This window comes from Pseudoliparis swirei, chromosome 22 (genome assembly GCF_029220125.1).
Source record: "Pseudoliparis swirei isolate HS2019 ecotype Mariana Trench chromosome 22, NWPU_hadal_v1, whole genome shotgun sequence".
NCBI classification, from domain to species: Eukaryota; Metazoa; Chordata; class Actinopteri; order Perciformes; family Liparidae; genus Pseudoliparis; species Pseudoliparis swirei.
Window position 1 is genome coordinate 22,061,579 of NC_079409.1, and position 139,902 is coordinate 22,201,480.

Below are 139,902 nucleotides of genomic sequence, written 5' to 3' on the forward strand. Positions count from 1 at the left end.
CCAAGCTAATGTTTTTATCGGCGGATGTTTCCGCCTCCTGAGTTAACCCTTGAAATACTTTGAAATTCAAAATGCCAACACTACAGTGCGATTGGAAGACATAACAATACCGTTTTACGGTTGTGAAATAACATTTTTTTATTGTTTTTAGCTAGAAAATCAACATATTTGGTTCCTTGTCCGTTTGTGATCAAAAAAAATAAGTTACCATGTATGGTTCCTCCCCCGATCACAGGCGCTGTTGATTCAGCTACAGGTGAAACACCTTCCTGCCTCCTGGCGGTGGACATCCCTCCGTTGTGAAGTGAAAGCTGTTAACGAGGCGGTGAATATCTGTAACCAGTGACCCAAATTGGAAAAAAACGCCAGCAAACAAAAACACAAATGTGTGGCCTACAAATAACAGAAGAGGAGAGGAAGAGCGGCGGAGCGGAAGAGGGAAGCGTTTTAATGACTCCGGGAGAAACGTATACAAGAGCGACAGAATCGGCAACGCGGAGACGACGGGGGGAAGAAGACTGTGTTCTTTCCCAGATTATAGCTTTACCGCCAAGCCCTGCAATAAAAAACGTAACTCTAAAAAGAAGAAAAAAGAAATCTAAACTATTTACTAAACGTATCCACGGCGCTGTTTACAGCCCCGTCGTAATTCTACTGCTGGATGCATGTCAAGTTTCTAGCAGACCTTTCTGAAACTCTATATACACAGAAATAAAAGGGGAAACACACCCCGTAATCGCCAGCAGATTACATGACGTTAGTGCTCGTATTCTTTAATGACAGAGCGACAGCACGAGTGCATCATGCGTGTGTAAACCACGGAGATGCACTCTGAAACCAGGGGACGGGTTCGGGGGGATTCGCACGAACAAATGACTTGAATGAGAGCGGGGGGCAGAGCGTCGTGGACAGGGTGGATGGTTGCGCAATAGAATAATGCACCGCTGTGATTGGCTGATACTGATGCACATCGTGAGATACAGAGAGGGCATTGGCTCTCTGTGAAGGTCGTGTTCCGGGAACCATCTTTTGTCTTTACACAGTTGAATTTGTTCTAAATATACTTCAAGATGTAAAAAGGGAATCATTTATATCATTTTAATTGAATTATAATTTGAACTTCACAATCTGTAGTTTGTGTGTAAATATGATGTGAGAGATGTTTGTAAGTTTACTGTACAAACGGCTAAAAAAGGGATTAAAAGAAGATGTATATATATATATACATATACATATTATTTTTTATTTTCTTTGTTATTTTTCTTTATTTTATATACATTTTCTGATTTATTTGATAATAATTTAGGATAGGAATATATAAGCATTTTTTGCTTCTACCTTTACCTTTTCAGTCTTTCTGTTTTGTATATTTTGTAGATAGTAATATTGTATTGTATTGCAATGATTGAATGAATAAAATACACAACAACAACAACATTAGTAAAGTAAGTAAGTAAAGTTTATTACCTTCGCATTGAAAATGCGGAAGGTATTGTTTTGATCGCCGTGTATTTATTTATTTATTTGTATGCGTGTTACTTGCATAACACAAAAAGTATTAAACCGAATCGCATGCAATTTGGTGGGATGATTGGTTATTATGCGGGGACCATTTGATTAGATTTTGGGATCAATCAGGTCAAAGGTCAAGGTCATGAAAAGGTCAAAATCTTCTTTTTACCATAGCGCGGTCAATTTATATCCAATTGGCATGCAACTAATGCCAACATGTTCATAATTCAATGCCCAATCTTGTGATATGCGAGGGTAGGCGCTCTACCGAGTGCCCGTTCTAGTTTATATTGCACCTATCACAGACAAAGTGTCACAAAGTGCAATACAGTATAGTCAATTAAAACAATTTGGCTATAAAAAGGGGCCAAAACATGTCAACAGTTAAAAGAGCAAAGTAGAATACACTGTAAAAAATGAATAAACAGAGAAGATAAAGAAGCAGGTTATAGAATATCCAAATCAACCAAATGCCAGTTAACATTAAGTGTTTTATTTCTTATAATTATATAACAGTGCACACATATTTCTGACTTCACCCAAAGGTAAAAACCAAAAGTCTACCAATTGCATCATTTGGAAAAATGCCCCCCCCCAAAAAGTGGGCAAGGGGCTGAGCAATGAGGCCACACCCACTTCTGTATGACGAATGCCTCGAGGCAGCGTCAACAAATATGACATCTACGGGAGCTTTGAAGATCAGACCGCAAATGAGACGAGCGGTCCGCCCTCCGCCCTCCGCTGAGAGAGCGCTCCGCTGGAAGGAGCAGCGCCAGCTCCCAGAACCGACCTTAGCAAATCAAATTGAAAGCGCAGATACGCCTGTTTTCCTCCCGCCTAGCGGAGACTGCGAATGGGTGCCAGAGAAATAACAAATAGTAGATGGAGAGATGATGAAAAGTGTCTCAGGAGAGGGCATGAACAATCTTTTATTCCTCGATGTAGATTAGTCCCAAATGTAGAACTCTATCTCAGAATTGGCCTCGCAAGATTCAGGCTGTATTAAAACGGTAGAGAGCATTTTCAAACCCGGATCGTGGTCCATCTCTTCTACCAATTATTCATACATTTCCGTCATATATTCATTGAATGTGGTTCTGTAACTCCGTCACGCTGTTCATCTGTAAACATGACATCTGTTGCTTCTGTCCATCCGGGGAGAGGCGATACTAAATCACCCGGATTGAAAGCAGACAACCAACCGAAACACTCCTTGAGATGCTTCACGTCCTCCTAGGAATGAGGACCAATGCTCCTAAGGAAGCAGGAGATGAGGGACGTCTCCCTGAAGCCGGTCAGGACGGCGTGATCGGCGGCCTGAGCCTGAGGTCATTCTCCTCTACATCTACCTCTATAGCCTAGACAAGACCTGTGAACCTACTCCCGAAACTACTGTACACACACACACACACACACACACACACACACACACACACCTCGCAGTTAGAAGATGACAACACAGCGAAAGCAAATAGTGGACTTAACAGAGCAGCTGCCAGACACCACTTTCACTCCTTGTGGCCTCTCTACTTTCTCTCTTATTTCCATTCTCTGCTTGTCCTCCAATGTCTTCATCTGCACCCCTTCATTATGTCTTTCTCTTTCCCCTCTTCACCTCCCTCTACTTACCTCTTTGTTTTGCCTCCCGCCTCTATCTCTCTCTCTCTCTCTCTGCGCTTTCCTTTTCTCTCTCTCTCCCCTCCTGGTACTTGAAGCCACATGGTGGGATTGTTACCATGTGTGTGTTTGATGAATACAGTGGTAGCTCTGTCAGACTCTGAGAAACTTTACTATAACACGTAAGTGGCACCGACAGACGCACACATACAAACACTTGCATCACGCCAGAGATGACTCAGGACAAGAGGAAGCAATTTGAAAGCAGTTCCTCCCAACTCATGTCATCGTGATAAATATTTTCATATCATGCTCTTGTGAAGTGACGATAAACCGAAACCACGAGCGCTTCACAGAAATGTCACCGGGCGGATGAGCCGTGAACCTTTTTGGGACGCTCAGCGCTCACCGGGCACAACGCTGCTTCTGTCTCGTAAAAATAAAAGACTTTTGATTTTTTTAAACCAGAGAGAGCAGTTAAACAATGACGAGAGCTTTTCTCCCACGGGGAGGAGGAGGAGGAGGAGGAGCTGTGTTCTGGTCTCCTCCTTGTACTGATTTCTCCAGTCTTAACTACACGTTTCATCATCACGTTTTAAAAAAGCAGAACTCCCTTGAATAAAAAATAAATAAATAAGTAAATGATTCTGTGTACCAGCACTGTGAACTTAACCGACCTCGAGCATCTCTGGACTCGATTAAGCGCTCCTCTCCTGTGCGACATAGAGGAGGGGGGGGGGGGGGTGCTCTGCAGAAGCCTTTTCTATCCTCCGTTGTATTATTCCACTCTTGGTGTCCGGCCATGAGAGTTCTTTGCCAGACCTCCGCTCTCTTTGCGCTCTCGTGACACGTACGGTTGGCTAATAGAAAACTCCCATTCATTTGCTTCTCAAACCTCTTCTTCTTCTTCTTCTTCTTTCATCGCTCCTTCTCTCCGACGGTCACGTGTGGCTCGTATTCCCTCCCCGCCTCCTGCTTTTTCGCTGTATCACGGTTGTATCAGCAGCTGTGTCACGGTTGATCCCGAACGTGGGAAGGGAAGTGGGAATGAGGTTTCCGTGTTGATAACGGGGTTTATAATAAACTCCCCACTGAGCGGGCTGCTTGTGAACGCACCGCTCACAAACAGCCTCTTGGATGTCTTCCAGCAGTCTAACTGCCTGAAGGGGACAATGCTGCTGCCGGGGGAAGTACATGCATAACCTGAAAACACACACACACACACACACAACTTGCCACATTTCATTTAAACTTTTCAATTCCACTCCACGTATCCATAACACATGTCAATCTCAACAGATATTGAGTAACTTAATAGTCGCTTTTAAAACTCTCGAATTTCTTATCTTTAACTTTTTTTTATGTAGCCGCCGGCCATTTTTTGATTCGGTCAAAGACTTTTTAATGTTTTTCTTTTTAAACCGAGTTATTTGAGAATGAGAAATGTTGTTAAATATCCATTAGTTAGTTACACCATCATGATGCCGTGCTGATAACCATGTAGTAGAGACCGAGGCTAAAGGGTACAGCACCCAGGTGAAAAGTGAGCATCCTCATCAAGATGAAAGAAAAACTGCAATTCAAAGAAAAGAAAGGACGGATCCAGCCTGAGCTCTGATACACACTTTAGGGAGAGAGAGAAAAGCCCTGGAAGTAGCTTCAGATAACAAACCAACTGTGGGAGGGATTATGGATTCTACGAGGAGAGGTTGGACAGCCATGTGGCTCCATCTAGTGACCTCCTGTTTCAATCACATCTATACAGCCACAGAATTCAAAGTGTTTGGGATTATAAAAAGGTCTTTACTGTGAGTATTAAAACTCACGGGACAAATGGATAAGTGAAAATCTAGTTTCTATATTCCACAAAATAAAATGTGTCCACAGCCATGAAAAAACTATTTAATCACAGTTTATAAAGTTGTGTGTGTGTGTATATATATATATATAAATGTATATATATATACACACATTTATATAAATATATACATATATATATTTAAAATATATATATATTTTTAATATAAATATATACATATATATACACATATATATATTTATATATTTAAAGTTATCTGTTTGTGCAATCTGCTCATGTGAACAACTTTATATATTTGATATACCAAAACTATAATTTATTGTATTTATGAAAATGATAAAACGAGAATAAAGACAGTTGTTGACATGTTATTCCTATTTTACGGGTTATAACAAACTCACTTTGACGGAGTTTTAGACGAGAGCACCGATGACGGAGGAGTTAGGAAACGAGGACGAAGGAGTTTAGGAAACGAGGACGGACATGTTTTCACGAACGGACTCCTTAATATCTCAAGAGCTGCCGCAGAGTTTGGAGACTTCGTGAAAGTATATTTATGTTGCTCTGTTTGCTGCAGCAGTTTTTGAACTCGCTCTTCTTCGCTCGTCTGCAGCTTGATGCTGTTCAGTAAAAACGTTGTGCTCGTTCTGGATGAGTCTTTAACTTTACTAACCTCCACGCAGAATTAAACTCTATGTTTGTCCGTGACTTTACTTTTGTATTCTTATCCATTGACAGTTTAACGAAGGCGAGGCTCTGCCCATCCTGATGAGTCTCCTGCAGCGAAAGACACCTGACAGCGCCGCCTCCAGCGCAGCTTACTGTGGCGGAAAACGGTACTGCACTTAATTAATGAAGAAGAAGAAGAAGAAGAAGAAGAAGAAGAAGAAGAAGAAGAAGAAGAAGAAGAAGAAGAAGGAAGAAAGGCGAAAGAAGAAGGGGAGGAGGAAGGAGGAAGAGAAGAAGGTGGAGGAGGGAAGGAAGGAGGAGGAGGAGGAGGAGCAGGAGAAGAAGAAGAATAATTATATAATGGCATAAAACTATATGAAGAGTTGCTGTTTTTTGCACAAACAACAATATCTCTCTTACTCAATTATTATATTATTGTGATTATTATTAGACGAAGAAGAAGAAGTATAAAAACTACTCAAGCAGAACAAGACATACTCAGTTTAATAAAGACACAGCTCCACTACAATCAGTGAAGCAGAAGCTGAACACTCTGTAGCTGCTAATCATAATGGGATAAAACTATATGAAGAGATGATGTTTTTTTGCACAAACAATACTTTATCTTCCACTCAATTATTATATTATTATTATTAGCCTGAACAGGACATAAGGGTGCAGCATTTCATGCCGCATATTCGTGCTTTTTAATCACATGTGTGATGTCTAAATTACCAAAATACTGCAATGTTCTGTCCACATTGTCATGTTTCCCTGAGCAAAAGAACATAAACCTCTTTGACCTCTGTTAAAAACCAAACTCATAACTCTGAGCCGTTATCATCTGTATTCACGAGTGACACGCAGCGGGGTTTGGGGGGAATCGCGCTGCGGTACAATTGGCCCACGTGACTCCACCATATCGCTCCCTGTGGGGAACGCGATGCGTTCACGGGCCAAGGTCAAAATCAGTTCTCCAGAGGATCCGGTGGAGGTCACTGTTGTGCGCGAGCTCACGGGGTCCGTCCGTGTCACTTCAGGCCAGCTCCAAGCCGTGAGGATCAGCTGACCTCAGACTAACCTTTGTTGTTGTTGTTGTTGCTGCTGGATCCAGATGCGAGTGTGTGTTTTCTGTGTGCGCATAGATGCTTCCCCCCCCTCCTCCTCCTCACCTAGCATCACATGCACACGCACGTCGAGAGAAAGAGCGAGGAGGACGCGGAGCGGGCGGGGCTTAAATGGGTGGGCGGGGCTTTCGGGGGTAACAAACGCCCACTGTGGGTACTTTAATATTCAATTAGCTCGGAGCAGAGGCGGCGGGCATCAGCACCGGGACAAGTTGACAGCAACAAGCCGCCGTTCATTCATTTTTACCCCGCGGACATGCTCCATGGAGGCGCCGGCACCCCGCCTGCGCTCCGGACCCGGAGTTGGCTCACTCTCCCTCGGCCTCGCCGCTGAACTTTTTACGGCAACGACACGATGGACCAGCTGCGGACGGACACCGGCGCTCCGGTACGGCATGCAAATACGTACTCTGACGTCGGCGATCATGTGGCTTTTGGCGTAGATCCTCCTTGTGATCGCCGATGTTTCTCTTTCCTGTCGCCTGTTGTCTGCTCGGCTGCCGGACCGCCGCGGGAGCGGCTTTAAGAGACGGCGCCGCCTGATTTCGCGTTCACGAGTCGTCGCTTCGGGATCGCATCGGGCCACCTGAGCATCGCGCCGAGACGCCGGGCAGCAGGTAAGAAACGGATCAACTCTTCCTCTGTTTTTCTAACGGCTCTCTGCCTCGGCCCCCCTCCCCCTCCCCGCCCCCCTCCGTCCTTAAAAGTCCCTCAAGTTAAAACTGCGTGTAGTTGTGTTGTTTTTTTAGCGCCTCTCTTGTCTCGCGCTGGCTTTTTCGCGGGTCTCCCCAAACACCCCGCACGCCTTTTTCTATACATATTTCAACTTGTGTGGTCGCGTGAACGTTGCCGTCTCCGCCTGCGCGCGGAGACAATGTGTCCGCGGAGGACTTAATTGGGACGTTTATGTCCCCCCGCGTGTAAGTTCCACTTCGCTCCGTCGAGACCGCGGCGGAGAAACATCGTGTCTACTTTTCCTCCTCCCCGCGTCGACATAACCAGCAAAACATGGCCGTCCTCTGCCGACATGTTGTTACGTCGGTGGCGGGAGGGGGGAACATTTGGGGAGAGTGCTTTTTTTTCTTCTCTCTTTCTTTTTTTTCTTTTTTTTTTACTGCGCCCCACTGTCACGGCTCGGTTCTGACCGGCGGGAAACGGCCGTTAAAACTGCCAACCGCTGTTTAACGGCCCGCTTCCTTCCCGGCTCCCGTTCGTCGGTACCGAGGGTTCGGGTGCAACTTTTAGAGTCCGACGTTGTTTATCCACTTTGATTTGCGCGACTCTCTCTCTCTCTCTGTGGCGGAGGCGTCACGTTACCCCCGGTGATGCCTCCTCCCCTCCGCGGCTTTTACTGCATGCGGGCGGACTCGTATCTGCCGGTGCAGGGGGCGTGATGGGGCTCTGGAAAGTCTCCTTATTCACATTATATACCAACTTTGGTTCTGAACCCGATGTCAATAAGGGGGCGTGTCCTCAGTCCTCAAGTGTTGACGTAATTCCTTGTTTTTCCTCCTACATGGTATCCTGTATAAGATAGTGACGTCACTCTAAGATGTATATGCGGTTCATTTAAACCACGTGACTGACTTTAACTGGGAAATCCTGCCAGCCTTTTGGAGGCCATCCTCCCCCCGCCTCCTCTTCTGGTTTCTCCCCTCACATGTTACCACATTTCATAAACACTACGATGCCCTTAAGGTTTACCGTCGGGGGGGCGATGATGCCGTAAAGCTTCCAACTTTTCAATATTTTGTGAGCTGTGAGCCTCCGTCAGAGCTGAGGTGCATCCTATCCGAGCCCCGCTTGAGATGTCTTATTGCTTTTTGGGGGGTATTTGACCCAATTGTGAGATTAATTACAAGAACGGAGACAACGATACTATATATTCACTCTGAGATTAAAGTAACATTTCATATCGCGCATATTGTTGTAATAAACCGCGCGTGCCGCGCTGTACTTCAGCGTACCTGTTAACCAGAGTGCAGCTTCAGACCTCTGACGGGTCTCCGCACCACAGGTGGGCAAGTTAATGGGAAATATTTTAGTGTCTGTTGTGGATGATGCTTTTCTCAGCAAAGCTGTCACCCAGAGCGTGTTCACATTCTGACCGTGGTGAAATATCTTGTTCATTAGACGGCATCCCCCCCAACCCTCATTCTGGGGATGACCTATTATGTTTTATTTCTAAACATTCCCATCCCGTAAACAGATGTACGTGGTTATGATCACAGCGCAGTTAACCCCACCCCCCATCCCACCCACCCTGCCATACCCGGTACCGGCAATTCCTCCGGGTATATAGACTTGGCATTGCTTGCTCTCCTGCTCTTTCCACGCGTTTGTTCTTCACATGGTTTTCCACGTGTGATCTGTCAAATCACAGATAATTTTCCATAATTTGAAACGACAACCTGCCTGTTTTTTTGTCGTTTTGTTTTTTCCCCGCCGTCTGAGCAATCAAACGGTTTCTGTTGATAAAAGTAAACTGTCGTATTCCAGATCACACGCCGTTGCTCAGAGGTTTGTGTGGCAGAGCTTTCTTTGCAGAACGACGTCGGAAATATGAACACAAATCGGTGTGTATAAAAAAAGTATATATTCAATTAATCCTCCGGAATGAAATTAAATTTTTTGGGTTATTTGCTTTCCCAAACGAGTTGTAAGAGAGTACAGGACGACTAGAATATAAAGGAATAACATTCCCTGCTGGGTGTATCGGACATTACTGAATTTTTTCATTATTTCTTACAGTTTGACAGATGCAAGATTAAAGGCTGTTTAATATAATAGGGACATTGTTATTCTCAGTATTGCTCAAGGGATTAGAGAAATGCACAGATGTCCCGCCCACCTCGCTCTCCAAAACATCCGTGTGTGTCCCATAGAGAGAGACTCTATTCAGGCAGCTATTTTTCATTTCAGTGGCATAAACGGTAAATTACACTCATTGAATCGCCTATTCTTCCCCGTGTGTTTCTCAACGTGCTGTGATCTCTCAGAATGTCACAGCCAAAACATCCAGCTGTGAGCCGACCGGCCGTCTTTGTTCCCACGAGGCGCGAATTCATCTCCAGCCGTCGGGAGAAACGAGAGTCTGTCAGTCATCTAAATACAAACCGGCGGCGGGGAAAGTGCACGTCAGTCAAACATCGTGCGTGAGGACGATGCGAGTCTTGGCGGGGATCCCCGATGCGAGATGTTTCACGCTATTGAAACGATCCGAGGCGGTTTCTTCTCCTGGACTCGAGGCAGAAGATTGACAGTGAAACGATGAGAAAGTATGTTTGTCTTTCGGTCAATTAACCTTGGCAGGTGGCAGCCAGTCCTGTTCCAGTGCGTGTGAGAAACTACGTGTGTGAGTTTAGTTTAGTTTATTAAGGATCCCCATTAGGCTACACCGTAGTGGAGACTATTCTTCCTGGGGTCCAGGCAAAAAACATTACAATACAATATAAATACATACAATGCAGTACAGCATGATCAATTATCACACAAAACACTTAGACTTTGAAAACAACATTTACATTAAAAGTAAAATAATAATACCTAAAATAATAACCTAATTTACTATAATTTCCTTTCTGATTATTGCTGCTTTAAGTTTCCTTTTGAAATCACATTTATTTCTTGTTAGAGTCACATATGAGGGGAGCACATCCCAGCATGCAATGGCTCTACATTACTGATTCCTTAAGTGCATTTGTTCTGGGTAGAGGAAAGTGCGTCTGTGTGTGTGTGTGTGCGCAGCTGGTGAATACTGTATCTGTATTTTTGTTTGCAGCCAAATGCAAAGATTATCCACGTCTACAAAACGAGGCCCGTTTTCCAGCGTTCCCATTAAGCGTTAAAATTATTTCCATTATACTAGACACTCAAGTGCCATTATTATTTTATTTTTAAATATATATATTTTATTATAAGACAAAACACAATACACAACGGCGAAACAGTGGACACAACATCATGAAGTCAGAGTATTGAGAAAAAATAAATACAAATGCAGATGACCTAATAAAGATCACATTATTCAGGATGTCGATGGTGTAGAACTATACAGTGAACCATTTTCCACCCTGAGTTTTATACTTTAATTATCCACTACTTGGCTTTCCTGACTGCAGCACTGTGCCGTTTGTCACATGGGAAACAAACTGTATTGGTCCTATATATATTTTTTTTTTAGCCCAGACGTCTTTTATTTCCTGATTTTTCATGCAGCGTTTCCTGACCTCGCGTCACCTTCCACATCCAATCCAGAGCCACATAATGTCTCTCTGTTGCCTTTGGAGTGAGACTCGTATTGGAGGCTGGAGGTTGTTGACATCCCGGCCTGTCGGGCTCAGCTGGGCTCTGTGATGACATCACCAACGTCTACGCTGGGCTTTGTGCCAATGTGTTCAGTTCAGATCCTCTCTCTCTCCCTCTCTCTCTCTCTGCGCCTCCACCGGTTCCTCAGACGTGTTGTCAGGTGACTAAGGCAACCACAGAAATGAGCTCATCACCTGTACGTGGGGCTGATGGAGGGAAGGATGCAATTAGAGAGCCACAGCTGAAGGGTTACGCGGGGACAGCAGGGACTCCACACTGTATGAGGGAGCGTGCGATGCAGAGAAACGGATAACAAAGTCACTCTGCGAGCGAGAGGATGACGGGAAACGAGGCTGAAGGCCCGCGAGCGGCACAACCCGCAGAAGCAGTTATCCACGTCGGTGTCGTGTCAATTTGTGGCGTAAAAAGATGTTTCCTCGCGCACAACCTCGTCGGATTCCTGGAAAACCGAAGCGGGGACATATCCAGGTCAGGCACACGCACACGGTCACGATGCTCTTTGACAGTTTTGATGTGTCTATGAGGTTCATCTACAGCAGCATCATGGCCGCCCTCTTAAAGGGCCGGTGTAACTGTATAAACTACTCAAACATACTGTTAACTAGAACGGGCACTCGGTAGAGCGCATACCTTCGCATATCACTAGATTGGGCATTGACTTATGAACATTTTCGTATTAGTTGCCAATTGGTAAAAAGAAGATTTTGACCTTTTCATGACTTTGACTCGATCGATCCTAAAATCTAATCAAATGGTCCCCGGATAATAACCAATCATCCCACCAAATTTCATGCGATTCGGTTTAATACTTTTTGAGTTATGCGAGTAACACGCATACAAATAAATAAATAAATACACGGCAATCAAACCATAACCTTCCTCATTTTCAATGCGAAGGTAATAACTCTTTGCATGCCGGAAATCAAACCGAACTAGTGGGCGTGTCGCAGAGAGAACCAGCAACACGGAGAGTGACTAAGAAAAGAATAACGAGGAGCGAGAGACTGCGAAGTGAGTGAGGGAGCGAGGGCCTGTGATGTGTTCAGATTGTAAAGCCCTCTCGAGGACGACCTATATCAAATAAACTGACACGACTTGAAGAGCAGGCGCACCGGACCCAACCGTTTGATAAGCGGTGTATTTTATTGAAGACTCCACTGCTGCGTTGATGCATTGATGATTATTATCATTATTATTATTATTATCTAGGTCCGCGGGGGCTCAGCTGTTTAAGTGTGCTTGGACGTTTGCATCGGATGCCGAACACGCCCAGACCACGACGCTGAAGTGTCGGGGGAAAGTTTAATTAATTGTGTGTGTGGATCTGACTGTGTCCTCCAAATGTCTAATTCTGGGCAGAAAAGAAAGAGTGAGAGAGAGAGATTTCTTTTGATTTTTTTTTAAACACTTTATTCACTTTTTTTTTTAGCCTTTACACAGATTCTTTAAAATAGTGCTTAAAAAAATCAGGTTGCTTAAAATAAAAACCAAAACAATAAAAAATAAAACATGTTTTACCTCATAAGTGGTGTAAACAAGAGAGAGAGGGAGAGCTTTAAAAGTCCTTCTGCACTGCACCACGTCAGCCGCTGGCGCAGCACAGACACGCCCCCTCACAGCACGGGACCAATGAGGAGAGAGGCTTTAGACGACAAGCCACACCCACTGCAGGGAAGGAAGGGATGACGTGTCGGGGAAGTGAGCGTTCGCCGAGACTCTGGACCGACGGAATGAAGAGCTCCAAAGTCTCCAAACATTCTCCCCTCCTCGTCTCCTGCTCTCGCATGACCGTGACACACTTCTCAAAACACTCATGCGAGATGATTTGACTTGAGTTTTTGCAGAAGCCCGACCTCGTCGTCGTCGACCTAATTTAGAGGCTGCTGGTGCGAGAGATTACCCAGGGTGCATTTAGCGTAGCTGAAAACTCAAATTTGACCCCAAAAATGGAAATCCAAGAGCTTTTATGGGGGTCTGGTTCAAGCTCCTAGAAGTTGAGAACGAGGCTTTTGGTGGGAGAACGATGCCACTTTGTCAGGGTCGCTGTCGGTCTGCGCAAAACCACATTAGGGAGTTGGGGGGGGGGGGGGGGGGGGCATTAATAGGGAAGCTAAATGCAAATGTTGAAGTGGGCCGATGAGCTCCTGTGTTTGATTGTTTTGATGCCTCTCAGCTCGTGTTTTTGAGTCCCCTGTGTGACGATGCGTCGGGATGAAGATGCGGTACGTCGTGTTTCACACGATTTGTCTAAATATGTCTAAAAAAATGCTCCAGATGTCAAAGTATTTAATTTGTTCACGTGTGCAGGATACGTTGTGTGGTTTGAAGCCGAGCCGGATTTTAAAACGGCGCCGCTGTCGTGACACTGATTGACCTCTGCTGGGTTTCACACACACACATGTACTGTTTCTGTTGGTTACCATAGTAACACAGCCATCCGCCGTGGGCTGCGTGTGTGTTCTGGCAAACGCGAGACTCGTGTCCGCGTTCAACGCCATGCGAAGCAGAATGAAACGGAAGACCGGATCCTCGATCCGGTGGCGTCTGCTTGACAGTATTTCCGTCACGCTGTATGTAGGCCACTGTGTCCGTCGCTGGCATAGGGTCACGGCGGTGATTTATTCTTCTTCGTCTTGTCACAGAAGCCGAGGGGGGGGGCGGGGCGGGGCGGGCATAATATTGCTAAAGTAGTCTTTCCCTGCTGCAACTTATTTTCTTTCTGTATATTGAGTAAAATAGTGTGCAGGAAAAGTGCTGATCTTTTAAAATTTCTCATGAAAATGTGCAGATGTGACCTAATATTGTTCATTTAGTTTTTTTAAAAATGCCTTGACACAATTTAATATCATTCATGCAAAGCAATCCTTATTTTAAATGGTTTTTTTGATATTTAAAAAATATATATAATACCTTTTTCCCTTTTTTATTTTTTTTAACCACGTATTACTGTCATCGGTGTCATGAATCCGGTCTAGGTTTGGCTCGGGTCTCAGTCTTCACCCCGGGCCCAGCAGGAGCGGAGCAGCTCTGTTGCCAGGCAGAACTCGCCAAGCCCTCAAAGTGCAGCGCCGCTCTGGTCTAGAGGAGCCGCGTGATGAGATTTAAATCAATTTCGCGACGGTCCAAAATTCCGCCTCCTCCACCCCTGCTGGGACACGCTGTATTAATGGCGGCGGTGCTTCTCCACACACACACACACACACACACTCCGTTACTGCAGTGGCTGGCTTGTGGACCACGCAGTCAGGAGGGAGAACTCGTGCCATAGGCCAGTGCCAACAAAAAAAAAGCATTGTGTGCAATATGTTTTTTAGGGGTTACTCGTGATGGAGAGCGTCTGCTGGAGCTTCAAAGTCGTCGTTAATGTCGCAGAAAGACATGTCGGCGTTGCGGTCGAGCGTCTCTCCGCGTCGCCTCCGTCGTTTCTTCTCGCGCCCGTCGGCGTGGAGCCGGCTGGTTTGTACTTCATGCATGGCTTCAAGGAGCCGCAGAGGTTGCCATGCGCACGCCTTTGTGTCGGCCCGGAGACTCGGCTGGCTCTCTCTACGTCTCGGGCGGTGCATGGCGAGGGCCTTTATGAAATATGAGAGGATTTATGCAGATTTTCTCCTCTAGGAAAAGGTGTTAAATCATGTGGTGGATTGTTAAAATGACAAAAATTCATTAGAAGAAAGTCCAACATAAATGTATTTGATTTAATACAAAGGAAATTGTGTTCAATATAGTTTTAAAGCAAAACATTTGATTCTTTTGTAAACTGTGTACAGTTAGTTCACGAATAGTTAGTGTGTGCCATGGAGTTTTTTAAAGAGTTAGTTGTATAGGATTGTAACCATGAGTTAATACGTGGTTCATACGAGGCCTACAATTAATTCCTGTCGGTGAGTGGAAAACGGACCTATAGTTCCTGTAGATCACAGGTGTCAAACACACGCGGGCCGAATCCGACCCGTCACGTCATTTTTTTCTGTCCCCTGACGGCTTGAAAGACACACGATCCCCTTTCCTTAAAGAAATTGAAGAAAACGAATATCCTGCGCTTTTATTTTGAAGGTTTAAAATTAAATGGATTTATGTTATAATATTTGAGTAGTTCATACAGTTACGCCGGCCCTTTAAGAGGGCGGCCATGATGCTGACGTGACGCCCCTGCTGTAGATGAACCTCAAAAACAGTCGTCTAGTTGTTTTCTTTCCACCGTTCATGAACAGTGTTCTAAAGGTATGGGGAAACCCTGACGCTCCTAAACTGCACACATAATTAATGACATAAACTTCCCATCGAATCCCGCACTCCCATCTGTATTTTCCCGCAGTGCGTGGCGTCGGCGTCTCAAGAGACTCGACTGCTCCTGGTCCCTCTGGCTGTCGTCACATGGCTTCATATTGACGGCGTGCACTTGTCGCCGTGCGTGTCTCCTCGCGTCCTCTCCCCCTGTGCCTGGTAGAGCGGCGACCTTTGACCTGTGGAAACGGAGCGGAGTCGGTTCTCCGATGACGCGTCGCAGTCGGCTCCGGGGCTATAGTTCCGTTCGGGTCGATGTGTTTGAAATCTGCACCTGAAGGCCACGCTGCCTTCTCAAAACGTCCAGCTTCAGGGGGGGGGCACAGCCTGAGTCATATCCCCCCCCTCACACACACACACACACACACACACACTACATGACAGAAATAGGAGCCGAGTGCAGAGCGCTGCCGTGACTCATCCGTTCATCCTCTGCTGTTCGGGATGCGTCAACCTTCCTATAGCGCCGACAACATTCGTGCTGTATTAGATCATCTGGTCCGGCGGGTCGGTATCGATCTCCCCCGCAGCGTGTGTGTGTGTGTGTGTGTGTGTGTAGACTAAACTGATTTCTGCCAGGGCTGATAAATGCATTCTGCTGCCCGGGAGCATTTAGTGTAACTCCTTCAGAAATAGAAGAGAAGGAGTCCAGTAATATAATGCAGCAGGCGAGGGGCTGCCGGGTCTTCATGCAAGTTTAATGAGCCTCCAGACAGAGGGGTGTGTGTGTGTGTGTGTGGCTCCCTCTGCACACAGACGCTGACTGGGTGAGACGCACGAGCGAGCGAACGCCCGTTTGATCCGCCGTGAATGCATTTATTGGAACAGTAAACGAAGTGAAAAGCTCAGACAGCGGTCTGAAACGTTTTCTTTTCAGCGCCACGTGAAAGACGCGTGCGGCCAAAACGAAGACGAGGAGGGTTTTTCTTTTTACGTAAATGAGAGCGAGCCTTCTGGGAAGGTTGTTGTGCTTTTATCTCGTATTAAAGTTACTGTGACTGTTGATTTAGACCAATTAAACCGGCTGCGTTGGAGTGAAGAGCGGAGGAGGATCTGAGAGGCGGCGTCCTCGGTGTCCAGCACGCTTTACTCTTTACACAGGCCTTCCTCTTTGGGCATTTAGATAGTATTTAGGGGGTAATTCCCCCCCCCCCCCCCCCCACTGACTGAATCCAGGGGCACTTTTTAAAGCTTGTGAGATAACATTTACTCAAAAATAATGCATATACTTAGTTAGGCTTACAGTTTATGAGAAATTGTTCGAAACATGGAGATAATAAGACTATTGGGCAATAATAAGACTATTAGTCTAGTCCACAGATTCAAAGTGTTTTCTTTAGATTTTTTTTTAACAAAAAACAAGCGAACAAATATCAGACAATCATGTTCAATTTTATTCATTTTTTTGTGGTTATTTATTATTACATTCTTGAAATGACGAACAATTATTATTTCTTTCTTTTTTCATAATTCAAAATTATATATTGATTTTTTTGTGTGGACCAATCCATCTTTTGTTCTGTTTGTCTCTTGTCCCCTGTGAAGCGTCTTTGTGTACTAGAAAAGCGCTATACAAGTCTAAATTATTATTATTATTAGAGGAAATTCTGGTGGCAGAATTATATTTCTTAGGGGCAGTTTTGCCCTCTTGTATTTCCAACGCTGATGTGTGTATATATATATATTCAATTCAGTTTATTTGTATAGCCCAATTTCACAAATTACGAATTTGTCTCAGTGCTTTACAATCTGTACACATAGACATCCCTGACCTTTGACCTCACATCGGATCAGGAAAAACTCCCAAACAACCCTTCAGGGGAAAAAAGGTAAGAACCCTTGAGGAGAGAACAGAGGAGGATCCCTCTCCAGGATGGACAGAACAATAGATGTCATGTGACCAGAAGGACAGATTTAGAGTTAAGACACATTCAATGAATATGTATGAATAGTTGGTAGTAGGCATATTCCATGAATACATATATACGTGTCTATATATGTGTGTGTGTATATATATACATACATTTACACATTATATATATAAAATAAGTCTCCTCATACTGCATGGATACAGAGTTGCATTGGCGCCAGAGTCGATCGTCTCTGTTCTTGTGTTCACACCAGTGGAGGTTAAAAAAAGAAAAGGCTCTCTCTTCCGCTGAGCTCCCAGCCGGCTCCTCGCCCCGAGCTCTCGCTGCGTCAGCGGTGACGCAGCAGAAGTTCAGCCGGTCGGACGAAGCGGCACCTCGGCTGCAGCGCCGGCTCCTCCTCCTCGCCGGACGCCGTGCCGGACGGACTGGGGCGGCGATACCGAGCGGCGGGATGATAAGTAAGCTGCGGCGTTAGCGGCCTTAATCCACACGCTTCCCCGAAACACGGCGTTGGTGGGATAACGGGGGAGCGCGTCACCTTCCCTGGTACCTGGCCGCCCCGCCCCCACGGGCCCGGAGGCTCTCCTGGCGGCCGGTGGACACAAAGGGAGGGGCCGTCGGCTTGGTTACGCTCGCTGCTCGCTCCCTTGCGGCAGACATCCTGCGCGACTGTCGTCTCGATTTGCTCCGTCGACGCTCCTCCATATCGTGGAAGCAGCCTCCCAAATGCACCTCGCCACTTTGACCTTAGTTCATTTCTCTGTCTGTAAACACGAGCGTCACGGTCGTCCGTGTGTGTGTGTGTGTGTGTGTATACAGTCTCTGTCAGCTACTCGACTACAGCGCCAACGTCCGCGGTTGCTATAGCGACACCTTGGCAATGGAGTCTGCATTCTAATGACGCCTCGGTCGGGTCGAGGCGCCTCGGGACGGCGAGCCGGCTGACGGGTTCGGCGCCGCGCAACGATGCAGGCGAAGTGCAGGGGGCGTACCGTCATGAAGACCTGGAGAAATTATTATTTCCTGGCCTGGAAAAGTCCTTGATAAAATTCAATCCCAAAGGTTTTGGAAAAGTCAAGGAAATGTGTTAAATTCATATGTTCATTTTTGTTGTTTGATTAAAGGAATAAACATTTATATAAATATTTATTCCTTTGACTGACGAACGATATCCAGGGTTTGGGTTTTCCAGGATATTATAATTTTATATAAATATATATATAATACAATGTGTGTGTGTGTATATATATATAAATACAATGTGTGTCTGTATATATATATATATACAGTGTGTATATGTATATTTATATACGTGTGTGTATATATATATACGTATGTATGTGTGTTTATATATATATATATGCAGGGTTCATACGGTCATGGAAATGATTTGTATTCATATCTAGATTTACGTTTATGTATATAAATATTTATTCTTTAAATCAAACCTTTGTCTCATTTCAGGTTTTACTCGTGTAAATGTGGTTTACAGTCCTGTTTCTCCACCGGTCAACACGAACCCTGTTTATTATATTCTGTGACGTGTTTCTCGAGCATCGCATACTTAAAGCGGCCGTTGCACACGAGAGTTTTGATTGGTCGGAGGATTCTCGCGGCGACTTAGTTTTTAAAGAACCTCGTCACGTCTTGACGGGCGAGCGGCGCGGCGCCGACCCATCGGCTGTTTTACTCGTGTGAATGCGAGAGCGGCGGCGCCCGCGCGAGGCCTCCAGGACACCGACGGACTCGGAGAGCCGTCCCCGCTCGGCGTCTCTCCGGCGGCCGTCGTCCCTCCCGCCGGAGCCGAACCAAAGCGTTGCATTTGGCTTTTTGAGACGACGCATCTGACGCCGTTCGCACTCGTCGATCTGGCATCTCGGCGCCGATCGGACATCTCGCCGACAGCTGCGGACCCGTCGTCCGCTTCGTATTTGCATACCGATATCAAAGTGTGATGATAAATGTTTTTACATAAATAGACGCGAGAAAGATCCTCGTGTAAAACGTGCCCGAGCTGCTCCGCCGAGCCAAATTGTTTTCGTTTCATATTTAAGTCTGCGAAAATACAGCTGCCGCTCCGACTCTCGGCCAAGCGCCTCCGACGAGCCGTGTTTATAGCCGCTGTGCGTTGGAAGTCGCCAAAGTTCATACGGTGGAACAGATGGTTGCTCCGAGTGTTGTCGCCCTGATTGAGTGTTTTTAAAGACACATTTACAGATATTTATTACAGCGTGCGCACCGATCTGTGGACGGTTCCCCCAACTGCCATCCATCCAGGAGGCGTGCATCGTGGTTGCGTCATCGCACGAGACGGAAAGAAACGGACATGAATGCACACAGTCAGGGTGTCGCTCCAGAACATTAAAAAACACACCAGAGCCGGTGAACTGGGGCTTTCATCGTCGACTAATATCACAATGGTTTTGATTATCAGTGAGTCTGAGGAGCAAAATGACAGAAAATAGTTGACGTACGACGCAAAACCAAATGTTGTGTCATAGAACACTGAGAAAAAACATGTTTTCACATTTGAGAGGCAGACACCAGGGGACTCTTGGTATTTTTGCAATATATATATATATATATGTGTGTATATATATAAAATTATCAAGTTGGTGCCAATTTATATATATATATGTGTGTGTATATATATGTATATATGTTTACATATATATATACACACATATATGTGTGTGTATATATATATATTAAATGATCAAGTTGGTGCCAATTTATTATCTTTTAACAAACTTAACATTTCACCTCTGAATTGCGTAATCGGTGACCTGAGTATCGCCTGCTGCTCCCTCCTCAAGGAGCTATCGTTCATTTATTATGTCATGTGTAGATATACTGACATCAACAAGGTAGCGTCAACAATACGGCCTTTTTAATATTCCCTATAATCCATTCTGCGGTTCCCTCCATCGCAGCTCGTTGCGCCGGCTGCTGCGTCTCCAGACCTCCAGTGTCTCGTGACCGCCCCTCAGCCCACTGCAATTAGTTCCTTGTTAAGGGCGTTGGATTTCCTTTCCAGCGCCATTGTTGTCCGGGCCTGGCGGTCGACCACCTGTTGACCATCTGCTCCGCTTTGACGGTTCTTTGTCGGCTTCTTTTTTTTCTTTCTTTTTTCATTTTTGAGCCAAATTTGCCCGCCAGCTGCCTGTTGACTGGACTCCCTCTGCTGGGCGGCGGCCGGCTGCAGAGCCACGCGGTCACTGGTGAGCTTAAATAAGCCAGCGTGTCGCCAGCGTGTCGCCTTTGTGACGCGCTGGCACCGGCCCGTTTGGGCCGCGCTGCCATCGAAGGAAACCCAACGCCACCCGAAGAGGGAAATCCTGTTGGTTCTTCCTTTAACGTGTAATCCGGTGGTCTCAAACAGTCTTATTTTTAGTAACTTTTGGCATAATGTGGATTTATGTTTTGAAACTAATCCTCAACAAGTCCCTCATTTTACTTTTAAAATATACTGAAGTCATAGCCATGCTATCGGCAAATTAAAATGAAGATGCAACACAACAAAAGGCTGGTTGGTGCGACAGGTTTGAGTTTGTCGTGGGCTGTACCGACTAGTTCAAAGTGGCATTCATATTCACAAACATATTGCGTGCAAAAGTGCACCTTTTTTATTAATTTGTCATATTTATTTATTGTTGACCATTTAACTGCACATGATGCAGAAAGAATCTGTCATTGGGGGGCTAACCTCAAGCCTGAGTCTTGGATCACAGAAGTAGATCAAATGAAGATAAAATAATGTCTTCAAACAAACAAACCAAGGCCAAAATACAAACGTCTGTCTAATGTTAGTCATAATCTGCTTTTAAACTGGTTCTTCTCTTGTTTCTGCCATCCAGGTAGCATCCTGTCATGACGTTCCAGGAGGTCAGCCAGCATCGGAGCTGACAGCCCGGCAAATACTGCACCAGACCCGTCTCCACCCTCTACCGCCCCCTCAGCTTCCTCCTGGGGAACACGGTTCTTTAGACTGATCCCAGAGACTCTCCTGATATATAGAAGAGAGCCCAGGCCTGTGCCTCGGTCCGGGCCTCCTGGCCTTTCTCCGGTACCTGAAGCCCATCAGCCACGACCACCCCGTGACGGCAGTCCTGCGTCCCGCACCCCGGCCCTCGTGGTACCACCTCCGGCCGAGCGCGGGCACCAGGTGACGGCAGCCGTCCAGCCAGACTCGTCATGTCCAGCCGACGGAAGGCCTCCACTCCCCTGATGATCCGGCCAGAGCGGACCATGGTGGAGCTGGACGATGACACGGAGGAGGACATGGAGGTACACGTTCAACAGGTCTGCCACGAGCAGCGAGCTTTACTCCAATGGGATGAACTTATTAAAGATGATTCCAGTTTAACGTATTTTTAGTCTTGCACTTAGGGTTGGGTTTCAATTCAGTTTATTTGTATAGCCCAATTTCACAAATTACAAATTTGTCTCTGAGTGCTTTACAATCTGTACACATAGACATCCCTGACCTTTGACCTTTGACCTCACATCGGACCAGGAAAAACTCCCAAATAACCCTTCACAGGGAAAAAAGGGAAGAACCCTGGAGGAGAGCAACAGAGGAGGATCCCTCTCCTAGGATGGACAGATGCAATAGATGTAATGTGTACAGAAGGACAGATTTAGAGTTAAAATACATTCAATGAATGTGACAGAGTATGAATAGTTCATAGTAGGCATATTCCACGATGGAGACCTCCACCATCCATCAGGCAGATGGAGGTACCAAATCATCATCTTTTTCTTCACAAGGATCGTTGGTATATCTGTGCATTTCAACTGGTGAATGATGATCTATGACATGATGCAAGCGATGTTCTGTTGTGGCGTGTCCATCTCTAGTCCCGTGTCCTTTTCACCTGAGAAACCGCCTTCTTCCAGACAAAAACGGAGAACCATCCCGAGGAGGCGCCGATGGAAGCGGATCCCTCAACGGAGACCGACTTGGACCTGACGGCCAAGGCCCCGGACCCTCCCCCCCCGGGTCCAGGCGAGCCAGCAGCGGAGCCGCCGGACCTTTCCAAGCCTCCGCGGAGACAGCAGGGCGGCTACGAGTGCAAGTACTGCCCCTTCTCCACGCAGAACCTCAACACCTTCAAAGAGCACGTCGACGCCAACCACCCCAACGTCATCCTCAACCCGCTGTACCTGTGCGCCGTCTGCAACTTCAACACCAAGAAGTTCGACACGCTGACGGAGCACAACGAGCGCTGTCACCCCGGGGAGAGCAACTTCAAGTTCAAGCGCATCAAAATGAACAATCAGACCATCCTGGAGCAGACGATCGAGGGCTTCAGCGGCAACGCGGTGGTCTACAACGCGGCCGGCGGCGCCAAAGGGGACGAACTCGGCAAACCCACCGCCGTCAAGATCGCTAAACCGAAACCGACGTCGTCGGATAATAAACGGACAGATTTGGCCAAGAAGGCGTTCGCGGCGGTCAACGTGAACGGGATGGTCATCTTCCCCGAGTCGACGCTCCTCAAAGCAGAAGGCCTCTCTCACATCATGCCTTCCCTACAGCGGCCTCTGAACTACACTCAGGTAGGAGGGCGCTCCTTTGATCTGACCTCTGTGATGCATGCATTATGGGTTTTATTTATTTAGTTTCTGAAGGAAGGTTTTCCTCATAATTGGCACCAAATGACATGGTGCCTTTCCAGATCTTCTTTGGACATTATGAGGACCCCTAAAATTAGCCTCACCAGTCATTATGAGGACCCCTAAAATTAGCCTCACCAGTCATTATGAGGACCCCTAAAATTAAGCCTCACTAGTCATTATGAGGACCCCTAAAATCAGCCACAACAGTCATTATAAGGAACCCTAAAATTAAGCCTAACTAGTCATGATGAGGACCCCTTAAATTAACGTCACCAGTCTCTTTTCTTCAGTTTTTAAGATGCATTATGGTGTATGTTTTTTATTTCTTTTTTAACTCCAGAAAACTGAGCACAATACTTGTGGATATAGTTACTTCATGAGTTCATATTCAATGACATGAAGTCATTGAATTTGTTGTAACTCTTTAACTCTGGTCACATGACATCTATTCGTCTGTCCATCCCGGAGAGGGCTCCTCCTCTGTTTCTCTCCTGAAAGTTTTTGTTTCTATTTTTTGGGAGGTCAAAGGTCAGGGATGTCGTATGTGTCCGGATTGTAAAGCCCTCTGAGGGGAGTTAGTGATATCGGGCTATACAAACTACACTGAATTGATTTACCATCGCTTACTCTATGATTCCAGGTGCCGAAGATCGCGGTGCCCCTGAACACAACCAAATACAACCCCACGCTGGACGACAACCTGACGCTCATCTCGTCCTTCAACAAGTTCCCCTACCCGACGCAGGCGGAGCTCTCCTGGCTCACCGCCGCCTCCAAGCACCCAGAGGAGCAGATCAAAGTCTGGTTCACCACCCAGAGGCTCAAACAGGGCATCAGCTGGTCACCGGAGGAGGTAGGAGTTACATAACGGAGATGGACACTGTGCTTATCACGGATTGCATTTCAAATGCCGTCAATTTAGAATAAATACTGAGAATACCTAGAACGGGCACTCGGTAGAGCGCATACCTTCGCATATCACAAGATTGGGCCTTGAATTATGAACATTTTGGCATTAGTTGCATGCCAATTGGATATAAATTGACTGCGCTATGGTAAAAAGAAGATTTTGACCTTTTCATGACCTTGACTTTGACCTTTAACCCGATCAATCCCAAAATCTAATCAAATGGTCCCCGGATAATAACCAATCATCCTACCAAATTTCATGTGATTCCGTTTCATACTTTTTGAGTTATGCGAGTAACACGCATACAAATAAATAAATAAATACACGGCGATCAAAACATAACCTTCGCATTTTCAATGCGAAGGTTATGATCCTGTGTTTCTTTTGTATGTTGTCTATCGCCTCATGTTGCATCACAACAATGCTTTGAGGCATTATTTGCATTACAGTGATGAGCTCTGATCAGGTTTTGGGCTTTTTGGGTGATCACCATCATTTCCACTTGAATGTTGCCACAGACATACGAATCCGTCACCGTTATGTCACTTCATTTGGCAAATGGATGGACTCGCCAGACGAGGGTCATCGACATGAAAATATTATTAGAGTATTACTGGTAATAACTTAAAATGAATCAGGAAATGAGACCATCATATCCTTTTTGAAACAGTTTAAGCATCTTGCTTTTATTTAAAATAGTTGAGATGTTAAGAATTAGAGACTTTTTGGTACTTTAATTACTCTTTTTGAAGTACACATCACACATAGTATTATGAATTTTTTCACGTACAGTTCTAACCATGGCTTTCCTTCTTCGACAGGTGGAAGAAGCGAGGAAGAAGATGTTCAACGGCACCATCTCCTCGGCGCCGCAGACCTTCGCCGTGGTCGCCCCGCAGTCGTACGGCGCCTCCCTCCTGCAGTCGCTCCCCTGCCAGCTGCTGGGCGCCACCAGCCTGGTGCTGACGCCCGTCGCCAACGGCTCCAACGTCACCTGCACGCCGCTGGCGCTCACCGTGGCCACCCAGGTACGAGACCTCTGGGCGGACGTGTTTTTTTAATTTTTATAACCCTTAACGCAAACGACTCGCGATAGCAGGTGGTCACCGTCTCCCCGCCGCGTTTACCCCCCAGGTGGCGCAGTCGCTCAAGCGCCCCCTGGCCTCGCCGATGATCTTCACGGAGAGTAAACGGCCGTCCATCATTCAAACCATTTTGGCGCCCGTGGCCGCCTCCAAGCCGGCGGCGCCCAAAGTGCTGAGTTTCACGGTGGACGCCAACAAAACCACGGAGCAGTTATCGGTGCTGAGGTGCAGCTACACGCAGTGTCCGTTCCCCGAGGAAGACGAGGTAAGAATAAGTGAGTGAAATGACATCATTCGTGCCATCAGAAGGAGATAGATATCTCTATAGATATATCTATAGAGATATCTATCTATACTCGAGGGATTATTGGCATGAGATTGTTGTGTCCCCTGGCTTCTCTTCGATGAACGCCCCCCTTCTCTCCTGCTGCGTGGCGTCGTGTGACAGATCTACCGGCTGATCGAGACCACCGGGCTGTCCCGAGGAGAGATCAAGAAGTGGTTCAGTGAGCAGCGGCTCCTCAACCTGAAAGGTGTGTGGCCGAGACGTTTAAATACAGACACAAAATAAAGTTATTTCCTCATCATTTTAAATACATTCTGTCTGCAAATGAGCACAACAATGACAATAACACAGTAAAAAGATAACATTTAGAATATGGATGGTTTACATTGACGCTCAAATAATGCCGTAAACATTGCTCTACACCTTCAGAAGCATTTAATGTTGATATTAAAGTGATATATTATACATGTTAGGCCATACTGCCAAGTTTGTGTCATTTATTAATATCAATTACTCTTTATTAGTTATTATTTAGATCTTTAAGTCTCTCTCTGTGGCTCTCTCTGTCTCTCTCTCTGTCTCTCTGTCTGAATCTCTCTCTCTCTCTCTGTCTGTCTCTCTCTGTCTCTCTCTCTGTGTGTCTCTCTCTCTCTCTGTGTCTCTCTTTCTGTGTGGCTCTCTGTGTCTCTCTCTCTGTGTGTCTCTCTCTGTGTCTCTCTCTCTCTTTCTGTGTCTCTCTTTCTGTGTGTCTCTCTCTCTCTCTGTGTGTCTCTCTCTCTGTGTCTCTCTCTCTCTCTCTCTCTCTCTCCCCCTCTCCCTCTCTCTCCGGAAGGTGTTCCTCCTCCCCCGGTGCTGGTGAAAGCCGAGGTGACGCCAGCACCCAAGGGTGCCCTGATAAAGAAGGCGGTGCCCCACCAGTTCCCCCTGCTGGAGAGGGTGAAGGGGAAGTCGTCGGAGCAGCTGAAGGCGCTGGAGGAGAGCTTCCAGAGAAGCGGCGCTCCGACGGAGGCGGAGCTAGGTAAAGCTCTCACACGCGGCGTGACGTCTCGCCATGAAGACATGAACATTACGTAACAGCTGTTGATAAAACGTCCTTTTCAGCTCAAAGTAAACGATGCACCGAGTGGACTTGTAAGTCCAGGTAGTTACAGGATGTGGCTATATACATATATATAATATATCGGTAGATATTAACGATTGTTAGCTTCTTACATTCAGCTTTACTTGAGGCAAAGGAAAGGGAATAAGAGTTATAAACTGCCTCCAGTGAGCGAGAGTGTGAACGGGCGAGTTAGAAAAAAAAAACTATCGCTCTATTCTTTGCATTAATAAATATTATTATAATGTTTTTTGTCCATTGAATGGTATATTTACCACTGAACTAGTTAATCTTTATCTCAGTGATAGAGTCCAGGTGAGCATAACATATCACTATGACCCTGAAATTCTGTCTCTAACTATGGATGTCCAAACTTAACTTAACCCTCGGGGCTCCCCCCCCCTCCCCCCTCGGGGCTTACCCCCCCTTTCTTTGAATCCTACACACGCCTCTGGTCATAACCGAAGAAAAAGGTTCCCAAACTTCTCCAGACTAAAACTTACTGACTGTGGGAGATACAGTTCAGTGTCCTGACTCTGTAACTTAACTTTATGAAGTCCAACTGTTTTTATTCCATTTATATTTAATCCCCCCCCCGAGGCGCTGCAGGCCGGTCTCTCTCTGGACCCGCCGCCATGTTTCTAATGAGCTCCTCTAAGTCCCTCAGAGAGAGACGGAGGTTTCCTGAAGAAGCCTTCTCCTGACCCCTGACCTCTGTCCTGCTGCAGACCGGCTGGCCCAGGAGGCGCGGCTGTCCCTCACCGAGGTGGACTGCTGGTTCTCCGAGCGGCGGGCGCTGAGGGACAACATGGAGAAGGCTCTCCTCGCCATGTCGTCCAAGCCCGCGGAGGAGCGGCCCGGAGCGCTGCCGAACGGCACCGCCCACCGAGAGCCGGGCGGGAAACCGCCGCGCTCCTCCCCTCATCCGCCCGTCCTCTCCTCTTCCTCCTCCTCCCCTCCTGTGCTCGCGGCCTCCTCCCCTCACCCGCCGACCCTCTCCTCCTCGGCATCCCCTCCCGTCCTCGACTCCTCCGCCTCCTCTTCTCCCCGCCCTCCCGTCCTGTCGGCCTCCGCCAGCCCCAAACCGCAAACTGCCATCAGCGGCCGCTGCCTGGGCCTCCTCCGAGAGGTGAGGAGCAGCGCTGACGCGTTGTTAGAATAAGACGCGGGTCGGGGTAAGAAAGAGATGAAGTGATGATGAGGCACCTTTTATTTATTTGATGTGTATTCATCGTGAGGCCGGTACTTGTGGAAGAAGAACTTTGATTCTTTACGTCGTCGTAGGAAAACTCAATGTTGCCGACGTTAATATTCCGAAATAGCCGATTTATAAATGTAGTTTGTTGATTACACGGACCCCGAAAAATCACTTTAACGTGTGTCCCCGCGTCGGTAACCTCCGCCATCTCTCTGAGGATGATCCAGAGAATTTACTTGGAAGTGATTACGATCATCCACTTGGACTCGAGCAGGAACGGCCTTTCCTTGGTGTGGTTCAAAGGTCAAAGGTCACGGTGACCAGCACACAGTACCACAGCCAGTATTCATGTGTCGATGGTTGCCGGTTGGAGACTTGGCCTCGGCTGCTGGCTGATTGGTAATCACAGACTAACAATGTGTACTTTTCAAGACCAAGCTTTTCACACAATTGATTTAATTAGTCATGAAACATCCATGTAATTATTACACAATAGATAGCACAAGTAATATTGCTGCTGGCCGATTGGTAATCGGCCAGCAGCCGAGGCCAACCGGACCCCTCCACGGCGGCCACGTCGACGTGCAGCGCTCGTTCCCGGTTCCGCTGTGAATCGGAGGTTTAAATGAATGTTCTGCGGCCCGACAGACGTTCTGCCGGACTCGCTGGCCGTCCCCCGAGGAGTACGGCCAGCTGGAGGTCCAGACGGGCCTCGGGCGCACCGACATCGTCCGCTGGTTCAAGGAGCACCGCGCGGCGCTGAAGAACGGCGGCGCTCCGGACTGGATGGAAGCGATCCAGAAGCCGAACCCGGCGGAGCGGCGGCAGCGAGCGGGCCGCGAGCAGAACGGCCAGAGTTCTGGGAAGAAGCCGAGTGTTCCCGCGGAGGCGAAGGCCGTGAAAGGTGAGTTCTGGAGGAGAAGGTCGCGGTCGGGTCGCGGTCGGGTCGCAGCGCGTCGGTCTGACGGTGTCGTCTCTCCTCTGGCGCCAGCGGAGGCCGGCGAGGACGGCGCCGCCGCCCCGGGGCGCTCCAAGCCGTCGGACCAGGACAAAGTCCAGTGGGTCAGCGGCCGGTTGGCCCACAGCGTGACGGACCTGAGCCGGGCCGGACCGGACCAGACCGGCGCCGGCAAGGCGGACAAAGCGAGGTGGGTGCAGAGAGGGAGACGGGGACTTCATTCTCCTGGGAGATTATAAAAGATCAGCTCACCGCCAAGTTTAAAAGAATGAGGAGTTATAGGAAGATTTTATTTTATTTGTGATTGTTGGAGTTATATACTTTGACATTTCTATTTAGTTTGATTGTAAAGTAATATTGATTATTCATTGCTTATTGAGGTTATAAGAGCTTTTTTCTTATAGTTTAGTTTAGTTCATTGTGATTGTTGTTTATATATTTAGTGTTAGGTTCACTGATTGCGTAACACTGGTTACATGAAGGTAGCTTCAGGACCAGCATGCACCTGGGTGGCCGATGGTTTTTTACCAGTGTCAGCATTTTGTTTGTTCTTTTTGTTTGTTTGTAAATAAATGATCAGAATAATGACACGCGGAGATGGACTTTACTTTCTTTTGGCTGCGTAAACTAAAAAGTGCGTCCGTGGTGATTAGATTTATAGTTTCATTTGAGTTATTTGGACAAATGGCCACGACAGTGATAACGGTCTCAAAAATACACACGTTGTGGATGCTGAATCTCGTCGACCAGAGAGTGTGTGTGTGTGTGTGTGAGAGTCAGTCAGTCAGTCATTGTTCTCCTTGTTCTCCTTTTTATCTGATCAGTGTCTGTGTGTTTGAAGCGTTGCGTCTGCTTCCCGCCAGGTGGGTGCAGGTGACCGTGGCGGAGGGCGAAGCCGCCATGGAGCGGCCGAGGCTGGCGGCGGACGGGGAGGTTCCCGCCATGGAGCAGCCCGGCCGGCTCACCGGCTGACGGTGGGTTGATCTGGTGAAATATCCTTCAAAGCGTGATAAATGAATATTACTCTGTATATTTACACAATTGGCCCGTTCATAGAAAACATTTTTCAGTGACGTGTTGTTTTTCAAAGGGATGGATTTTGAGTTTGTGTGCCTCGGCTTTGAATGAAAAGATAAATAAATGGTACGCTGCTCCTTTAAGAAGCCACAGCTGCCGTGACCAGCCACCCAGGAAGCTATTAGGGGGACAATTACCTCTGATTGGCCCTCCAAAAAAGATTGCATGCTGGGGTGGCAGGGTGATGGTTGGACCCACACCATCATTAGCATCATCTATGTCGCACACCCACGCCGTGTTCCTGTCACAGGGAGAGCTCACGGCGCCACGTTGATAGTTTTTTAGCCAATAAAGTTATTTTAGTTTCTATTCGCATGCAAAACCCATCATTTAGCTGTTTCTCTGAATTTATGTGACCAAATTATAATCTGAAACTTATTTCAATGTGTTTACTCCACCCTTTCTGTTGCAGGTGGAGTAAACGTTGATCTCTAAGTCGCAGACCGTCACGCGCCGACTCGAGACGCCCGAATGTGGAGGCGGCCGCCTGTGATGTCATCACAAAGCGCCGGGGCCTCTGGTCCCACCCTGTGGTGCAGAGGAGTGCCAAAGCTGGACTTGATGCATTGTTCTTACTACTACTACATTTTTTTAATTATTATTAAACAAGCACCCTTGTAAATATTTTTCTGTATTACAAAAAAAAAATTGTATAGTTTTACTGAAAGGGCACGTTTTGTAAAAAAGAAGAAACAATAATTCACGTCCGATGCCCCAAAAACCTGGAATGTTTTTTTCTGTTTTAAGATCAAAGTGTACGTCTGAGAAGTCGTCCTATTCGTTGAGTCGCACCCGGTCACGACTCCACGAGGAGCCGCCTGACAGAGATGTGAACATGAGGGCCTCCTGCAGCCAGACCGCCAGCCTCAAGGGCTCTCGGGTTCCGGGCAATCGGCGCGCACACACACACACACACGCCCCCCCCCACACACGCCCCCCCACACACACACACGCCCCCCCCCCCACACACACACACACACTCAGAACCGATCGACCGCGTGGAGAAGTCGGTTGGACCGCACCACGCTGCCTTTTCTGACGCGTCGCCGTCGGTCTCAGAACTGGTGACCGTGACTTGGCTTCGTCTCTTCTTCTTCTTCTTCGTTTGGAAAAAAAAAATTAAATACTATTTTACAGGAACCGGCCAAGAACATTTCTTTGGAGGCTGTTTCACGCATGATAACAGAACTGTACCCCCTCCCCCCCTCTGGTCCTTCTGGCTCCAGGAAGGTTTCTTCTTTTTGTTTGAAGCTGGATTGGATTCAGTTGATTTCCAACACCTGAAATGTCGGTTTATGAATCTTCTTCTCTCCCCCGAGAGGAAAATGAAGTCGTGCGTGGATTTATCTGCGTTAAGATGAATTTGTAATATCGCCAACAGCCAAAAAAAGCTGTCATGAACTTCTTTTGCATGCGCTTCAACAGTTTTAATTAACAGCCTCATCCTCAGATGCTTCTTAACTGTGTGTGAGATTCGGGTTGCAAGCGCTTGCAATATTTGTGCCTGCGAGGAAAAAAAGGCAAATGAATCCACCTTCGATTCGAGCAGCAGGTGAACGTCCGGCGGTCTGAATGTCTGCTGCTGCTTTAAGTGTGTGTGGGGGGGGGGCTTGCATTTTTTTCATTTTCTACCTTAAGTCTGCTGTAACTCAATAAATACACAACCAACTATACACCGCCTTGGTCTGCCAGTGCATCACAGCTGGGCTGATTGTTTACTTCAGTTATGTGTGTTTTTAGTGTAACTGAGGAGTGACACATCGAGTCTGACTCCTCCCCCTCTTCATCGGGTCACTTTACCACCGTACACCTGGGTTTGGTTGAACTTGGCAGGTGTTCAGACTCTACACTTCACTCCCAACCACACTACAGTGTGTATTTAGGATGTGCACTGTTGTTGTTGGGCCAAACAAAAAAATCATTTACACCATTTTTACATTTCTAGAAGTGATTCATGACAATTGTCAGTTAATTGATGTGTAAAATAATATTTGGTGTCGGCCCTCACTGTCGTACATACTGAAGTCACCCAGCCATGTGGCCTCGAGGAGACGATAAGGAGACATGGGTAGAGATAAGGAGACGTGGTGGAGATAAGGAGACTGATGGAGATAAGGAGACGTGGGTAGAGATATGGAGATAAGGAGACATGGTGGAGATGAGACGTGATGAGATAAGGAGACATGGGTAGAGATAAGGAGACGTGGTGGAGATAAGGAGACATGGTGGAGATAAGGAGACGTGGGTAGAGATAAGGAGACGTGGTGGAGATAAGGAGACGTGGTGGAGATAAGGAGACAACAATAAAGATAAGGAGACGTGGGTAGAGATAAGGAGACGTGGTGGAGATAAGGAGACGTGATGAGATAAGGAGACATGGATAAAGATAAGGAGATGTGGATGGAGATAAGGAGACATGGTGGAGATAAGGAGACGGATAAAGATAAGGAGACGTGGTGGAGATAAGGAGACATGGTGGAGATAAGGAGACGGATAAAGATAAGGAGACTGGGTGGAGATAAGGAGACGTGGTGGAAGATAAGGAGACGTGGTGGAGACAAGGAGACGTGGTGGAGACATGGATAAAGATAAGGAGACGTGGTGGAGACATAATGACTCGACTCAGTCGACCGTTTCAATAAACAACTTGTATTTACAGAGAAAAAGAGCAGAAAGTCTCATCTTCTCCTTTTGGTCGAGATCTGAAGACAAGCTGAAAACATTTTACACCATGTAGGAAAAAAATCTGAGCTGAAGACGGAGCTCTAAATAACTCCCATGTTCAGCTGCAATGTCATGTGATATGGAGAGAGAGAGAGATGGAGAGAGAACGAACAAGAGAGCGAATAAGGGAGAGAGAGTGAATAGAGAGAGAACAAGAGCTAGAGAGGGAATGACAGAAAGAATGAGAACAAGAGAGAACGAGAGCTTGTGTGCAGCTGCAGCATCTCGTCGTCCAGCTGAAGGGGGTTGAGATCAATGTTGTGGGGAAAGGGAACGGGAAGGAAGCTCAAGCATCTTCAAAACATATTTATTTATATTTCCTTCCGTCGGCTTCACATTCAGTCAGTCGTCAGTCATGAGTCAGTCAGTCATCAGTCAGTCAGCCAGTGGAGCTCTCTCTATCTCTCTCTCTCTCTCTGCTCATTCACCCCCCAGACGGAAGCCTTCGCCCCAGGTGTGACGTCCTCCTCTTCCTCCTCCTCTTCCATCACCCCCTCCCCCCTGCGGCTCCTGGGCAGCTGGTCTGGTGGGGGGGACTCCGAAGCCGGACACTCCTCCCCTCCTGTTGGGGAAGAACCGATATCTGGAGAGAGAGATGTGCAAAGGGGGGAGGGGGAACATTAGAAATCAAGGAATAGAAAACACTTTTTTGCAAATCGAGCAACAACAAGAAGAAACGAACTAACTAACTTAAGCATTGTATTGCGCAACAAAAGAAAATTCTAAAACATTTGGGAGATTAAGACTTACAGGAACTCCGGTGTGGAGAGGAAGCTGCGTCCTCCCAGGTCCACGGGGTACTTGTACATGAGGAAGAAGTAGAGGTGACCCACCAGGTTCCCCGTCAGTTCATTCACAAACCTGCAGCGCAAGAGAAACATTAATACTCAAACCTCACGGGGACAACTTAGAGCAACATGACGACTCCCTCCCTACAGAGTACAGGAGATACCTCCTCATTAACATAAAATACATTGTTAAAGTAGTTACTCACGAGCCTCCGATGATGAAGTTGAAAACCAGAATGACCCACGGTAGATAATGAGCCTGCGACGGAATAATAGGAACACTTATTGATGTGAACATTGGAATAAGTTCAGACGATGTGGTCAAAAACATTAAAAATAGGATAAATGTGCCCCGACATTACTGTGAAATACTTTGTATTTCTTGTGAAGCAGAAGTTAGCGTGTGCGGCGGCGGTGACGGGGACCTTACCTTGAACCTCGTTCCGAACCAGAAGGACACGATGGTGTCTTTGTTGAACTGAGCCCAGATGTAGAGCACCGACATGATGAGGGGGATCATCAGCAGCTGAGGAGCAACAACATTATCGATATATTTTAAATGTGGAGCTTTTGTTCTATATATATATATATATTATATTTCATAGAAATATATTATATTTGATATATTAAAAAATAAATATAATATTTCAAAATAAAATTAAAATAAAAACCCTTCTTTCCATTTAAAAGGAGGATTCTTACCCGCATGTCCATCAGCATCCCAGTTATCTAGAGCCAGAGTCAAGGACGACAACAACAACAACACCCCCGGTGGCTCAAAACAATCACAGCTGGAGCCTGAAGGTTAGAGCAGCTGGGGACCGGAAGGGTTGCCAATCAAATATCCACACTGCCTCACTGACACGTGCCTTTGAGCAAACCTAACCTCCCACAATTTGCCTGAAGTAACAGAAACTATGAAACTATAAAACTGAAGATCGGGTTCAAGGAGAACAGGAGGTTTCCCCAAATGTGTCTCAGGGAAAAGACAGACGATCAAAGCTGAACTCCAGAGAGGAGAGACGCACATGTGACCTAGATTAGGCCACTGGCACAGAGCTGCAGAGAGATGGAGAGAGAGAGAGAGATGAAAACAAAAAGAGAGATGAAGACAGAGAGAGAGAGAGAGGGATGAAGACAGAGAGAAAGAGGGATAGAGAGAGAGAGATGAAGACAGAGAGAGAGAGACAGACCGAGAGAGAGATGAAGACAGAGAGAGAGAGAGGGATGAAGACAGAGAGAGAGAGGGATGAAGACAGAGAGAAAGAGGGATAGAGAGAGAGAGAGATGAAGACAGAGAGAGAGAGACAGAGAGACAGACCGAGAGAGAGAGAGACAGAGAGAGAGAGAGACAGACAGACAGAGAGAGAGAGCGAGAAGGTTTGCAAAGAAGACAGCTGAGTCACAGGATCAATGGTGGAGTGAAAAACTAACTTGGGACGTAACTTTAGAGACGGTGGAATGAAATTCATCATTTAAACAAAATGTTGTTGTTATTTTGTCCCGCCGGCCCAAAAGGATACGACGATGCAGATCCAGTTGAAGAAGAGCATGAAGATGTAGTCCGCCGGTCGGCCATCGAACGCCCCTGGAAAACAATACCGGGAAGAGGATGAGCGTGACACACACTGATCACAAAGTGTCACAAAGTGCAGGAGGAGTCAATTAAAAACAAATTTAACAACAACAGGGGCTAAAACACATCAACAGTGAAAAGATCAAAGTACAATAGGGTTAGGGGGTTAGGGTTATGAATTAAAAAACACAATAAATAAATTAACTAAAAAGATAAAAAAGAAGGCCATAGAATATGTAATTTAACCACATGCTAGTGTAACCAGGTATGTTTTGAGATGGAGTTTAAATGATATTATTGAACCTGTGTGTATGTGTGTGTGTGTGTGTGTGTGTGTGTGTGTGTGTGTGTGTGTGTGTTCTCACCTGTCTCTAACCGACTGGAGTAGTGGTAGAGGAAGTACAGGTTGACCAGGTACAGGAAGCCGGTGTTGGGGGTTATTGGGAAGAACAAGGTGGCGGTCACTGGCCTCCAGAGCTGAAAGGAGAGAGAGGCACGTCAGCACAGCCGCTAAGCACCTGCGTGTGGATTGTAACCTTTACTATTACTATTATACTATAAATTACTTTAAAACAGACAGGATATAATCACAACGTGCAATAGAAGTGGAATACATCTTGAATGTGCCTCAGTTATTACTAGAAATGTGGCTGCACCACCTTTTATTTTGTCATCAACTTTATGTATTTTAGTACACCTACATTAGAGCAGTTATCTAGTTGATATTCGATGAATCTTTTCAGCCGTTAAATCCAACAATAATACAAACGTGTTGCTTTTCTTTTATTTAACATTTGCTCAAATTCAATGTTGCACAAAATAGATTCAAATTTGTATTACGTAATTTTATCGACTAGACTTTAAAGATTCATCATTTATTAGTCATGTTGACGTCTCAGTCATAACCAAAATATAAATTGAGTATTTATTATTATTTACTGACGTTGTCCACATCTTCTGATTTAATGCTATAGATCTTTTATTTTGAAAAATCTTACATTAGTACCAACAGAAAGTATTAAAAATGCATCAAGACATAAGCAGTAATGCTTATTATGTTTGCAGGTGTAGCATGAGAGTATAAAGTGTATATATACAACATTATAACATTATATTAAATGAGTTATTGTTACTTGTTAATGTGAAAGTAGCATTACACTGAAGTTGGAGCTTATTGGAAGTAACGCTAGGTGGTGTAATCTATCAATGCATCATGTTGTATAAACTGACTATAGGTAATAACATGTTATTATAAGTAACCCGTCACGATAGGACACAACTTGCACGTGAGTGTGGTACTTTAATATACGTAGTAACTTTTCACCATTAGGCAAATTAGTATATTTGTGTAATTTGGCCCCGAGCCAGGCCTGTCAGGCTTCACCCGCCGACAACCCGCCGCCTGAAGGGATCCTTTTACTGCAGGAAGTCCAAATTACTTTCTTCAACTTGTGGTTGAAACAGCAACAGAACCTGAAACTAAAGTTATTATCGTCCACTAAAAACAGAAACGTCAACAGCTCGGCTACATTATCATCTCTGGTCATTAAAAATACTTTTTTCTCGCCCCGGTGTGATATTTACGCCTTACAAGGTGTTGCTAAATTAAGTAGCATTTTGACAGCACCCGGAAGTCCTAACCTTCTGCGTCTCGCCCTCCGATTGGCTGTCACACAACACAGGCCTCCTCTGATTGGCTGTCACGCAACACAGGCCTGCTGCTCGGTGAGCCCCGATAGCCACTCGCTAGCTCGCCGAGCACATCCAGAACACACACACACACACACACACACACACAGCTTTACATCGCTACACGCAGGAGACAAGAGACACTCACGTGAAATCTAGTGAGGACCAGCTCTGGGAACAGCATGAGGTTCCTGAAATCAATCAGTCCCAGTTTTCCAATCAAGGGAACCGCGATGGAAGCAGCGAACCAGGACCGGGTGATGAGAGGGATGCTTCTGAACCAGTCCCCGACATCCGACATCTTTCCATACGATCACCGCCGACTTATAAACGTGAAAATATCGCTGCTCTTTAGAATTGCGCTGATATCGCGAACGCGCCGCGACCCCTCGCTGCTTTCTCTGTTCTCGTGTCAGGACTCCACTGCTAACTTTACATGACGTGGCTAATCACAGGCGGCTAGCCTAGCAAGTTACGTAGGTCAGAGGAAGCACATCCGGTTACATCTTTCAAAGTCAAACCAGATGTGCTGAGATATATTTTGTTTATAGCAGCAAGCATGGTTACAACATATACAATACAATAAAATACTAGCAGAGCAGGACATATTCAATTAATAACATTTAAATAATAAAGGATATGAAGATGGAAAAAATGCGTAAGTGTAAAGTATATCAAGTGAAAGAGGTGCAAGGTTTATTGATGTTCAATTTGAGGAGGATCTGGCCAGAGGTGATTTCTTATTAAGTCTTATTGCTGTCGGAAGGAATATTCTCCGGTATTTGGAATGTTCTCCTGTATCAGGAATATTCTCCTGTATTTGGAATATTCTCCTATCAGGAATATTCTCCTGTATCTGGAATGCTCTCCTGTATCTGGAAAATTCTCCTGTATCTGGAATATTCTCCTGTATCTGGAATGTTCTCCTTTATCTGGAATGTTCTCCTCTATCTGGAATATTCTCCTGTATCTGGAATGCTCTCCTGTATCTGGAAAATTCTCCTGTATCTGGAATATTCTCCTGTATCTGGAATGTTCTCCTTTATCTGGAATGTTCTCCTCTATCTGGAATGTTCTCCTGTATCTGGAATGTTCTACTGTACATTCTTATCAAACATTAATACACTGGGGATAATAAATAAAACACCAAGTTGTAAGTTCGTAGAGTTATTTATCTTTCGAGTTATTTACAGAACGATATATTAATTTTGACGACTTTTGTCTAACATGCTCTTAATTTGAAGGATACATGTAAGAACCGGATGCATTTATATTATCTCCCACCAACATGTTTGTTTGTACTTCCCGAGTGACATGCAAAGGTTCCCACTTGCCCAATCTGGGGGCAGAAAGCGACCGGAAATGACGTAACAGATGCGCCCGATTTCCGGCTGTTACCTGCAGCCCGTGGAGAGGGGCGGAGCGAATGACGTGTTCACTGGATGAATGTAAATCAGAAGAAGCACGATATTTACTTGGAGATAATACTCATGTAAATACGTTTGAATTTAAATGAAACCTCACGTGAGGTCAAATCAACAGAAATAAACTCCCACTCGTGTTCTGCATGACGGTCATGTCAAGATTCTCTTTTGTCCACTGATATTGTCCATTTGTCCGTGATGTAATGCTCGTGCCCTGATGACGTTTCTCTGCCTGTTTTACCTTTATTGTCCACCTGATGGCGCAGTAGAGCAAATCAAGTAGCATGAAGCTTCGGCCTGTTGGATTGAAAGCTTCATCTCGCCATCACTAGAAAATACCAGAACAATATCTACTGTTTTGTTCAAGTTAAATGTTGTATTGTGCAGTTGCTCTGTCATTTCCTACTTTTCGTTTGACATTGAATGTGTTTGAGAACTGAGTACGGCACGCGGTGAGGGACATACACGAGACGCGATTGTGCGCGTGTCAGAACGGAACGCCTATTTTTGTTTTTTACTGTTCATACATATAAAAAACACACTTAAAACTCAAATGTGTCCAGTTTATGTTTGTAGGATGTCACTTTCAGTTTACAAAATGATTCTCTTCTTGTATCGCGTCATCATTTTGTAATTTGTTTTAATAGTTTCAAACTACAACTCCCAGCATGCACTCCTCTGTTTACCTGGTACGTCAATTGTGGGCGCCAAAATACCCGCTCTTAAAACGAGCAAAACTAAAACAACTGAAACAGAAGTGGAAGAACACCGGGACCGGAAAGTGCGGAGCGCTTTGAAGGCACCGGGACGGCCGAGTGACGGACGGTTAAACGGCGGAACCGGAAACTAACCGTTAACGCGACTGAATGACGACGTTTTTAAATTTCGCGCTGTTCGCTGCGCCTTCAACGAGATTAGCCGATAGCAGCCGTTAGCTCGCCGCGTCGCTCCGGCAACGGCGTGACGTCACGCCGGGAGAGGAACGGAGACTCCTCTCTGGGCTCTCGGTGGGTCTGAAGACGTCTTTTGAAATGGATGTGACAGACATCGGGAACAAAGAAGAGGGGAAAATCTGGCACCGGAAACCAGCGCCGGGAAAAGGGTAACTAACGTTCCGTCGAGACTGGTGGCGCGAGCCCCTGGTGACTGACTCTGGATCAGCGCTTCATTGTCACGCATTGACTCCTCAGCCCTGAACACCCCCTGACGGCAGCTGCCTGCTCCGCGCGCGTGCAACTATCTGATCACACTTGTTGCATCCACTGTGACGTCACACAGTTTATTCCCAGTGGTTCCCTTCAAGTGTGTGTTGTTGTTGTTGTTGGACACTTTTTCAGTGCATTGTAACCACTAGACAGGAGCCGCTTTTAAATGAAACGTGTTGCTTTTTGATAAAATAATATACATCCTTTATTGATATTACAGCAGCATAGGGTAATACAAACATGTAAACAAATAAAATTATATATATATACATATATATATATGTGTGTGTGTGTATATATATATGACATAGACCCACACAACTGCCCCTCTTAGGCACACACACACACACACACACACACTTACTGTAAATATTGTGTTGTTTTTTATTGTAAATAGTGTGTACTTGTTGCCCTTGCACATTCCTGCTGAGCATTGCCACTTTCATTTCACTGCACACCCTGTGTGTGTATGTGACAAATAAAACATCTTGAATCTTGAATCTTGAATGTGTGTATATAGATATATGTGTATATATATATATGTGTGTATATAACAAATTAAAAACATTAACTGAAATATAAAATAAATGATATTCTGTCAGTATAACATAATAGTTATAATTGAACTGTAATTATACAGCACAGGTTTCAAGTGTGTTGTGGTCTCCACTGGGGCTGAAGAAGCTACCGGAAGCTACCCCCCCCCCCCCCCCCCCCCACACACACACTGCTGGCCTTCTCGACAAGTTTGTGTAGTCTCGTCCTGTCTTACCCTTTTTTATTAAATGTCTTCCTCAGCGTGCTGGTGACGGTGGTCCGCACTGTGCAGCATGCCAAGACGGTGCGCTTCCTCCACGTGGCCTTTGACACCACCGGAGACTCCTTCCTGGCTGGAGATCACCATGGCAACATCTACGTATTTGACATCAGTCGAAACAGGTGTGCAAAAAAAAAATCCCAATATAGTGCTTTAAAGTGTTTATTTACCACTTGTATGATATTACTACTTGGGAATTATGACGTTCCAGAATATTGTGGTCGACTTCCTGTCGTTACTGAGCCCACATTTCTGATTTAGCCTTCTTAATGTTGACACTGCTTTTCTTCCTGTCTGACTTTGTTCTATTTAATACAGAACAATATGATAAATAAACTTGCACACTTGATTTTTTTTCTTTAAACCTACAAGGCCATGAAAAGGAATTACCTTTTTTTATTTAGAGCAGATCGTGCGTTCACATCTCTGTGATCTTGTGTTTTTTGTGTTTTTCTCCGTCAGGTTCCGCCTGGTGCAGAAGACGGGCCAGGCCTGCACCGCTCTGGCTTTCAGCCTTCGCAGGACCACCGAGTTCCTCGTGGCTCTGGCTGACTTCACCATCAAGTGCTTTGACAAAGGTACCGGGCGGACAGCATCCACACACCGCTTCCTGCTTTGAATAATCATTTTCATGCGATGTCCTCTGTTTTTTGAAGTTCTCAGGACTGTTTCCCCCAAAGTTAGTTTTTACCGACCCTTGGTGTTGCTGGGTTCTTTCTCTCAGACACAAAGCAGCTGGTCAGTTGGATGCGGGGTCACGAGGGGGCAGTGTCGTCCATCTCGGTCCAGAGCTCGGGTCGCTACGCCATCACCACGTCGCTGGACACGGCTCAGCTGTGGGACCTGGACACCTTCCAGAGGAAGAGGAAGCTCAACATCCGACAGTCTGTTGGCATTCAGCGGGTAAACATCTACACGTTGTTGTTGAAGCTGATCCATTGTCCTGAGGACTGACACAGTGTCAGGTAGGGATTTAGGTTGTTGGTTGATTTCAAGCGATTGGTTCTCCCGGATAGGTCTGGTACATCTAGGATACGTGATGCGTTCTTTCTTCTCCGTGTTGTCATTCTACCCTGTTGTTTGTCTTGCAGGTGTTTTTCCTGCCTCTCAGTAACACCATCCTCAGCTGTTTCTGCGACGACTCCATCTTTGCTTGGGAGAGCGACACGCTGGTCTGCAAATACCAGCTCCCAGTCCCCAACTGCGGACCCCACATCTCCTACAAGGCCTTTGCTGTGACGCGGTGGGTGTCCTGCACTACGACCCCTAACTAACTCGTTGATTATGTAAACGTGGATCGGAAGGCAGCGTCAGAAACACACCAGGGCAAAGGGCAAAAAAACAATAAATACCCACAAAGAAATAAGAATACAATTTAATATGATTGTCTGATTAATGTTTTCTGTTTGTTTTTTATTTTAAAAAATCTCAGAAAACACTGAATCATAGACTACAGCCTAATAGTCTTATTATTGTCTAATAGTCTTATTATTGACTAATAGCCTTATTATTGTCTTGTAACAATTCGCCCTTATAAATCAATCAAGGGGAAAAGGTACAATACGCAAAAGAAGGAAATGGGCGGATCTGCGAATAATGGTGTTAAGTGTCTGCTCAAACGGTGGTAAAAGAAAAACACAGTCGAAATGCATGAACTCAAATATTATTATATTAAATAAAATTCAATGCATCAGCAAGCTTCCAAAATGAACACACACTGCAAACAATCAAACCCACTCAAAACAAAGTATAATCCCCGGATCCCGACAGTCCCCAAAGTCTTTGCAGTTCAGCGCCCAAACCCCCCCCCCCTCCCCCCAAAAAGCGTTATTATTGACTAAAACTCTTCTTATTGTCTAATAGTCTTATTATTACCTAATAGTCTTATTATTGACTAAAACTCTTATTATTGTCTAATAGTCTTATTATTACCTAATAGTCTTATTATTGACTAATAGTCTTATTATTTACATTTTTATGACAATTGCTCATATCCTGTGAGCCTCAATAAGTATATTTATTATTTTTGAACCACGGTTAAATGTTATTTCACAAGTTTCAATTTATATTTAAATGCTCCTGGATGAAGTCAGTGGGGAAACGGCCCCAGATCAAACCTGTAACCGTCCCACCATGCCAGAAGGCTTCGTCTAAATGCTGACCCCAGACTTGTGTCGGCAGCGATGGGAAGAGCCTCGCCGCCGGGGGCCGCTCCAACCTGCTGCACCTGTGGTGTCTGGACAGCCAGCAGCTGATCCGGGTGATCCAGATGCCCACGCAGGTCCGGACCGTCCGGCAGCTGGAGTTCCTGCCCGACAGTTTTGACGGAGGAGCCAGTCAGGTACGCGGACGGCGGGGCTCCCCTCGCTCTCGTCTCCCCTTGGCGGCGTCCGACGTGCTCCTTCCTCCCCCTGAGACTCTGCTTCGCCTCCCTAGACTCTGGGCGTGTTGAGTCAGGACGGCGTCATGCGCTTCGTCGACATTCACACGTGCAAGCTGCTGTTCCACATGGGTTCCCACGAGGACGCCATCACCGCGGTGACGGTCAGCCCCAACGGCAGACACGTGGTGGCCATCATGGATAACGGCAGCGTCAACATCTACCGGGTCCTGAGTCTCACGCAGGAGTTAAACAAGGTGACGGCGGTTAGGAAATGCTTTAACATTATCTCATGTTTCTTCGAAGGTTATAAATTGATTTCTCAATCTATCTAATTCACTGAAGGTGTTTATAATTTAATCCCCATTGTCGTATAATATTCTAACTGTATTTATGTGGCCTGCGTTCCGCGTCTGTACATTGTCATAGAGGATGATGTGCACACTCCCCATAAAACATGCATGGTCCTCAAGAGCTTTCTCATCCGTTGATCGTATTAATTGATCCGTGCGCCTCATCCAGCCGCCTCCCTCCAGGGTGGCAGTCGTCTCTGGCGGGGGAGCTGTTCACTCGTCTCACCTCAACGTCAAGGTCAGGTCAGAGGTCGTTCAGAGGCAAACCAAGAGCTCGGGTCGGCGTACGCATGGGAAGATACTCAGACCCCCTGCTGTGTCTGCAGATGAGGATAAAGAGGTGGGAGCAACACACACACCAATGGCCTAGTACAATGTTTCTATTTATTTATATAGAGTGATGTGAATGTCTTATGAAGTCGTTCACACAGCCCCCCCCCCCCCCTCTTGAGTGGACTAAAGTGTGTCATTGATGGAGCGTCTCCCTCTCTGTCTACGATAGAATGAACTTCCTGCTGGTCTGAACAAGAAGAGGCTGGTGGCTATGCTCAAGGAGTTTGGAGAGTATCCTGCTAAATACAGGTAACGAGTACTTGCGTGTGTGTATTCTATAATGTAAATGTATTTGCATTTTAAAAGCAGCTGGAATTGTCACTTATTTGTTATTTAATAGATTTTTTTGGTTTAAAAGGAACAGTATTTTTTTTTATATTTTCTTGATTTTTATAAGCATTTGTTCATGGGACCTAAATGTTCTGAAAATATTGTATTAATAAATCTAATTTAGACCAGCAATGACATTTATGTTTTATCCTTTCGCATTACACCATATCAGTGTGTTTACTTTTAATTAATACATTTAGATTAATGCATATTTCATTGTAAGTTTGGTCTCAAATTTTATGTAGACGTGGGTCAGTGGGTAGCAGGTCCGTCTTTCAATCAGGGGGTTGGAGGTTCAATCCCCGCCCTAGTCGATGTGTCCTTGAGCAAGATACTTAACCCTGAGTTGCTCCTTGTAGCTGTGTACGGTGTATGTAAGTAACATGATTGTAAGTCGCTTTGGATAAAAGCGTCAGCTAAATGACATGTAGTGTATTAAAAAGTCTTAAATGTAACTTGTTTATTCCTGTCGACACCCTGCACACTCTTAACGCACGTGTCCCCGTCGCAGGATGTTTGTGTGGCGCTCGTTGCTGCGTCTCCCAGAGAACCACGCCGCGTACAGCAGTCTGACCGATAAGGGCCTGCACCCGGCCTACCTCGCCATGCACGACAAATACCCCATCAAAAGCCACAAGTTACAGCGGGGACTGCAGAGGTAAGCGCTCTCTTCCTTCTGCTGGATTTTGAAGTTTTATTTTTCACTTGTCATCATTTGGTCTTCAACAGGGTTCTGTCTGCCTTGGCTCACTGGGCAGCCATCTTTGGAGAGGTGGAGTACCTTCCACTGGTCGCCTTCCCCTTCGTGAAGCTCTTCCAGAACAACCCGATGCTCTGCTTTGAGGTGGTGGCCAGCGTTCTAGGTACTTTATGGTTATGATGAGAGGTCGTTTCCCCAGGAACCACGTACACAACACGCATTATAAAGCTGTCCAGTGTATTGAGCTGCTGCTTTGAGTAAAGTTTCTTAATTTCTACACGTTCTGTACCTGTGTCATGTGTAGGGTAGGAAATGTAGATATTTTTCACTGACTGAAATCCAGAGCATTTAGAAGGAAATTGGGGGCACTTGTGATATAACATTTACCTTTGTTCAATAATAATAAATATACTTATAGGGGCTTACAGTATATGAGCACATGTCATAAAAACGGCAATAATAAGACTATTACAGATAGTCTTATCTACAGATTCAAAGGGTTTTCTTAGATTTTTAACAAAAAACAAGTCTTATTTATTTGTGGTTCTTCGTTATTAAACAACTATTAACAAGTATAACTTATGTCTTTGTTTTTTTATCATAAAAAATTAAATGTATTGATTTTTTTGTGTACCTACCTAGTACAGGAAGTAGAGATAGGACACAAAAACAAAACGTTATTAAATTATCTAAATTAGTACCATTTAAATTCTCAAACTTACTTCAAGTTTTTTCCGTTGTTTTCTCCGTTTCCCAGTCAGCTGAATGTCGGTGTCCCCCGTCTCTTGAGTATTGACGACTGTCTCTTTGGTTGCAGTGAATTGGGGTCAACATTGGTTCGAGTACTTCCCCAACCCTCCTCTGAACATCCTGGGCATGGCGGAGAACGTTCTGGCTCATCATGACAAGGAGCTGCTGCAGCACCTGGTGGACTGTGGCGTCACCTCGCAGGTAACCGCGGCGACGCCCACCCGGAGGAGACCGCTGGACGGGTGTCCTGGAACTCCAGACTCTCAGATTTGATTGTGCGTCTCAGCTCTATGTGTGGCCCCTGCTGGAGACGCTGTTCTCTGAGGTTCTGACCCGTGACGAGTGGCTCAGGCTCTTTGACAACATCTTCTCCAACCATCCGGCTTTCCTGCTCATGGCCTGCGTGGCCTACATCACCTGCTGCCGCGAGCCTCTGCTGCGCTGCTCCCAGAAACAGGACTTTGAGGCAAGTCCCCTCTGGAAATGCAGTCCGCCCCATATGAGGAGGTCGGTGAGAGTTTCTTTCTCTCATGCGCCGTCAAATTTGATCCATCCTCCTTTTCAGTATTTCTTTCACCACCGTAACAACCTGGATTTGGGCGCCATGATAAAAGAAGCCTACCGACTCATGGGCGGCACGCCGGCGGACATCCACCCCAGGAACATGCTCTCCGACCTAACGCCGCTGACCGAGGGCCAGTACCCCGTGTTCAACCACTACCCCGAGTTCATCGTGGAGTACCAGAGCCGAGAGCGGGAGAAGATCCGGCTGCAGGAGAAGGAGTATCTCCGCGAGAGGTGACATTAGAGAGTCTTGCATAACACACATCAAGGTCATCCATGAGAAATGGTGCAGCAGATGAATTGTCTCCGTCACTCAGGCAGGAGATGTCGACGCTGCGCACGGATTTCGTGCGTCGCCAGGCTGAAGAGGAGGCCTATTTCGCACAGCAGGTAGATATGGTTTATATATATATATATATATATTTTAAGCATAAAATGTGTTGTAATTCATGTGCATATGAAACGCAAGCCTAGCATGTCAGTCACTTTGAGTGATGGTGGAAACAGGAGCTGCTGCAGAACGCAGAGGATCAGCGCAGGAACATCCTGGCACAAGAAGAGGAGAAGCTAACGGAGCAGAGGGCGAAGTAAGAGAGACGCACGTCTATCGTCGTTGAGTTACGGGGGGGGGGGATAAAAGGACGATGTCGTTGAGCCGAACGGGCCGCTGCCACCGCTCTGTCCTCTGCAGGCTGACCGCCATGAAGAGAGAGCTGAAGGTGAAGGAGTTGCAGCTGCTGGATGCAACGAAGAGACGGTTCCTCAAACACCAACAGGACCTGAGAGCCTCGCAGGTCCAACGGCTGGACCAGGAGATCAGCCGGAAGGTAACCTCGCGGTGGAGATTTGAACTTTTATAGAGAGGAGCCCACATTGGGCTGTGACCCCTCTCGGGGATTAACAGGCGTAACTCCATTTGCTACCTTCTACCAAAGAATGTGTCGTGGACTTAACCTCCACTCCCCTAACGATGAGCTCCATGTCGTGCAACAGATGGATCTCCGGGAGCGGGAAACGGCTGCAGCGGTCCAGGATCTAGAAGTCCGGCAGATGGAGCTGGAGGCTCAGAGGAGACTCCTTGAGCAGGTGACACACTGCTTGCATTAAACCCTCCCTCCTCTCTCTCGGCATCCTCTTTTCTTTCATTTCTCCCTCCCTTTCTCTCTCTCTCTCGGACCATTTACTCCTAAACAATGAGTCTCTTAGTCTCTTGCAGTTGAAAATAACTGGACTGAGGCAGAATAATAATAATCACAGGGAATTCCCACCATGTAATAACATTTGTGTTTCTCTCAGAACATGTTTAAGGTGCAGGAGCGCACGGGACAGGAGGTGGAAGAGGAGACGGAGATGAGGATGAGGAGGGCAGAGAAGGAGGACGAGAGCTACACGGAGATGCTACACGGCACCGAGGCGAACATGCAGGTGAGTCGCTGAAACAATATCGGCATGAGGAACCGTCAGAGATACACCAACTCTGATTGTGGTTCCTCTAACTTTCTACACACACACAGGCCCTGGAGGAGTCCCTGGCGGAGGCGTGCCAGCTGGACCTGGACTCCCGGTGGCAGAGAGAGGTAGCGCAGCGCCTGCAGCAGGTCGACGCCGAGCGGGACCGGAAGAGGGAGAAACTGAAGGAGCTTCACAGGCACACCGCGGCGGAGGAGGAGAGGCTGGCCGACACCATGAGGGACGTGGTGGGAAGGAAGGTTAGTTGGTCAGCATCTGAAAACCAGCGCCACTAAATAGCTCTGAAGAATAAATATGTATTGATGTTTGTGTTCCACACGAAGCAAACATCCTATCTCTAAGAAAACATCCTATCTCTCAGAAAACATCATACCTCTAAGAAAACATCATACCTCTAAGAAAACATCCTACCTCTAAGAAAACATCATACCTCTAAGAAAACATCATATCTCTAAGAAAACATCCTATCTCTAAGAAAACATCCTATCTCTTAAGAAAACATCCTACCTCTAAGAAAACATCATACCTCTAAGAAAACATCCTACCTCTAAGAAAACATCCTACCTCTAAGAAAACATCCTACCTCTAAGAAAACATCCTATCTCTAAGAAAACATCATACCTCTAAGAAAACATATCTCTAAGAAAACATCATACCTCTAAGAAAACATCCTATCTCCAAGAAAACATCATACCTCTAAGAAAACATCCTACCTCCAAGAAAACATCATACCTCTAAGAAAACATCCTATCTCTAAGAAAACATCCTACCTCTAAGAAAACATCCTATCTCTAAGAAAACATCATACCTCTAAGAAAACCTCATATCTCTAAGAAAACATCATACCTCTAAGAAAGCATCATACCTCTAAGAAAACCTCATATCTCTAAGAAAACATCATACCTCTAAGAAAACATCATACCTCGAAAACATCATATCTCTAAGAAAACATCATACCTCTAAGAAAACATCATACCTTTAACCCTTGTTGCCTTAGGGTCATTTTGACCCGAATCAATATTACACCCTCCCCCCGCCTTAGGATTAATTTGACCCCATTCAATGTTTAATGTCGGTGTTCTTTCGGTAGTCAACAAACAAACATAAAGTGCCTCACACTTAAACTTGGAAAACAATATTAATTCTAATAATTTTCTGGAGGTTTTAATTGCTGGCGTCAAATTGAACCCAAAGGGTAAAATATGTTAGTAAATATAAAGGTAACAGGAGGGTTAAACATTGAATCGGGTCAAAATGACCCAAAGGCAACAGGAGGGTGTAATATTGATTCGGGTCAAAATGACCCTAAGGCAACACAAGGGTTAAGAAAACATCATACCTCTAAGAAAACATCATACCTCTAAAACATCCTATCTAAGAAAACATCATACCTCTAAGAAAACATCATACCTCTAAAAAAACATATCTCTAAGAAAACATCATACCTCTAAGAAAACATATCTCTAAAAAAACATACCTCTAAGAAAACATCCTCTCCCACCGTCTCAATGTCTGGGATACATGTAAGATCATGACTGAAGACGAATGGCCGGGTGTGGGACAATAAGCGGGTTGTGCCTGGTTTACAGTGGGATGACGTCATGAGGTCCAGAGCCCAGTTACAGGAGCAGCGCCAGGCCGCCTCAGGTAGACCTCCACCTGTACTCCGGTTCTGTTTGAGTCCAGTACATCCTGGATCTAACATCACATTGTTCGCCTAGTGCCGGACGGCCAGAGACCGGTGTGCTCCACCACGGGACTCCTTCACGGACCCGCCGCCGCTCATGTGAGAACCCGGTCGGCCCCCGCGAAGCAGCCCGGAACCGACATGGTGTGCCTGAACAGCAGCTCTCCTTCAGAAAGCACCTCCACCAACTGTAAGTCCCCGTGCGCGTGACGCCGTGTGTTCTGAAGCCGGTCGACAGCGCGCCACACCGACGACCTCCAAGTTGCGACACACACCCAAGATTTAGCCGTTAGGTGAGGCAGGCAAACTGAGCCTGGGGCCCTTAACTAAAAAAACAGCCCATAACAGCTATAGATGTGCTAAAATGTTCATTTAATTTGTACTATTCTAACTTATTATACCCTAAAAAGAACTCCACAAACGTGTAACTCAGCTGCATGACCTCAACCATCTCGACTGTAGCGCTACGTCTTCCTCACAGATAAATATCACTGGTTACGTTGCCGATTCAGATTTGACTCTCAAAATAAAACGATTAAAATATGATTCATTATTATTCATGAAACTTTCCGGCATGGTAGGAGTCAAAGCTCCGCCTTGGACAGACATGTTCCCAACGGTCCTCAAACCAGAAATTGTTGCGCAACGAGAAAAATGCTCTGCAAACATTTAGCTGACCATAAAGCTGTAGTTGTACGGTAAACAATGTCACGACGAGAGGTACACGAAGCCAAGCCGGCAGGGATTTGTATATTTGAGTGTAGAAATAGTGTACGTAAGAAAACGTCCCTAATATTATAAAATACAGCCATTTCATTTGAAACCTTCAAAATAAAAGCACAGGATATTTTTCTTCACATGTCTTTCAAGTCGTCAGGGGCCACATCAAATGACGTGACGGGCCTTGTGTTGGACACCTGTGCTCTACCTGGACAGATGACGATGACATGTTCTACTCTGCCCTCAGAAGGACTCTTTAAAGATAGAATTCAATTAGAATTTGATTATATTTAAGGCTGCAGCGAACACTAAATTTGTGTTATTGATGAATCTCCTGATAAGTGACACACACTACCTTCCCTTGGTGGGATGATCAGTTATTTTTCAGTAAAAAGGCTGAAAAATGAGATGATGTATTCAAATTGACTTTTTGTTCACTTCTGTGTTTTAGGACTGTACTGTCCCCTTATTGGACAAGCAGGAACTATTCCATGTTTGAATCATTTGTAATAGAAACAATATTTGTCATCAAATAGTTTCAGCTACAACGCACCGCGACCGTCTCTTTCTTTAGTTTCCGCATCAACACTTTCCCCCCGCGTCCTTCTGTCTTTGTTCTTCGGACAGTTTCTCTGGACCGAGGCCGGGCCCAGCTGGACAGCAGCGAGCGACAGCTGCTGAAGGACATCCGAGAGCGGAGGCAGGAGCTGTTGGTGAGAGCCAGAGAGGGCAGCTCGGCGTGGGCGCACGGCGCCCCCCCCTCTGGCGCCCTATGACCCTGAACGCCTCTCCGACATGTTCGTTTGAACGTCACTCTGTGAGCTCACGGGACAATCTGACGTCCAATGAGAACGTCCTACGTCCGTTACTGTACGGTGAGACATCCGTGAGTTCTACACATCTGGTAACTGGACTACAGACCATCATCTCTCTGCATTTGTAATCATAGTACCTTCCAGTTCATGTGTACAATTTTATATTCAAAGTCTTTGCGCTGTTGCCTCATTTTTGCATTTTTTTTTATTTCAATGAATTTTACATGATTTGTCTTATTTAAAACCTGGTGTGGATAAAATGTTTTTAAAAGAAATCCTGATTCAACCGTCTGTCTCATTCTGCGTTATGCCACACGTCTTTTGGTATCTATTCAAATGTATTTTTAAATGAATAAGAACAGTAACGTACACGCCTGTATGCAGAAAAGTGGAACCAGCTATACCGTTTCCTGTGAATGGGATCCATAGAGTATTACAATCGGATTATGTGTAATATACAAATGTGTATATATATATATATTATTTATATTTATTGTGTGTGTATATATATATATATTTTTTTTAAATATATATAATCTTTTTTATATATATTTTTTAAATATATATAACATATAAAACCTATAATATATTTAAAATATATAGATGTATATATTACAGATGCAGATCTTTTTTAGAGATATATACATATATATTTCTATATATTTAATATATATTTCTTTTTTAGAAATATATTTCTAAAAAAGATCTGCATCTGTAATATGTATGTATATTTATATATATATACAAAATAAATGTATTAAATATGTATTTAAAATATATATATTTATATAAAACAAATATATATTTAATAAATATATATAAATCTTTCAGAAGCGGATCTGCAGTGTTGTGGTAAACCCAGTCTCACCTGTGTGCTCCTCTCTGGGTGTGACCGGCGCCGTCTGTCTCAGGTGTTGGTCCTCAAGTCATCCAGGTGTTGTTGACATGACGTGACAGCCATCCCCATTCCTGTCACTCATCCTTTCTTCCCCTCCACCCTTCATTCATCCGTCTTGCACCTGCTCGAAATCACAAGGAACACATAAGGAACAAGTCGATCCCTTTCTGCTCCGTCACTCGACCAACAAAAACAAAAACACGTTGAGCCTCGTGGACTCATTCAATTCAATTCAATTCAGTTTATTTGTATAGCCCAATTTCACAAATTATTTGTTGTCTCTGCTTTGCTTACAATCGTACATATACACACATCCCCCAAAAAAACCAACATCGGACCAGGAAAAAAACACCCAAATAACAGGGGGGAAAAAAAAAGAAAAACTGAGCAGGAGAGGAGGAGGAGAGGATCCCTCTATGAGATGCAGATGCATGTAATGTGTGTAGTGAGAGAGGTAGAGTTAAAAGTTAAATAATGAATATGAAATATGTAGAGTGTATGAATAGTTCATAGTAGGCATATTCCACGATGGAGACCTCCACGATCCATCAGGCAGACGCGTCTTGAAGCCTGATATTAAATCTCCCTCATGCTGCCAATAACTTAGCTATGAATCAATATTTGCGACATTGACACATCTCTTTATCGACCTGTCACCTCGTAAAAACCGTCTTGCCCCAAGCAGGGGCGGCTCCCCGGTGCCTCCCCGGTGCCTCCCCGGTGCCTCCAGCGCGCAGCTGTTCCACTGCTTATGAAAACTGAGATATTAAAACCTCCTGCGACTCAACCTCCGGGACCCACCGAGCCATGGACACCAGCGGCGTGTCTCCGCTGCTCTACCGGAGGACAGAGCCCCGCGGGAAGGTGAGGCGGCGGGTCCAAGACCTGCGCATCCCGTCCTCCCCGCGCTATGACGTCATGGCCAGCAGACCCGCGCTGGACTTGAGTCACAACGAGAGCGCGCGGCTGGCGGTGGACTCCCTGCTGAGCGGCGGCGTGCACGAGTACCGCGAGGTGCTGCGCGCGGAGGGGGAAGTGGACTTTCTGTCGCAGCTGGAGAAGAACTACATCCTGGAGCACGCGAGGGACGCGCGCGCAGGTCGGACACCTCCATTTGTGTCTTTGAAAACATCAAATGTTACTAAGAGAGCGATTCGTTAGATATAAAATATAATTATTACCGGTTGTATCATTTTTTGCACATCACAGCATTCATTACGTGTTTATTTAACTCTATAATACTTAATTCTGGTCACGTGACATCTATTCCTCCTCTGCTGCTCTCCTGAAGGATTCTTCTCTTTTATCCCCCTGAAAGGGTTTATTTTTATTTTTTTAGTGTTCTTCCTGATCCGATGTGAGGTCAAAGGTCAGGGATGTATGTGTACATATAGCTAAAGGGGAATTTGTGATATTGCGCGATATATAATAACTGGATTGAAATTGGAGATCCTGACGGAGGTTTTGTTTCCCTCAGATGATCCTGATGCGATCGACAGCTTCGCGGAGGTGGAGAGCTCCTCCGCCGCTCAGCGCCCGGCGAGCTCCACGGACAGCGACTCGACTCTCACAGGTCTGAGGAGATCCTTTCAGTCTGCTCCAAGAAATAGTTATCTTATACCGGGGGGCGCCAAACAGAGCCCGGGTCCCCCACCCCCCCTCATGAACAGAGCCGGGGTCCCCCCCTCATGAACAGAGCCGGGGTCCCCCACTCACCCTCATGAACAGAGTCCGGGTCCCACACCCCCCCTCATGAACAGAGCCCGGGTCCCCCACTCACCCTCATGAACAGAGTCCGGGTCCCCACCCCTCATGAACAGAGCCCGGGTCCCCCCCCTCATGAACAGAGCCCGGGTCCCCACCCCCTCATGAACAGAGCCGGGTCCCCACCCCTCATGAACAGAGCCCGGTCCCCACCCTCATGAACAGAGCCCAGGTCCCCACCCCTCATGAACAGAGCCCGGGTCCCCCCCCCCCCTCATGAACAGAGCCCGGGTCCCCCTCTGACTGACTGTCATCTCCAGGACAATTTCCTTCCGGTCCCTCCCCTGCACATCGATTAATTCTCCCCTTAATAAACTTAAATATACTTCAAATACACGTAACTCTTCACTTTAAATACACTTGTCACTTTAAACTGACTCACTGGTTAAAGTTCTGAAACCTCTGTTAAAGTCTGTGCACTTTATCTTATATTTATATTCTTAATTCTCGCCCTGTGTTGGTTGTTGTTGTTTATTGTCGCGCGGCCCCGCCGTGACACATTCCTTGATGAAAGGTTCTGATGTAACTTGATGAATCCTGTGGAGAATACTCCGTGGTGAATCCCTGTGATTGTGTGTGTGTTCCCAGGTGAGAGGCGGGCGGAGCCGGTGCTGGAGGAGCCCGACGTGGAGCTGCACCTGCAGTCCGACCTCAAGGCCACGAGCATGAAGGACCTGGTCAGAGAGTTCATGAGGAAGGCTGAGAAGGTGTGTGTGTGTGTGTGTCTATGTCTGTGTATCTTTGTCTGTGTGTGTGTGTGTCTCTGCATGTGTGTCTCTGTCTATGTCTGTGTATCTTTGTCTGTGTGTGTGCGTGTCTCTGTGTGTGTGTGCCTGCGTGTGTGTGTGTCTCTGTCTATGTGTGTCTGTGTCTGTGTGTCTCTGTGTGTGTCTCTGTCTATGTGTGTGTGTCTGTGTGTGTGTGTCTCTGTGTGTGTGTGTGTGTGTCTCTCTCTGTCCGTGTGTGTGTGTGTCTCTCTCTGTCCGTGTGTGTGTGTGTGTGTGTGTGTAGGCCCTGGCCATCGTGATGGGCAGCTTCAGTGACGTGGAGCTGCTCTGTGACCTCCTGGAGGCGAGCAGGAGGAACGTGTCGGTCCACCTGCTGCTGGACCACCTCCACCTGCACCTGTTCGTCAGCATGTGGCACGAACTCAACCTCAACAGCAAGAGCTTCCCCGTGAGTCCCCCCCTCTTCATCTTCCTCTTCCTCTCCATGTCTGAACTTGGCTTCATTCAGTGCGCCTAAAGGTACAAGTGGACATTTAAGTGATATTCCACCAACACAAATCTTTAACTTGGACATGTTCATGAACTCAAAGAGCAACGTCGTAAACGTAGGTTCAGTTTCTCGTGTTCTTTCTCTGGAGGAGGACGTGCTCACGTGTGTCGCCACGAGGGAGTCAAAGCCCTCATGTCATACACCTTTTGTCCACTAGGGCGACAGATCAACACTTTCCCTCAGTGTTTTGTCTAAGTATAGTTGTCTGTGAAATCCCTTAATCAAAATAAAACTTGAACATGTTGAATACTTGAGTAATACTTGCAGTTTGTGTGTGTGTGTGTGTGTCCATGTGTGTGTGTGTGTAGAAACTGTCAGTGCGCAGCGTGGATGGACAAACCTATTGTGCCAAGTCAGGCAGGAAGCTGACCGGCCACATCACAGAGACGTTTATCATCACTGACTGGACTGAGGTGCTGACCGGCTCATACAGGTACACACACACACACACACAAACACAAATGAATTATTCTAATTGTATATAAGTATATCTAACATGTTGGCATGTCTAGTCAGCGTCCACTTTTGTGACTCTTAATTTGTGTCTCTCCTATTAATACTGTGTGTGTATCTGTATGTGTGTATCTGTGTGTGTGTGTGTGTGTGTGTTCCTCAGTTTCTGCTGGCTGTCCTGGCAGGTCCATCGTAGTCTTGTGGTTCTGGTGAAGGGCAGCGCGGCCGTTCCTTTCCATGAGGAGTTCCTGCGGCTGTACTCCAGCTCCAAACCCATCCCCGGCTTCGTGTATTTCATCATGGTGCCTCGCGCTCTTCCTCGCGCTCTTCCTCGCCACGCAGATCAAAATGACATCAATTCCAGATCGGGCCCGACCGAAACAACGTGCCTTGAAGTCCAGAATCGAGATGCTCAAAACGATCAGAGCGAAGCAGAAATTCCGGTTTTAAGCAATCAACAGAACTCACCGGATGCCCGGCCTCTACAGCCGGAACCAGAACCTCTACAGCCGGAACCAGAACCTCTACAGCTGGAATCAGAACCTCTAGAGCCGGAACCAGAACCTCTACAGCCAGAACCAGAACCTCTACAGCTGGAATCAGAACCTCTAGAGCCGGAACCAGAACCTCTACAGCCGGAATCAGAACCTCTACAGCCAGAACCAGAACCTCTACAGCCGGAACCCGAACCTCTACAGCCAGAACCAGAACCTCTACAGCCGGAACCAGAACCTCTACAGCCGGAATCAGAACCTCTACAGCCGGAACCAGAACCTCTACAGCCAGAACCAGAACCTCTACAGCCGGAACCAGAACCTCTACAGCCGGAATCAGAACCTCTACAGCCAGAACCAGAACCTCTACAGCCAGAACCAGAATCTCTACAGCCGGAATCAGAACCTCTACAGCCAGAACCAGACTCTCTAAAGCTGCACCCAGAACCTCTACAACTGAATCCAGACCTTCTACAGCTGCACCCAGAACCTCTAAAGCTCCACCCAGAACCACTACAGTTACACCCAGAACCACTACAGCTGCACCCAGAACCTATAGAGCTGCACCCAGAACCGCTCGTTCAACCTGTGGGCCAATCAAAACACACAGCGGGGGCCGTACTCACCCAGCACGGTGCACAAAGAAATGTGGACCCTCTGGTGGAGACTCAGAACCCGACCCAGAGTCACTCAAACCCTCTCCGGCTGACCCACGTCTCACGCGTTCAGTCTCAGCTTATCATCACGACAGCTGAGAAGAACTCGAGGGCCCGCGAGCCGATCCCCCGACACGCCGCGTCCCCCACGCCGGGCCAGCGCCGGATCGTCAGCCGCCAGCCGACGTTCAAGGCCGATCTCGAGGGCCACGACGTGGGTACTGATGGTCTTTTCTTTTGGCGGAGGAACAGGAACCGGTTGACGGAGCCGTCGGGGGCCGCCGCGGGTCTGGACTCGAGTCGGCGACAGTGGGTCTGTTCACTTATATTCAAACCCAAAGTTGACTTCCGGTCGGATCATCCCAAAGAACCGCCTCCTCCCACAAAGCAGCCAAAGACGGGCCTGCGGTTCCCTTTGAGCCACCAGAGAGGACGGGCCCCTGGGCTGCAGACGCTCATGTCTTCACTCGGAGCCCGGAGGCCAGACCCGCCCCAGAGATGCCACCGACCCGCCTCCCGCCAGGCAAACCCAAGTCCAGAGGCGCCGGGTCCGTCGGCCACGGGAGCTTTTCTCAAACCTCGGCTCCGGATGAACTCCAAGCTGTTCTTATCGGGCCCAGAAGCCTCACTCCAGAAGGGAAGGCCCCCCCCAAGACAAAACTGGATGATCCAGAGTCATACGGAAAGACCCGGGCCCGTGGCTCGCCAAAGCTTCTTCAGCACCTCTTACGGGTCGGGACGGGCGGACGTGAGGCCGGTCCACAGCAGAATGAAACCTTCATGAGGATATATATATCATATATATATTATATATATATATAATGTTTATAATAGATAATATATATATATTATATATGATATATATATTCTATATATATACATTATATATATATTCTATATATTATAATATATATTATAATAATATATATAAATTATAATATATATAAATATACATATACTATATATATAATACATATATAATATATTATACATATTATATATAATATATATCCATCCATTATCAATACCGCTTCATCCTCATTAGGGTCGCGGGGCGCTGGAGCCGATCCCAGCTGACAGGGTGAAGGCGGGGGACACCCTGGACAGGTCACAGTCCATCTCAGGGCACACATAGAGACACACAACCATTCACTCTCACATTCACACCTATGGGCAATTTATAGATTAATTAACCTGCTGCATATCTTTGGACTGTGGGAGAAAGCCGGAGAACCCACGCTGCCACGGGGAGAACATGCAAACTCCACACAGAAGGACCGCCCCAGGAATTGAACCCACGGCCCTCTTGCTGTGAGGCGACAGTGCTAGCCACTACACCACCATGCAGCCCTATAATATATATATATATACTTATATAATATATATATATAATATATATCTTTTATTTCACTAACAATGACCACGCTGATAGCGATATGAGTTTGATCGGTTTATTGCGAAAGAGAGAAAAGGAAAAGGGGTCGAGGGGAAGGGATGTAGGGATGAGGGATGTAGGGATGGGGTCGAGTGGAACGGGATGACGGTCGAGGGGTAAGAGGTAAGGGAGGTAGAGGGGTTAGGTGGGTGAGAGAGAGAAGGTCGGCGGGGTGAGACGGCGGGTTGCCGGTGTCCCGGTAGCTGCGGGAACGGGGAGTGGAGACTCGTGGGTGGGGGTTGTCTCCTCTTGAAGCTTCGGAAGGCTGAATCCCCCAAAAGGTAGCTTCAGGTAGACAAGCACCGGTGAGCGTTCCTGATGGCGTTCAGGTTGGAGCTAATGTAGGAGAGATATGCGGAGGAGGACCACCGGCCGAGCATCTTTATGACGTGGTCGGGTATTCCTCGGCTTGCGGCAGCGGAGGCGGCGCCGATGCGGAAAGAGTGGCACGAGTATGACGCGGGGGGTATGCCGGATCTGGCTAGGACCTGGCGGAAGTGGTGGAGGAACCAGGACCGCGTGGCCCCCTTCCCTGTCTCGGTGATAAACAGGGGGTCTTGGGTTGGGCTCGTTGATCTTGAGTTTAGGTAGTCGCAGATGGGCTCGTACGGACTCAGGAACGATTCTTGGCGGAAGAGGTAGACGCGCTGAGGTGGACCGTGCTGGTTAGTCTTGCTGCGTTTGAGGAGATATGTGATGGTGTCGGGAGGATGGATGGAGACGTCGGAAATGGTGGCGTGTAGCGACGGGTGGTGGACCGAGGTCGGAGTGGTAAACTCGGAGCAACGCAAGAACCCAAAAAACGCTAGCAGGAACATGGATTCTAGCGTTTTGTCCGTGAATGGAGACAGGTAGCCTGAACGGAGTGTCTGGATGCAGCGAGTGAGGAGGTCCGGAGTGAGGGGCAGAGATAGGTTCGGTGTTGCGCAGGCCTTTAAGGAGCATGGCTATGTGCGAGTGGTTTGTGGCGGGACAGGGCGCCCCTGTGGACAGTTTGGTGAGGAAATTGATTCCGCTTAGATAGACTTTTATGGTCGCTGACCTGATGGTGCGGGAGTGGGCGTATGTGACGAAGTTTGTGAGGGTGAGGACGTCGAGTGATGGGAATGGCAAGCCGGCAAAGGCGTGAAAAGCTTTAAAGCTGTGCCATCCTGTGAGGTACGAAGACAGTGTTCGTGGTGCGACGCTAGTGATGATGGCATCTTGGGAGGCGGAGATCAGGTGTCGTAGTTGAGGGGTCAGATGAAGATGGTGGCTGAAAACGGTGGGACCGGAGTCGGCTGGGGTTCCGAGGCTGGTGCTAATCGTTTGAATTTCTGAAATGAGAAACGGGAGAGTGAATCGGCGATGAGGTTTTTGTGACCTGGGATGTGGGTGGCTCTGATGATGAACTGACACCGGGCCGAAATTAGGGTTAGTCTGCGCATGAACTGCATGATGTCTAGGCAGCGTGACCGCCCTTTGTTGATTATGTCAACTACTGCGCTGTTGTCGGTGTAAAAAGTTATTGTCTTTTTGGACCATTCAGGCCCCCAAAGAATGGCTGCGATGACGATGGGATATAATTCTGAGATCGCGGAGGAGGGAGTCAGGGACGCAAATTCCACCGGCCAGTCGGCTGAAAACCATTTGTTGACGAAGAGGCCGCCGAAGCCTATTGAGGGTGCTGCGTCTGTGTAGAGCTGGATGCCTTCCGGTTTTGTAATGTGGTCATCATAGAAGAAGGAGATTCCATTCCACGAGGAGAGGAACTGGTGCCATAGTTTAAGCTCTGTTTGGCATGCGTTGTCGAGCGTGACGTGTGTCTGGAGGTTTTCGGCGGAAGCGGCGACTGAGAGAAGGTAGGACAAGAAGGAACGACCTTGGGGAATGATACGAATGGCGTAATTAAGGTGGCCTAGCAGTGAGAGGAGTTGGCGCTTGGTGCATGTGGGGGTCAGGAGGAAATTGGAGATAATTAGGGAAATGCGGTTGGTTTTCTCGAGGGGTAGAGACGCTTGGAATAGGACCGAGTCGAGGGTGATGCCGAGGAATTCCAGTGACGTGCTGGGACCTGCGGTTTTCTCTGCAGAAAGGGGGACGCCGAGTTCCTGGAACAAGGAGGTCAGGGCATGGAGGCCGTGTGCGGGGAGGAAGGTGGTGTGACGGTGAGGAAGTCGTCCAAGAGGTGGATGACGTAGGGGAGTTTATGGACATTCGCTAGGACCCAACAGAGTGCCTCGGATAAGCAGTCAAAGATTTTGGGGCTGCTTTTGCACCCGAAGGTCAGGCGTACGGCAAAGTAGTAAGCGCCGTTCAGGAGACGCCAAGAGGTGCCAGTAATCCGGTGGATGGGCATTATTTTAAAAGCGCTGTTGATGTCAGCTTTGGACAGCCAGGCTCCTCGGCTGAGGCGGATGAGGGATGTGGCATGGCCAATTGTTGTGTACTGCATGGAGTAGTCTGCGCTGGGGATGAGGCTGTTGATGCTTGGGGTTGAGGAGCCGCGAGGTGCTGAGAGGTCTATAATTAGCCTCTTTTTGCCCGAATATTTCCTGGTAGCTATTCCGATGGGGCTTATTCTAACTATGGGGAAAGGTGGGCTGGTGAGTGGGCCGATCATGAATGAGTTTTTAACTTCCTGGGCTAAGAGTTTGGCAACTATGTCGGGCTCGGCGGTGGCTGACTGCAGGTTTTTGCACGTAAAGGAAGACTGTGGTACTGCAGATACGCCTGGGTGGAAACCGTGAGTGAGACCTTGTAAAAGATAACTCGTGAACTGGGGGTCTGGGTGTCCCTCCAGTGCGGAGGCTAACGCGGGGATGTTAATCGGTGTCCCGAGGTACTTACAGAGCTTGTGTTTTAGAGGGTTATGGGGGCAGGTTGATTTTGTGTGGGCCCCGCCGCAGAAGGAGCAGGTGTGGAGGAATCGACAGCTGGAGGCGTTGCATCCCAGGTCGTTGAAATTGTTGCAGACCGTCTTTCCGCCCTGGTAGAGGATGGGTCTTCCTCTCCGGTCTGTATCCTTGGCGGGAGGGCGGGGGGCTGGTTTGACGGGGTAGGGGCGGGGGGCTGCGGGGGGCGGGCTGTGGTGGGAGGTGGGACTTTGTTTAAGGGGAATTGGTTGCGGCTGAGTTGCAGAGAGGAAGCATGAGGAGGCTGGGTGGGCTGGTGCGCTGCAGAGTTCGCAGTTAAGGGAAGGGCGGGATGCAAAAACTCGACAATATAATTCTGGGTCGAGGGTTCCCCAATATGTGCCCTGGTTGTACTGTTGCACGCGGCCGGCGGCCTCGGAAGCAAACAGGACGTGGTAGCTACAGAACCCGTTGTTGCCGAACCGCAAGGCTAAATTGAGGATTAACGTTAAGTAGTTGTCCAGCTCGGGCCTGCGGTCGGGTAGGGCGGAGCAGATGACGTCACGGTACAGGGAGAAAGCGTACGCGAACTCCGTTGTCGTGAGTTCTTTGGACCGGGTGGGGAGGCTGGCTCAGCTCGACGGGCCGAATATGGTGAGCAGTTCTCCAGGGTCTGGGTGTTGCTAGCTGATGGGTGGATGAGATGGGCGAGGTCGACGTAGTTACCGTGAGAATCTGCTGCCTGATGGAGTTAGATAACGGGATGGTCGGGTGGGTGGGTGTGCTGGAGGTGTTGCTATGGCGAGGGTGGGCCTGGCGGGTGGAGGTACGTGCTGTGGAAGGAAGTTGTGAACTGATGCTGGCTGACCTGTGGAATGAAAGGTTGTATGCAGGTTAGTATTACACACGTTTGGGAGATGGGGGAGGGAAGGGTAATGAAAGGGGTAGGGGTAGGGGGTAGGGGGGGGAACGGGAACGACGGAGGGGTGGGAAGAGGTGCTTGGATGGAAGGAAGCATGTGCATGGGGTGGAAGTGAAGGCTGTACGCGGGAGCCTGCCGGGTGGGTGGCCTCTGGGTTGAGGGCATGCTGGGGGGGTTGCGATGCAACCTGGCCCTCTGTGTGAGGCAGCGCTGCTGCGGCCGTGGTTCGCGTAGTGACGTCATCGGCGTTGCTGCTGGCGCGGCGCTGGGAACCCGGAAGTGCCGTGGTGTTCCGCTGGTGTTCAGTCAGGCGTTGATATAATCGTGCTTTCCTGTCGGATTCGAAAAACGGGATGTTGCGCTCGGTGAGTGCATCTTTCAATTTACGCACTGTCCACCCCGCGTTGTTTAGAGTACGGCGCTCGGCGGGGCGTCGGCGTGGAGACCGATCGCGGCTGGCGTTCGAGCGCCTGGCGTTCGAGCGACTGGAAGAGTGCCGTCGGGGAGGGGCGATGTCCCTCGGGCGACGGAGACGGGATCTCCGCCCGGGGCTGTTGGATTGTGAGGGGCCGATGGCGTCGGGCTGCCCGGGGATCGGTTTCCGGAGCCGTGAGTGACGCTTACTGTATGTCGCGGTCGCCGGCGGCGATGTATGGCGGGAGACGGTGGGGTCTCTGGGTCTTCGGGCGTTATCGGCTCGTCTGCGAAGAGGTCGGCATCGGAAGCGGTGAGTGAGAGTTCTGTGTCCATGCTGCTACGGGATGTAGAGACAGAGTTACGGGGAGATGGGCAGGTGTGCTCGGTTTAAATGCTCTCGTACGCGGAAGTGAGCTACGTTCGGGGCGTGGTCATTGCTCCCGAACTAAGTTCTGTAAAACTCCATATAATATAAAATATATGTATGAAACTAGTGTAATGTCTAATAAAATTTAAACTTTCAGAGCATCTGCTTTTGAGTCGAGGAATAAAACAATTAAAATCTTTATTTCTCAAAATATTATTGATCTAAGTTTGTAAATATATATATTTTTTATCTGTCTAAATCTAAAAAGATGCGATTTAAAAAAAAGACAAAATGTTTTCTGTTTTTAGTAATTAGCCGATTCCACATCTGATCCGGCAAATGCTGGATAATAAATAAAAATTAAAACAAAACTAACAGACCATAAAGGTCCATCAGGCAATGAAGTACAAGCATCTGTGCGCATGTACCAGGGGATTTTATTAAAGAAAATAAAGGATTTAAATCATATTGTAATCATGGAATGTCTTTTATTTTTCTTACTGTAATATACGAGACCAGCTGGCTCTCTTTCGCTTACAGTGGAACGTTTTTCACCAGCTGTCCCGTAAATCAAGGAGCAGCTGAAATACGACGGCTCATAAACCATAAGATAAAAAAACAGGCCTTTTTTCCATAGATACTTACGAAAATCCTCCTTAAGACATGAACATGTTAAGGCACGCGTGACCTTTTAGGCAGAACATTCAAAGATGTTTAACCGTCTCATGATACGTTGCACAGCATGAAGTGGCTGCAGCTTTGTTCCGTAAGATCCACCGCGAGAGAGAAATCCATCAGCTTGAGAATGTGATTTATACGTCTGCAGTTTGTGCTTTTTGGGGGGATTTTGTGACATTTAGCGACTGCCCCTCCCCCCCGTGGCTTTCACTCGGTCCAGTTCAATTCGCGTCTTGATGAGATTGACGCGGCGGGAGGACGTCGGCGTGTTCTTCGGAACCTCCGGAGCGCCGGCGCCGCGCCGCCCGGGTCCCGCGGCCGCCGGCCCCCAGCGCCCCCGTCAGGAGGATCTTGTCCCACCAGCGCTCCCTGAAGCTCTGCACACACACATTGGCCACGCTGTCCCCGTCCTGGTAGTCCTCCCTCATCCGGTCTGGGATCAGGTCCTCCGACAGCACCTGAGGGGGCGGGCAAGAGAGAGAGAGTGAGACTCTGGAGGTCGCACAACCGGCCGTGTGGACGGAGGCTGGAGAGACTCCTCACCTCCGTCAGGGCCTGCGTGGCGCTGTCTCCGGGACTCAGCCTCTGGAGCGCCTCCTCTGTGGTCTGCAGAGCGCGCTCCGCCCGCCGCAGCACGAAGGAGGACTGCTGCTGCCGGAGGATCCTGAGCAGGAGTCTACGGGAGACAGGAGGAGGCGAGGAGAGGCGAGGAGGAAGGAGAAGACACGAGGAGACAGGAGGGGAGGAGACACGAGACACGAGGAGACACGAGGAGGACAGGAGAAGACACGAGGAGAGAGGAGAGGAGAGACGAGGAGACACGAGGAGACACGAGGAGGAAGGAGAAGACACGAGGAGACAGGAGACACGAGGAGACAGGAGATGAGACAGGAGGAGAGACGAGGGGACAGGAGGAGGAGACACGAGGAGACAGGAGACACGAGGAGACAGGAAGAGATACGAGGAGACAGGAGGAGACACGAGGAGGAAGGAGAAGACACGAGGAGACAGGAGACACGAGGAGACAGGAGGGGAGACGAGGGGACAGGAAGAGACACGAGGAGAGACACGAGGAGACAGGAAGAGAGACGAAGAGACACAAGGAGACGAGGGGACAGGAGGAGACAAGGAGACATGAGGAGGAAGGAGGAGCGGAGATGAGACAGGAAGAGACACAAGGGGGAAGGAGAAGACACGAGGAGACAGGAGGGGAGACACAAGGAGACAGGAGGAGACAGGAGGGGAGACGAAGAGACACGAAGAGACAGGAGAAGACACAAGGAGGAAGGAGGAGACACAAGGAGACAGGAGGAGACGAGGAGACACGAGGAAGAAGGAGAAGACACAAGGAGACAGGAGGAAGAAGGAGAAGACACAAGGAGACAGGAGGAGACAGGAGAAGACACAAGGAGACAGGAGGGGAGACGAGGAGGAAGGAGAAGACACAAGGAGGAAGGAGGAGACACGAGGAGGAAGGAGGAGACAGGAGGAGACACGAGGAGGAAGGAGGAGACACAAGGAGACACGAGGAGGAAGGAGGAGACGAGGATTCACATTTAAACACTCGGAGCACATGTTGCTTGGCGGATGTTTCCGGATGATGAGGAGGTGGAGCTCCTCGCTGTCTAACCTCGGGGCTGAGGTCACACCTGGACCCAGATATGGACCGTCAGTTTAAATAAATCAAATACAAATGGGGACACTTCAGTATTTCCGTTCCTTCATTTGATAAAGAGTTGTTTGTGAAATTACTTTTTATCAAATTAATTGTGAACTTTTCATTTTGACCCCAAACTAAATCTTTTGCTGTTAAAATATATGAATATTTATTCATCAGATGGAACATAACGGGGTAGTTTGATACGACGCTCTTCATGATTATAATACATTTAAAGTCATTTGATTGAATTATGGGTGATTTATTTAACTGTTGTCCTCTGGCAATGACCAAGACATCTCTGGATGTTCAATGTGTGGGCTCAAGAAAAGTTTACGACAACAACGACAACAACAACAACAACAGGTCTTTTCTCACAGGTGTGGGGCATTTCACATTTTAGAGAGAGACAGCCCAACGAGGCTGAAGCTCTGCGCCACACAGGTGAGATCATCTTTAATGAACTATTTTAAACTATTACCATATAAAGTGTGACTTGAAGCGTCGCGTGTTCTTCATCTCTGTACCTGGTCCTGATGAAGCAGGTGCACGCCTTCAGCCAGATGATGTTCTCATTGAGCTCCTCCTCCTCCTCCTCCTCCTCCTCCTGTTGTTGTTGCTCAGTCCCTCCATCATTCTGCTCTTCTGATGACTCACACCTCTCTGGGGAACTCGACCCGACTGAAGAGACAAACACTTCAGACCGTGAGCACCAATTATTTAATCTTCATTGATTCGGTTTTTTCCGTGACTGAAAAGAAAAAAATGTATTAAAGCAAAAGTGTTCATCAACAATAGACGGAGGGAAAAAGGATGAATCAACGAGTCGCCTGCATCGATGCTACAGGAAACTCCTCCCTGGTAATGACTCCTACCTCCTACCTCCTAATGACTCCTACCTCATACCTGGTAATGACTCCTACCTCCTAATGACTCCTACCTCCTAATGACTCCTACCTCATACCTGGTAATGACTCCTACCTCCTAATGACTCCTACCTCCTACCTGGTAATGACTCCTACCTCCTACCTGGTAATGAACTCCTACCTCCTTCCTGGTAATGAACTCCTACCTCCTACCTGGTAATGACTCCTACCTCCTACCTGGTAATTACTCCTACCTGGTAATGACTCCTACCTCCTACCTGGTAATGACTCCTACCTCCTTCCTGGTAATGACTCCTACCTGGTAATGACTCCTACCTCCTTCCTGGTAATGACTCCTACCTCCTAATGACTCCTACCTCATACCTGGTAATGACTCCTACCTCCTAATGACTCCTACCTCCTACCTGGTAATGACTCCTACCTCCTTCCTGGTAATGAACTCCTACCTCCTTCCTGGTAATGACTCCTACCTCCTAATGACTCCTACCTCATACCTGGTAATGACTCCTACCTCCTACCTGGTAATGACTCCTACCTCCTAATGACTCCTACCTCCTACCTGGTAATGACTCCTACCTCCTACCTGGTAATGACTCCTACCTCCTTCCTGGTAATGACTCCTACCTCCTAATGACTCCTACCTCCGACCTGGTAATGGACTCCTACCTCCTATCTGGTAATGACTCCTACCTCCTACCTGGTAATGACTCCTACCTCCTACCTGGTAATGAACTCCTACCTCCTACCTGGTAATGACTCCTACCTCCTTCCTGGTAATGACTCCTACCTCCTTCCTGGTAATGACTCCTACCTGGTAATGACTCCTACCTCCTTCCTGGTATTGACTCCTACCTGGTAATGGACTCCTACCTCCTACCTGGCAATGAATCCTACCTCCTACCTGCTAATGGACTCCTACCTGCTGATGGACTCCTACCTCCTTCCTGGTAATGACTCCTACCTCCTACCTGGTAATGAACTCCTACCTCCTTCCTGGTAATGACTCCTACCTCCTACCTGGTAATGACTCCTACCTCCTACCTGGTAATGGACTCCTACCTCCTATCTGGTAATGACTCCTACCTCCTACCTGGTAATGACTCCTACCTGGTAATGACTCCTACCTCCTTCCTGGTATTGACTCCTACCTGGTAATGGACTCCTACCTCCTACCTGGCAATGAATCCTACCTCCTACCTGCTAATGGACTCCTACCTGCTGATGGACTCCTACCTCCTTCCTGGTAATGACTCCTACCTCCTACCTGGTAATGAACTCCTACCTCCTTCCTGGTAATGACTCCTACCTCCTACCTGGTAATGACTCCTACCTCCTACCTGGTAATGGACTCCTACCTCCTATCTGGTAATGACTCCTACCTCCTACCTGGTAATGAACTCCTACCTCCTACCTGGTAATGACTCCTACCTCCTACCTGGTAATGAACTCCTACCTCCTACCTGGTAATGACTCCTACCTCCTTCCTGGTAATGACTCCTACCTGGTAATGAACTCCTACCTCCTTCCTGGTAATGACTCCTACCTCCTAATGACTCCTACCTTCTACCTGGTAATGACTCCTACCTCCGACCTGGTAATGGACTCCTACCTCCTATCTGGTAATGACTCCTACCTCCTACCTGGTAATGAACTCCTACCTCCTACCTGGTAATGAACTCCTACCTCCTACCTGGTAATGACTCCTACCTCCTTCCTGGTAATGACTCCTACCTGGTAATGACTCCTACCTCCTTCCTGGTAATGACTCCTACCTCCTTCCTGGTAATGACTCCTACCTGGTAATGACTCCTACCTGCTAATGGACTCCTACCTGCTGATGGACTCCTACCTGGTAATGAACTCCTACCTCGTAATGACTCCTACCTGGTAATGACTCCTACCTCCTACCTGGTAATGACTCCTATCTGGTAATGAATCCTACCTGCGGATGGACTCCTACCTGCAGTTCCGCCGCTGTCCAGCAGAGGCAGACACGTCTGCCCCAGGTCGTACCAGTGCCAGGGGTTAAAGGGCAGCAGGCTGCACAGCTGCTGCAGGGCCGACATCTTTGATCCCACCGCCCCGAAATGCTGGTAGATGCTGACCTTCAGTAAAAGAATAGAGCTCCTTCAATAAAAACAATAACCGTTCGCACAGAACAATGGGTTTTATGTGTCTGTGTGTGTGTGTGAGAGAGATAGTCTGTGTGTGTGTGAGGGAGAGTATGTGTGTGTGTGTGTGTGTGTGTGTGTGTGAGAGTCTCTGTGTCTGTGTGTGTGAGAGAGAGATAGAGTCTGTCTGTGTGAGAGAGAGTATGTGTGTGTGTGTGAGAGTCTCTGTCTGTGTGTCTATGTGTGTGTGTGTGAGAGAGAGATAGAGTCTGTGTGTGTCAGAGAGTCTGTGTGTCTGTCTGTGAGTGAGATAGAGAGAGTCTGTGTCTGTCTGTGTGTGTGTGAGAGAGATAGAGACTCTATCTATGTGTGTGTGTGTGTGTGTGTGTGAGTCTGTGTGTGTGTGAGAGAGTGTGTGTTTGTGTGTGTTAGTCTGTGTGTGTCTGTGTGTGTCTTAGTCCGTGTGTGTGTTAGTCTGTGTGTGTGTGTGTGTGTGTGTGTGTGTGCTGACCTTGAGCAGCAGGAGGCTGGTCAGGTGGCAGGTGTTGGACACTTCTTTGCTCTGGAGAAAGATCACAGATGACGAGAGTAAGACCAAGAAATAAGATCACAGAGCATTTAATAAAGTAATAAAGTAAAGTTCTGTCACAGGTGGAACTTTCTTCTGGTGTTTTAAGAGACAATGGACAATTATATTATATTTGTGTTTTTTATTTTTATTTTTATTCTTGTGTGTTGCTGCTACTGGCTCGACAAATTTCCCCTTGGGGATTAATAAAGTATATATCTATCTATCTATCTATCTTAATTGCAATAACGAACAAAAAGCAAATATTGAATCTGTGGACTTTGTGTAATGAGATTCCCGTTTGACAACCTTAAATATCAGAGTTCATAAAAGCAGAAACACCTTGAAGCTGAAGCACAAAACAAAGTCACTCACCCGTGAATGAAAATGACATCCAGAATAAAAGTCCACCAACACAAAAGCTATACTTATATTCACAGTGTGCCGAAACATTCAAAGAAGCTCAGGAATGTACCAGCGAGTTGGCGAAGTCCAGCGCGCGGCGCCGGTGGCCCAGCTGGGCGCAGCACCGGGCCATCCCCTCCAGCATGTCCCTCCGGACCGTCAGGTTGGTGCGGGAGACCCACTGCAGGCAGCCGCCGTACGCCTCCAGGGCTTCCTGCGAACGGCGAGCATTAGCGCCCTCTGGTGGCCAGCGGTGTGAATGACATGCCGCCACACGCGCCAGTGTTTGAATGGATTTGGTCTCACTAGGTAAACGTGTTGGAGAAACACGTGTGTGTGTGTGTGTGTGTGTGTGTGTAGAGAGAGAATGTGTGTGATTGTGAGAGTTTGTGTGTGTGTGAGAGAGAGTATGTGTATGTGAGAGTTTGTGTGAGAGTATGTGTGTGCGTGTAAGAGTTTGTGTGAGAGTATGTGTGTGCGTGTAAGAGAGATTCAATGTGTGTGTGTGTGTGTGAGAGAGAGTCTGTGTGTGTGTGTAAGAGAGTCAGTGTGTGTGTGTGTGTGTGTGTGTGTGTGTGTGAGAGAGAGTCTGTGTGTGTGTGTGTAAGTCAGTGTGTGTGTGTGTGTGTGAGAGAGAGAGAGTCTGTGTGTGTGTGTAAGAGAGTCAGTGTGTGTGTGTGTGTGTGTGAGAGAGAGTCTGTGTGTGTGTGTGTGTGTGTGAGAGAGAGAGTCTGTGTGTGTGTGTGTGAGTCTGTGTGTGTATTTGCGTGTGTGAGACAGAGCAAGAGAGAGTCTGTGTGTGTGTGTGTGTGTGTGTGCATGTGCGTGAGAGTCTGTGTGTGTGTGTGTGTAATATTACGGTGTAACCTGGTTTTGCATGGTACCACTTCTAATAAATTAGTTAGTAATATATTATTCACTCTGTTGGATATAATATGTAAATATAACATAAATATGTAATGTGAATTCAATGTGATTCAGTTATTTATCCATGTTGTAGAACGGGCTGTGACCAGATCAGCATTTACTTCTGCCGACTCATTTCAGGCGTAAAATATTAATTTATCCATTTGAAATTTGCCGTTTATGTTTCCTGTTCAATTCGGTTGTTGTCGTTTTCTTTTCTTATTATTACACTTTAAATGTAACTCTCATCTCTGAGTTACCTGGTGGTTCCCTCGCCTCACCGCCAGGTCGCCTCTGAACTTATAGACCTTCAGCTTCTCCAGAGGATCCTCAGTGTGCAGCGCCGCGGCCTCACAGAACCACTGAGGAACCACAGCAGAACCTTAGAGACACGGACCGGAGAACACATCACAGAACCACTGAGGAACCACAGCAGAACCTTAGAGACACGGACCGGAGAACACATCACAGAACCACTGAGAGGAACCACAGCAGAACCTTAGAGACACGGACCGGAGAACACATCACAGAACCACTGAGAGGAACCACAGCAGAACCTTAGAGACACGGACCGGAGAACACATCACAGAACCACTGAGAGGAACCACAGCAGAACCTTAGAGACACGGACCGGAGAACACATCACAGAACCACTGAGAGGAACCACAGCAGTCTCTCTCTCTCTCTCTCTCTCTCTCTCTCTCTCTCTCTCTCTCTCTCTCTCTCTCTCTCTCTCTCTCTCTCTCTCTCTCTCTCTCTCACCTTCGGCTCACACACTTTGGCGTCGTAGGCAGACAACGTCACGGGGACGCGGGCACGCGCCTCCAGGAACACGGAGTCATCAAACGAGGCGAACATCTCCATCGGACCGAGCAGCGGGACCGAGCACCGCGGTAAGGAGGTGAGCGCGCGACAGACGAGCAGTTCCGGTTGGACCGAAGCTCGTGCACGGTGTGTTTAAACCGCAGCTACGCAGTCCTCACTTGTATATTGCACGGCTAATACAGTATCCAGTTTTACTAGTTCCGGACAGAAAGGTTCCGACCCATAATGCAAATAAGACATAAACACTTCAAAACAAATATTGTGAAAGAGAGTTAGCGTCTTCATAGTGTCAAACTTTAATATATATATATTTATATATATATATATAAATATAAATAAATATACAAATTATACTGAAGCACCAAACAGTTGTTTGCCAACCGCCATTAAAGAAGAAGAAGGGAAAAAAAACAGAGAGAAGTAAGCCGCACACAGAGAGAAGCAAACCACAAAGAGAGAAGCAAACCGCACACATTAAGATCAGATTGATAGCTATGGAGGACATGCATCAACAAACAACGATCACCGGAGAAATGCAGCTGCCGGAGGCCTTCGCGCAGAACTGCATAATCCGTGATGATAAGGTTAACATCAGCGAGGACGCTCAGAAGATCCAGGCCTGGAGATCTGAGACACTCGAGAAAGACCTTTGCGGGGCAAAGGCCTCGGTCAGGGCTCTGACCGAGTTGATGGATAAGAACAAGACCACGTTGGATCAAACCCTGAAGATCGAGCAGGAGGAAAAGGTTGGAAACATCGGGACGGTTGTTACCAAAGACGAGCTGGCTGAGGTGATCCAGGCCTGGAGAACAAAGCCACTCAGGAAAGACCTTTGCAGGGCAAAGGCCTCGGTCAGGGCTCTGACCGAGATGGATAACAACGGGATCAAGATGGATAACACCCTGAATATCGAGGAAAAGGAAAAGTTTGAAAACATCAGGATCAACTTGATAAATACGGCAGGTTCGGTTTATCAAGAAGACCATCTGATTGGAGAAATGCAGCTGCCGGAGGCTTTCGCGCAGAACTGCATAATCCATGATCAGAAAGTTAACATCAGCGAGGACGCTCAGAAGATCCAGGCCTGGAGATCTGAGACACTCGAGAAAGACCTTTGCGGGGCAAAGGCCTCGGTCACCGTTCTGACCGAGTTGATGGAGAACAACAAGATCACGTTTGATAAAATTCTGAACCTCGAGCGGTTAGAAATAAAACGGCTAACTGTTGAAAATGAAAAATTGAGAAGAACACCAGCCCTGAAGAACACCAGCGACCAGGAGACTCTCAACATTTATCATCAGAAAACAGAAAAGCTGAAGAAAGACCTTTGGAAGTGGAAGCAGAGAGTTACGGCTGTGAATGATGAAAAGACTTCCCTTCAAAGTGAGCTCCACACAGCCCAGGTTAACATCAAAGACCTGCTGGAGACCAACGCTTCTCTCAAGGAGACAGTGAACCGGATGCCTCTCGATCTAAAGGCACCGGACAACACCCAGGTGGTGTTGGAGGAGGAGAACACTGCCCTAATAACACAGCTGAAAGAAGCCAAGGTCAAACACCGTAAATATGCAAGGACCATCGCATATATGACCGAGGATTCTTCTGTTCAGCTCCGCGAGGTACAGGCTGCGGCCCAGGACCTGGAGAAGGAGAGGAACAACCTCCGCCAAGATCTCCACGCGGCCCAGGTTAACATCAAAGAACACCTGGAGACCATTGCTTCTCTCAAGGAGACAGTGAACCGGATGCCTCTCGGTCTAAAGGCACCGGACAACACCCAGGTGGTGTTGGAGGAGAAGAACACCTTCCTCAAAACTGAGCTCCACACAGCCCAACACCAGATCAAAGACCAGCTGGATGAAGCCAACGCACTGGCTGAATCCCTTTGCAGGTGGAAGCAGAGCGTTACTGCTGTGACTCAAGAAAAGACTTCCTGGAAAGAGAGCTCACACAGCCCAACACCAGATCAAAGCCCAGCTGGCGTTGGAGGGCAGACACTTCCCTCAAAACTGAGCTCCACACGGCCCAACACCAGATCAAAGCCCAGCTGGCGTTGGAGGAGCAGAACACTTCCCTCCAAAGTGAGCTCCACACGGCCCAGCTCAAGATCAAAGAGCAGCTGGAGTCCATAGCTGCTCTGAATGAGACGGTGAAACACCATCCGCTCAATCAAGAGGCAGCCAAGGACCAGGAGACTCTCAAAATCTACCAGCAGAAAACAGAGAAGCTCAAGAAAGACCTGTGGAAGTGGAAGCAGAGAGTTGCTTCCCTTCAAGGTGAGCTCCACACTGCCCAGGTTAACACCAAAGAGCTGCTGGGACCATAGCAGCTCTGAGTGAGATGGTCAAACAACATCTGCTCAACTTAGAGGCCGCAGAAAGCACCAATCTGGTGTTGGAGGAGGAGAAGGACTCCCTCCAAGAAGAGCTGAAAAGAGCCGAGGTCCAAAACCAGATCTATGAAAGGACCATCTCAGATATGACTGAAGAACATCATGTGTTGATCCTTGAGACACAGGTAGCAACCCAGGACCTGGAGAGCGGCAGGAACTCCCTCCAAAAAGATCTCCAGACAGCCGAGGCCAACAACAACGACCAGCTGGAGGCCATAGCAGCTCTGACTCAGACGATGAATCAGAAGCTACTGGAGCTAGAGGGAGCACGCCTGGACCTGGACCAGAAGACCGCTACCATCGAGGAACAGAACATCATGTTTGAAGATATCAGACGAGAGAAGGAGGCTGAGGAAAACAACAAGCTCCCGTTGGAGCAGGAGGACACCTCCCTTCTTCAGGCCACAGAGATCCTCCAGCAGCCCGAGATCTCCAACACCAGCAAAAAATGGTACCAAAAGATGAACCCATTCCACAAACATCAAAGAAAGACAAAAGGCTAGAGACAACAGGAGACACAAGAGACAACAAGAGACACAAGAGACAACAAGAGACACAAGAGACACAGGCCACAATAATGGACAAAAGAGACAAGACACAAGCGACAATAGAACTATGTTGCTGCATGTCTTGGCTAGGTTGCCCTTAAAAACAAAGGGGCTCACCTGGTTAATAAGGTGTCTGAAGGCGTCTCCGTGTCGGTCTGACTCGGTGCTCAGAGAGACACTCGCCAGCGCAAAACGGAAATGGCGAAAATCGAATCATGGAGACGAATGCTGACCTGTCAACGCTTCTCTCCTTCTCTGGCTCTATCTCTGCAGCCAGAAGATCATTTAACAGAAACAAAATTGAATCTTTCTAACCACAAACAACTCTTTATCCTTTCCAGCCTCCTAGACCACCACTGCAGGGTGGGGAAGGAGGAGATGTCCTCCTTCAAGGGTTCTCCTTCCACACTTCTACCGAGCCACTTTGTCGCCTCCTTTACAAACAAGATGGACCGAGTACAGACCTTTCTTTTCTTCCTTTCTCTCCAGAACTCTAGAGCGAGCTATCTTCAACCAAGTGTCGTCTCTCCACAGAGAGACTCCAGCAGAATCTGCAGGACCAGTAAAGGAGCGGCAGACCAGCGAGAGCTTCTTCAGTCCCAGCTTGAAGAAGCTCCAGAGCCAGATCTTCAACAGGCCTCCGAGGAGCAAGTGGACCAACACTTGATCCCATGATGCAAAGGTAACACAAACCTAAAGAGACTTCTTAGAAAAAGAAAAGGAAGGAAGAAGGTAGGTTAGTAGTTAGGGTTAGTTAGTTAGGTTAGTTAGGGTTAGGGGTTGGAGATAGGGTTTAGGGTTAGGGTTAGGTTAGGTTAGGTTGGTTAGGTTAGGGTTAGGTTAGGGTTAGTTAGAAGTTAGGTGTTAGGGTTAGAGTTAGTTAGAGGGTTAGGAGGGTTAGGGTAGTTAGGTTAGGGTTAGGTTAGGGTTAGTTTAGGGTTAGGTTAGGTGAAGGGTTTAGGGTTAGGGTTTAGGTTGGTTAGTTAGGGTTAGGTTAGGGGTTAGGGGTTAGTTAGGGTTAGGGTTGGGGTTAGGTTAGGGTTAGTGGGTTAGGGGTTAGGGTTCCTTATTTTCTTTCTTTCTAGGAAGTCTCTTTAGGTTTGTGTTACCTCTGCATCATGGGATCAAGTGTTGGTACCACTTGCTCCTCGGAGGCCTGTTGGAGATCTGGCTCTGGAGCTTCTTCAAGCTGGGACTGAAGAAGCTCTCGCTGGTCTGCCGCTCCTTTACTGGTCCTGCAGATTCTGCTGGAGTCTCTCTGTGGAGAGAGGAGGACACTTGGTTGAAGATAGCTCGCTCTAGAGTTCTGGAGAGAAAGGGAAGAAGAGAGAAAGGTCTGTTGTCGTTGACTTCAGACGGGTTGAGGGTGGTTCCCTTCAGGAGACGGTTTACTCTCGCCTCCTTCAGAGGGTTAGGAAAACGACCGGTTGAGAAGCAGCTGTTGATAAGATGGGTGAAAACGGTTAGAAGGTCAGAAGCAACAGCCTGGAGAATGTGAGATGGGATGGGGTCAAGAGGTCAGGTGGTCGGGCACCGTAGGTTACTAAGGTAATAACCTGATCAGGAGACAGGGAGCTGAAATAGGAAAGATAGGGGGATGAAGAAGAAGTTGATGGAAGTGAAGTGAGAGAAGATGGATTAGTGAAGGAGGAGCTTATGTCGTCCATCTTATTTGTAAAGGAGACGACAAAGTGGTCGCTAGAAGTGTGGAAGGAGGGGGACAGGGGAGGTCAAGGAGGTTGGAAAAGATAGAGACGAGTTTAATGGGTTAGAGAAAGAAGATTGAATTTAGTTTTTTGTCGAATGATCTTTTGGCGTCAGAGATAGAGGCAGTAAGAAGGAGAGAAGAGATCGATCGGCTAGCAGGTCGTGTGCATGGTTACATTGCAGCAGCGTTCAAATAGTGAACAAAAGGCTTCCAGGTCTCTTCAAAAGGATTCACTGGAATCTCTGAGTCCAAATCGGATCTTTAAAAGTTTTATATGATTTAGGATCTTTAAACCAACTGTTATGTGTCGGCGGAGAACGTGTTTCCACTTCAAAAGTACGAGGTGTCTAGCTAACGGTGTCGTGAAGGCCAGGAGGCGCCGCCTGCCGATGGCAGGTTGTGTGGTTGTGTGAGTCACGTGAAACCGAAAAGCCATAAAAGCTCAAGCGGTAAACTCAGGAGTAAACGCAGCATAAGGCGCCTCAGGAGTAAACGCAGCATAAGGCGCTGAGAGGATTCAAACTTTTATTTCTTTTTGTTTTGTTTTGTTTTGTTTTTTTATTTTACTTTATGATTTTGTATTGATTTTTGCAAACACAGGAATGAAGAATACCACTTCCAAGAAGTTGGGGTATACAGAACGGTGTATACAGAACATTCAGTCGTTTGGAAAAATACAGATACAAAGTCATGAAGGAGGGATGGGATGGGGGGGGGGGGGGGCTTTAATCAGTGTTGTCACGGATGCCAATATATAGGAGACAACCATTTCAGTTTCTTCGAGCATTATTGAGTATTTCGGCACAACACACATAGAGAACCAAAGCGCACAGAGAAACAAAGCGCACTCAGACAAGATCAACTTGTTAGCTACAGAAGACATGTATCAACAAACAACAGTCATTGGAGAAATGCAGCCTTTCGCGTAGAAACCCTGCATCATCCATCATGAGAGCGTTACCACCAGTGACGACGCGCAGAAGACCCACGCACGGAGAACTGAGCCACTGGAGAAAGCCCTTTGCGGGGCTAAAGGTCTCGGTCAGAGCTACGACCGAGACGATGGATAAGATCAAGTTTTATAAAACCCTTAAACATCAAGATCGACTTGATAAATACGGAGGTTTCCGTTGATCAAGAAAAGTAATACTGGAGGTATGCAGCTGCCCAAATCATTTGAGCAGAACCCCTGCATAATCAACCAGAAGGTTGTTACCATCAAAGAGTGGGCTGAATTGATCCATGCGTGGACGTGGACAACTCAGCCACTCAACAAGCCCTTTGCGGGGCAACAGGCTCGGCCAGGGATCTGACCGAGATTATGGATAACAACGAGATCAAGTTTGATGAAACCCTGAAGATCGATCCGCAGGAAAAGGTGGAAAACACCAAGATTCGTTTTATAAATACGGAGGATTCCGTTGATCAAGAAAAACATTTAATCTGAGATATGCAGCTTTTCGCGTAGAAACCCTGCATCATCCATTATAGGAACGTTACAACCAGTGAAGACGCTCAGAAGACCCACGCATGGAGAACAGAGCCGCTGGAGAAAGCCCTTTGCGGGGCTAAAGGTCTCGGTCAGAGCTACGACCGAGATGGTGGCTAACAACAAGATCAAGTTTGAGAACACTTTGAATCTCGAGCGGTTGGAGGGGGAGGGGGGGCCTCCAAAAGAAAAATGGCACTGGTAATGGTACTCCTGGTTTACCTGGGATGGGGTTCGATACCCCAGTAAGTGTGTCCGGCCGCTCACTGTTGAGAATGAGAAACTGAGATGAGAACTGAAGAACACCAAACGAGACTTCTATCAACAGAAAACCGAGAAGATCTATTTATTTAATTTATTATTTGTTTCATCATTTAATTCATTTGTTATATTCATTTATTTTCTCCTCCGTGAATCGCCACCTTAACGTGGTGGAGGAGTTTGAGAGGCTCAGTGATCCCGGGAGCTATGTTGTCTGGGGCATTAGCCCCAAGGCAAACAGGTCTCGGGTGAGAGTCCAGACTAAGAGCGGTTCAAAAACCCTGATGAGTAGCAGCACATGGTCGGAGCACCCTCCCGGAGCCAGACCCAGGAGGGGAGCTCGTCGGCGAGCGTCTGGTGGCCGGGCCTTCGCCTATGGGGCCCGGTCGGGCTCAGCCCGAAGAAACAACATGGAGCAGCAACCCTGTGTTCCCACCACCCGCAGGGACAATCATCGGGGTCGGGTGCTATGTAGACCGGGCGGCAGGCTGGGCGGGGGGCCTGGGCGAGCCGATCGCCGGTGGCATAGACGAGCTCTATGGACGTGGAACGTCACCTCGCTAGCGGGGAAGGAGCCAGAGCTGGCGCGGGAGGTGGAGCAGTACCAACTAGATCTAGTTGGGCTCACCTTCACGCACAGCGCTGGCTCTGGAACCAAGCTCCTGGAGAAGGGTTGGACTCTCTTCTTTTCTGGAGTTGCCCAGGGTGAGAGGCGCCGGGCGGGAGTGGGGATACTCACAAGCCCCCGGCTGAGCGCTGCTGTGTTGGAGTTTGCCCCGGAGAACGAGAGGGTCGCCTCCCTGCGCCTGCGGGGAGTAAGGCTCTGACTGTGGTTTGTGCTTGTGCACCAAACCGCAGTTCAGAGTATCCGGCCTTCTTGGAGTCGGTGGGAGGGGTCCTGGAGAGGGCACCGCCTGCCGACTCCATAGTTCTCCTGGGAGACTTCAACGCTCACGTGGGCAATGACAGAGAAACCTGGCGGGGAGTGATTGGGAGGAACGGCTTGCCCGATCTGAAACCGAGCGGTGTTCTGTTATTGGACTTCTGTGCTAGCCACGGCTTGTCTATAACGAACACCATGTTCGAACATAAGGTGGCTCATAAGTGTACTTGGTACCAGAACACCTTAGGCCGGAGATCAATGATCGACTTTATAATCATATCATCTGATCTGCGGCCGTATGTCTTGGACACTCGGGTGAAGAGAGGAGCAGAGCTGTCAACTGATCACCACCTGGTGGTGAGTTGGATCAGATGGCGGGGGAGTCGGCCAGAGAGACCTGGCAAGCCCAAATGTGTAGTGCGGGTGAACTGGGAATGTCTGGTTGAGGACCCTGTCCGGGAGGTCTTCAACTCCCACCTCCGGATGAACTTCTCACACATCCAGAGGGAGGTTGGGGACATGCAATCCGAGTGGACCATGTTCAAAGCCTCTATTGTGGAAGCGGCTGACAGGAGCTGTGGTCGGAATGTCATCGGTGCCTGTCGTGGCGGCAACCCAAGAACCCGGTGGTGGACACCGGGGGTCAGGGAAGCCGTCAAACTGAAGATGGAGGCCTACCGGGCCTGGCTGGCCCGGGTGTCTCCTGCTGACAGGTACCGGCAGGCCAGAAGGGCTGCAGCTGCGGTGGTCGCGGAAGCAAAAACTCGGGCATGGGAGGAGTTCGGGGAGGCCATGGAGAAGGACTTTCGGTCGGCCTCAAAGAGGTTCTGGGAAACCGTCCGATGGCTCAGGAAGGGAAAGCAGGGTCTACCCCAGGCTGTTCTCAGCGTGGGGGGGGGGGGGGGGGGAGAGCTGCTGACCCGGACGGGGGACATCGTCGGACGGTGGAAAGAACACTTTGAGGAACTCCTAAATCCGGCCAACATGTCCCCTCTAGAGGGGGCAGTGCCTGTAGACTGGGGGGGGGGGTCGCACCAATATCCCTGGCAGAGGTCGCTGTGGTGGAATAAATGTTCCGATGCCTTGTGAGAAATCAAAAGTATTCTAAGCACGGTGGTCTTATCACACTTTATTATATAGTAACAAGTTCACAAATGATCAGAATGTGAGCCAGGTACAAACAAGTGGACAAGTGATTCAACTAGACAAATAAGTCATGGAACAAATAAGTAATCACATCAAACAAGTCATGGAAACACCCAGCTGAGTGGAGCAAAGTCTGAACCCTCCGAATGAGAAGTCTCTGACTTAATGCTGCCTTCTTGGTTGATTCTCCTCTTCTTATACACATCGCCGAGACGTACACATTCCAGAGACCATCTGTTGCCACTAAAAGGAATTGGAGATCCCTGACGACTCTGTTTATTCTGCAACCCCCCAACATTTGAGTGCCCTTTCCAGTTGGTCCATCACCATCAAGTTATCGGTTTGTGACCTTTTCACATGACCCCACACAGGATTAGATTATCCCCCATAGACAGATGGGAGAGACAGCTGTTGACACATTTTCTACTCCAACAATCCTCTCTTTTTGTCATTTTTGACAATTTAACAACTGAAAAATAGTACCAAAATGTTAAACATTCTTCGAGCATACATCCGTGGTGTAGATTCACAAAGATTTCAAAACATCACATCATCAACCTCAAGGAAGTACATACAAAATTGATTATAGTTTGCTAAATCTACTGTGTAACACATTGCTTGCTTAAACACTGTCCTCCAACTCATTATCACTATCAGAGCTGTCAAGATACTGTGGAACCCTTTTCCGGACTGGGAGTTCTACCGGTGTGGTCATGTGCTGACCTGACGCGTGAGTTGTAACTATCTTCCGGACACAAATCTTAGAAGCGGTTGTGATTACTGTGATAGTAATTATAACAAGAATGATGACTGCTATCATCCATACCAATCCCTTGAGAAGAGAAGCTCCCCATGATCCTAACCATGCCTGCATCCCTCCAAAAGGATTCCAGCCATGGTCTTTATGCAACTCCTCAATTCCTTGTTCCGTGTCTGTTATCACATCATGAACCGCAGAACTTGCATCTGAAATGTAAGTGCAACATTCAGTATTAATGACTTTACATACTCCTCCCTGTGCGGCCAGAACAAGATCTATATAGAGCCATTCTATTTTGGAGTGCCATGTGTTTGATCTCATCTATTTCTTTTTGCATGGCAGTGAGCGCTATTGACGTTTTGTTCATGTGCCTCTCTAATATTGTTGAGAGTGTTGCAATTTCCTCTTGACTCCTATAGGTGCCATATGCTGGTAATATCACGCTTAATATCCTTGAACCTAAGGAAATTGCTCGTTTCTGACGTACGTGAGATGGAGCGAGTTCCTTGGAGTCAGCTCGTCTAATCAAAGGTATAAGATAGGCGTCTCCTATTACTGGGACACAGCTATAGGCGATGTTTCCACACACTAGATAAGCTTGTTCAGGTAATGACAACTCTTTATTTTCACTAACGTATCTAACCGAATCGTTAGTGCAGTCACTTGCTCCCAAGAAATAGCCCCCAAATGCATAGAAATTAATGCAGCGGCTGACCTTGGTCAGGGGATGTACTGGAATGGGTGGTTGTAGGTTAGTGCAATTTCTATTCCTAGGTCTAATCGGAATTAGAGGTTGAGTACAATTATGTCTTGTCCAAGACATATGTGTGACTTTTAGTGTATTAGCCCAAGGTATGCTCTGTACACCTATTTCTAATCGAATAGATGCTGTGTTTGGCTGAAGAGTACACATTGAACTTATCTCCTTACTTCCTACTGTGCAATTAGTTTCAGCAAGAGTCATTTGCATTTGATATCTTAGCCCTTGTTGGACGTATCTTTTGTAATAGCTTAGTCTAAACAATGCTACTTGATTAGTACCTTCAGTTCTATTTTTATCATTAAATGTTTTCACTGCAAATTGTATAACTTTTCCTTTTTCACCATTATTTCTAACAATGTTCTCTGTGTTGGTGGAAGTGTCTATTGTCGGAGTGTAACAGTGTTCATCATTGCTCACGAATTGACGAGCTATATCAGGCCATCCCATAACGCTCCAGTCGGCTTCCGTGAAGGGAACTGGAATCAGCATAGGAGACCTGGATGAAATGGGCATATGCTGACATATCCAACAATTAGAGACATTACTTTCACCAGCAAACTCTGTCATGATAGTTAGTGCTACGTTGCCATGTTCCTGAGGTGGTGTGCGTGTTGGAAGTTTCTTCAACTCTAAACCTATTTCGCAAGCATATCTCCAATCGATTCGGGTGTAGCTGGCTGGTTTTGTGACGCAGTTGGTAGGTTGACGGCACCAGTATGGTATTTCCCAAGTATCATCGTATTCAGCACTTAACTTAACTGAACATGTGTCCTTCGTCTCACACTGAGTCCTAACGTGTTTTGTACTCAGGGCTGACCAGTAACCTGCAAATGGCCTTTTGAGCTGTAGTATGTATACTGTGCAACTTCCATCTACACATTCCTCTCTTGGACATTTGAAGGTGATTGTCCCTGGCCTCCATGTTCCCTGGTCGGGAAGCGGGGTCGGCTTGACTGAAATCAAGGGTTGTGGTTTAATTGTATCGTACAGGTGTTCAACTGGTGCTGTATTTGGCTGTGCTTTACTGACCTGCTGGTTAGCCCCTTCACACAACTCCCTCCAGTCACTCGTGCCCCTGTAGGCCGGTTCCTCCTGACACGACCTTGGTTTACTGCACCACAACGGAAACACTATGGAATCATACTCTTCATGCATCCATACAGTACAGACTCTGTCTCTCTGTACCCTCCCATCACATATTATTCGGCGAAGTTGATTCTCTACATTAACCCAAGTATCATTCTCTATCGAGGAGAGTGAACAATTGTTCGCATCACATTGTTCAGCTGGGCAGTGGAAAACTATTCTCCATTCCTGCCACTTCCTGGAGAGATGGAAAGGGCTAGTATCTTTGCCGTCTATGTTATGTGATTGCAATTTATAGATAAGGAACAAGATAATTGCTATTGTGGTTAGAAAGAGTAGTGAGTGCATGCTTTTGCTCTGGCTGCACCCATGCTTCTTAAAGGCGGGTCTTGATGCTGGAGATCTTTCTTCCATCGCTGCTGCTTCTTGGGTGGCTACACCTTCGCACATGATTTCGCCTCCTACCACACTGATTTATATATGACAGCTTTGCGGTTTGAGAAACTATGGGCTTGCTCCCCTCCTCTCTCTTCCCAGCCACATAAAATGAGTGAGGTGCTTGGTTACGTCACTGCTAAAGGTGCGCTTGTCGGTAGCTTGGCACACTACTTGATGGAGGAAGGCGCTCGCTTTTCTCACCCTTCCCCTTTAGTCCGGACCCGTAGCAGCTGCTCCTTCTCCTTCTGGGTTTGGGATGCGTTTGCAGTGGCTAGCGTGGACCCACGTTGCTTTTCCTTCCACTTTCACCGCCGTCTCTGTGGTCAGGAGTACTTGGAAGGGACCTGTGTAGCGTCTCTGCTTCCAATGCTTTCTCCTGTGATCCTTGATGAGCACCCAGTCTCCTGGTTTCAGGTGATGCTGGATCGCAGTGGCTGGTGAGGGAAGTGCAGCTTTCACCTGTGTGTGAAGTGCTGAGAGTGAGGATGAGAGATTAGCACAATATCTTAGCATGCTGTCTTCATTATGATCAGTTGTCAAAGCGTGTTTTACTGGACCCAGTCCAGTGCAAGGGGGTCTCCCGAGCACTATCTCAAAAGGGCTGAGGCCATGTTTGTTCCTGATTCGCATGCGCATGTGAAAAAGCACCAGCGGAAGTGCTTTCACCCAAGATAGGCCTGTCTCTTCACAACACTTCGCCAGTTTAGATTTAATGGTACCATTTTCTCGTTCAACCGCACCAGCTGACTGAGGATGATAAGAACAATGATGTCTGATGTTAAAACCTAAATACTGTGAGATTTCCTGCAGGGCCTGGTTAGCAAATCCAGGACCATTGTCACTACTGATGACTTGAGGTATTCCCCACCGGGGAATGATCTCTCTCAGTAGGATCTTTGCCACTGTCCCTGCGTCTTGTTTTGATGTGGGGAAAACTTCAACCCACTTGCTGAACATGCATACTATCACAAGACAGTATTTCTTTCCCTCCGATGGAGTTAACTCAATAAAATCCATCATTAAATGTTCAAAGGTTGTGTATGCAGGAGGGTGACCTTGCTGTGGTATTTTTATTGCCCCAGAGGCATTATTTGCTGCACAGATGACACATTTCCTGCAAAAATCTGCCGCAAAGGTTGAAAACCCTCTGGTGTACCAACTTGCATTTAACGCACTGCACATCCCTCCTTTGCCCACGTGGTCTTTTCCGTGAGACAATTTAGCATAACTGTGGAAGAGATCGCGTGGCAAACAAGGTTTGCTGTCTGGCCCTGTCCAAACTCCGCCCTTTAGGGTGGCACCAGAGCGTTTCCACAGGGAGCGCTCCTGGGCACTGGCGAGAGATTGAAGTGTGGGAAGATCGGCATAAGGACTGGAATCAGTCTGCGTGGAGAGCAGTTGAGTCGTGGGAAAAGGGGCGCCCGATGATGCTGCCGCTTTCGCTGTCAGATCTGCTGCTCTGTTTCCTACGGACACAGGGTCAAAAGAAGAGGTGTGAGCTTCACACTTAATCACTGAAACAGCTTTGGGTAACAAAATCGCATCCAGAAGAGCTGCAACAAGGGTGTGGTGTGCAATAGGTTTGCCTGCTGATGTTAAAAACCCCCGATGTCTCCACAGGGATCCAAAATCATGTACCACTCCAAAAGCATAACGTGAATCGGTGTAGATGTTAACCGTTTTACCTTCAGCCAACTTACAAGCTTCTGTGAGTGCAATCAACTCTGCTGCTTGTGCTGAGAGGTGTGAAGGAAGCTTTCCACAAACCAGTGTCTTGTGTGATGACACTACAGAAAATCCAACCTGCCCACTGCCTGTTGTGGGTGAGCGAGAAGCAGAGCCGTCTACAAATAGCTCAAGATCAGCGTTGGAAAGTGGTGTGTCCGTCAGATCAGGTCTCGGCGTACATGTATGTTGCAAGACTTCGACGCAGTCATGAGGCTCTCCATCCTCTGCAGCTGGAAGAAGTGTAGCAGGGTTAAGGACGTTGCAACGTTTCACCGTAATGTTAGGTAATTCCAACAATGTTGTGTGATATCTGAGCCATCTCTGAGCAGAGAGGTGAGAAGTCTTCTGAGCATGTAAGATGTGGGAAACTGCATGCGGGACCATAAGTGTGACATCAGAATAGCCCACAATGTCACGTGAGGCTAGGATAGCTTTTTCAGCTGCTGCTACTGCTCGCAAACAAAGAGGGAGACCTGCAGCGACAGGGTCAAGTTTTGAGGAGAAATAGGCCACAGGCCTGAGTTTTCCTCCATGCGGCTGACACAAAACAGATGTCATATAACAGTCTTTTTGGTCTATGAATTGAGTATAAGGTAAGTCAGGTCTTGGCAAGCCCAAAGTCGGGGCCTGCGATAAGGAAGTCTTTAAATCCTCAAATGCCTTCTCGGCTTCCTCAGTCCAAGTCAGTTTGTCACGTGCACTAAGGTTTCTACCATGGACCATGGATGAGAGGGATGCCTCTCTTTCTGAGTAATTTGGAATCCACTGTCTGCAATAAGAAGTTGTTCCCAAAAAACTCATCATTTGTTTCTTAGTGTTTGGTTTTGGTAACGATTGAATTGCTGCAATGCGTTTGGGAGAGAGGGATTTGCCCTCCTCTGTGATCACATGTCCCAGATAAGTTACCTTTTTTAGTGCAAATTGAAGCTTCTGCAGACTGGCTTTGTGTCCATTATCTGCCAAATGTTTAAGTAGCGCTACTGTATCAATTTTACAAGCTTCTTCTGATGTGCTGCAAATCATCATGTCATCAACATAATTCAAAAGGGCCGACCCCGCGGGGAGTTGCAAATTTTGAAGATTTTCGCTTAGCGCTCTGTGGAACACGCCTGGGCTTTCATGATACCCCATAGGACATCTGGTCCAGGTGTATCCACGTCCATTAAACGAGAAGCCAAACCAGTGTTGACTTTCTGGGTGAACCGGGACAGAGAAAAATGCATTAGCCAAGTCAATAACCGAAAAATGCGTGGCACCAGGTGGCACCAGTGACAAAATTGTGTGTGGATTTGCCACTTCTGGTGCTCGTTGATAGGTTGCCGCATTCACTGCTTGTAAATCTTGCACAAATCTCCATTCCGTCGGCTGATCTTTGTCGCGAATCTTCTTTACTGGGAAAATTGGTGTGCGCACCCCGGGGAATCTTGACAAGGAATAATGACACCTACTTTTAAAAGGGATTCAAATACTGGTCTTATACCATCGATGGCTTCTTTTTTTAAGTGGATACTGTTTTAGGCATGGCCTATAATCTGACTTAGGACTCACTACCAATGGTGCTGCGCCTTTTATGAGCCCCACATCGTATTTGTGTGCAGCCCACAGTGAAGGTGGCACTTTTGACAACTCAGGAATTTGACCTGTTGTCATAATAAGTGGATACAAGCTTGTATGTTCAATGTGTTCTTCTGTGAGCTCTAACGTTCTCCGTACATGTACTGTGTCGGTCAATGCAATACGAAATACATCACCAATCGCGCTAAATTCGATCCTCGAATCTTCTGCAGCCGGTCTAAAGTCCAAGAGGTTGATACGTTGTTGTAGCCACGGACCCAGATCCTGCCATTTCCAGTGTGACGGTTTAGCCAATGATACATGAGGAGTGGTTCCAAGGAAGTTTCCCCTGGGATGGAGAGAGAGACACAGACACAGCAGCAGCCTCCTCTGACCAGTAAACATGCTTCAGGTCTAAACTCTCTGTTTCTACCTGTTGATCATACCATGCTTCCTCGTATATTCTATCTGGCCCTACGCTCACATGGGATGTACAATGTAATGGCTGCATATAATTTCCTGCTGCAGTACTGTGTGTGCGTGCAAATGAAATAAGATCATGGGTTTTCGGAGCTCCATGGTCTAACATTAGCTCCCACTCGTATGCATACAGAAGTGGATTTGGATTATAGTTCATAATGTTACAGGGTGGTTAGAAATCATCAATGTTAATCGTGGGAATTTCTTAAAGCCTGGGTTGTTGGCATACATTGTGAAATTTTGTGCATGTGAAGTGTTGTGTGCTACCTGCTTTCCTGTGGAGAGGCTGTCCATCTCTGGGGTCCGCCCCTCCCTCCCCTCCCCTCAGTCAGACGTGCGGAATGCAGATCCTGTTTGTTTCTCCGGACAATCAGCTTGCCAGTGCCCACGCTTCCCGCAGCAATGGCAGACGTCTGGGTCGTTATTTCTACTTCTGCGCTTGCCCCCACCTCTTTGTCTTCCCTGACCTCTGGTATGACCTCTTGTCTGGCCCCTTCCTCCCCCAAATCTGCCACGGGCGGTTTCCTGGGCTGGCTCTGCTCGGGTGTTAAACATTGCCAGCTGTGCTTCTTCCAGTTTCCTTTGTCTGCCCTCTTTCTTCTGATCATCTCTTCTTAGTGCCCCGTCTTCTGCATGTTCTGCGTGCTGAAGGATGTCAGCAAGTGGGCATGTTTTCCAAGTTACACATGCATTTCTTACCATGTGTACGAGTTCTGGTCTCATTCTGCTCAGAAAATGTTCTTTCAGATGGACCTCATATGGTGTCAGGGGCTGTGCTCCCATTGGATTGGGTCGGTTGAGGCCACTATGAGTGTCAAAGGCTCCTGTCAGACGTGCCAGGAAGGAACTGCAAGTCTCTTGTGGCCCTTGTGACAAAGAGGTAATATAGGACAAGTTTAGTCTCAAAGGGAACTGTTCTTTTACGGTGTTAATGAGGACATCAACCGCATCTCGAAAGTTCACATTTTTGGCATCCTCGTAGAGTGGCTCACTCAGGCGGAAAGTCATTCTTGCATTGTTGAAAACATGCTGAATTTTGTGATAATCATTTGTCAGCACCTTGGCCATCAAACGCCGTAACTCTGACATAGTGGGACGATATTCTCTGACAAATTGCCTAAGATCAGTCTCCCATCTCGTGAGATTGCTTTTAGGATTGCAGACATAATAATAATAATAATAATAATCATTTATTTTATATAGCGCTTCTCAAGGCATGCCGACATCCCGAAGTCGCTTTACAGAGTCCAGTAGTCACACACACAGTCATCCCGGTGGTGGTAAGCTACATCAGTAGCCACAGCTGCCCTGGGGCAGACTGACGGAAGCGTGGCAGCCAATCAGCGCCTACGGCCCCTCCGACCACCACCAACACTCATTCACATCCATACTCATTCACTTATATCTGCATCTGACCAGGGTCTGAAAACCAGCATCGGGCCTTCTGCTCCCGCCACTTCTATCATTGGCATGAGAGCTGTAGCCTCCCTCTCTTCCTGCAACACGGCCCCCCTTTGTTGAGACTGTAGGCGGGTCACGGCCGGTGAGGAGGTCGTCTCGGTGCTTGAGTCTGGCTGCTGTCCTCTTTCCATGTCTGCTGACACGTGTGCTGCATTTGACTGGGAGGGCTGCTGCACGTAGGCTGGAGGAGCAGGGGGGGAGTCCAGTTCTGGATCCAATGATTTCCTCAGTACCTCAGAAAGACAAGGGTACACAGTATTTTGGTGAATAGTGGAAAGTATGTTAGCATCCTTTACAGGATCGATGTTTTTCAGTGCATTGAATGCTTTCAATCTCTTCTCTCCCTTCTCTCAGACTCAAATGTCCACTTATTAAATGCTTCCCAGTCAGCCTCAAACTTTACATTCTTCTTCTGCTTTTCTTTGATAAGGCTGCATGCTGAGCTGTTGCGTTCCTCTCCATTTCCCCCAGTGATACCTCCAACTGTTTTAATTGATTTTCACTCAAACTTCCGTTTGATGGAAAACCAACCTCTATCCACTTTTGCATTTGATCCAAGCTTCCAGGATATCGATCAGACATAAACTTACACAGAGGCGGAAGGATGGGGACCACATGGCTCTCAACGGTCTCACTCTTACTCTGAGCACTACCCATCTCTAATCATTCGTGTATTACGTCGCAGTGTGCGTCAATAAATTTTCTATACAAAATTTTAACCAATACACATGGATGACTAAAGCAAGCAAGCGACCGCTGCTATCTCTAAAAACTGCTAACTGTTTTCCCTGAGAAGTGTGCCAAACTGGTGCATACAACCCACTAGAGAACCAACAGTTTTCAAAACACGTCTTTTAACAGCACCTGATTGTGAGATTTTTCTTTATAAAATTTCCAATATACATTTTCATCACTTGATTGATCTCAAAATAATCTTAATCTCTCACGCGTGTTTTCATTGTTACTTCAACTGGGTTGGATCGGCAGTCCTGGTCTCCAGAACGGCAGCTTCTCACCCTCGGGAGGAATCATCTATCTTATGGCCTTCTGACCGTCCGTCGAGTCCAGCGCTGCGCGTCCATCCAAATCCTCGTCGCCAATTTGTGGTGGAATAAATGTTCCGATGCCTTGTGAGAAATCAAAAGTATTCTAAGCACGGTGGTCTTATCACACTTTATTATATAGTAACAAGTTCACAAATGATCAGAATGTGAGCCAGGTACAAACAAGTGGACAAGTGATTCAACTAGACCAGGGGTGGCCAACCAGTCAGAGACTAAGAGCCACATTTTTTACTGTGTCACCGCAAAGAGCCACATCATACACATATGTGCGCGCGCACACACACACCTCTGATCAGCCAGATTTGTTGTAAATGTCACACACCAACATGATAATGACAGAAATGGACTCCTACAGTACTAAGACAACAGGTCTGTCATGTTCAACAATGAACATTGTGTACACTGTCTCACACACACACACACAAACACACATTATCTCAGTTCAACCAAGTCCACAAACAAAATAGAATAATTTACAATGGCGTTTTCTTTTACTATGCATGTTGCTTAGTGGGACTTATGGGATTCCTTGCCTTGAACAATCCTCTTCAAATCTGGCTTAATTCCGTTGTTGCCACTCGAGCAATTCCTTCACATGGTGTCAATCAGAACAGGTGTCCGAAAATCGAACGGTGCACTTGCGCCATGAATGCCGCATTATGGGGGGCTGGAGTAATCAAACGCCCACCAATAAACCACTTTAGCCGAAGAGTGTTCGACATTCGGATGCGGTTCTCCATAACGCTGCTCTTACACCGTGTCCGCTGAATGGCTGGAGAAAGCGTCACCGTAAACTACTTTAGCCATAGTGCGGGACATCCAGCTGCCCATAATGCGGCGTTCATGGCGTAAGTGCAGTGTTTGATTTTCGGACACTTTCATTCGCGTAACCCACCGTAGAACGGCCCGCTCGACATTCGGATGTGGTCTTTTTGCGTTTGGCCCACGAGTTTGAGACCCGTGCCCTACTGGGAAACTTTGCGTTTTTTTCATCTCACGCATGCGCGTTTGACGAAAAATACCGTATTGAACTCAAGCGAAGCAAACACGCACATACAAAAAAACACAAACTTAGATATGAACGTAAGAGCCGCATGACACCAGGCAAAGAGCCGCATGAGGCTCGCGAGCCGCGGGTTGGCCACCCCTGAACTAGACAAATAAGTCATGGAACAAATAAGTAATCACATCAAACAAGTCATGGAAACACCCAGCTGAGTGGAGCAAAGTCTGAACCCTCCGAATGAGAAGTCTCTGACTTAATGCTGCCTTCTTGGTTGATTCTCCTCTTCTTTATACATCTCGCCGAGACGTACACATTCCAGAGACCATCTGTTGCCACTAAAAGGAATTGGAGATCCCTGACGACTCTGTTTATTCTGCAACCCCCCAACATTTGAGTGCCCTTTCCAGTTGGTCCATCACCATCAAGTCATCGGTTTGTGACCTTTTCACATGACCCCACACAGGATTAGATTATCCCCCATAGACAGATGGGAGAGACAGCTGTTGACACATTTTCTACTCCAACAGTCGCTAAGGTTGTTAAAAAGATCCTTGGTGGCAAGGCGCCGGGGGTGGATGAGATCCGCCCTGAGATGCTGAAGGCGCTGGACATTGTTGGGCTGTCTTGGCTGACACGCCTCTTCAATGTCACGTGGGGGTCAGGAACAGTGCCCTTGAACTGGCAGACCGGGGTGGTGGTTCCCATTTTCAAAAAGGGGGACCGGAGAGTGTGCTTGAACTATCGTGGGATCACACTTCTCAGCCTCCCGGGGAAAGTTTATGCCAGGGTGCTGGAAAGGAGGCTTTGACCGCTGGTCGAACCTCAGATTCAAGACCAGCAGTGCGGATTCCGTCCCGGTCGTGGAACTGTGGACCAGCTCTTCACCCTCGCAAGGGTCCTCGAGGGGTCCTGGGAAAGCTTTCGATCGGGTCCCTCGGGAATTGTTGTGGGGGGTGCTGCGGGGGTATGGGGGTCCGGACCCGTTGCTACGGGCTATCCGGTCTCTGTACCCTGCAGTAGGAGCTGTGTTCGCATCCTCGGCAGTAAGTCAGACACGTTCCCGGTGGGTGTTGGTCTCCGCCAGGGCTGCCCTTTATCACCGGTCCTGTTTGTGATTTTCATGGACAGGATATCTAGGCGCAGCCTGGGGGTGGAGCAGGTCAGGTTTGGGGGTCTTGGGATCGCCTCTCTTCTGTTTGCAGATGATGTGGTCCTGTTAGCATCCTCAGACCATGACCTCCGGCACTCACTGGGGCGAGTGTGAAGCGGCAGGGATGAGAGTCAGCACCGCCAAATCTGAGGCCATGGTGCTCTGCCGGAAACCGGTGGATTGCTCCCTCCAGGTGGGGACAGAGTGCCTGCCCCAAGCGAAGGAGTTCAAGTATCTCGGGGTCTTGTTCACGAGTGAGGGTAAGATGGAGCGGGAGATCGACAGGCGGATCGGTGCAGCTGCAGCAGAAAAACAGGCGCTGTACCGGTCCGTCTTGGTGAAGAGAGAGCTGAGCCGAAAGGCGAAGTCTGGGCCAACCTGCTGGGTCTGCTGCCCCCGCGACCCGACCCCGGAATAAGCGGATGAGAATGGATGGATGGATATTCATTTATTTATTTTACTTATTTTAATTATATTTATTTATTCATTTATTTATTTTAATTTTATCCTAGTGAACTAGAAATTAATATAACCCACAAGCCTCCAAAAGAACAAAGGCACTGGTAATGGAACTCCTGGTTTACTGGGATGGGGTTCGATTCCCTGCAGTGTCCGGCTACTTTTTTGGCATAAACGTGGTTTAATATTTTCATTGTCACTGTTTCTGAAAATAGTGTAAAGCTTTCCTACAATCACTAATAAGTGAAATCCTCCAAAGTGTGACTGAATGAAACAATCACACATTATCGAGCATCACAACTCTTTATATATATATATATATATATACATACACATATATATATTAGGGCTGTCAGCGTTAACGCGTTAATCTATGCGATTAATTTGGCCGCGATAACGCACTAAAATATTTTAACGCAATTAACGCAACTTTGTTTACTTCCGGTGTGCCTTGAAGTTTTTACACTTCTCTGAGTGTCGCAGTGCGGTTTAACACTGTTTCCGTTTTTAAAACAATTATTTCTCCGCGAAAATAAGGAGCAGAAATCAGTTTAAACTCGTGGATGAATCAGTCGGGTTTCCTCCTGCTCCTCCTTCCTCCCGTCTCCCCCTCTGAGACACAGAGGAACGGAGGGGCGACTTGTCGGGTGACGCGGCGCGGAAAGAACTCGTCACACGAAACCTTCAACGTGATTGGTCAATCCGTTTGTCTGTCAACATTTTGCAAAAAAACCAACCAATGAACAATCAGTAAATCACAAAGGACCTCCCCACCTCACAGGTGAGGCTCATTAGCAGCCTGTCAGTCAGAGAACCAGAGGACACGGCGCGAGGACAACTGAACCTCATTATAGAGAGCTGAGATTGTTCTGGAATGTTTGATGGATAACACGTGGGTATGTGTCATATGCAAAAGACTTTAAAAGGTGAATTTACATTTTTTTGTAAAATGGAGAAAATGAGCCCAGCCTCCAGAGGGTGAACAGGACATATTTGTCAGTTTACCAAGGCCACTGGTTCTGCTGTTCAATGTTAAAGATGACAGGACCAATGGGGTCTCAAATATACTTCTTTTTTTTACTTATCTGGATGTTTCACTGAAGAAACAATTTATCATCCATAATATTAAATACCTTGCTGGCACTTTATAGGTAGGAGCCTCTTTGAAAACACAGCTCTGTGTGAAGTTTTGTCTTTAAAAAGAAGAAGAACAAAACTTTTAATCGCGATTAATGAATTTCAAAATGTGCGATTAATTAGTTAATTCTTTTTAATCGATTGACAGCCCTAATATATATATATATACATACACACATACATATATACACATATATATATACATATCAGTGACGTGCGGTGAAGTTCATGGTTGGTGAGGCACTGACTCCTTTAGTGTCAGATTTACAAATATATAAGCCCAAAAGGGGCTTATTCAATTGGCTACTGGTTATTTCATGTCTCATCAGCAGTCTTCACAAAACACACACGCACACGGTACATATTACAGATACGTAAAGGTAAGAACAAGTTTGAAGCACACCGTTTAGCTCCGGCGTTGGTCTACCTGTATTAATCACGTCCACTTTTGAGACATTTTTAAGCTCAGATATATAATAATCCTCTTCCATTTTGGCGGTCTGACGTAGCAAAATACAAAAACAAACGGACTTGACTCGCCTGGCGCCTCAGCGTAGAAGAAGCAGCAACAAGTACCCGTTGGCTCACTAGCGCCCCCTGCAGGGCGACAGAGTACTACCACCTCACCCTGCGCCTTTTCACTGCGGTTTTATTTCCCATCAGCAAAACTAAATATGTCACTTACGAACATTAAACTGTAATGGTTAAAGACCTTAGCCAGACTGTGGAAAATCAGTGCAAATAAACATATCTACAAGCATTATATTGGCGACATGCCGAGATACGGCAACCCGCACGGGCCAATTGCATCAACCCAGCTTGTGATGGATTGCGCAATAAGAGGCTCGGCTCTACTCGTTGCCTCAACTCTCGTTTCATCCTGTATTTGAACAGGAAATAGGCAAAATCAGCGATTTTGACTGGAAAATGTTCAAAATAAGTCATACATAAAGATCGGTGGACAAATATTAATATAAATTCGATGTTAGCATTATTTATTTATTTTTTACTTGTTTTACTTGCTCTGCCTCACCTGCCTCCCCTGACCGCACGTCCCTGATACACACACATTATATATATATATATATATATCCTGGAGAGGGATCCTCCTGTTGTTCCCCTGAAGGGTTCTTACCTTTTTTACCCTGAAGTTTTTTTGGGAGTTGTTCCTGATCTGATGAGGTCAAAGGTCAAAGATGATGTATGTGTACAGATTGTAAAGCCCTCTGAGGCAAATGGGTGATTGTTGGCTATGCAAAATAAACTAAATTCGACATACATTTCCAAAAAAAAATTATTTGCATATTTTTTAAACAGAAGTCTATGGACCTCAAAAACATTTGGCTATCATATAATCAATATATTAGTCTAATAAATTGGAGAATAAGGATACATTACTCGACTGTATATATATATATATAGCAAACATTTGCAATACAACACCTACACCACGCTGCTGGAGGGGATGGAGGCACGAGACTGTTGCTAAGAAACACTTGCACCTTTTCCACAGGGACTACCAAAATCAGCATACAATTAAAGTTACATCTCGTGAGTGGCTTTAAATAAACTGTTACAGCTACTAAAAAACAGGTAATATAGGTTTTGTTGTAAGCCATGAGGCTTCAGGGCAAAGTGGCACTGCACTGGGCCTGAAACCATCACCTGTGCCGCATATTAGAGCAGAACTTGTCACATTTGCCACTAGTGACGCCGAGAAAAGCTCGATTATATTGTGCATATGAAATTAAATGTACTGGTGGCCGGTTGGCTGGACCACAAATGGTTCTCTTGGTTCTCCATGGCACCACTCATGTCACAATCGTCCATCTTATTGTTCGTATCCCAGCGAGTGAAATCTACGCGAAGATCCTCGACCCAGAACCAGAACTCGAGGGTGCAGGTGTATCGAAGGCCCAGCCACACGAAGGGAGAGGTGGCGTTGACGGCCTTCAACTCGGCCCAGGCCTGGTCCTCCTCGTTGACAATGGAAGCCAGGTGCATGTGTTGGCCCCGGCAGTAGTTCAGCGCAGCTTCCCACGTCTTGTTCTCCGCGATCAACGTAAAGGGCGATGCTAGAAGAGTGAAGGGAAACTAAACAAGTGAACAAACACGTCTGCATTCCTCCGGTGACATCCTCATGACAAAGACGCCCTCAGCGAGCCCGTCAACTCTTATTTAACCCTCCTGTTACCTTCAAATGTACCAACATCTTCTACCCTCGGGGTCAATTTGACCCCAGCAATGAAAACGATCCAGAAAATTATTAGGATTAATATTGTTTCCCAAGTTTAAGTGTGAGGTACTTTATGATTCTTTGTTGATACCTAAATATCCCTTTAAATAAATAAAAAAGTTGATATTTCTTATATGTTTTACACAGTGAAAAACAGCCTGGGGTCAAATTGACCCCAAAGAACACCGATGCGTACGAGTTGTGTTCAGGACAGTGAAAACATATCATGTGAATTTTATGTTTTCCCAGTTGTCCCCAATAAATTAGGAAAAGTCATGAAATATGAATCAAAATTAATGATGTCAATCATTTTTTTAGAGACGTAAAACTTTTAATGGGGTCAAATTGACCCCAAAGGTCATAGGAGGGTTAAGCAAAAAAATCATCTTTTTTTAAAATGTCAGAACATAAAACAAAATGGTGAACAACAGAGAACAAGGGGAGAAGGTTTCCCAGGAAGCGAACATGCCGAATTCAGCCCACGTGATGGAATTTGTGAACCACGGCCGGCCGTCACTTGCAGAAACACTTCCAAATGATTTGTTGTTATTGTCTTATAGAGACACATACATCAAGATACATCATGCATCAAGCTGTGGGCCCTGTGGACATCACTGGAGGAAAATAAAACGAGAGCCTTTCCCCCAATTAGCCTTAATTGGCCTTTACATAAAGCTTGGAGTAGTTTTACACTAGAGCGTGATGGTTTTTTGCTGGTTATTGTTCCACATTCAACCTCAAAGGGGAGAAGCCAGTAAAGGTGCTGCTCACTGTGGACCTAAACAATAAACCTGAAACCACAGAATAAACACAATTATCACACACTGGAGAAATGTAACGGCAGAGTATATTTCAGTGGAAAGACTAACCTCCATCATTTACGATGCAGCAGAACATCCCTACGTCAGGTCATCGATCACTATGCGTTTACAAACATGACACCACCATCTGATTCATTCATCTGACTTATTGTTTTTCCTTGTCTGAAAACGCAGATTCATATAAATCTGCCCTCATCCATGTATTTTGTTTCTTTGATTTCAAAAAGGCTCACACACAAACAGAGGCACACACACACAGCCAGAGAGACACACACACAGAGACACACAGCCAGAGACACACACACACGCACAGACACAGAGGCACACACAGACAGAGACACACACACACACAGCCAGAGACACACACAGACACAGAGGCGCGCACACACACACAGGCACACACACGCACAGACACAGAGGCACACACAGAGACACACAGAGGCGCGCACACACACACACACACACAGGCACACACACGGAGGCAGAGACACAGACAGAGACACACACACACAGAAGCACAGACGGAGACACACACACACACACACAGAGGGACACACACACACAGACAGAGACACACACACAGAGGCACGGACAGAGACACACACACACATAGAGACACACACACACACACACACACACACATAGAGGCACACAGACATAGACACACACACAGACACAGACAGAGGCACAGACAGAGACACACACACACACACAGAGACACACACACACACAGAGACACACACACACATATAGAGACACAGAGACACACACAGACATAGAGACACAGACACACACACACATAGAGGCACACAGACACACACACACACAGACATAGACACACACACAGAGACACACACACACACAGAGACACACACACACACACATAGAGGCACACAGACATAGACACACACACACACACACACAAAGGCACACAGACATAGACACACACATAGAGGCACACACACACACAGAGACACACACACACACACAAAGGCACACAGACATAGACACACACATAGAGGCACACACACACACACAGAGACACAGACACACACACACATAGAGGCACACAGACAGAGACACACACACACACACACCCCCTTCCTCAATCCTCTGACTTGTCGTCCTCGAGGTGTTACGTCTCCAGTCTTTTGTCTTATCATAAAATATAATATAATATAAATAAACATGGCGGACCTTTCATCGTGCCGTAGATCTCCACTTCACAGAGCGAGGAAGTGTTTTCCCGGGAAGGACACGGTGACGTAGCACCCTGACAAACTCGTATCGCAAGCGAATTGTTGATCCTCATCATACGGGAAGAGTCCGATGTGCTTACACCTAGAAAAGAGAAAGAGATGAACATCCGGTAAGACGGAGAGATGCAGATCTAAAAATCAAAGTGAAAACTAGTCGGAGGGCCTGAAACCTCGTTGAAAATGTGAAACGAAGCCATTTGAAGTCACATGAAGGCGTCGGACTCACAGGGCGTTGGCGGCGCCGTTGTCCTTCCGAGAGTTCCCGATGTGAATCTGGGCACCGGTTATATTCGCAGCGTTAAGTTTAACTTGATAGATCGTGATGTGATGTGTAGACGCCCAGCAGGTCGACTCTCCACCAGGAGTTCATCTGTTCTTCTGTGTGAGAACAGGTCGCGTGGTTCCCATCCACGGCTCTGCCAGAGACGTGTACCAAACCAGCTTCAATACCTTCATCTGCAGTGAAGCTTGACGACTGGGATGTCGCCCCCTTCAGGACAGTGTGTGCGCTGCAGAGAGCTGTGGAGGAAAACACGGAAAGTATGTTTGTACTTTATTTTTTTGCATGACTTGAGAGGAAATAGACTTTGGTGCCACGATGCATCAAGTCCTAGCGGTTTTACGGTTGTATATTTATTTTATTTCGTTTTTCCACGTCCAGTTACTGGAAATAATAATAATAATACTAACTTTATTTCTGTAGCAAAGTTTTAAAAACAAAGTTTACAAAGTGCTCTACAGAGAATCGAGGCAAATCAAATAGAATAGTAAGAAACAAATATAACATTAAAAAGTATATATATAAATATATTAAAATTAAAATCAAATATAAAAAACAGACAAACTGAATTAGGGGAACCAAAGTTCTGCATGATATCTGTTGGAGATATTTATTTTGACATTTGTATTTAGTTTTATTGTAAAGTAATATTGATTATTCAGTTTATTTAGGCTATATTTTGATATGATAGAAGAGCTTTTTGCTTATGATAATTTTAGTTTAGTTTATTGTGATTGTTGTTTATATATTTAGCTTCAGGTTCACTGATTGCGTAACACTGGTTACATGAAGGTAGCTTCAGGACCAGCATGCACCTGGGTGGCCGATGGTTCTTTTACCAGTGTCAGCATTTTGTTTGTTCTTTTTGTTTGTTTAGTAAATAAATGATCAGAATAATGACGCGCGGAGATGGACTTTACTTTCTTTTGGCTGCGTCAACTAAAAATAAAAAACACGGTGCGTCAGTGGCAATTAGATTTATAGTTTTATTTGATTTCTAAAGACAAATGGCCACTACAATATCAGTGCATAAGCACAGAACGCTCATCCATCATCTGAGGGACACAATTACGTGTGATTCATTTGGGAGTTTTGAGCAATTTCCAGTAAATTGAGATTTCTGTGGACCCTTCTGTGTCAATCATTTAAATATTAACTGATATGCATACACATATAGTGAGCTACTTACCAATCAAGGAGATTAGCACGAGACCCCACGGCATCTTGAAGGAGAACATACAGACATACATCAGGGGGGCGAGTTAAATGTTCTATACAAGACCAACTAATTCAGTTTATTTTATATAGCCCATTATCACAAGTTACAAATGTGCCTCAGAGGGCTTTACAATCTGTACACATAGACATCCCTGACCTTTGACCTCACATCGGATCAGGAAAAACTCCGAAAAAATAGAAAAAAAACCTTTCACAGGAAAAAAAAAAGAGAAGAAACCTTCAGGAGAGCAACAGGAGGATCCCTCTCCAGGATGGACAGGTGCATGAGACCACACGAGACCAGGAATAAAGCATCTCATTTCTTTTTGAATTGCACACATGTATTGACCTACATGTAAAACAGGAAGAAAAGGACACTTTAAGAGTATTAAATGTAAAACTCTGTAACTTCACTTACCTTGTGGCGGCGTTCAGGACGAGCGCTTAGAGGTGGATGGTGCTCAACATTCAGAATGAACTCCAGCCTTTAAGGTCGTCATCGGATTTCCATAACCAAAGAGACGCCACAATAATGTTCACGCCCGTCAACATAATAGGACACACACACACACACACACACACACACACACACACACACACACACACACACACACACACACACACACACACACACACACACACACACACACACACACACACACACACACACACACACACACACACACACACACACACACACACACACACTCCTTCACATTTGCCTCAGCAGACAAACATTTTATGTTCATGCAAACACAGACAAATCTATCTGTAAATCATTCGGTTATTGGAGATCTGCTGCAAAATTAACGTCATTATCATTTACATGTTTATGTTCAACAAATAAGAATACCAACAAATACGTGTTGTCAATAAATGACACTGCGTCACTGATGGTTTAGTTATAGCTAGAACCTCAAAATAATAAATATATAATATATATATATACATAAATATATATGTTATATAATATATATATATATACATACAAACTGATGGTTTAGTTATAGCTAGAACCTCAAAAAAATATATAATATATATAATTATAATATAAATATATATATATTATATGTTATATAATATATAGATATACATACAAACTGATGGTTTAGTTATAGCTAGAACCTCAAAATAATAAATATATAATTATAATATATATATATATATAATACGAATGCCCACACACAGTGTGTCTCTCACTCTTACTCTCACACACACACACGCACACGCAAGGAGCTTCAAAGAATCATGAACCATATTTGCCTACAACCTCGAATAAGTGATTTTCATATTCCATTCCAATGTTTATTAGGGGCAGTTAGATCTTTGTGACCCGACTGAAGTCAGGCGGCATCGGTCAGCGAGCTGTAGAGGAGTAGAGAGTAGCACAGGAGCAGAGTGGAACATGTCAAAGCAAAGCACGCCAACACATGGGCTACAAACCGTCCAAAAACTAGGTGAAAAATGTACCGTAAAGAAAAAAATCATCAAACGGTTTTATTACAATTCTCACACGTTTCTTTTTCATCTTTTGTGCCATTTAAAGCTGGCTGCTGCTCTATAGTGACAACATGTGAATCTCTGATTGCTGTAAGAATACATTCCACCAACTACCTGTCTAGAGAGAGAAAACTAGCGGCCTACAGAAGCGGAGCGGCGGGTACAGACATGTGCACAACGGGGACACGACTCGCAGCTCGGAGCTAACAACGTTAGCCGGGACCGCGACGGTCGGATCACAACTCAAGGAGCAGACGCGTCGCTGGGAAAATAATATTTAAATGCATGATTCATATCTGAAAGAGGGTTTAGTAGATAGTTACTCGTTTTGGACAGAACATTTTTTTAAAAGGCGGATTTCAGCGGATTATTTTGGGACTAGAGACTAAACTAAACACATTTTTTTCCCAGGACGTTAGGAACACGTCTTTTCTATCGAGTTGCGATTCTATACTTTTTAAACCAAAGACCCAAAAAGCCACGCGAGCGCTACTGACTGAGCTCTACAACTGATTCTACGTCTTTTAAACACTACTCTATTGTACATATTGATCTAGTCCGTCTCGTTCACAAGCAATCCATGATGTCCGGAGAGAGAGAGAGAGATGTGAAGACAGTTTTCATCCATAGAAACATATAAAAACCATTCAAAACAGACGTGACTATAGGAAAGACGGAGCACACTGTAAAAGACGGAGGGCTGGATACCCGGGGGCGGGGCTAAACTTAACCTGAGGACTAAAACAAGCGGGTTTTGGAGCACGTGCACAGATTAGCACGTGCACTTCCAGGATTCAACAGAAGGGGCACAACGCGTGGCGATGACGTCGTTACGAGCAAAAGGACGACGACGTGTCCACGAATCAAAATACAGAAAACAGGTCCGTGGTTGCAGCTGGTATTATTAAAAAGACACGCGCATTAATCCCAGATTAGGATTCTCCTTTACCGAGTATACCAACCCCAAAATATTGTATGTACAAAATGAGCTGTTGTTTGTCTTGGTTATTGCATGCAGTATTAGCAGGGTTCTTACACATGTTGACCAATGGATTTCCATAACTTTTCCAGGACTTTTTCACCAAATTTCCACGACTAAACTGAAATCTCGTTATAAACATGAACAATTTAGAAAATGTTGCGTATGGAGAGCGTACGACGGTTTACATTTTGAGCGTCTTTCTTTAAAAAACATATTCATTATTTCAAACTCGGCGTGAATGAAGATGTGATAACACATTTCCATGACTTTTCCAAAACTTTTATGATTTAAGTTTTTTCCATGACTTTTCCAGGCCTGGAAATGAACATTTCAAAATTCCATGACTTTTCCAGGTTTTCCATGACCGTACGAACCCTGTACTAGACAAAAACAGGTATACTTTTTACATTTTGAGTTGTGTCATTTTTCGTGGCCGAGCTCTCGTCACATTGCGACATCGCGCTCTCCTGCTGGGTCCGAGCAGACGGATGCCGGCGTCGATTTCGGAGCGCCGAGGTCTCCGTTAGAGGACGCGCAGCCGGCGTCTCCATCGTCCGGCGTCGGCAGGAAGCGGCGCTCGGCCACTTCGTTTGAGCCTCACACGGGACGCGACCCCCAGAGCTTTGAACCCGTTCTCTCCCGTCTTCCGTCGAGACTTTGGGCGTGAAAACGATGTTCCAACTCGTGGACGAGCCATGTAGGCACATAGGTTAATCTGCAACGCTTCGTCCGAGTCGCTCCCCCGTTTCCGAAGAGCGGACGGGTCCCCGTCCGTCGACTGCAGCGAGAGGACAGTGACGAGAGAGCGAGGATGGATATTTGGTTGACTTCCCGCCACAGAGGGAACGCCGCGCTGTTTCTTCACACGGCGAAAAAACAAAGCACTTTTTTTTCTTCTTCTTCCAAGAAACGTCCCGTTTTAAAATTGCGCAACAGTTTCAGTATCTTTTTTGAAGATGTCCGTTGTTTGTAGACGATGCGGTGAGACAACAGGACGCGGCTCACATTTACAGAAACGCGTCTCGGGGAAGTGCACGTCACGAGTCGAGGGATTCGCTTTTTACAAAAAGAGGACCGGAGGAGAGGTGGAAACAGTTCAAATGGTTTTACAGCAAGAAATACAAAACATGACAAATAGAACACGTGTGCATTTTCTTCTTCTATTAGATAAAAGCTTAAAAACTATGCTCAAATTGTGCAATATAGCGAAAAAGAAAGTGGTGGGTGATTGTTCGACTATTATTTGTTTTTTTAGCCTTATAAACATCCAAATATGAAACACATAGCATTAGAAAAGTGGATCGATTGATTCCTCCTCCTGGGAAACACATCAAGGATTTAAAAAAGGCAAAACACTGGTGCAGTTTGTATATAAAACAGAGTTGGTCTCTCAGAGCCATTTCATGGTATAATAAGAGATTAAGGTGCCAAATCAGGATTTAGTCCACGATGCAGACGAGTGGACAAAGTGCTTCTTTTTTTAAAGTTTACTTTAGGTGCTTCATGTTTTTTGTCTCTTCAGTGCAGACTTGGAGTCAAATTATTATTTCAAATACTGCTCTTAAAAAGTACGGGTCCGGATCATAAACGGACCACAAATGGCCTCGTTGTTTTTGGGGGGACGCGAGCCTCAACCCTCAAGGTGTCGGCGAGGAGGCGACTGACTCGGGGGTTGAAGGACTCGGGGGTCGACTCTGGAGCTGCAGCATTCTACCCTCCGCAACGCTGCGACTCGTCATCTTTCGATGATCTCAATCCCCGTTTTCCACCCACCGCGACTACTTTCTCAGCGAAGCCCCGCGGCAGACTATTTCCGTCCCGGTTATTACTCCAGTGGACCCAGACGTCTGCCTCACGGTGGCCATTGTTTAGTTCGTAAAATGGCGCCCCTGCCTCACTGCTCGGGAGACCACGCATTCAACTTTGGGAGGTCAGCCTCGCTCTGTGTGACTCCGGGGTGTACACACTGGTGTGAAAACACGACGAGCAGTGCGTGCTGTCGTACTCATCACCCATCGGATCCGTACGTGTTCAGGTAAACATCTCCGACACGACCGAAGCAGCGAGATGCCGTCAAGGGAAGACTCGATCCTGCGTTTTAAAAGCGTTGCGGCATTCATTCAGCAGTCGGGTATTTTGTCTCTGAGATAAAATGCCCGACTCTGTACTCGTCAATCCACGGCGGCTCGAAAGGAACCTCACAGGTTCTCAGAGAAAAGAGGACGCCGTCATATGTGAAATATCAAGTTCCACAAACAGATGCATGCTGGGTACTTTGCTCAGCAGTGACACCTAGCTGCGGTTCATGTTCAGGAGTCTTTTTCTGCGTGTGTTGTTGGTTTTGGACGAGGCTCCAAATACCTTCCCGAGGAAATGCAGCGTAACTGGATGAACACTTCTCCCTCGCCGGCTTCACTTGAGCAAGGAGTGCAACACAGAATCTCTCAGACAGTCAGGATTCATCACATGAAGACGTCTGGATCGGCGTTGCTCAGTGGCACATCGCTGCAATACGATTACATTCCCCAGTAACGACTGGCGTAAGGGTAGTGATTATATATATATATATATACTTATTATTCCAGAAGGCTATTTATTTGTTTATCTTGTGTTACGACGAGGGTCAGGATGCATCTTTGGGCAAATATCAGAGAGAGAGGACGAGACGGAGCCGCCGCTACGAGGGTGCAGAGGCATGGGTGGCCCCCTCGTTTTAAAGTGTTGCACCCTCAGTGGAACATTTTAATAATTGGGTGACGGTGGATATCGACCAACAGGTGTGGTGGTTATTGAATACTCTCTCTGTCGAGAAACGGGTCTCACAGCTGGAGAAGAAGCTTTAAAAAAACAAACGGTATAACCCACCAGTCGGATGTCTGGATGGTTATATTATAGCAGGCTGGTGTATTTCACCGGGAACGTAACAACTTACTCTTGATCCCAAATAAGTAAAGTCAAATTGTTACCCTTCAAATGATATTAAGTCAAATGTAACTGAGTAGTTCCATCGATTATTTGGGGAGGTGGGGGTGAGGGGGGGGGATTTCATCTTCAGCCTGAAGATTGCACTTTATGGTTTTCCTTTTGTCAAAATATGCTGCAACTTTTCATGAGCAAGGTGTTTTAGGGGTTTCCTAAAAGCTCCCACATGACCATCCTCCGCGTGAGGAACCGTTGCACACGACCTACAGTAAAATAAGATAAGTATAGCGACAGTGAGCTAAAGCTAATCGTCCATGTTTTAGTCCCATGTGGACGTGGAGTCAGAAATAGTTTGAAAATACAGTAAATTCATGTTGCAAAGGAGTAAAAAACTTGGTTTAGCCGCCGGTCTTCCAGCATTCTTCATGCCGCCGTTCCTCTTGTAACATTCCGTCAAGTTTTCCACGACCTCTTAGTCTTCAGAGACCGACAACGACTTCCTGACGCTACGTGACGGCTCCCAAACCTCGCTGTCGTCCGTGTCGTCGCCGCCGCCGTCCTCCTCCTCCTCCTCCTCGTCTCCTTCATCCTCATCCTCCTCGTCTCCCATCCCAGTGGCGGTCTGCTCCTCGCCGGCCGCGGACACCTCCCCCCGCGCCCCCGCGGCGGCCCCGTCCGCCGCCTTCCCTGTGGCGTCCGCCTCCAGGAAGGGATCCGCCCCCGCGTCCAGGCGCCGCTGCACCTCGGCGAACCACTCCCTCACCTGAGGACGCAGGGAGAAAGGAAGGCGAGGGCGTCGTAATCAGAGCGTTTAGTGGACGTGAGCACCCCCTAGTGGCCGCCGCGGATACGACAGTTACGGCTGATAACTACCGCCGGCTCAGCCGAAGATCATGTTGAAAAGCAGAAAATAGGCAATTGAAAAAAAATTAAAATCACGTGTAATGCGGCGTACATCTTTGTTTGTTGCAGGCAAAAACATGTAATACATCAAAATGTCAAGTATTTTTTTCCAAATGGAAGCTGCTTCCTCATAACATGAATAAAATGGACTTGATTCGGCTCCACGGGAAAGAGGGCGGGCCTACCTGCTCGTAGCTCATGTTGGCCTTGGTGACCAGCTCGTCCAGGTCTTGCTCGTTGAGGAATCGGTGCTTCACGTAGTACTCCTTCAGGATCTCCCTCCCGGTCTTGAACTTCTTCGTCGGGGGGGATCCGTCCACGTCTGCGCCGGAGGAGGCCGACCTTCTCGGCTGCCTCCTGGTCCGGGACCGCCCCCAGCCTCGATTTCGGCCGCGTCTTTTCCGACCGGTGCCGCTTCCGCCGCCGCCCATTTTATTGCCTCCGCCGCCATTCGGCCCTTCGGTGGTGCCACTTTGGTACTGGAAGAACCATTTCAGGTTACTGTTCTTCCACGAGTACCGAGAGTCCCCGAACCAGCTGACGATGTAGGACCGGAGGAGGCCGCTCTCCTCGGCCAGCTGGTCGTACTCCTCCGGCGTCGGCCACTGCGTCCGCACGAAGGCCCTCTTCAGGATGTGGAGCTGCTCCGGAGTCTTTTTACTCTTGTCTTTCACGTCTTTGTTGCTGCTGGTGGGCGGCTGCTTACCGCGACCGCCGGGGGGCGTCTGACTACCTCGACGAGAAGAAGAGGCGGAAGGGGAAGCGGAGGAAACGCCTCCTGCTTTCGCGCCGTCGGCCTCCATCTTTCCCCCCTCCGAGGAATCCGGGGAGGGAGTGCCGAGAGGCGGCGTTTTCCTTCTCTCGGTGAACCAGGCGTCGATCTCCCGCCGCGTCAGTTTGGTCTCCGTTCTCAGGCGGCTCAGCTCCTCGTCCGACGGGGTGACGCACTTCTCGAAGCTTTCCTCCAGCACCACCAGCTGCTCCGGAGTCTTCTCCTTAAACTTCTGCAGAGTGAAATCCGGGAACGGGTTCCAGCTTTTGGAGCGCGTCTCCTTGTCCTTGACGGGAGGCGTGCGTGGAGCGTGGGGGGATGTGGGGGTCTCGTCGCTGGAGTCAATAACAATGGAGCCGCCGCCGCCGTCATGGAAAACGATGACATTGCTGTTCTTGGAGTTGCGCTGGTTGTACCTGGTGTCACTGAACCACTTCTTGATCTCTCCCTTCGTGAGGTTGGTGATCTTCATCAGACGGGAAATTTCCGCATCCGAGGCAAAGTGGTTCTCCAGGTAGCTGGCTTTCAGCTCCGCCAGCTGCTCTTTGGACTTCTTGGGCCGCAAGCCAAACGTGTCAGCGCTGAGGGCCGAGTTCTCCTTCGGAAAGGTTAGGGGAGATTTATGCGTTACATGTGGGGTTTCTACGTTGCCGGTCTGCATACAGAGGAACCAAAAGGTAGAAGGATGAATGCTAAATAGTATTTACCTGAAAGGCAGCGAGCCGATCGGTCCCTACCTGTGGGGATAGAGAGGGCGGCTGGATGGTGGTGGCCCGTTTCAGCTCACTGTTGGTTGCCGCGGGCTGGCAGGAAACTCTGCTGGAGCTCTGGGACTGACTGGGCAGCCCTGCCACGGTCAGAGTGATGGGGCTGGTCACCGGAAGGTGCCCACCTGGGCCCACCTGAACAAAAACATGCGGAGACTGTGAGGATGAGACGGACAGCAGGACGGGGACCTATTTGTATTTTTTTAAAGTGAGCGTAGAAACTAGAGAAACATCACAAAAGGCGAGACAAGGAAACAGCAGGCCATGATCTTGAATGACCTGGTAATGTTTTTATAGAAATCTGTCTTGAAACTGTCCTAAAAGATGGGAAACATTCCCTGCCAGTCTAAACCGGCGGGCCGCATCGTTTGATGTGGCCCCTGACGGCTTGAAAGACATGTGATCACCTTTTCTTAAAGAAATTGAAGAAAAATTTCCCGTGCTTTTATTTTGAAGGTTGCAAATGAGTTTAACACCCCTGGTCTAAACTATTGAAATATGTGTAATAACCCAACACGACCTCACTCCACTCATCATGTGTGACATATTATTACTGTGTGTAATTTAGAACTGCGTCCAAATCTGTACATATTATACACTTTTTCGTGTTCTTGTACATATTACCACCTTCTGTATTGCGTTTCCCTTTATATTTTGTCATTTTTCTTTCTTATCATAGTGTTATTTCTAAACCGTTGACTCGGAGAGCGCTGCACTAGATGTTCCAATGTGTCTGGACTGTTGGTCTAGATCACAGGTGTCAAACACACGGCCCGCGGGCCAAATCCGGCCCGCCACGTCATTTTATTTGGCCCCGACGGCTTAGAAAGACACGCAATCGCCTTTTCTTAAAGAAATTTAAGAAAAATATCCCATGAAGGTTTCAAATAAAATGGATTTACATTTTCTTCTATACAATATTTCTACACTCAAATAAACAATAATCAAATTTAAAAAAGAGTTGTTTAACAATATGTTCGAGTAGTTTATACGTTATGTTTCAGGTGCACTGGCCCTTTAAGAGTGCATCCATGATGCTGATGTGGCCCACGCTGAACATGAGTTTGATGCCCCTGGTCGAGAGGCACACATGGCAAATAAAACCTTGAACCTTCAACATCATATTCAGAAGAAAAAAAAACAATTTAAGGAAAAAAATTGTTAATGTTCACATCTCGTGGAACACACTTAAGGAGATAGCGGTGTATCCTCCACGTGTGATCTATTACTCCGAGGGCGTCGCTGCCTCTTTAAACTGGTTCGATGTTTTTGAGGAAAGGTGACGGACATGAAAAGTAGGAGAAGTCACTCCAGGTTGACTTTGAGCTGTCAAATGAAAGTCTAATGAAACCCAACCAGGCGATCCGGCACCGGCCTTAAGCTCGCTGGGTTCAAGACATTGAGCTCAAAGCCAAGTCCTGGTAGAGATGGCGTGTTTTCTTTCCTTACCTACCTGAGTGAACACCAGGCCTTGCTGGCCCACTATCTGGCAGGTCTGCAGAATGGACTGCAGGCCGTTGGCCGCCGCCGAGAGCTGATGGGCCGGTATGACGGTGATGGTCTGGGTCACCGAGTGCACCGTGCCGTTGAACTGTTTCCTCCGGGCCTCCTCCACCTCCTCAGGAGTCCAGCTCACGCCGTGCTTCAGCCGCTGCGCCGAGAACCACACCTGGAGCGGAAGAAGCGGCAAAAAAAAAAAAAAAGGCAATATTCAGTCGACTTAGATTCCGGCGAGCTACCCGGAAACATCGGCGCCGTTCGCCGACCTTGATCTGCTCCTCCGTGAACTGCGTCTGCGCCGCCAGGCCGTTGATCTCGGCCATGGAGGGGTACGGAAACCTCTTGTACGTGTTGCCCAGCAGGGGGTTGTTGTCCATGGCGGCGCTGTAGGACGGGATGCTGCTGAGGGGGATCAGCAGCTGGGACTGAGCTGCGGCGATCGCACTCTGCTGCGCCTGGAAGGCAGAGAGCACCTGGAACACGGGAAGGGAGGCGGATAAGAAGAAAGGTCAAAGGCTCACGTGGAACCTCTCCGCTGCAGCGAGGCTCGTAAACGGTGTAAGAATGGAGATGTTGTACCTGAGCCAGGCCGGCGGGCAGGACGGAGGGGTTCAGAGCGGACGCTTTCCTCTGCTGCTCCGAGTAGTGGCCGACCAGCAGGCCGCCTCCCCCGAGCTTCACGGCGTCGTGCAGCAGCATCTCCACGGGCGTCATCGTCGGGCCGAGCGGCGCCTCGATGGGCTCCTGCTCCGCCTCCGCGTCGCCCTCGCCGCCCCTCCCGAAGCCCTCGGCCGCCTCGTCCGGCGCTTTCAGGGACACGGCGATGCGTTTGGGCTCCGATTTGGTCTTCATCCTCATGATGGGGGTCTTGCTGAGGGAGATGGCGGCCATGGCCGCGGGGTCTGCGCCTCCCTCTTCGGGCGCGTCGCACGCTCGTTCCGGCCGGTCGCTGCCGAGGTGCGAGGGAGGAGTCGCGGCGCCGCGCCTCAGCGACGGAGCGAGGACGCCGCCGCCGTCCGCGGCCGAGACGCCGGGCTCGTCTGCGATTACAACACGTCGATACGGTTAGTGTCAACGACGGGAACACACGAGGGCAACGGGCAAACAAATGCCCCGTAATTATAATAATTTAATAGTGTTCTGTTGTTGTTCTTGGTTGTGTCTCTAAATCTATAGATATCATTTTTAATTATAAAAAAACAGAAGAAATAAGTTATAATTGTGAATAGTTGTTTAAAAAATGTAATAACAATAAATAACCACAAACAAAAAAGAACAACATTTAGTATGATTGTCTGTTTTTTGTTATAAAAATATTAGAAAACACTTTTAATCTGTAGACTACTGCCTAATAGTCTTATTAATTGCAATTTGTATTACAATTGCTCATATACTGCAAGCCTAAATAAGTATATGTATTATAAATCTAATTTTGAATTATATATTCTTTTTAAAGAAGTTTTAATTGTTAATAGTTGTTTAAAAAATGTAATAACAATAAATAACCACAAAGAAATAAGAATTAAATGTAATATGATTGAATAAGAATACATTTTAATATGATTAATATGATTTAATAAGAATACATTTTAATATGATTAATTTGATTTAACAAAAGGTGAAATATTATTTCACAAGTTTCAAAAACTGCCACAATTTATTTTACAGTGGGGGTCAAATGTGCCCCCTAAAGACGTGTAAATGTCCTCCGTGGTTGATGAACATGAGGAGATGACAAGGTGCCTCTGTTGTCTACACACCTGTATCTGGAGGGGTGGGCACCACCAGCACTGCCTGGTCCAGCTCCTCCGCTCCCTCTTTCCCCTCCTCCTCCTCCTCCACCTCCTCCACCTCCTCCACCTCCTCCTCCGTCCTTTGGGTTTTCTCCTCCGCGGCGTCCGCGGGCAGCACCATGCACGGCGTGGTGGATTTCCGGCGGCTCGACATCGTCAACCGGCTGTCGGTCGGCTTCTCCTCCGGGTGAAGAAGATCTGGGCCTCGGTGTGTCGGCTCACATGTTTCTAGACTTTCTGGATTTAAGTATTTCTGCTGGAGGAAAACAAACAAACGCAAATGGAAAGAGTTAGTTGCACAAAACATGTTTTCTTCTCAATATACTTCTTCCATAGATAAGAATCCTCAAATACATCTGTCGTAATATAAATAAAAAGCACCTTCCCAACTGTGAGGACCAGTTAACCCACCAGGGTCGTCATATGTAGAAATTATAAACGTTTAGGGAATATAACTTACTGACAAGGAAGTGTTTTAAGTTCAAACTGAATATCACACAACAAGCTATTTGAAGACGTCTCCCTCGGGCTTCAGGGACGTCGTGTTGGTCTATCTTTACATTGTAAAGCATATATTTATCATTTATTGCAGCCACATTTAAAGTTAATAATTTAGTAAAATCTGCAATAAATATTCCAAATGAAGGACATTAACTAGAGCAGTTGACTTCATAAAAAGTGCTATATGCATTTAATTAAAAAAAATAATAATAACAAAAAATAACCACAAAGAAATAAGAATAAAATGTAATATGATTGTCTGTTTAAAAAAATAAAAAATCTACGAATCTAAGCTGCAAATGAAGACGCCTCCCTCGGGCTTCAGAGACGTTGTGTCGGTCTATCTTTACATTTTAGTAAAATCTGCAATAAATATTCCAAATGAAGGACATTAACTAGAGCAGTTGACTTCATTAAAAGTGCTATATGCATTTTATAATAAAAAATGTAATAACAACAAATAATCACAAAGAAATAAGAATGACATGTAATATGATTGTCTGTTTTTTGTTCAAAAAAATCTAAGAATCTTAAATTGCGAATGAAGACGTCTCCCTCGGGCTTCAGGGACGTTGTGTCGGTCATCGGTCTATCTTTAGATTTTAATAAAATCTGCAATAAATATTCCACATGAAGGACATTAACTACAACTTCTGAATTCATAAGAAGTGCTATATACATATAATAATATAACATGTAACAAAAAAATCTAAAAATCTAAGCTGCTAATGACGACTTCTCCCTCGGGCTTCAGAGACGTTGTGTCGGTCTTATCTTTACATTTTAGTAAAATCTGCAATAAATATTCCACATGAAGGACATCAACTACAGCACCTGAATTCATTAAAAGTGCTATATGCATTTAATAATAAAAAATGTAATAACGATAAATAACCACAAAGAAATAAGAATAACATTTAATATGATTGTCTGTTTTTTGTTTTAAAAATCTAAGAATCTAAGCTGCAAATTAAGACGTCTCCTTCGGGCTTCAGGGACGTCGTGTTGGTCTATCTTTACATTGTAAAGCATATATTTATCATTTATTGCAGTCAGATTTGAAGTTAATAATTAAGTAAAATCTGAAATCAATATTCCACATGAAGGACATTAAAAACAGCATCTGAACTCATACAAAGTGCTATATGCATTGAATGCATTATTATTAATCCAATCCATTGCACTGGATCCACCTGAAGTCACTTTATTGGTATTCAGACTCCTGCAGGGCCCAGATTGCACCCGATTAATGCAGCACGGGACACGTGGCTCAGTCTCTCACTAACTAACGTTACACATTACCTGGTGACTCTCCATATTTGTATTTCATCATGTAAAACGTGCCGTGGGTTCGAGTCCCACTGCCGGTGAAGTTGCACATCACAGTGGGTAACAACAACGCGACCTGTGCACGAGCAGCTAGCACGTCAATAACAGCGTGGAGGTGTGCGCGAGCTCCGCATCGATGGCAGTTTAACGTGAATAAAAGGGGAACCGGGAGGACGTGCAATGTCGCCGCGCGGCACCGAGCACGTCTCCGAGGCGGGCCACCTAGCCGGTGTTAGCCGGGGTGGGTCGGTCACCGTCGACCGCGTCTGGCGGGTAAACTTACTGAAGTCCGGAGCCGCGTGCACCGTGTTGCTACCGGAGCGCGCCGTGTCCTCCGGGTTCAGTCCGTCGGTGTCTCTCCGTCCTTCCCCTCCCGGTGGACCGTTCAGCCGGGCCGGCATACGAGGCACAGTGGCTAGCTCGCGTTATTACGGTTTTTTGTGTGTGTTTTTTTCCGGGGCTTGCGGGTGTCCAGCCCCCGGCGGAGGGAGCAGACAGACGGGTCTAACGGCTGCGGCTCCGTCTGCCGCGGCCGGACATCGCGCTCCTCTCCGGGCAGCTTACCGAGGGCAGGCACCGGCAGCTCGGCGGTGGAGCTCCTCGCGTGGCCACTGAACCGCGTTAGCTCGCTGACCCAATTCTCTTGATATCTTTTTTTTTTTTTTTTTTTTAACGGCAGATTTTTTTAATGATCAAGCGGCGTCATCATTCAATGTGATACGTCCTGACGTCATTCCTCGGCGACTCTGTGCTCCAACAATTTAGTTAAACTATACAAAATATCTATACATTATCTGTACCTTTTACTGTATATTGCGTATGAGGTGGCTCGAGCAACGCGCCGACCGGGAGGAAACAACCGTTAAACACCGTAAAGTCGTCCGTTTCCCGACCGGCTGTCGGCCAACATGTCCTGACGTGACCCGGCAGGAGGAGGAGAAGCTACTTGAGGACAGCAGGCTTCACCTCCGAATACTAATACACATATTTATATATAAATGTATGTTGATATTTATATACTCTATTACATATATTTATAGATATATATATAAATGTATAGATATATATTTTTATTTTCTTTCTATTTATATAAATATATTAATAAAAATATGTTAGCATTTCTATTTATTTATGTGTATGTATTTATATAAATATATATAATTGTATTTATATATTATAAATATAATTATATAAAATATATTTATTTAAATATATTTGTATATAATTATATGTATACATTTATATATAAACAATTATATTTAGACATTTATCTAAATATATATAATTATATTTATCTAAATATATTTATTTATGTGAATTTAATATATATAATTATATATATATTATAAATATAATATATATGAATATATCTATTTGTATGTATTTTTTTATATATATTTATAAAAATAAATCTAATTATATAGATATCTATACATTTATATAAATATATATAAACAATTATATCTATACATTTATATAAATAAATCTTTGTGTATGTATTTATTAAAATATATATTTATGTAAATTATTATACTTCTATATATATAAACACATTTAAATAATTATATATATAAAACATATATATATTTCTATAAATAAATATACATTAAATTAAATGTATTATATTATCAACTGCGCATAAATATAACAATTGTAGTGGGGTGATTTTGTAGGTAGATGATTATAAAGTATGTCTCTGCTACAATTGGGTTCAAAACGAGCAACACGGAAGATAAACGAATACAGGAAGATTTTATTTTTTGACTGTACATTGTAAAAATGAAGACTGGTACTTCTCAAATGTCAGACAAGGACACAATCTGATAGAAAACCGTTTCCGGCACACCCTTTGAATCTAAAAGAAGATGGTCACGATGCAGCAGACGTTTAGTCTCTTATCGGGTGAGACTTCAAGAACCCTGGATCCTACACTTCCCATCATGCATCAGGTATCTTTTGAGACCCTCGTGTAACAGTTGCCCAGGTTCATAAAGCCGTCTGTTAAACTCAAATGATTCTTCCAGGATGCCATACAAAGTCACGCCGTTCAGAGGAAACACATTTAATTTAAAAAGATTTTTTAGAAGAGGCAATACAAACAAGCTGTTAAAGCACAACTAGAGGTGCCTGTAGATTTCTATGAAAATAGAAACGATGTATATTTACATAGCGGAGAATGATGAGCGAGCATATAAAACATATCTAATTGTAGAAAAGTCAACAGAAGTCTTCAATCTCTTGTTTCAGCTCCTAATCAAATGGAAAGAGCAGGACAATAGATTAGAAACAGGAAAGTAACAACTGCATGTTAATATGAAATATTAATTTAATGAATACTGAACAATAATTCAATGTTACGACTACAATAAATCCTGATTACATGTCACTCCTCTCGGATACCATTGCAATAATAAAACATGTTACGGCTGCAAGAGCCTCCTTTACTGCAGACATTTTCTACACAGCTTCTTTAAGGTTATTAATTTGTTACACATGTGCCTTTCTTGCTATGACAAGTCAGAATATCTCTGATAAGGAGATATCATCAGTCCAACACTGACCTGTATCAGTGAAGTTTTGTTGTAGTCTCGTCTGTGTCTATAGATGCTCTGGCAGAGCAGCGCGTAGAGCTTCTCCAGCTGGTGGACCTCGAACCCTTCGGTCTTGATCTCTACCGTCTCCAGCAGCTCCTGAGGAAATGAGGACGAAAGGTAAGAGGAATGACATCCAGATGTTACCTTTTGAGGCGAGACGAGGATAAAAAGAAAAGAAAAGGAATAACTCAAGATGAAGAAAACCCATCTGACCACTAACCATAAAAAGAGAATAAAAAAGGTACAGATCGCACACACACCTTTAGTTTCTCTCTGTCCACCACCAGAGGAGGAGTTTCCCGGTGCAGGATCTGCAGAGCCTCGTCCAGGTCGGCGCTCTTTGGCTCCGGGCTCTTCTCTGAGAGACGGAAAACATGCAAAGTATTGAGAGCGGTGTGATCGATGACCGTCTGCTGACACCGTCGCTCTGAAGCATCGCGCGTGGCGCTCTCTAGAAACACCACCGACTTTTATTAGCTAGAGATTTAGTGTGTTGGAGGTCTGCATGACTCTAAATAGTGAAAGAGCCGAGAGTTAAGTCAGGATTTCCAGGACTTTAAACCAAAGTTCCATGACCAAACATTGTGAAATCTCGGTGTTTACATGAAAAAGGGAGAACATGTAGTATTTAAACTAACAATGAGGATTCCAAAGTATAACATTTTGGGAAAAGTCATGGACATTTCTCATATTCATATGTTCATACTGTGTAAATGAACATGTGAAGATAACACATTTCAATGACTTTTCCAAAACTTTTGGGATTTTATTTTTTTCCAATGACTTTCAGGCCTAGAAAAAAGCATTTTAAAATTCCATGACTTTCAGTTTTTCATGACCCCAAGAACCCTAAGTGCAAGTAAGATGGTGTAAATATCCGACCTGTGTGTTCCTCTCTGGCGGCTCCCTCCTCCATCGGGCGGCTGCTCCGCTCCTCCACAGTCACCGTGTTGTTGCTCGCCTGCTTTACAGTTTGACTTTTCTCCGTCTCCGTCTCCGCTCTTTCCTCCGCGTTGCACGCGGTTCGTCCTTCTGTCTCGGTGCGGCCGTCCTTATTAGTGTTCGCCGAGGTCGTTTTCTCGTTTCCTGGACGCATCGACGCTTTCTTTTCCGCCGACTTTCGCGGTCGACCCGCGGCGACTTCGTCCGGCCCCTCGTCGTCGCTTTCCGCTTTCCCCGAGTCACACCGGGTAACCGACTCGTGGACGGCTTGACCGATCTCCTCCTGCTGCTTCACAGCGGGCCCGACGCTACCTCCACGCACCGACTCTACATCCATCGAGTCCTCCTCTCCTCCAGTGCCCCCATCATACTCCGCTCCTCCTCCTCCCTTCTCAACCTCCTCCTCCTCGTCGTCCCCGTCTTCCTCATCAGAGCGCAGGTGAGCTTCATCTCTGGACGTGTGAGGAGAGCACGAGGACTTCTTCTTTGAATACAAGCCGGAGGACCAGCGACTCTTTCTCCTCTTCTTCTTGTGCGCTGCAGGACCTTAAAAAAGACGTTCAAAGAACCATCACAAAATATTGAAGTGAATGATTTTGGTCGACTACGAGTCGTTGTTTTTTTTTAACCTGTGTTCTTAGGCGTCGTAGCAGCGTAGGCGCCGGTGTTGGGAGTGACCGTGGCGCTGAGCAGCTCTCTCTGGGGGGTCGTCTCAGAGGCCTCAGCGGGAGGTTTGGACTCTTTGGGGAGGACGTGGTAGAAGGAGGGAGCAAAGCGGGCAGCGGCGCAATCTGAGGAAGTCAACAAATAATTACAGGGTTCTTACACATGTTGACCGATGGATTTACAGGACTTTAAACCAAGTTTCCATGACCAAACTGAAATCTCGGTATAAACATGAAAAATTAAGAAAATGTTGCGTATCGAGAGCGTACGGCGGCTTATATTTTGAGCGTCTTTCTTTTTAAAAAAAACATTAATTATTTCAAACTCGGCATAAATGAACATGTGATTATAACACATTTCCGTGACTTTTCCAAAACTTTTATGATTTACGTTTTTTCCATGACTTTTCCAGGCCTGGAAATGACCATTTTAAAATTCCATGACTTCCAGGTTTGCCATGACCGTACGAACCCTGTAATTGAATCGACACCTTTGTGACGCACTACAACTTTGATATCACATTTGTCTTTGAACTACACACACACACACAGGATTTACCTCGTGTGCTGCGTGACGCTTTGGTCTCCACACAAATCTTCTCAAACTCTTCATCCAGTTCGTCTTTGATGATGGCGTGGACGGTGTCCTTCAACGCGCACGCTTTGTGGCGGATCTGACGGTCTGAAGGAAACACACCAAAGAGTTGCATTACACATATATTGAGTATTAATACCCCGTATGCTTCCGTGAGGAATGTTCCCACTGCGGGTACCTGAGGGGTCCCGGTCTGGGTTGTACTCCAGGGCATTCTGCCAGATGAGATCCACGTCTTGGAGGAACTCTTTGACCGTCCCGTACCGATGGAGGTCGATGTTAGAGAGAACTGTTGACAGGTCCATCGGCTTCTTGATGACCACGGCGTAATCTGGCACCTAAAGCACACGACAAAGAGGCTCCTCTGAGTACAATGGTGGCGGGGAAGGGATACAAGTGAACACTGAAATGAGAATTTAAATGGAACCGCTACCTCCCCTAAATCCACAGGCTTTGTGAAAGCCTTGAATCGTTTGTCTCGGGACAGGCGGTTGCTGACGTCGCGCAGGAAGAGGCGGAGATCGCGGAGGGTGTCTTCCTCCTGCTCCTCCAGCCTCCGGGTCTCCTCCTCCGTCAGCTGGCGCGGGGGAGGCGGAGCGGCGACGGGAAGCACCTCCAACGCTTTGAGCGCTTCGGAAAGTGGAATGTTGATCAGACGTGAAAATGTTAATATCGTAGAAACGTCCAGTGGGCAGCCGTCTTCCACCTGAATTGCCTTCATGGTCTGGAGGTGAAGACCAGGATGTTCTTTTACAACCCCAAGAAGCCCCGACTCATTATCTTCAGTTGCCCATCTTCACACGTTCTCTCTCTGCATCCATGGCAGGTTTATTAAACAAAGACAAACTTTCCCCCTTCATAAGAACACGTATGGCCCCTGGCCAATGATATGCTCGCCTTGTGTTTTAAGAGGCCCCCATTAACAATAGGCCACACACTAGCTAGCTAAGATCTCTTTTCTATAACCAGAGCATATTTCTTACCAGCTTTCTTTTTCGAGGCGGGGGCCTTGGCAGCCTGATTGAGGAGTAGATCCTCAAAAAAGTTTCTTCTTTCCCTCCTGGTCGGGGTCTGGATATGGAAAACCTCGCCGTACTCCACCCGAAACAACTCCTGCACCTGATCCGAGGACAGAGAGAGGAGAGACTAGGACTCGTCTCGTGTCTTAATGGTCTTACAGTGTCAACACTACGAGAGGATGCGACTCCTTCGCCTCGTACCTCCGTGCTGAGCTGGTCGTACTGCAGGTTGCACGTAGCCAGAAGCAGGACGGGAGCGAAGGGCGGGATGGAGCCGAGCAGGCTGAGGAAGGTGGCTCTCAAGGCCGGACCCACCGTCTCCCACCACTGTCCGATGTGAGGGACGTACAGGATGCTGGGAGACGTCCGCTTCGCTTCGACGAAGATCTGCAGAACATACGACAGACAGTGGGTTTTTGTGCTAAATCTGACTGTAAATCAACAAATGAGAATATGGGAACATGAAAGCTGAATAATAAATAAATGAATGGTACGGTGAGGTAATTAGAGAAGACTATCCACAGAGGCCCCGTTGGAGACTGAGCTGAAGAAGTTCCTCTAACCGGCATGATTTCATCTGATTTGGTCAGAATCGGACCAGGTGGCAGATGACAAGTTCATATAGAGGCATTTCATAACCAGTTAAAAGTTCAGAGGCATTTCATAACCACTTCAAAAGTTCATATAGAGGAATTTCATAACCACTTCAAAAGTTCATAGAGGCATTTCATAACTACTTCAAAAGTTCATACAGAGGCATTTCATAACCACTTCAAAAGTTCATAGAGGCATTTCATAACCACTTCAAAAGTTCATAGAGGAATTTCATAACTACTTCAAAAGTTCATACAGAGGCATTTCATAACCACTTCAAAAGTTCATAGAGGCATTTCATAACCACTTCAAAAGTTCATAGAGGAATTTCATAACCACTTCAAAAGTTCATAGAGGCATTTCATAACTACTTCAAAAGTTCATATAGAGGCATTTCATAACTACTTCAAAAGTTCATATAGAGGCATTTCATAACCACTTCAAAAGTTCATATAGAGGCATTTCATAACTACTTCAAAAGTTCATAGAGGCATTTCATAACCACTTCAAAAGTTCATAGAGGCATTTCATAACCACTTCAAAAGTTCATATAGAGGCATTTCATAACCACTTCAAAAGTTCCTAGAGGCATTTCATAACTACTTCAAAAGTTCATATAGAGGCATTTCATAGCCACTTATAAAGTTCATATAGAGGCATTTCATAACCACTTCAAAAGTTCATATAGAGGCATTTCATAACTACTTCAAAAGTTCATATAGAGGCATTTCATAACTACTTCAAAAGTTCATATAGAGGCATTTCATAACCACTTCAAAAGTTCATATAGAGGCATTTCATAGCCACTTAGAAAGTTCCTGATAATAACTGTAAATAATTATTAATGTAATACTTTTGGGGTTTTCTGACTACATAACAAATACTTGCCTCTTCTGAAGTTCCCTTTTAGTAACACAGTGGAAAGTATTTGTCCGTAGTACATATTTATCCCCACTGCCCACAATGCAAAGCGGCGGGGCCCATGGACTACAGTCACTGTGGCAGCCATGTTGGCCAGTGAGGTCCACTGGACAGAACCAGCTGAATTTGACACGGATGCAAAAGTAGAGACCACGGCTCGCCGACCTCAGGCCCATTTAAACGTAGAGGACCACACTTGAAGACACGTCATTCATTGCTAAATGTCACTAAACATGTACCAGGATGTAGAAATAAACAAGTTACATTTAAGACTGTTTAATACCACGTCTAAATGAAATTTAAGACCAAACTCACGATGGAAATACAAATCAAAAGAAATATACAGTAATCTTTTCAAGTAAACAAACTGGCGTCTGTTCAACATTAACAGTATGGCGTAATTCGAAAGGATAACACAAATATGTCATTGCTGGTCTAAATTATATTTATTAATACAATATTTTCTGAAAATGTAGGTCCCCTGAACAAATGCTTAAAAAATCAAGTAAATATATTTTTTAAATAAAGGCAATAGTGACGGGCAACAAGAAAATTGAAACCCCAAAAAATTAAGACCAATCATATTTGAATTAAAGACAATTTAAGACTTTTTAAGGCCTTATTTTTAGGAAAAGCCATTTAAGACTTTTTAAGGCCCCGCGGGGGCCACCCTGTGTACATTAATAAACACTAAACGGTGTATTACTGTGTGTCCCGGGGTCTACCTGAGCACACGTCTCCTCCGGGGCAGTCGCGCTGGCTCCGAACAGCACGGCCACGTCCAGCGTGTACACGCTGAACTTCTCCAGAGCGTGGAGGACGGCCGGCGCCAAGTGGGAGCTCTGACCCGAACCCGGCCGGCCCTCCAGCAGCAGCCTGGGGCGGTACGAGGTCGGCCGGCTCAACACACTCCTACACACACACACACACACACACACAGAGGAACGTCTCATTAATCAGCCTGAAAGACCTTCAGAAAGATGTGGTTCACTGGGACAGCAGACACTCGGAGCTCTTCTTAAGTAGAGCCGGGAATAGAAGCCAGACGACGACGAGACCCACGACTAGAGTGTAGATATACAGAAGAGTTCCCCATAAAACTACGACTAACATCGTGATTGAGAAACTATATTTGAGTTTGTTCGTTTACTTCGATCATCAAAATATACAACCATCAGTAATAAACAAAAAGAAAGTGACTGACCAAAAGGGTTAAGCAGGGCTCTTACACATTTTGACCAATGGACTTTTCCAGGACTTTAAACCAAGTTTCCATGACTAAACTGAAATCTCTGTATAAACATGAAGAATTTAGAAAATTGTGCGTATCGAGAGCGTACGCCGGCTTATATTTTGAGCGTCTTTCTTTAAAAAACATTAATTTGATCAAACTCGCCGTAAATGAACATGTGATAACACATTTACAGGACTTTTCCAAAACTTTTATAATTTAAGTTTTTTTCCATGACTTTTCCAGGCCTGGAAATGACCATTTTAAAATTCCATGACTTTTCCAGGTTTTCCATGACCGTACGAACCCTGGTTAAGGCTGAAGCTATCTAGCTTATAATATATATGTAAATAATACAGAAACAAAACAAACAAACCAGAAATTCAAGAAATGTCCCCATTACCTGTTACTTCTTATGCTTCATCAATACTGTTACGTCTATACTTCTCCAGAGTCGTGTTTTTAAAGTTTTTCTTGAATAGCATCAGATATAAATAAAGTAATAATGGGAAAGAGCGAGCAGACAGATGAACCCCTGCAGAAGTTTCCTCCCTGAAAATCTGCTCACAAACCTGTCGAGGCTGCCGAGTCCCTTCTGGAGCTCGGCGTGAGCGGTCTGTCCATTGGAGCAGACGTCGACGTCGTCCTCCTCCTCATCATCATCCTCAGACCCGCCACATGCCACATCTGCTAAATGAAACATGGAGCGGTTACTCCGGATGCTCCCTCAAAAACAAACCGTCAGCCTGTAATTACTTCTGGACAAATCGGAAAATGAAAAGCAGAATAAATTAACGCGAAACAGGAGGAAAAAAAGAGAAAAGCACGAACGCACCACGTCCTCTCTTCCTCCGTAAGGCCCGCTCGGCATGTGGGAACAGTCTGCCGACGTCGTGGAGGAGGTTCTGGAGGGCGGCGCTCAGGAGAGGACCGACGGCAGGCGTCAGGGCCTTGGCTGGCGACACCACGGCCCTGAGGAGCACAATCACGTTTACTTAAAAACACTGGACATGGAAGAAGACGACGTGCTGCAGCGCGATCCTGATTTGCGTTCCGTTCCCGTTCGTGTGGTCGTACCTCTGGGCGGCCGGCACCATCTTGGACATGGCGGACAGAAAGTCGTTGCCGGTGATAGCGATAGAGTCGACGTCCAGCACGAGCTTCTGCGCCGAGGCGTAGATCTGAGGGTAGCGACGGCGTAACGCGCACAGGGCGGCCTCCGAGCACACGGCTTTAATGTCGGCGCCGCAGTAACCTGGAGGAACCAAAAGACGCCAGCGGTTTACCACCTGTAGGCGCGTGATTCCTCTTTAAGTGAGCTGAATGGAGATGAACAATCGTTTTGTCCAATAGATGTTACACTGAAAGAATAAAAATGTCTTTCTCTGGTGGTTATACCAAGCTACACATCCATCCATCATCAAACCGCTGGAGCCGAGCCCAGCTGACACAGGGCGAAGGCCGGGTTCACCTGGACAGGTCAACAGTCAGAACTCGGCACTTTGCTTTATGTTCCCCATGAATATTTAGGATTTAGTTTTTTAGTATTGCGTTTTATATTTATTTTCATTGATGCTCTGATGTGCACCGCTGCTGGGATTTTTTAAATGTCCCCAATGCGGGACGAATATCATATAGAGACAGAAAACCATTCACACTCACGGGACATTTAGAGGTCAATTAACCTGCATGTCTTTGGGAGGAACACGGAGAACCCGGAGGGAACCCACGCTGCCACGGGGAGAACATGCAAGCCCCGCCCAGACCGGGAACCGAACCCGTGGCCCTCTTGCTGTGACACAGTGCGAGCCGCGACACCGCCGTGCAGCCCGAGCTAAACGGTCTCTCTTCTTCTTCTACAGTTTTAAACCGGGTTTGTCCCCAGAAAATGGGCGTGGCCGGTTTCCCCTCCCTCTCTAACCCCGTCTCTCCACCTCGCTCTCTTTGGAGCCTCCTCCTCCACCCGTCTCCTCCGTGTCTTCTTCGGTCGTCCACGCCTCCTCGGTTCAATAACTTCCTCAGGACATGATCCCCATCCCTCCTCAGCACATGTCCATACCACCGCACTCCATTCGCCAGCTGGTCCACCGAATCCTCCAACCCCAGCACCTCCATCCGTCTTCTTCCTCTCCATAAGCCCCCCCCCCGACACATCGCTCTCTCAGTCCTTCTCTCCGTCACCACGTCTCTCACATTGCGTCACAGATCTCACGCAGCTCCGCTAAACCTTTCCTTTCGTCTTCAAGGAGAACCTCTTCCCATGTACTATACTAGTATTGGCAATTAAAAACTTAACGCAGTTGTTATTTCTAATGGGCACGATCAGCAAGATGTGTGTGTGTGTGTGTGTGCGCTTCAGGTTGTTTGTGCAACATTATAAATACACACATACCAACACATTTATCTGCCAATTCTTCCAGGAAGGAGTGGGCGGGTGGAGGAGTCCACAGTCTGGTGTGGATCTTCAGGATGTCGTTCCTCGCCTGCCAGACGATCAGAGATCAGATCAAATATTTACAAGGTAAAACAGCAGGGTTCTTACACATGTTGACTTTTCATTTGACTTTTCCAGGACTTTAAACCAAATTTCCAGGACCAAACTGAAATCTCAGTGTATACATGAAAGTGAGAACATGTTTAAACAATGACAACTCCAAAGCATACAGTATACCTTAAATGAAACAAATGAATGAGACAATAGTTTGATTAAAAGAGTAAACATTTATATACATGTTTATTCTTATAAACATTTATATATTCTATTTTATATATATACTATATCTTTTTTGTCATATATATTTTATATATATATATATATATACACACACTATATATTTTTTGTCATACATATTTTATTTTATATATATATATTATTTTAAATCTACACTTCTCTGGCAGTAGAGTATCCAGACTGCTACCCGAGCTCTGGCCAGCGAACTTTCCAGTTATGGTGCGTTCACTTGCAACGTGAAAAAATAATAATTTATAGCTTATATTCTTGAGCGTCTTTCTTTCAAAAACATTTTAATTATTTCAAACTCGACGTAAATGAGCATGTGATAACTAATATCCATGACCTTTCCATGACTTTTGTGATTTAAGTATTTTCCATGACTTTTCCAGGTTTTCCATGACCGTACGAACCCTGAAAAAGGCGTTTGACTGTTTTTAGCACTAAATCAACGTTCCGTTTTTTAGCTCCAGCCGAGCCGTGAAGGACTTCTCGAGCCGCTCACCTCTCGGTCCGGGAGGCCGAACAGGAACTCTCTGTCGAAGCGGCCCGGTCTCCTCAGCGCCGGGTCGATGGAGTCCAGTCTGTTCGTGGCTCCGATCACAACAACCTCTCCTCTGCCATCTAACCCATCCATGAGCGCCAGCAGAGTTGACACGATGGAACTACGGAAGATTTAGGGTTTACTAACCGGTCAACACCTGCTACCGGTAACAAAGTCAGAGAGGGATTTCTCTTTTTTTACCGTGTACATGTGACAGACTCAACTCAGAACAATCACCACACATGTGCTTGTAAAACATGAAGAACAGGGGCAGGGTTCTTACACATGTTGAGCAATGGATTTCCAGGACTTTTAACCAGATTTCCAAGACCAAACTGAAATCTCGGTATGAACATGAACAATTTAGAAATGTTGTGCGTTTTTTGGGCGTCTTTCTTTAAAAAAGACATATTAATTATTTCAAACTCGGCGTAAATGAACATGTGAATATAACATTTCCATGACTTTCCCAAAACTTTTATGCTTTGAGTTTTTTCCATGACTTTTCCAGGTTTTCCATGACCGTACGAACCCTGCGGTGGGCGCGGCTCACCTGTGGATCTGGTCCTGGCGGCTCGACCTGACTGGAGCCAAACCGTCGATCTCATCGAAGAAGATGATGGACGGACGCATCTGGTACGCCTGAGACACAATGAGAGGTGACGATTGATTCATCTTATTATCCTCATCTCCCTCGTCCCTAACACAGGGTTCATACACATGCTGACGATGACATTTTTTTGTGAAATCTCGGTGAATACGTGATCGTGGGTTATCCCCGAGCTGCTGTTGCTATGGCCACCGAACTCCTCAGTTACGATGAACTCAGTCAAATGTGTGTCGTCTAAATGTTCTTTGATGTTGTTGTTAACTGTTTGAAATTGATGCATTACTTTATTACTATTATTTCACTTTATGTCGGACAGAAGAGACAAAATTATTTTTCGATTTTCTGCATGTTCAACAGTGGAAAATTAACAATAAAGATAACCTTTTACTTCTTTTTGATTTATTTTGTATTCACACGCAACGAGAAAAGAAATAAAACTTGCCCCGCCAGTATAAGAGCGTATGCCTGTTTATATTTTTGAGTCTCTTATAAAAACATATTAATTATTTCAAACTTAGTGTAAATGAACATGTGTATACAACATTTCCAGGACTTTTGGGATGTACTTTTTTCCCATTCCTGGAAATAACAATTTTAAACTGTCGTGACTTTTCCAGGTTTTCCATGAGCCCTGCTGACAGTGAACTGCACGTGGGCGAGCGGTTTGGTTTACCTGGTCGAAGAGCAGTCGCAGCTGCCGCTCAGATTCTCCGACCCACTTGCTGAGGCAGTCGGCTCCTTTCCTCATGAAGAAGGACACCTTCCTGTCGCCCTGGCTGCACTCGTTGGCCAGCGCTCGGGCCACCAGGGTCTTCCCCGTGCCCGGAGGGCCGTAAAACAGACAGCCCCTAAAAGAGGACGCACAAATGGGATTTATATTAGAGTTTACCAGTCGCGCCATCGTCTGAAGTGGTGGAAGAGAATCTAAGAACGGGACGAGCGCCGCTGGGGATAAAAGTTTTGACAGCGAGGACATTGTTCAACGTAGTGAGAGAGAAGTCACATGAAAGTTACAGAAAACGCTTAATCACATCAAGAATACACACACACAAAGACTCTCACACACAAACAGACTCTCTCACACACACTCTTTCTCTCACACAAACACAGACACAAAGACTCTCACACACACACTCTTTCTCACAAACACACATGCGTGCACACACACTCTTTCTCTCACACAAACACACACATACTCTCTCTCACACACACTGTCAAGTCCAGCTCCTGTTCACCGTTTCCAAAGGACGTGAAGACAACTCAAATTACTGACTTAACATTTTTATTTTGTTCGTTGATTGCTCTGCCAGTGAATTAGGTTGCAACCTTTAAGACAGAACATGAATTACATTTTAAATTACACATTTTAATTAAACATTTTATGCTTTTCATTTTTACCAAACTCAAAATGAAATATTCTTTTAACACAAAATCAGCATTTTTAAACACCATGAAATTAAACAAATCATTTCACCATTGCCGTCTTTGGGTTGAACCGTGGAGTGACCTGAAGCGTCCTCTCTGCTGCTTGTCTTTGCAAAATGCATCAGAGCATCCCCACAGGTGCTCCTAAGAAGCAACACTGATTGCTGCTGCTGCTCCTGCTGCTGCTGCACTCTGGGAAATGTAGTCTCACACAACTAGGCCCTCAGATTCAGCTCAACACACACACACACACACACAGACTCTCTCACACAAACACACACACACACACACAGACAGACTCTCTCTCACACACACACAAACAGACTCTCTCACAAACACACACGCACACTGTTTACCTGGGCGGTTGTATCTTGAACCTCTCAAAGACCTCTGGGTAGAGCAGAGGGAACACCACCATCTCCTTCAGCGCTGAGATGTGTCGGCTCAGACCGCCGATGCTCTCGAAACGCACCTGGGGGACAAAAGGTGCGACGCTGAGATCGTTTACTCGGAATACAATGACAGGACCGGCGTCCATTCATCAGGAGCGTTTAGCGGGGCTACAAGGCGCCGTTTCATCTTCAGTGATTACCAGTCAAAAAAAGTGTTGTTTGCTTACAATCAAATGCATATCCATTTAAATGTGATAATACATTTTAAACATGGTGAAGTCCTCCTGAAGAGCTTCACGTTTCCATCGCTCCATCCCAGCTGCAGCTCACCGTCTTGTCGATGAGCATGGGGTCCACGTCGGCGAGGCTGGCTCCGATCTTCATCCGGTCCTTGTGGACGCCCTGCAGGTCGTCCTTCAGGAGGTTCATCGGCAGACATCTGCAGGGAAAACATGGAGAGCATCAACACACACACACACGTCAGTGGTCTTACTCTATCCACTAAAAAGCAAGTCTACGGAGACTTGAAGTGGTCTCCAATGATGCCATGAAATCTAACGTACACATTTATCTGCTGGGTTGATGACATCATCATGTATTTAAATCAGATATAAAATTCAGCGCGACAGACTCCCAGTCCCAGCTGTGGAGACACTGGTACAGCTGTCTATTCATAAAGCATGTGCAGCTCTTTGTTTGTTTTTTACTTGTGGTTTTTATGTATTTTATTATATTTTAATGTTTTTTACTATCTGGACCTCGAGTCTCTCATAAAAGTTTGATGACTATCCATGTATATTATTCAGGGCTCTTACACATTTTGATCAATGGATTTCCAGGACTTTAAACCCAATTTCCATGACCAAACTGAAATCTCAGTATTAACATGAAAAAATGTTGCGTATTGAGAGCATACGCCGGCTTATATTTGGAGCGTCTTTCTTTAAAAAACATATTAATTATTTCAAACTCGGCGTGAATGAACATTTTACGCCGAAAATGTCCATGACTTTTCCAAAACTTTTATGATTGGAGTGTTTTCCATGACTTTTCCAGGCCTGGAAATGACCATTTTAAAATTCCATGACTTTTCCAGGTTTTCCATGACCGTACGAACCCTGATTATTATAGGAAATACTTAAGGACCAGGACAGTGTGCACTTCGTTGTCAAAGAGGAATCCAGCTGGATGCATTTCTCAAAACAGTCGTCTATTATTCCAGAGAGGAGTTAATGAAATAATAAGACAGAACCGTGTGTTGTTGAACAGTTACTCTCTAACCCGCCCGTCTCCCCGCTGCCTGCTCCACCGCGTGCTGAAGAACACAGAGTCGTCTACCTGGATCACAGCAGCTGCTCTCACCTGTTGACGGACAAGCTTCTGTTCTTACTTCTCCGTCTCTGGAACTTGTCATCGTCCGAAGAGGAAGAGGTGGAGTCGCTGCTGTGGATGGCGTGTCTCCGTCTAAGAAACAGAGAATCACAATTAAGCTAACGGTAGTTTATTTTAAGCCGTGTTTTTGTGATGTTGTCCTCAGCGAAAACAAAAACAATCAACACTATTAAAACTTATAAGTATTGCAGTTTTTCATACACACATACACAGTAATAATGCATGAATTTAGAAAATAAGGCAGTATTTGATTATGCATCAACCACATTGAGTGACATCACCACCACGTACGACCCCTAAATGACCCACCGCCGGTAAGAGACTGTCAATAGTCAGCTCAAACAATGGCTCTTGCAGTCGTAGTAAAGACAAAGTGGTGAGGGTCTTACCTCTCAGAACTACTCCTGAGGGTGGGATGCAGAGAAAAGAGGGGGAGGAAAGAATTTTGGGATTTTACATGCAGTAATAATTCTAGAGAATGCACTCTGACCCTCAGGGGTGGGGTGGCAGTATTTCATCATGTATTCATCAGAAGTGTTGCTGAGGAAACCCCTCGATGGGAGAGGTTGTTTCCGATTGGCCGATGACGGCTCACACCGACCTGCTGGTTATTATCCTGCTGTAGGGGCTCCTGGGGGCCGTGGAGCTGAATCTAAACCGCCGTCTGGTTGGAGACGCGTGGTCCTTGAAGTACATGCCGCGCTTCCTGGGCTCTCTGGGCTCTGAGATACGACGACAGACATCACATTTATTAAAACGCCAACAACCGGATAAATTCAGGTAACCATCCCTGGTGGAAACGACCTAACTTTGTATTTAGTGTCCTGTTCATGCGTCTCAGTTGCATATATCTGTAATTTAAACACTCTGGAGGAGGAGAGGCCGTACCATCCTGCGGGGCCTGGTAGCGGACCGCAGCCTTTCGCTGTCTGAAGTCATAACGCCCCTGATTTTCCTCCTCGTCGTCTTCGCCATCTTCATCCTCTTCTTCCTCGTCTTCCCCACCCCTTTCCTCCTCATCTACTTCGACATCTTCCTCCTCCTCCTCTTTGTTGTGATCATCCTCATCCCCTCCTGTGAATAAAAAGAAAAGAGGTAGAATTATTACTTCACCCTAAAGTTCGCGGATGACACCACCCTCATTGGACTCATCTCTGGTGGGGACGAGACCGCCTACAGGTGGGAGACTGACCACCTGGTGACCTGGTGCAGCCAGAACAACCTGGAGCTCAACGCTCTAAAGACAGTGGAGATGGTTGTGGATTTCAGGAGGAATGCAGCCCCACCCGCCCCTCTCATCCTGTGTGACTCCCCCGTCGACGCTGTGGAGTCCTACCGCTTCCTGGGCTCCATCATCTCCCAGGACCTCAAGTGGGAGCTGAACATCCGCTCCATCACCAAGAAGGCCCAGCAGAGGATGTTCTTCCTGAGGCAGCTGAGGAAATTCAACCTGCCAGGGAGAATGATGGTACAATTCTACACGGCCATCGTTGAGTCCATCATCTGCTCCTCCATCACCGTCTGGCACCCTGCAGCCACAGCCAAAGACAAGCGCAGGCTGCAGAGCATCATCCGCACGGCCGAGAGGGTTATCGGCTGCAATCTGCCTTCCTCCAGGTCCTGTTCACTTCCAGGTCACTGAAGCGGGCCAGAAAGATTGTCGCTGACCCTCCCACCCTGGACACTCCTGTTCGAGTCCCTCCTCGGGAGGAGGCTGCGGTCCATCAGGACAAAGACCACCCGCCACACCAAAAGTTTTTTCCCGTCGGCAGTCGGGCTCATCAATGGAACCCGGACTGACTGACTGTCACCCCCAGGACTACCACCTCTTCTTCCTCCTTCTTCCCGCTCCTTCCTCTTCCTCCTCCTCACTCCTCCTCCCTCCTCCTTCTTCTTCCCTCCTCCACACACGTCACTTTAACATGCACTTTAACTAAAACACACCACTTGAAGCACACACCCAAACACTTCACATTATTTGTTGTCTTTCTGTCGTGTTGATTGTTGTTTGTTTTGTCATGTCCAAATGTTGCACCTTCCACCAAAAAAAATTCCTCGTTTGTTTGTGAAAACATTCCTGGCAATAAAACTGTTTCTGATTCTGATTCTGATTCTGATTTAATTACACGAGGGATAAAGAATGTGCGTCACTCCTGTCTGAGGGAAGCTTCGGAGTACATTGAAGCCCTCAGGTGCATCAATTCAGAATTAATCTGATATATTAATCTAATCTATCGCCTCACCTTGGTTCTCTTCCTCTGCGGCTTTACTCTCCACATCCGGCCTCAGAGACCTGCTCAGTCGGCCCCTGGTGTACACGCCGAGCTGCTGAGGAGAAACCGTTTCATTCAGTTTAGAAGCTCGTCCTCTGTGGTCTACGTGAACGTGAGGATTACACAACGCAATATCGAGCTTGGAATGACACGTTTACTGTCAGGGTTCTTACACATTTTGCCAAATGGATTTCCAGGACTTTAAACCAAATTTCCATGACCAAACTGAAATCTCGGTATAAACATGAAAAATTTAGACAATGTTGCGTATCGAGAGCGTACGCCGGCTTATATTTTGAGCGTCTTTGTTTAAAAAACATATTAATTATTTCAATCTCGGCGTAAATGAACATGTGATTATAAAACATTTCCATGACTTTTCCAAAACTTTTATGATTTAAGTTTTTTCCATGACTTTTCCAGGCCTGGAAATGAGCATTTAAAAATTCCATGACTTTTCCAGGTTTTCCATTACCGTACGAAGCCTGACTGTGTTGTTGTTGTTGTTGTTGTACCTCTTCTTCATTGCCCCGATCTCTGCTCCTCTGTCTGCGCCTCATCTTCTGCATGTCGTCCATCTTCTGGAGGACAGCTTCAGCCGTGCTGCGAGACGAACAGGTTGGATTCGATCAGAGTTCATCTCTCAACTAAACTCGTCCGTTTGAAAATAAACCGCCTCGGCAGCCCACTGTGTCGATGTGTTTGTTTGAAACTACTTGTGGTGATAGGATCAGCTTTATGGGGTGAGGGCTAGGCTTGAGGGACCGTTGCTGAACTCACTTGGTGATGAGGCGGTCGTAGAGCACCGACTGCTTACGGGTGTCCAGTTTGTATCTGGTGATTCGGGAACTACGTCGCACTGAGCGATCCTCCTCCTCCTCCTCCTCTTCCTCTTCTTCTGGGCTCTGCAGATCAAAGCGACTCCTCTTGGGAGTGGATGAGCCCTCTACCTTATCTGGAACATCTGGGGTCACGAAACAGTTATTGTCAGTTTAGTTGTCATGGTGACCCTCAAAAACGGCAAATGCTGCTAAGCAAAATAGTGTAGGATCTCCAGTGCTCTATGTAAACATGACTCTGGAGCCAGCTGTACCTGCTTGCTGCTTGCCACTGGATGTGTGTCCCTCTCTCTGCAACCGGGAAGATTTCCTAAAAATTAAAATAAATAGAAATGTTAATTTCTCATGTATATTCTCATTATTTGAGTGTGAAAGAATAGCATAGTAATGTGCACAAATATAGCAAACATCTTATACAAATGTAATATAATATGCATATATTGAGAGAAAGTATTGATCTTCTTAAAGAGTCACATGGCTGCCAGCCAACGTAAAAAGCTTTTGAAAAATATTCAGGACAATTAATAATGTTGAGGTTTCAAAAAGTAGTCTGACTTATTATTTTGCTGGGATAAATCTCAATACTTCTGACTCCCTAAGAGCTGGTTAAAAAGTATCAATACCCTCAAAGTGAGTGTATAACTTTATTACCTGAGGCATCCCTCTACAGAGTTGGCTTCATTTCCAGGGGAGCTGGTCTTCGGCTCCATGTCGGCAAACGAGACCTCGTGCTTCACCCTCTGTCCTCGAGTCCTCAGAGAGTGATGTCCCTCATCCTGCTTCCTCTCAGCATGACCCTGGAACCAACACATGGAGAGTTTAAGGTTTACAGCATATGCACAACAATGCCTGCTTGATTTAATAAGAAACTCCCATTAGTCATGGACTGAACTAAAGTCTGTGCAAAACTGAAGTGTACAAGATACACATTAAAAAACATTCACTAATATGACTCTGCTTTGCGATTTGTACTTTGACTTGGGAGTGTAAATTAACAATGTGAATACATTTTATATATATTCACACACACACATATATATAGACATACATACATATACACAAATATATATATATATATAGATACACACACATACATATATACACATACATAAGAATTGTTCAATTAATATAAATACATGAGTTTCATTGAAAGGTTTTTAATCTAACGGCGTAGACCAGACTGGACATCTAATTATTTAATTCACATTAGACACAACAGTTAACCCTGATACGAAGTTATCAAAAATAATGGATGGACCCCCTAACTACATCCCTCCTGCACAAAAAACAGACATTTACCAGAACAAACCACATCAACACACACACACGTGTGACATGTAACGTAGAGGCATTGCCAGTAAAGTAGTTATAACATTGGTGTCTGGCCATGACACACAACACTGAACCAAACACAGTATAAACTAGTATAACTAGCTGTGTTGATCACTAAACTATTAGCTGTTAGCTACAAGTGTCACGCAAAGTGTTGGATGGGACAAGGTGGCTAGTTAGCATAGCACGATAGCAACACAACTCTAGCGCAGCAAAGTTCTGCTCATCGATCATTTATAAACTAAATGGCGCTGCGGCCGTTGGACCCGCCGCCTCGGTGCCGATGCTCACGTTCGGCGTGTTGCTCTCCACGCTGCTGAAGCTGTCCTCCAGGGCCTGCGAGGACCGGGTCCGCCGGGAGGACTTCCTCTGCGCCGCGGGAAGCAGCGACAGAAACTCGGAGCTCGCGTCCAGCTCCACGACCACGAACCTCTTGGGGGTCGTGGCGACCGGCTCGGCTCCGCCGCCGCCGCTGCTGCGTAGTATCACCATCTTGACTTTAAAACCGACCGAATACGAGCGCGAAGGGGCGGGTAACGAGCCGCTGCTCTGCCTTCAGCTACCTGGTGTTTACGGTGAAGCTACATAGCACAGAGAACGGGATTTACCCGCCAGCTGAGTCGCACGAGCTCCGCGGTAAACCCTCGAGTTCTGGCGCCATAAACGTCATCGGGGGTAATGAGATGAGTGGCTAACCGCTTCCGCCAGGAAAAATAGATCTCTTGGCAAAATTGTGAAAGAAGCCTAACTTTTATGATTAAGCGGTTGTAAGTCATACTGTTTCTTACTAATTTCACTATTTGACTTATACTGTCATTTTATCACTCACGGTATATTTTGTTTAAATTAAACAGAACATGCGCGGAGGGATACAAATACAATTTGAAAAGGTGTACCGGTCTATGTTCGAGCGCGTTTTTCACCATACTGCGCACTAGCGCGCGCTCATTATGTACAGTAACTATGGAAACATGTATGCCACCGTGGTGAAAAAATAAAGTTACTGTAAATCATTATTATAAGACACTATCTCATAATAATGACTTAGCATGTCAAATGTATGACGTACTACCTCAGAATTATGACGTACTAGCTCTTACGATTCGTAGCAATGTCTGTTATTTAGAAGAAACGATCCGATATTTAACTATATAAACGGACTTCTTTTAATAAGACAGTAAGTCATAATTATAAGATGTCACGTCATAACTATGAGATACCAACTTTCCAAATATGGTTTAAGAGCCTTGAGACATTCCTCGAAAGCGTCACGTGAAGCCGTTTGTGATCACTTCTGGATGAGCTGATCACAACTGGATCAGCTGATCACATCTGGATCAGCTGTCAGCGTTAACATCTGGATAGACTCATGAGGAGTTTGTGTCTGAACACATGATCAGTGTAACAGGGTTGTTTTCGGCTCAACAAATATTCTAAGAAAAATATACAGATAAAAATGATTTTATGTTTTTAGTTTATGGTGTTAAACTACTTATAAAGTATTAGTTCACTATCAGTGGAGTTGTGTTCTCTCTCTGGCTTTAATTGTATTCATAAAAGTTATTGAGGGAAATAACAGACCAAGAAATGTAAAATATTTTTATAAATGAAAGTTGTTGTGGACCTTTTGTTGTTCAGACCTACAATGAACACACATGTTAACCAGATGGTGACTCAGAAAACAAATCTAATATATAACTTTAGCTAAATTTCTGATCGGTCTTCACTCAGGGATGAAACTCCGGAGATCAGTACGATCAAATACAGACAACAATAAGGGATTCATTTGGTCTGTACCCTCCGTCCAACCTGCAGCCTTTAGATCTTACCGTTATGTCCTCTTTCTTGTGTACATTGTTATTTCTACTAGTTTTTTTTGGTATGAAAAGTGCTTTGTCATCCCTAGAAACTGACACGTCCAAATAAAAGCACCGTCAATATCAGCTCATCATCTTTTATTTGAACAAGTGACAAACCAGAAGAGAAAATACAAACTCTAGAATTGTTTCTAGCCTGAAAAAAAGTACATCGTGTAAAACTGTAGAGGCAACCAGATCCTCAACTGTGAAGCCACAGCGTTCCATTGCATCCTCCCTCTCGTCGCTCTCATTACTGATGAAGCAGTCGGGAAAATAAAAAAACGGTCGATATTCAGGATGAGTAAATCCTTCCCGGAGACCACAGATCTTTGCCGTTAACAACTTTTCACCTCATTACCATTTGAATGATGTGATTTGTGTCTGTCACAATGGTTATTAGTAATCACATTTTTAATAAATGCGTACAGATTTTGTAATGCGATAGCTTTGCAACAGTAACGAGAAATATGGAAATTGAAGGATTCAATGAAGGACTTGAGATTTCACTCATCAGAGGCCACATTCCTTTTCATATGCACAGCAGCCAACTGCCACATGTTTACAGTTCCAGGGAATACATTTGACAACAAAGCCAATTAGTTATGTGATAAAAATGAGTTTGCCATCTCACCGCAACTAATGGAATTTGGTCAGTGCAGTTGTGAGAGGTGGAGCTCTGCACACACACACACACACACATGCTGTCATTTCAAGTAAATTAGGTCTGGGCATAACCCCAAACAGGCCCCTGCCTGGTTCTACCAGCTCACGTTATTATGTTTTATGAGAGTGAGGTTATAGCCTCTTGTGTTTTCAGGACAGAAACACGTCATGGCCAAACTCCCAGAATAACCGGTCTACAATCATGTGACGCGGTTGGCTACTGTGCAGTTATGTCTCGAGATGTGGCCGGAGAGCCCTGTCGTCGGGGGGGGGGGGGGGGGGGGCGTGTTCACACAATGGCTGCCAGGTAATCCTTCACCTCCGCTGGGGTGAGTCTCTTGAAGCCGGCCTCGTTGCAGATGCCCACCTCGATGTTCTCCTCCGTCATCTGACCCTCAAAACTCTCCTGAAAGCCAAAGACAGGATCATGTAAATTAATCATTAACAGTAAACCATCTGATGATAACAAGGGAGATTCAATACCTCAGTTATTTCTTTTTTTATAACAAACATACCTTCAATGTCAAGATGGCCGTGTGGATGGCATCTTCCAACTCCAGGTCGTTGTTATACCTGGAGAACAAAACCAAAGTGATCGTCAAGGACTCTGTGAGGAGAAGAACTACAACCAACACCCCAACTACTGCATTCATGGTGTATTGTACATCAGCCGTATAAACAAATACATTGTGCTGCCATCTAGTGGGCAAATGAGGGACTGCCAAGTGGTTGGAATAAATAGGGAGGGTTCAGTGTACAACTATGGGGAGTGGGGATCGAACTCTCCCCATGAGCTACATCTACGGCAGTGACGGGTAAGCAGCATAGTTATTATATATTAATCATAAATATATATATTTGTGTCATATATTTGTCAAGGTGGGCCTCCAAATTATTTTTTTTACAATCATTGAGAACATTAGAATCAGGTCAAAGTAAAACTCTTCATGGTTTTTTCATAACTGTCGTGAAGAAGTTAGTCCTGGTTCATTTTCCTTGTGTTCCAACTATAAATTAATGGTATAGTAAGGCTTCCGCGCACTATTCAGTGTTCCTTTATAGATCACACTAACTTTAAAAGTGCCTTAAATTGGACAAATAATTATTTGATCTCTTTTTTAAAATATATTTCTTTGTTTACGTCACTGCAATAGTCATCGTACACATACCGAGCACTGCTTGTTGGAGATTGCCAAACAGTGCTGACCTCACATTTTATTCATTCTTTAAACAAAAAAAGCTCTTTACTGTAAAATCTTACCTTTTTTCAAGGAATGTCTTTCCATTAACGTAGTTCTTTCCCATGGCCGTGGCTTTCCATGCAAAGTATGCACCCTGCCAGTCAGAAACAAAGGGATTAAATGATGCTGTAATGACGGCGCTGATGCAGACCCAACCAGACCTGGACCCCCAGGAGCTTCCAGTGTTGCTCCTTCTCGGACCCTTTTGCTTTACCTCGCCTTTCTCACTCTACATTATCCAAGCACAGTGGTCCTGGACCCCCTGAACAATCCCAGAGACGCATTCTGATTTTTTAAATATATTTTTTTAGTCTGGCCACGCAAATCCTCGACTAGCCCCTGTTAAATAGAACGGAATAATGGCAGAAAGGTTAGGTAAGATCCCGAAAAAGGGTTATTAATATTTGGTTATGTGGCTTTCTGGAAAACAAAACATTTTTACATTTAGGCACCCTGAGATCGTCTCACTGTTTCTGTTACAAACTGACCTCGGCCCCATCAGAGAAGGAAAAAGTTTGGTGACCCCAGTCCAAGCACATCCTTCCACTGACAAACACACCTCACAACCAAAAATACTTCATTGTATAAATAGTTTGCATTGGGAAACTATGCAATATGAAGCGTAAGAGTCTCTGCAGACTGAGGCGGAGTGGGTACCAGCATCAATCCACTCTGACATATATGAATATAAAAGTATTAATGAGTAGTATTATTAAAGCGAGGCAGGGTTAGTCTGATGTCAAAGCTCTTTTAAGATAAAACTATGACGAAACTTTGAGTTAAAGAGGAAAGTATCGGACGGCAAATGTTGTTATTAAACAAATATTGAAAAAAAATAGTAGTCCAACATACAGAGGGGTCTGACTGGAACAGGTAGGGTTGGTCCTCATCCCATCCAGCGATCAGCAATGAAACACCAAACGGACGCACACCACTGGAGAAACAAACAAATTAAATCCAAAAACTGTAACCGAACACATTTGACCTCTGAAATATAAATGTGGTGTCGATAAGCCATGTGTGTATTGGTGCATCTTTGTGAATACGCACCCAGACTGTGTGTACTCCTGCATTACGGACGCCACCCTCTGGACGAGCTGACCGGTGGAGATAGGCTCCTGGTAAACCAGGAAGTACTGTTGTGCCAACTTCCGGGCTCGTCGCACTAAAACCCTGAAAGGAAGAGACACGATTATCTCATCTGTTCGTGAGCTTCAGTCAGAGAAACTCTGGTGGCATCTCCTCGAGGTCTCGCATGCAAAGCAGGGTTCATATTATTATCCTAATCTCCCTCCGTCCCTAAAGCAGGGGTCATACACATGTTGACCAATGGATTTCCAGGACTTTCAAACACATCTTCAATGAGACAAATGAATTTCAATAGTTTTATTTAAAGAATAAATATGTATTTAAATGTTTATTCTTTAAATCAAATTGTGTAAATGAACATGTAAATATTACAAATGTCCATAACTTTTGCAAAACTTTTTGGACTTAATTTTTTTAAAGAACTTTTCTAGGCCTGGAAATAAACATTTTTAAATTCCATGACTTTTCCAGGTTTTCCATGACCGTACGAACCCTGACAAAGCCTATTAAGTCATGAATGATGGTCAAATATGCACAGAAAAAAACAAACCGTATACGGCTTATATTGTTGTTGTCCGCTTATGAACAATCAAAAAACGTCTTGCCATATGTTTGCTTCTCTATAGTCCATTCAAACGTTGTTTAACATCAATATGTATTGTCCAAAGCACCTGAGAAGCTGCCCTTCTGTTTACCCACCTGTAGTCGGGCCCCATGCCGCTGTAGACCATGCCTATGTGTTTGGTGATGGGCTCCACTTTGTGGACACTCTGCTCGTCGTACAGAATGGACTTCTGTTTCTTCTCCGTTGCCAGGACAACGCCATTGGAAGCTGAAAATGAAATAACAGCACGACTAAATTATCAAATGTCAGGAGAAACACAGAGTGGCAACACATCGTGTGCTCATTGTGCATAATACAGATTCCCAGGCAGGGGCTCGTTGCATCCTGTGATAACAATGAAACAATAATATGTCACACGTTGGCTTAAAGGTGTCAAGAAACACGGTAAAATCAGGGGAGGACATTTATATATATATTTTTTAGGGGTAATTTTTGCCCCACTGACTGAACTCTAGGAGCATTTCAAAATAAATCAGGGGCACTTTTTGAAACTTGTGAAATAACATTTAACCTTTGTTCAAAAATAATAAATATACGTATTTAGGCTTATAGAATATCAGCAATAGTCATATAAATAGTCATAATAAAACTATTAGGCAGTAGTCTACAGATTTAAAGTGTTTTATTAAATTCTTTTGAACAAGAAATAAATAGAAAACATAAATCAGACAATCATATTCAATTGTATTCTTATTTCTTTGTGGTTATTTATTGTTATTACATTTTTTAAATAACTATTAACAATTATAAATTATTTCTTTGTATTTAAAAAATAAAATGAATAAAATGAATAAAATAAGTCAAACTTCCTCATGTTATCAAAGCTTCTGAATTCAAATGTCACTTGTTATGTCAGTGATGAACCGGCCGTGATGACCTGGAGCGGTGTGCGGACCCCCCGAGGCCGGGACTCCCTACCTTTGATGCCGACTGAAGGAGCTCCGGCTGCCACCGCCGCCAGCGCGTATTCAATCTGGACCAGTTTACCCGAAGGGCTGCGGGAACACACACATTATGACGTCACCGGAACATTCACACAGATACACGCAATAGTTGTTGCATCCCGTCGGGAAAAAAAGCGAAACTGAAATGTAAAAAAAGGTAAAAACAACCGACTCATCTGAGCTAACGTGGCTAACTGCGAGCTAACGTCAAGTCTCACACGTTCACCCACATTTAGCGTGGAAACGGGCCTCGTTTCGGTCTATTCGGTCAAACGCTCAGGAATGAAAAACACTTCAGTGACATTTCATGATCGATATTAAAAGAAAAGAGTTGCTGGACGGTTTCATTTAGAAACACGTTAGCCGGCAGGCTAACGGTTCTCGTAGCCGATTCATTCCCCTGTACCGGGCAATGACAGTGCATCGACGACAACACGGACCCCAAAACACATATTTTCACATTGCAATGGGGGAACGATGCATACAGTTTGACGATATGCAAATCAACAACATATTTAGGATGAAAGTCGGGATGCTAATTTAAAGTTTCATGGCAATTTTGATAAAGTTTACCTAAATGTGGTGAGGGAGAAACTGTAGCCTCTTTCCGCCATCTTGTTTTTCTTCTTCTCTTTGTTGGCGAAAGAATTGCAAAACCACTTTAGGGGGTTATACTGCCACCTAACGACCAAACACACACGATGCGGACGCCGGGTGTGGTGGGGGTTAAAAACCTTATAAGATTAGATTAGATTAGATTAGATTCAACTTTATTGTCATTACACATGTACAAGTACAGAGCAACGAAATGCAGTTTGGCATCTAACCAGAAGTGCAACAGAAGTATCATAATAAATACATGATATACAGGTTATAAATAATGCGGAGATATAAATATTATTAATTGACAGGATGCTTATTAACTAACTATATTTATTAAATCTGAATCATCAACAATATTGGACCAATGCAAGTCACGTGGTGTTGCAATACGAGATACATTAGAAATGAATGTTGATCTTTGTTTACGTCCCTTATCAACTTTACCAAAGTATTATCTGAAATCATATAATAAAAATATATGAAAACACGTATTAATTGAAATAACTTCCTTTTACATCCTAAAACACAATCTAAAATGTAAATAAATTAGATTGCATTATAGGCAATATGTTACAGGGTGATATGGCAAGATATTTTTTTGGAACTATATAACCTGACACTCCAGGCGACCACCGTGTTTCTGTTAACGCACTAAAGAGTGAAGTTAGACATGTGGCCACTAGGTGGCAGTAAGACGCCGGAATTCATCTCGCCTGCCGGGAATTAAACAGAAGAAGTGCGGTTTGTTGTCGCCGTTTGATGACGCGCTGAATCTCAGTGACCGTGAGCTCTTTGACATGCTGAACGGGGCGGAAGCGTGCTGACAACGGAATGATGAACATCGCTGCGTTGGTGCAGAGCCTCCGGTGCTCTTTGCTACACATTGAAAGCAAACTTCTGCAGGCGGCCGGGCTGCCGTTAGAGAGACAGCTGGGTGAGTTTACTGACTCGGGACGGCGGCTCGGGGACAGCTAGCTCTGTTGACAAGCTCTGTCCCCGACTTGCTCCCGTGGGCCGCAGCGAACAGCAGGTAACGGTGTGCTTTACCGTGTGCAGCGCCCGCTCTTGCAGCGAGTGGCCCCGGCTTTCGGCCTCAGCTCGACCGGGAGGAGCTGGAGGAGCAGCGCGACGAGCGGCGGCCTCCGGGCCTCGTCGACGGCATCCTGTGGATGGCGGTGCCCAAGAAGAGGCGCACGATCGAGATCAACCGCACCAGGAGGAGATCTGACAGCAAGATGTTGCAAGTCCAGGTATACAAGTCCAGGTATACTGTGTTACAAGTCCAGGTATACAAGTCCAGGTATACTGTGTTACAAGTCCAGGTATACAAGTCCAGGTATACTGTGTTACAAGTCCAGGTATACAAGTCCAGGTATACTATGTTACAAGTCCAGGTATACAAGTCCAGGTATACTGTGTTACAAGTCCAGGTATACAAGTCCAGGTATACTGTGTTACAAGTCCAGATATACTGTGTTACAAGTCCAGGTATACAAGTCCAGGTATACTGTGTTACAAGTCCAGGTATACTGTGTTACAAGTCCAGGTATACTGTGTTACAAGTCCAGGTATACTGTGTTACAAGTCCAGGTATACTATGTTATCTATAATAATAATAAACTAATAAAGAAAGCTAGGAGGTATCGGCTGTAACTCACGCCTGTACATTTAAGCTCAATAGCATTTAGTTTGCGTAATTTAAAATATTTAAAAACTGCTTTTACAAAACGCAACAGAAACTTCCTCCTGCAGATATAATCAAACGTGTAGTCGGACGAAAGTTGAGTAGCTGCGTCACCAACTGTGTCAACAAATGACTTTTTATGATAGGAATACTTAAATGTTATTCAATTAATATTCAATACCGGGAACTGTTGATGTCACACCGGCTGATGTTAGCTGCTTGTTGGCTGAATACTCGTACGTCCACGTCGGCCAATGAGCATCAAGACACAGCAGCGACACCCAAAGCCGCGTGAGAGGTCGTTTATAAACCGTCTTCACCAGAGTGCCTCTCTCTCAGAACAACGTCGAGCCGTGTCTGGAGTGCGGCCACCTGAAGCAGAAACACACCATGTGTGGCTTCTGCTACGCCAAGGTGTGCAAGGAGACGGGTCTGATTCGCCAGCAGATGAAAGCCATGGAAGGCGGCCCGCTGGGGGCCCCCAGCGTGGAGACCGTGGTCCTGTACGAGGGCGAAACCCCCAGTGCGCTGGACAAGGACAAGAGGATTGTGGAGAGGGCCAGGAAGAGGCCCGCCTGGTTCAGCTAATGATGATGCTGCACACACACACAGACACACACACACACACACACACACGCGCGCACACTTTACTATATCAAAGATGTGTTACTTTAGGGCCACATTTGAGATTTACATTATCGGACGTACATTTTCTTTGTCATTGTATTAAATAATATTTTCGACTGAAGTGTATTGTACATTTTGTTGTTTGACAATAAATCCATTATTTAAAAAATAAATATTGTGTATACTTTATTTGATGTGTGGACATATAAATAGAGACATCAATAAATGAAGAAATACAGGAATGTAGAAAGATTTATTTATTATAGTATTTATACATTTATTTAAGAATGTATTCGCTTCTGTATTTATTTATACATTTATTTAAGCATTTATTCTAGTATTTATTTATACATTTTATTTAAGCATTTATTTAGTTTTTCCTGAATTTATACATTTATTTATTTTTTCATACATTTATTTATTTATACTTAAGACATTTTAAGTCCTCCATAGTATGAGATTCTTAAAGAGAAAACAAAACAAAATGAAGATCTTCAACCAGGTATTTATTAGGATGATTTCACAGAGCGATCAGTCAGTGCAACTCAACTCATGGCATTTAAATCCAGCACATAATCACCAAGTTATGGTCCAAATAAAAAAATAAAAACGTAACGGCATATATAGAGAAGCTTGGTTTCCGTATAGAAATGCTACAGCTTTAGTGGGGAAGTGTGAAGGGTGATATTCCACTCTTTTAAAGAGCAGTATTGTGGTGAAGGGTTCCCTTATTTAGATGCACCTGTACTTTCAGTGTCCCGTCTCCCTGATGGTTAAAAAGACGAGACATTTAAAACCAGTGTCTCATGAGGGGTCACACACTTCGGAG

At 46.1% G+C, this 139,902-nt stretch overlaps 10 protein-coding genes, 1 long non-coding RNA gene, 1 other non-coding gene and 1 pseudogene across 21 annotated transcripts in view; 3 read left to right on the plus strand and 10 right to left on the minus strand.

Moving 5' to 3' along the window:
• The first annotated feature begins 6,945 nt into the window (after positions 1-6,945).
• Positions 6,946-31,136, plus strand: LOC130213112 (zinc fingers and homeoboxes protein 2-like). Of its 2 annotated transcripts, none has more exons than XM_056444552.1 (13): positions 6,946-7,361; positions 21,086-21,515; positions 22,128-22,790; positions 23,491-23,703; positions 24,582-24,788; positions 24,895-25,110; positions 25,294-25,378; positions 25,964-26,149; positions 26,959-27,359; positions 28,077-28,332; positions 28,420-28,576; positions 29,250-29,360; positions 29,876-31,136. In XM_056444552.1, exons 2-12 carry the CDS (start codon positions 21,423-21,425, stop codon positions 29,356-29,358), a joined length of 2,586 nt encoding a protein of 861 aa, XP_056300527.1. In that variant the 5' UTR covers positions 6,946-7,361; positions 21,086-21,422; the 3' UTR covers positions 29,359-29,360; positions 29,876-31,136. The 2 variants fall into 2 exon arrangements, with proteins under 2 accessions (XP_056300527.1, XP_056300528.1); XM_056444553.1 differs by lacking the exon at positions 6,946-7,361 and adding an exon at positions 17,542-17,686.
• A 956-nt stretch (positions 31,137-32,092) lies between these two features.
• Positions 32,093-36,687, minus strand: derl1 (derlin 1). The gene is made up of 8 exons (XM_056444024.1): positions 36,389-36,687; positions 34,917-35,028; positions 34,499-34,563; positions 33,678-33,704; positions 33,406-33,501; positions 33,182-33,234; positions 32,938-33,048; positions 32,093-32,770 (listed from the first exon to the last, which is right to left on the minus strand). Exons 1-8 carry the CDS (start codon positions 36,539-36,541, stop codon positions 32,608-32,610), a joined length of 780 nt encoding a protein of 259 aa, XP_056299999.1. The 5' UTR covers positions 36,542-36,687; the 3' UTR covers positions 32,093-32,607.
• Positions 36,688-38,389: 1,702 nt separating this feature from the next.
• Positions 38,390-50,223, plus strand: tbc1d31 (TBC1 domain family, member 31). Its single transcript, XM_056445008.1, has 23 exons — positions 38,390-38,766; positions 39,668-39,808; positions 40,149-40,264; positions 40,411-40,589; positions 40,778-40,929; positions 41,868-42,027; positions 42,123-42,323; positions 42,589-42,759; positions 42,922-43,001; positions 43,594-43,740; positions 43,812-43,945; positions 44,600-44,733; positions 44,819-44,998; positions 45,098-45,330; positions 45,414-45,486; positions 45,604-45,683; positions 45,788-45,923; positions 46,090-46,182; positions 46,393-46,521; positions 46,611-46,805; positions 48,156-48,213; positions 48,288-48,443; positions 49,601-50,223. The coding sequence occupies exons 1-23, from the start codon at positions 38,696-38,698 to the stop codon at positions 49,747-49,749; spliced, it is 3,168 nt and encodes a 1,055-aa protein (XP_056300983.1). The 5' UTR covers positions 38,390-38,695; the 3' UTR covers positions 49,750-50,223.
• A 6,545-nt stretch (positions 50,224-56,768) lies between these two features.
• LOC130212931 (uncharacterized) lies at positions 56,769-60,239 on the minus strand (annotated as a pseudogene).
• A 1,487-nt stretch (positions 60,240-61,726) lies between these two features.
• On the minus strand, positions 61,727-69,442 carry zgc:101716 (uncharacterized protein LOC492784 homolog). The gene is made up of 8 exons (XM_056444081.1): positions 69,281-69,442; positions 68,779-68,880; positions 67,683-67,826; positions 67,151-67,201; positions 66,489-66,633; positions 64,169-64,322; positions 62,528-62,660; positions 61,727-62,442 (listed from the first exon to the last, which is right to left on the minus strand). The coding sequence occupies exons 1-8, from the start codon at positions 69,380-69,382 to the stop codon at positions 62,206-62,208; spliced, it is 1,068 nt and encodes a 355-aa protein (XP_056300056.1). The 5' UTR covers positions 69,383-69,442; the 3' UTR covers positions 61,727-62,205.
• A 9,329-nt stretch (positions 69,443-78,771) lies between these two features.
• LOC130213302 (uncharacterized) lies at positions 78,772-81,639 on the minus strand. The gene is made up of 2 exons (XM_056444792.1): positions 81,019-81,639; positions 78,772-79,809 (listed from the first exon to the last, which is right to left on the minus strand). The coding sequence occupies exon 2, from the start codon at positions 79,804-79,806 to the stop codon at positions 78,772-78,774; it is 1,035 nt and encodes a 344-aa protein (XP_056300767.1). The 5' UTR covers positions 79,807-79,809; positions 81,019-81,639.
• A 9,327-nt stretch (positions 81,640-90,966) lies between these two features.
• Positions 90,967-97,220, minus strand: LOC130212804 (uncharacterized). Its single transcript, XR_008835420.1, has 5 exons — positions 97,089-97,220; positions 96,642-96,675; positions 95,399-95,691; positions 95,111-95,254; positions 90,967-93,883 (listed from the first exon to the last, which is right to left on the minus strand). It is a non-coding gene; the product is annotated as an uncharacterized LOC130212804 (long non-coding RNA).
• Positions 97,221-97,961: 741 nt separating this feature from the next.
• On the minus strand, positions 97,962-110,513 carry LOC130212803 (zinc fingers and homeoboxes protein 1-like). Of its 3 annotated transcripts, XR_008835419.1 has the most exons (9): positions 109,923-110,513; positions 107,777-108,065; positions 106,596-107,056; positions 106,283-106,489; positions 105,970-106,185; positions 104,487-104,651; positions 103,163-104,347; positions 99,560-102,837; positions 97,962-98,035 (listed from the first exon to the last, which is right to left on the minus strand). XR_008835419.1 is itself a non-coding variant. In XM_056444017.1 (8 exons), the coding sequence occupies exons 2-8, from the start codon at positions 107,961-107,963 to the stop codon at positions 102,547-102,549; spliced, it is 2,712 nt and encodes a 903-aa protein (XP_056299992.1). In that variant the 5' UTR covers positions 107,964-108,062; positions 109,923-110,513; the 3' UTR covers positions 97,962-102,546. The 3 variants fall into 3 exon arrangements, 2 of the variants coding, with proteins under 2 accessions (XP_056299992.1, XP_056299991.1); XM_056444017.1 differs by having other exon boundaries at positions 97,962-102,837; positions 107,777-108,062; XM_056444016.1 differs by having other exon boundaries at positions 97,962-102,837.
• Positions 110,514-111,372: 859 nt separating this feature from the next.
• Positions 111,373-130,383, minus strand: LOC130212976 (ATPase family AAA domain-containing protein 2-like). 6 transcript variants are annotated; one of them, XM_056444318.1, is made up of 30 exons: positions 130,030-130,383; positions 129,058-129,203; positions 128,661-128,716; positions 128,348-128,531; positions 128,083-128,170; positions 127,538-127,619; positions 126,183-126,368; positions 125,896-126,016; positions 125,684-125,698; positions 125,265-125,366; positions 124,233-124,341; positions 123,867-123,982; positions 122,759-122,933; positions 122,029-122,117; positions 121,437-121,596; positions 120,593-120,683; positions 119,278-119,455; positions 119,036-119,172; positions 118,773-118,887; positions 117,695-117,881; positions 115,656-115,841; positions 115,419-115,554; positions 114,869-115,065; positions 114,614-114,773; positions 114,400-114,522; positions 113,805-113,966; positions 113,116-113,712; positions 112,494-112,591; positions 112,201-112,329; positions 111,373-111,889 (listed from the first exon to the last, which is right to left on the minus strand). In XM_056444318.1, exons 1-30 carry the CDS (start codon positions 130,228-130,230, stop codon positions 111,857-111,859), a joined length of 4,359 nt encoding a protein of 1,452 aa, XP_056300293.1. In that variant the 5' UTR covers positions 130,231-130,383; the 3' UTR covers positions 111,373-111,856. The 6 variants fall into 6 exon arrangements, with proteins under 6 accessions (XP_056300293.1, XP_056300290.1, XP_056300292.1 ...); XM_056444315.1 differs by having other exon boundaries at positions 113,116-113,721; XM_056444317.1 differs by having other exon boundaries at positions 127,538-127,622.
• LOC130188032 (small nucleolar RNA SNORA5) lies at positions 116,975-117,109 on the minus strand. Its single transcript, XR_008830551.1, has one exon. It is a non-coding gene; the product is annotated as a small nucleolar RNA SNORA5 (small nucleolar RNA).
• Positions 130,384-131,676: 1,293 nt separating the features above from the next.
• On the minus strand, positions 131,677-136,841 carry LOC130213165 (proteasome subunit alpha type-2). The gene is made up of 8 exons (XM_056444632.1): positions 136,733-136,841; positions 136,134-136,210; positions 135,290-135,422; positions 134,552-134,674; positions 134,354-134,435; positions 133,522-133,595; positions 132,776-132,833; positions 131,677-132,666 (listed from the first exon to the last, which is right to left on the minus strand). Exons 1-8 carry the CDS (start codon positions 136,771-136,773, stop codon positions 132,550-132,552), a joined length of 705 nt encoding a protein of 234 aa, XP_056300607.1. The 5' UTR covers positions 136,774-136,841; the 3' UTR covers positions 131,677-132,549.
• A 681-nt stretch (positions 136,842-137,522) lies between these two features.
• Positions 137,523-139,246, plus strand: mrpl32 (mitochondrial ribosomal protein L32). Its single transcript, XM_056444631.1, has 3 exons — positions 137,523-137,696; positions 137,819-138,012; positions 138,786-139,246. The coding sequence occupies exons 1-3, from the start codon at positions 137,594-137,596 to the stop codon at positions 139,032-139,034; spliced, it is 546 nt and encodes a 181-aa protein (XP_056300606.1). The 5' UTR covers positions 137,523-137,593; the 3' UTR covers positions 139,035-139,246.
• Positions 139,247-139,558: 312 nt separating this feature from the next.
• ccdc127a (coiled-coil domain containing 127a) overlaps positions 139,559-139,902 on the minus strand; it is a 5,421-nt gene continuing 5,077 nt past the window's right edge. For both annotated transcript variants that reach the window (XM_056444064.1, XM_056444063.1), the window contains exon 4: positions 139,559-139,902. This exon is cut by the window's right edge and continues 1,549 nt beyond it. The gene's annotated coding sequence lies outside the window, so the exon portion shown is untranslated.

Bases quoted from the DNA above. Each gene is read 5' to 3' on its own strand.
- LOC130213112 (XM_056444552.1), top strand. From the start codon at position 21,423: ATGTCCAGCCGACGGAAGGCCTCCACTCCCCTGATGATCCGGCCAGAG. The intron at 25,111-25,293 runs GTAAGAATAAGT...GTCGTGTGACAG, and splicing joins CGTTCCCCGAGGAAGACGAG to ATCTACCGGCTGATCGAGAC. The intron at 25,379-25,963 runs GTGTGTGGCCGA...TCTCTCCGGAAG, and splicing joins GCGGCTCCTCAACCTGAAAG to GTGTTCCTCCTCCCCCGGTG.
- derl1 (XM_056444024.1), bottom strand. From the start codon at position 36,541: ATGTCGGATGTCGGGGACTGGTTCAGAAGCATCCCTCTCATCACCCGG. The intron at 34,564-34,916 runs GTGAGAACACAC...ATTGTTTTCCAG, and splicing joins CTCCAGTCGGTTAGAGACAG to GGGCGTTCGATGGCCGACCG. The intron at 33,049-33,181 runs GTGAGTAACTAC...CTTGCGCTGCAG, and splicing joins AACTTCATCATCGGAGGCTC to GTTTGTGAATGAACTGACGG.
- tbc1d31 (XM_056445008.1), top strand. From the start codon at position 38,696: ATGGATGTGACAGACATCGGGAACAAAGAAGAGGGGAAAATCTGGCAC. The intron at 44,734-44,818 runs GTAACCGCGGCG...TGTGCGTCTCAG, and splicing joins ACTGTGGCGTCACCTCGCAG to CTCTATGTGTGGCCCCTGCT. The intron at 45,331-45,413 runs GTGACATTAGAG...TCCGTCACTCAG, and splicing joins AAGGAGTATCTCCGCGAGAG to GCAGGAGATGTCGACGCTGC.
- zgc:101716 (XM_056444081.1), bottom strand. From the start codon at position 69,382: ATGGAGATGTTCGCCTCGTTTGATGACTCCGTGTTCCTGGAGGCGCGT. The intron at 68,881-69,280 runs GTGAGAGAGAGA...GTGGTTCCTCAG, and splicing joins CCAAAGTGTGTGAGCCGAAG to TGGTTCTGTGAGGCCGCGGC. The intron at 62,661-64,168 runs GTACAGAGATGA...TGTCTCCCGTAG, and splicing joins ACCTGCTTCATCAGGACCAG to ACTCCTGCTCAGGATCCTCC.
- LOC130213302 (XM_056444792.1), bottom strand. From the start codon at position 79,806: ATGCCCATTTCATCCAGGTCTCCTATGCTGATTCCAGTTCCCTTCACG.
- LOC130212803 (XM_056444017.1), bottom strand. From the start codon at position 107,963: ATGTCGAGCCGCCGGAAATCCACCACGCCGTGCATGGTGCTGCCCGCG. The intron at 104,652-105,969 runs GTAGGTAAGGAA...GTTTTTGTTCAG, and splicing joins AAGGCCTGGTGTTCACTCAG to GTGGGCCCAGGTGGGCACCT. The intron at 102,838-103,162 runs GTAGGCCCGCCC...CTGCGTCCTCAG, and splicing joins CCAACATGAGCTACGAGCAG to GTGAGGGAGTGGTTCGCCGA.
- LOC130212976 (XM_056444314.1), bottom strand. From the start codon at position 130,230: ATGGTGATACTACGCAGCAGCGGCGGCGGCGGAGCCGAGCCGGTCGCC. The intron at 126,017-126,182 runs GTACGGCCTCTC...GTCGTATCTCAG, and splicing joins CTACCAGGCCCCGCAGGATG to AGCCCAGAGAGCCCAGGAAG. The intron at 119,456-120,592 runs GTATGTGTGTAT...TGGTTCCTCCAG, and splicing joins ATTGGCAGATAAATGTGTTG to GTTACTGCGGCGCCGACATT.
- LOC130213165 (XM_056444632.1), bottom strand. From the start codon at position 136,773: ATGGCGGAAAGAGGCTACAGTTTCTCCCTCACCACATTTAG. The intron at 136,211-136,732 runs GTAAACTTTATC...GTGTTCCCGCAG, and splicing joins TTCTCCCTCACCACATTTAG to CCCTTCGGGTAAACTGGTCC. The intron at 132,667-132,775 runs GTATGTTTGTTA...TTTGGCTTTCAG, and splicing joins CGGCCATCTTGACATTGAAG to GAGAGTTTTGAGGGTCAGAT.
- mrpl32 (XM_056444631.1), top strand. From the start codon at position 137,594: ATGATGAACATCGCTGCGTTGGTGCAGAGCCTCCGGTGCTCTTTGCTA. The intron at 137,697-137,818 runs GTGAGTTTACTG...TACCGTGTGCAG, and splicing joins GCCGTTAGAGAGACAGCTGG to CGCCCGCTCTTGCAGCGAGT. The intron at 138,013-138,785 runs GTATACAAGTCC...CCTCTCTCTCAG, and splicing joins GCAAGATGTTGCAAGTCCAG to AACAACGTCGAGCCGTGTCT.